General features: G+C 39.2%; 1 protein-coding gene and 1 pseudogene across 4 annotated transcripts; one reads left to right on the top strand and one right to left on the bottom strand.

Moving 5' to 3' along the window:
- The first annotated feature begins 15,345 nt into the window (after nucleotides 1-15,345).
- Nucleotides 15,346-15,784, top strand: LOC100425110 (fatty acid-binding protein, heart pseudogene; annotated as a pseudogene).
- Nucleotides 15,785-72,724: 56,940 nt separating this feature from the next.
- Nucleotides 72,725-124,780, bottom strand: AKAP11 (A-kinase anchoring protein 11). 4 transcript variants are annotated; one of them, XM_015120979.3, is made up of 12 exons: nucleotides 124,510-124,780; nucleotides 109,601-109,700; nucleotides 103,150-103,266; nucleotides 99,923-99,970; nucleotides 98,192-98,326; nucleotides 96,580-96,844; nucleotides 91,542-96,021; nucleotides 86,798-86,953; nucleotides 82,725-82,808; nucleotides 81,913-81,959; nucleotides 78,206-78,366; nucleotides 72,725-76,830 (listed from the first exon to the last, which is right to left on the bottom strand). In XM_015120979.3, the coding sequence occupies exons 2-12, from the start codon at nucleotides 109,649-109,651 to the stop codon at nucleotides 76,690-76,692; spliced, it is 5,685 nt and encodes a 1,894-aa protein (XP_014976465.3). In that variant the 5' UTR covers nucleotides 109,652-109,700; nucleotides 124,510-124,780; the 3' UTR covers nucleotides 72,725-76,689. The 4 variants fall into 4 exon arrangements, with proteins under 4 accessions (XP_014976465.3, XP_001091086.5, XP_077830539.1 ...); XM_001091086.5 differs by lacking the exon at nucleotides 124,510-124,780 and adding an exon at nucleotides 124,057-124,263; XM_077974413.1 differs by lacking the exon at nucleotides 82,725-82,808.
- Nucleotides 124,781-144,179: the final 19,399 nt, after the last annotated feature.

Here is a 144,179-nt window from a genome sequence, read left to right as displayed (position 1 = left end):
TCTATAAAACAAGATGCTGAGTTGGTGAATGAATGGTAGGGCATGATTCCCCATTGCTCCTTCCTACATAAGTGAAGTAATTTTCCCCACCTGTTTCCGAATCTTTCCTTTATCTTTTTGGTACACTTTGTGTGTGTGTCCCCCAACAAATCTCATGTTGAAATATGATCCCCAATGTTGGAGGTGGGGGCCTGGTAAGAGGTGTTTGGATTATCAGGGTGGATCCCTCATGGCTTGGTGCTGTCCTCTAGATAGCGAATGAGTTCTCACAAAATCTGTTCATTTAAAATCTCTCTCTCTTTTGCACCTGCTCTCACCATGTGATACCTGCTCTCCTTTTGCCTTCTACCATGATTGTAAGGTTCCTGAGGCCTTCACCTGGAGCAATGCTGAACCATGAGCTAATTTCTTTATAAAATTACCCAGCCTCAGTTATTTCTTTACAGAAATGCAAAAATGGCCTAATACATCATACTTTCTTCTTCCTGTCTTCCTCTCCCTCATCTCTGAGGCCTGGAATAGAATTTGGATAGTTTACCAGGTTGCAATCGTCTAGGTTGGGATATACTAGTATAAGATTCTGTCTCTTAGCCTTCATCACCCAGCACGGCTATGGCTTTGGAGATACGGAGTAACTTGGATGCTTCTGATAGGAAACTTTCTTCAGAAATTTAGTTCAGCTTAGTGAAGCGCATAAAATTCATGAAGATACTAAGGTGTCTGCTCCCATCTTAAGCTAAGCTACATATGGTAATAAAACATTTTCACGAGAGAATGGCTTTGTGTAGCCATTCCGGAAAGCAATCTGGCACTACTTAAGCAAATTGACTGCTTAGTTACACTGTATGACTCACCAATTCCACTGCAGGTGTGTGAGTCCACGAGGGAAGCTGTATGAGAATGGTCGTCGTGGCAGAAACTTGGAGGCAGTCCTGGTGTCCACTGGCTGAGTAGATAGGTAAAAGGGGTTATACGCACCATGAAGACTCTTCAACAAACAGAAGCTAAGAACCAGATGTACACACATCATTATGAATAGATCTTTAAAACACAGTACTGAGTTTCTGAAAGGGAAATAAACAGAATGCAATATTTAGCACAATAGTATTTATATAATTAACAATACCTGCCCATGTAATTGACCACCATTGGAGAATGCAAGGGAATCAATCAACTTATTAGTTTTTAAAACTGGTAAGTAAAAGGGAAGAATCAAGCATTTATTCTGATCCCTTTCTAAAACATACCATGGATAGTCAAACAATACAAAGAGAAGTTTCTTTTTATAGAAGTATTCCAGCTAGTAAACAAAGAAAAAATGCCAGAATTACAATATCATCAGTTTTCAAACTCAACTGTGGCAAATAGACTCTAAGACAGCCTGCAATTATCCCTGATACTTACACCATTGTGCAATCCCCTCCCCTTGAGTGTGGATGGGACCTGTGATTTACTTCTAACCAACACAATATGTAAAAACTATGGGTGTCACTTCCATGATTATGTTACATACAATTGTAGCCTCTCTCTTGCTAGCAGACTTTCTCTATGGATTGTCTGTCCTGCTGACTTTGATGAAGTAAGCTGCTATATGGGGAGGCTCACAGGGCAAGCAACTAACAGTGGCCTCTGACCAACAGCCAGCAAGGAACTGAGGCCCTTAGTTAGACAACCCCCAAAGAATGAAATCCTGCCAACAGTCACATAAACTTGAAAGTGGATCCTATATTAGTCAAGCCTCAGGTGGCACCCCAGCCCTGGTCAACACCTTGTTTGTAGACTTCTAACACATCTGGAAGCAGAGGACTCAGCTGATTCATGCCTGGATTTTGATCCACAAACACTGAGATAATTTATACGTTTTGCTATAAACCACTAAGTTTGCATCAATAGTGTTACACAGCAATAGGTAAGTAATACAAAAATAAATAGTCCTAGGCTTTGGTCATCAGTGACTGCTAATGTCACATTAAAAAGAGACAACCACATATTATGCACATCCTGACGAAAGAACACAAGACAAATCATGAAACAGTCTTTTAAAAAAATTAAATACAAACGTGATGAGATCCCTAGATTCAGCTACCAACTCAAAGAAACTACAAAAGAATAGAGGAACTCGTTAAACTACATCACAGGGATGCAATCAGCAAAATCTACACTTTGTTAAATTCCATGGGACAAAACACCTGGGTTTCTCAACAAACAAACTGTAGAGGGGGAAAAACAGATTCAATAAGAAACCTACTAATTAAAAGAGACTTATAGAAATATAAACCAATCAATATGTTTGGGTCTTATTTAAATTTGGATTCATATAAACAAACTGTGGAAAAAATAACACTCATTAGAAGACTGGAAATTTGAGGATTAGCTTTTTGACATTAAGAAAATATTGTTCTCAACAAAAAATCGTTCTTTTAAAGCTATTGATGAGAATATTGTGGTTATGTTATCTTGCAGAAATACACACTCAAATATTTATGGGAGAAATGATCTGATGTGTAGAAGGCAGGCAGTGGATGGGATGTAGATGAAGTAGGACTGGCCATGGCCTGATGGTAGTTAAGGATGAATGATGGGCACAGCGGATTTATTATATTCTTCTATGTCTTTTTGGATATGTTCAAAATTCCCCTCCATAATAAAAAGTTTTTAAAATAACATACAAACAAGAAAACAACAAACAGTTTGAAAGAACACTCACAAACTAAAAGGCACCAACATTAGACAAGCTGCATATAAGGCGGGAGAAAAACAGTGCAGAATGCGGATTTAAAAAAATGAATAAATAAGCAAATGAATACATAAACTAACTGAGGGCCCAGTGAACCAATGATGATGGTGGTTATACACAGAAGAGTATGATTAACTCAACGCTCTACTCACCTAGGTCCAAAAGAAAAGAAGTTTCTCAGGGCTTTATTTGTCAGAAGCTCCCCAGCCTGCCCCTTGTCTGAAGCCTGATGCTAGGACTGTGTACTTCTCTAAACCTCATCTAATTCCCTTCACTGCCCGAGGCCACATGCTAGTCTAAACATGCATCACACGTCCTTCAATGGTCTCCCTTCCTCTCTTAGATCCATTCTCTCCCCTGCAATCCTCCCTGGCCCCCACCTCCCACCGATTTACCACTTTCGTGAAATACAACCTTGTCACTGTTCTGCTCAAGATCCAACAACGGTTTCCCAGTAACCTACAAGATACAACACAGTTAAAATCCGTTTCCCAATATTCAAGACCTTCAACAACTGGCCTGCCACTCCTTTCCTACTTTCGCCACTTCTCGACATGAACTCAGCACTCCACCCAACTCCCAGCACCCCACACTCCTGTTCCCCAGCTCAGCCACAGCCAGCCAACCCAACCACCCTCCTTAGCACAGTGGCTCTCCCTTGACTGCTCCTAATCTTGTCTATAACAGGGACACACCCCTCCTAGCTCTGCCCCAAGCGGAGAGGTTGCTAATCTGATTGGGCTTTATCACCAATGCAGGAGCGAGTGTGTCCAGGAGTTTGTTCCTTCTGGGGGATTCGCGGTCTCACTGACTCCCAGAATGAAGCCGTGGACCTTCCCAGTGAGTGTTACAGCTCTCAAAGGTGGCAGGGACCCAAAGAGCGAGCAGCAGCAAGATTTACTTTGAAGAGCCAAAGCACTAACCTCGGAAAGACACCCAAACACGTTTCCGCGGCCGACGCGGGGCGTGTTGGGCGGCTTTTATTCCTTTATTTGTTCCTGCCTGTGTCCTGCTGATTGGCCCACTTTACAGAGTGCTGATTGGTCCATTTTGCAGGGTGCTGATTGGTCCATTTTACAAACTTCTACCCAGCTACAGAGTGTTGATTAGTGCCTTTTTACAGCACACTGATTGGTGCATTTTACAAACTTCTAGCTAGCTACAGACTGTTGACTGATGCATTTTTACAGAGCACTGATTGCAGCATCTTACAATCCTAGCTACAGACTACTGAGTGGTGCATTTTACAATCCTCTTGTAAGACAGAAAAGTTCTCCAAGTTCCACTCCACACAGGAAGTCCAGCTGGCTACACCTCTCACGATGGGGCGTGGTCTGCAGCCCAACACTGGGGTCAGGTTCTCTGACACTGTGGACTCCAGTTGCCTGAGGCCATAAGCAGAATGGAGCTGCTTCCCCAGGGCAGCTGAATCAACTCGCTCTTTTTCTAGGGACCTTGTTCATCTCTCATCCCCGAAACAGAATGAGTAAATTGAGGTAGGACTGTCCGGCTCTGAGTTGGCCCCATCGTCTTGCTCTCTGCCCTCTCCCCTCCACCCACGCTGCTCTCATGGGCAGGTGAGTAGGAGGAAGTAGCACCTTCCCTAAAGCTGTGAGCCTGCGCCCACAGTAGGCCCAGCCTCCGCTGTGAGCCTCAGCCTCTGCTGAGCAGAGAACCCCTGCCGGTTCTCAGGGCGATTTAAGAAGATGCGAAGTTAGGTTAAAACCTAAACAGTACTAAAATGAAAACCGTAAAGAGTGGAAAATGCCCTTAAAAATATCTTAAACTGTTCTTAGAATACTGCCTGGAATAAAAGGCTATACGTATACAATTCTGTGTCTGCTCTCCCAATTCTTTGTTGGTCGTTGTTTCTCTATGACTTTCAATTAATTCTTCAGTTGATTCCTCCACTCTTCCACTAGCCTCGGCCAGGTCTCCTGAACAAAGTGCTTCTCTTCTCTGTTGGAGGCTGGAAAATCATTAAAATCATTTACAAGAGTGAGGAAGAGAAACCCAGGCTGGCAGTGAGTGGGACAAGGGAACCTCTGGGGTTATGATGGAGTTCTGTTTCTTGACCTTGGCTGTGGTTAATACAGGTGTGTTTACTGTGTCATAATTCATCAAGCTGAACACTGGTGACTGTGCACTTTTCTTTATGATCATAATACTTCAATTTTTTAAGGATTATTTTAAACACATAATTCTTCCCCTAAATTTTCCAGCAAGGCTGGACTGTTTCAGGCTTAATGGTCCAGAACCCATGATATCTGCCCCTAGCCCTCTCTGTTTGTTTTCTTTTACCAAGTAGTTGAATTCCAGTAAATTAATTGAGGGTAGGATGAAAGTAAATTATAAAGTAACTCCATTACTAACTTGCTGTGACTTTTGCAGTCACCATGTTGTACAACAGATCTCTTAAGCATATTCCTTCTTTTGGTTTTAGAAAAATTTAAGTATTTTTCTTAGTGTGACAGCTCTTACATAACACTCTAAAATGAATTTCTGTGCTGCTGCTTATCTTTCTACCATTGGCTACCAAGTTATAACCCAAGAGTACTGTTCTGGGCTACATTGCATCTTCCCCAAATTTACATGTTGAAGTCCTAATCCCCAGTACCTTGGAATGTGATTGCATTTGGAGATAGGGTATTTAAAAAGGTCATTGCATTAAAACGAGGGCACATGGAGTGGGCCCTAATCCAAAATAACTGGTATCCTTATAAGAAGAAGAGATAAGGACACAGACAAAGACAGAAGGAAGACCATGTGAAATCACAGAGAGAAGACAGCCACCTACAAGCTAAGGAGGGAGGCCTCAACAAAAATAACTCAGCTGACACCTTGATCTTGGACTTATAGCCTCCAGAATTGAAAGAAGATAAATTTCTGTTATTTAAGCCAACTTTATTATGGCAGCCCTAGCAAACCAATGTAAGTATCAATCTCCCTTGCAAGTGAACTAATGCTGTAATAAATAACACAAAATTTAATTGTGTATGTACCATCTCCAAGCAAACTGGAAACTTTTTGATGTTAGTGAATGTGACTTTTATTCCTTAGACCATCTCATAAAAAAATCACCATTTATATACATGATAGATGCTCAGTAAATATTTAAAACCCATTTCTTAAACTGCAGGATATATGAAGACCTCTTTGTCTTCATCTATTTCAGGGTTTCAGCCTTATTGACATTTTGGACTGAACAGTTCTTTGTTGTAGGGGACTGTCCTGCACGTTGTAAGACATTTAGCAGCTTCCTGGGACCCTTCCCACTAGACGCCAGTAGTACAAACCCCCTTCCCATTGTCTTGAAAACCAAAAATGTCTCCAGACATTGTCAAACCTCCCCTGAGATTCAAGCCACTCCTGGTGGAGGGCTGGTCTATTGTAGCCATATCTTTTTCTCCTCTTCTTGGATATTTTGTTTCAAGTATTATACAAATCTGGAGATTCCTTAGAGATGTGTATGATGAATCCTGAGCATCATCAGGGTAACAAGAAATAAGGCCAAATGTATTGGTGGAGACTGACTGATGCATCTCTGAATATGATTTGGTAGGGCCATTTTGTCAAATTTGGTCTGTAGGAAGAACAGTCTCTGTAGTAGGACAAGACCAATGAAAAGACTAAAAACGTCAAGACAGCGGTTTCTGCTGAGTCAGAAGCCCAGGCCTTTCTTCCCAAGATTTCACCTCCTGGACACTGGTCACTGCTAGGATCAACACAGGCAATGAGTTATTTCTATCTCCAGTAGGATTGACTATTTTAAATGATTTGCAGATTCAGCCATTTCATAGCGAACAAATCCCACATCACAAAAACCACCAGGGAAATTGCCACTAATGAGTATGCTTGTTAACGACCTTCCTTAGTAAAGAAGGCAGTGGCTGAAACGGCTGGGCCCCAGAACTGTGGTCTCCCCTCTGAAGCTGGCCTCGCACCCTGAGGCTGAGGCTGGTGTGAGGAGGACAGTGTGACCTCTCACTTTCTACCCACCTCCCTCCTGGAGAACCATCTCAGGACCTCAGGATTGACCTCTGGATCTCACCAACTAGTACCCACGACTTTCGTGGGTGTAAAAATAAAATTATGGTGGTGAGGCTCAAGGGGTCATCCTGTCTACTAAGAATCTGAAAGAGTGACGGGTCATGCTTTGTGGCCCAAAACCACAATCTAGTCTGATGGTTCCAATGCCTCTACCGTCTGATATGGCATCACATGGAGGGAATAGGTAGAGACCAGGAATAAGGCAGCCTGGAGCCAGAGTATGGAGTGACTCCATGCCAAAAATAATAAATATAGATTATTTCTGGACTCATAAACTTCCCATGCCAAGAAGTCATTCTCTGATGTTTGTGGAGGAAGCATGGACATGGTATTGAAGACACCCATGATTTAGTTAAATCAAAGGAAACTCCTATAATCCATGTGCTACTAGAATTCCCAGCAACACATTTATGTAAGTAACTATAACATGAGATAATAAAGAGCTACCTAGAGAGAAGAGGAAGAAGCCCGATACTCTTCAAGTCTCTTGAGAAGCAAAGGAAGTACTTTTCTGAAGCAAAGCTTAGTAGCAGATATAGTAACACTTTCCGTTTCCACTTTCTGAATTACTCATCGCACTATTTACCGTCCCAGAGGTACCAAGGGCAATACTGAGACAAAAATGTACTCCCACTGGGACTAAAAAGGAAGTCTGGGTTGTATTTCACACCTGCTCCCTCTCCTTCAGCTCTGCATTGGGTGACAGATGCAAAACTCCTTCGGATTTGACTAAAGGTAACCCACACTCCTGGAGTCTGAGTGAATACCCACAAGCCACAGGCTAAATATGTCAGAGGGAGTTTTATAGGGGTTCCCACAGCTTCCCCATTTCCTTCCAGCTAAGCAACATGATGCACAGGGTTCTTTTGGTGCAGTGCAGCTTGGAGATTTGATATACACAAAGGGGTGCATCTCTTTCCAGAAAGGCATAGTTAGCTGCCATTGACCATCGTGCTCAACACAAACTACTTCATGTCCACATCATCACAATCTACTTTATCTTCTATATCATTTTCTGTGACACATTAAATTTCCCATGCAAAAGCCATTTTCCTATCTCTTTCCTTTGCTAGAAAAAGAAGTCAATAATGACCACACTGCTTAGTGGTTACAATAGTTTTATTGCTTTTGTACTAGGTTATCATAGACACTGAACAGACATTTTAATTCCATTTAACAAAAATAAAACAGAAATAAAATTTCCAAAATGAAATTGAGTACTGGCTGGGCACAGTGACTCTCGTGTGTAATCCCAACACTTTGGGAGGTCAAGAGAGGTCCAAACCAGCTTAGGCAGCATAGTAAGACCCCATTCCTACAAAAATAGAAAATTAGCTTGGCATGGTGGCATGCATCTATAGTCCTAGCTACTCAGGAGACTGAGGCAGGAGGATTGATTGAGCACAGATGTTCAAGGCTGCAGTGAGCAAGGATGGACTATTCCAGCCTGGGTAACAGAGCTAGACCCTGTCTCAAGAAGGAAAGACAAAGGTGGGGGGGGGGGGGAAGGAAGGAAGGAAGGAGGGAATGAAGAAAGGAAGGGAGGGAGGGAGAGAGGGAACCAAGTATCAGTGCTGAGGACATGTAATATACTAAAAGAGCCTATAATGTGAATTTGAGCTTTGTCTGCCACCTTGAAAAAGAGTAACAGAGAAGTCTTTTTTTTTTTTTATTATTATTTTTTTTTTTTAACATAATGCTGTGTCTCACAAGCCCTTCACCCAATGGGAAAACAGCTAGTGTGAAAAATTTAGAGCACATCTAGTATTAGGGCATAGCCCAAGTTGCTATAGCAAAGTTACACAAAACACAGTGCCTCAAGCAGAATGGAAGCATATTTCCTTTTAACAGAGGAGCACATAGGTTGTGGGTAGGACAGGGCCAAGAAGCTGACTCTGCTCCATGAGATCCTCCAGGGACCCAGGATCATCTTCTTCTTTTTTTAAAAAAATTAAATCTAATTTCTATAGAGCCAAATACACACTTTTCCAAGTGTTTCCACTTGTTGCCCTAGGAACATTCCCTAGAACGTTGCTCTCATCTGCAGCACCTCCTCTTTATTCTGCCCCAAAGGAAGGGTAAAAGAGAGTACAGAGCAATCAGTTTCTTTTTAAAGGGTATTAGTAAGAAGTTGCAACTCACATCCCATTGGCCAGAATTTAATCACATATCTAGCTTAAGTTACCCCAGGAAATGGAGTTTGTGTGCCCAACTAGAACCTGGAAGATTATAATACAAAAAGGATAAAGGGGGAAATGAATATAATTACAATATTATGCCACAACATCAAAACCTTTACACAACTTGGGGACTGGATTCTTTTCTAATATCTTTCAACAAATGAGAATATAGTACTAGAACACAATTTGCAAACAACACAGCAAAAGTTTCATGCAATGATAGTCAATTTTGGCATCTTTGTTGTTAATTTTTGTCTATTACTTACTTCCACTTTTTTGCAAAGATTGGAATCAGTTAAAAGCATGAAATTGTCTGTCAAATCTGAGAGACTGATGCCAGATAGTATCTTCGTTATTTCCCTTTAGCACAATCCAAAATTTATTTTCAATGACTCTGGCAATCACAAAATGAAGAAATCTATGAAGCAAGAATACTTCAGCCCAAAGCATTTCTGCAGTTTGGCAACGGTCTGTAGTTCAGAGTTATCTGGTGACCACATCAAATACCTTGTGCTGTTTTTGAACCATATATTTCCTATGCTATACGCTATGACTCTGATCCGATCTTAATTTCCCATGACAACTACAAAAATGCAAGAAGGACAAAGTTCTGTGGAATGTCAATATTCCTTTAGGTAGTCATTGCTTTTGATGAAAGCATGACTAATTGTTGGCAGAAAAAAAAACCTCTGATTGAGTGAAGGAAAAGAAAAGATGCTATCAGGGTGTCAATGAAGAGATTTTTATGGTGTGCCTACAAACAAACATATGATGATGTCAGTTCCAAATTATCAAAACAGCAGTTGATACAATGTTTTATCTGTTTAGAAAATGTCAATGCCTTAGAGCAATAACTGCTATAATCCATTGTCATGATGTATTGTACTGATGGCATAGCAGAAGTAGATATTCTTCCAGCCTCAGTAGTGATAATAATAGTAACAACAACATCAATAATAGTAGTAGTTATATTTTCCTTAATTCTACTCTTTATTGGACACTATGCAAATTACTTTTATGCAAACTTTCTTATAATTTTCACAATAATATTGCAAGGTAAATAAAATAGGCATCACAGGAAGGCTCAGTGAATAGGTTGACTAAGCTCATCTGGTAGTTGTGGCAGTGGTGATAGCGAAGATACATGAAGTGCATTCTCTGTTCCAGACCATGTACTAAGCACAGTGAAGCTGGGATTCAGAGCCATGGCATCTTTGCTATGGTGTCTCATAGACACAGGCAGAAGCCAGGTTTGTCACAAGCCACAAGATTCATCCTGCTGTAGGAAGCCACTCAAGTTGCCTCAGAAACATGAGTTCTGAGCATGCCAACAAGTCTTGAAGTGATGTGACATTCTAAAATTAATCCAATCCATATGGATGGTTAATACCCATTCCATCACATGGGTAGGAAGCACCTACTTCCTCCTAAAATGTATTACATCTGGTCTAAGGGGGATGGATGATGGCCAGGCTATAGCAAAGAAATGCTGGAATGGAATTTGGGGCTATCAACAGCTGTGCTTTAAGTCAAATTCTCCAAATTTGTCTGAAGCAGATAAATACAATGGTGATCAGAATACCATACTCAACTGCTATAGTTTGAACATGTCCCCTCCAAAATTTAAAATAATATTAAGAGGTGGGGCCTTTAAGAAGTGATTAGGCCATGAGAGCACTTCTCAAGAATGGGATCAGGCACCCTTAGAAAATAACTTGACAATGGCAGTTTGTCCCTCTTTGCCTTCTGCCTTCCTCCATGTGAGGACACGGTGCTCCTCCCTCTGAAGGATGCAGTATTCAAGGAGCTATCTTGGAAGCAGACAGCAGCCCTCAGATGCCCGAACCTGCAGTCACCTTGATCTTGAAACTCCCAACCTCCAGAACTGTGAGAAATAAACTTCTATTCTATATAAATTACCCAGTCTCAGGTATTTTCTTACAGCAGCACAAAATGGACTAAGACACCTCAAATACTTTAAAGTGGAGGAAAAAATTAAAGGAAGCATGAACCAAGTACCACAGGAAGGGATTCCATATCATTTTATAATTCTTTCCAGTATCTAGCTCAGTGCCTTTCCAATTGTCAGTGCTCAATAAATAATTGTGATTGTATTTTAAGGGGGAAAAACTGAATTAACTATGCAGGTCACTTTATCTGTTTTCCGAATTTTAAATAATTGGGTTGATGACTAGTAAATTGAACAAAGAGATTTTGGTTAGCTGATTAAATTGAGGTGATGCTACCTTGCATGATTAAACAGTAGATTTCTGTTTTGATTTTCTTCCATTAAATAGATAGAAATAAGGACCCTCTTGTTGACAAATTGGGTTTTTTGTTTTTCGTTTTTGGTTTTTTGTTTTTTTTTTGCAAGTGCCTGCATCCACTCATCTAAAATGTAAACTTCCATTTGTAAAATATGTTTTAGTAGCTTTTAGAAAGTCATGACAAATGGCTGGAGGAAGGCATAATGAAAGTCACAAATTATTATTAATTACTTTGGATATAAGTGAGTTTAAAATAAACTTCCTGGGTTTTATTACTGTCATTATTACTATTAGCAGTTGTATTAGTATTTACTTGAATCTTATGTCTTTAATAAAACAATTTTTAAACCCTGAGAAGTTTTTAGTGTTGCAATGGCTATTAGAATTTTGTCTGCCTTCTACAGAAGCTCACAATGGCAAGCTCAATCAAATAATAGAGATTCTGACAGTTTCTAACTCTAAGCCTGTATGTCTCAGCATGTGTCTGTCATCATACTTGCCTGGCCACCCACTCGAGGGGACACAGGGTAGGGTCTGTCTTAGGATTTGCTATATTTAACCCACTTTACCACAGCCCCTGTAAATTCCCACAAGTTTTTCTAAAAAGAATAATCACCTTAATTTATAAATTCCTTAGGGGGAAGGATTTTGTATCCTTTTTTCCTTAGTGACTATGAAGTTTCTTCTCTAGGTTTGAGGAGTGATCATTAACTTTGATGAAAAGAAACAGGGACCAAAGTGAACCTGTCAGTGATCACATCAGCTGATAAGCAAACTGAAGATGATTTAAAGTGATAAATACCGAGGTATATAGGTAGATGCTTCACATTTTCAGTCACACACAGTTTCCAAGTCACATCTAGAATTGGTGAGCAATGCCTATATACGCAGGGTCCATTGTTGCCAAAAAAGCCACAACGGCAGTGATGAAGCTTATAAACTTGGTGAAGACATTCACATCAATTCTGTTTATATTTATTGAGTGCATACAAGGTCCAGCACTATCATGGGCACTGTGAGAAATATTAAAAACTCAGCCTGGCACAGTGGCTCACACCTGGGAGGCCAAGGCTGGTGGATCACTGAGGTCAGGAGTTCAAGACCAGCCTGGCCAACAGGGTGAAACCCTATCTCTACTAAAAATACAAAAGATTAGCCGGTGTGGTGGCATGTGCCTGTAGTCCCAGCTACTCAGGAGGCTGAGGCAGAAGAATTACTTGAAGCAAGGAGTCGGAGGTTGCAGTGAGCAGAGATCCCACCACTGCACTCCAGCCTGGGTGAGAGAGCGAGACTCCATCTCAAAAAAAAAAAAATTCAATGAGACTCTATGAAGAAGACATTACTAACAATTCAAGAGAGTTAACCCAAAAGATAATGGTGTCTATGGACTTGTTTCTTGTGGTTTTCCAACTTTCTAGTCTTAGGACCATTTTAAATTCTTAAAAGCTACTGAGAACTCCAAAGATCTCTATTTATGTGGTTACATCTATCAATATTTAGTGGTTAGAAATTAAAACTAAAAGATTTTTAAATATGTAGTAATTTATTTTAAAATAAGAATAGACCAGGTGTGGTGGCTCACACCTGCAATCCCAGCACTTTGGGAGGCCGAGGCAAGTGGATCACTTGAGGTCAGGAGTTCGAGACCAGCCTGGCCAACATGGCGAAATGCCATGTCTACTAAAAACACACAAAAGATTAGCCGGGTATGATCGCAGCTACTCAGGAGGCTGAGGCAGGAGGATCGCTTGAACCCAGGAGTTGGAGGTTGCAGTGAGCCAAGATGGCACCACTGAACTCCAGCCTGGGCAACAGAGCAAGATTCCATCTCAAAAAAATAAAATAAAATAAGAATAAACCCATTGCATGTTAACATATATAGCATATTCTTGTAAAAAAAGAACTATATCTTTCAAAACAAAAAAAAAATAGTGAGACTCATGTGGAAGTTCAGTAAGTTGCTCTCATAGAAGTAGAGGATAGAACAGAGGGATGGAGAGGCTGGGGAGGAAGGAGGGAGAGATGAGAGATTGGTTAGCGGATACGGGATTATGGCTGGATAGGAGAAATAAACTCTAGTGTTCTTTAGCGCTGTAAGGTGACTAGTTAATAATAATTTATTCTATGTGTTCAAATAACTAGAATGTTTCAGCACAAAGAAATGATCAATGTTTGAGGAGATGGATATGCTAATTACTTTGATTTGATCATTACACATGGCATAAAGATATTGAAATATCACACTGTACACCACAGAGATGTATAATTATTATGTGTCAATTAAAAATTAAAAAGAGATTAACATCAACTAATAATAAAATGGAACAATCATAAACAGAAAAAACAACATATCATAGAGAGAAGGATTGGGAGGAGGGAAGTGCATATGGCCATGAAAGGACAACAGGTGGGACCTTTGTAGAGAGGGAACTTCTCAATATCTTTACTGTGGCAGAAGAAACATGAAACAATACACGCATTAAAATTGCACAGAACTAAATATACACATGCATACAAAAAGATAGAGTCACTCTCTCCCCAGGCTAGAATGCAGTGGTGCAATCATAACTCACTACAGCCTCGAACTCCTGGGCTCAACTGATCTTCCTGCCACAGCCTCCTGAATAGCTGGAATTACAGGCATGAGCCACAGTGCTCAACACACTGCATTATTTTCTACAATTTTCTGCAAATCGACATGTGTCACAAATTTCAAATTTTAATTTAAAAAATCAGTGAGAAAAGTGGCATTGCTTTATATTTTTGCAAATTTCCTTAATATCTGGTTTAATAGAGGACAGCTGAACTCTCAAATCCACTTGTGCATTCAATCTGTTACAAGGTATGCTTTTGGTTGAAGTATATGAAGAAAATTCAGCCTCACACAGATATGCAACTGAAAGGAGGAGAAGTAGTAAAATAGCCATTTCAGATCATTGGGATATTCTTCTCTGATACTACACCAAACCTGAACAAGTTTCTTAAAGATGGGATGCAACGTGGAATCTAAAACCATCACATTAAAATCCATTAGTCTTCCTTACATTTTGAATTTTGTTTGTGTATTAGCCCATTTTCATGCTGCTGATAAAGACAGACCTGAGACTGGGCAATTTACAAAAGAAAGAGGTTTATTGAACTTACAGTTCCATGTGACTGAGGAGGCCTCACAATCATGGTGGAAGGTGAAAGGCATGTTTCACATGGCAGCAGACAAGAGAAGAAAGCTTATGCAGAGAAATTCCCATTTTTAAAACCATCAGATCTCGCGAGACTCATTTACTATTACAAGAACAGTGCAGGAAAGACCCGCCCCCATACGTAATTGAATCACCTCCCACTGGGTTCCTCCCACGGCACGCAAGAATTGTGGGAGTTACAATTCAAGATGAGATGTGGGTGAGGACACAGCCAAACCATGTCACTTTGCAACATCATGCATTGGTCTTTGGGAAAATATCAGCAGATCTTTGAAAGAGTAACACTTCTAGTATAAATTTCAAAACATTACATCCATTCATATCACCACTGTTCTCATCAGAAAATCCTTTAAGTATTGTAAAGCTGCCAAGCTCATGGTGGCATATGCAAGTATCCCAAAATTCTAATTTTCACTTAAGAGCTCAAATTTTATCATTGGCTATAAATACTGTCATTTGTTTTCCTTGTAAAGTCAGACTCAGATTTCTCGTTTTTGACAAAATGCCTGCCAAATATACAAGTGTGAATAGCCACAGCGTGTCTACCAGTTGGCCTTTCAAACAAATATGGTGTTCCGTGGAAAAGCAGATAGTTGAGCTCATAGCTCAAACAATCACGAAAGTGCCTTTCCTCAGGAGGCTGCCTTTATTCATCTAAAATGTAAGTTTCCACTTGTAAAACATGTTTTAATCACTGTGAGAAAATCAGGACAGATGGGTTGAGGCAAGATGATACTCACAAATTATATTGCCACTGTCTGGTGGGGAAAAATACAATGATCAGTAGTACAGTTTAGTGCCCCTGCCTCAACTGGTCCTAAAGTACCAAAAATTGCATCCAATATCGGCAGTCCAAGTCCTTGCACACCTGCTCTCTCACAGCTTCTTTCTCAGTCTAGGCCAGCATCACCATGGTGGATGCCTTCCTGTGCACCTGGAAACTCTCAGACAGCAAGAATTTTGATGATTACATGAAGTTAATCGGTGTGAGTTTTGCTACCAGGCAGGTGGCTAGCATGACAAAGCCTACCACAATCATCAAGAAGCATGGGGACATTATCACCTTAAAAACACAGAGCACGTTCAAGAACACAGAGGTCAGCTTTCAGCTGGGGATGGAGTTTGATGAGACAACAGCAGATGACAAACAGGTCAAGTCCATTGTGACACTGGATGGAGGCAAACTTGTTCACCTGCAGAAGTGGGCAAGAGAGGACACTTGTGCCAGAGCTAAGTGATGGGAAACTCACCCTGACACTCACCCAGGGCACTGCGGTTTACACTCGCACTTACGAGAAAGAGGTATTACCTGCCTGTGCTGTCACTGACTGCTCCTCTGCTACCCTTTGACTCAGGACCACACTGCCTCATTTATTTCCTCTGCATTTTGTATAAATCCACCTTGTTGAAGAATTCTGAGGTCACGTGCCTCAGAAGAATTCAGATCCAGTTCCAGTTCCTGTCGTGTACATGGTTTTTTTTTGTTTGTTTGTTTGTTTTTTAATGGCATTCAATGTGTGCTCTGAGGTCAACAAAGCAGAGCCAAGGTCAAAAAAAAGAAAAATTGTCCAATATCAGTGCAAAGCCAACCTCATGAAATGGGCAAATCATGTCTTTAAATTATTATGAAAACAGCAAAAGCTCTTTTCAGGTCCAACTGAAAAGGTTTCAGGATCCCACTTTGAAAACTGCTGAGGCAGAAGAACCTACCACACTAATTTAAGGATTTAATTTAATCATAATTTAAGGATTTAGGGTTCTTAGTGTCCCTTAACTTCATTAGCGGCACCAGTGACTGTTAACTCAAGGATGGAGTAATGTATTTAATGTCATCTGATTGTAGATTAATGCTTCTGTACCATTAAAATCACAGTAGTTTGCAATTGGCCACCGCAGATATTGTTAGGTACCAGAATAAAATAAAAGCCTCATTACCAATTCTCTTTTATTCTTAAAGGCAAAAGTATTTTCTGGCCCTCATCTTATAAATTACCCCTAATGGATGACTAGCAAGACAAGTTAGCTTTTCAGATTTCAGCAAACTCTGCAGTGGTGATCAAAAAAAGAGAAGAGGCTTAAATGTCCCCAACCCCACTTAATAAGGTCAGAAAGACCACAGCCCCATCAGTCAGGACTCTTTTTAAGCCTTTTATCAAGTATACCTGTGTGCTTGACTTAGACTAATTTAAAAGCAAGGACGTCAGAAAGTGATTCAGCGATTTACACAAAAAAAATCAGAAAGCGATTCTAACTTGGTTTTTAGCCCTATAGCCTTTTTTCTTATATTGCAAATATACCCAGTACAATAAGTGTTTTTAGGCATAATGTATGGGGGAAAAAAGTGCAATCTACTGCTAAATGTTTTATTGCATAGGAACAAAAGAGCTTGAGTATTTTCATTATAAAGACAAACTTCTGACAAATATATATATATAGGCTAAGATGTTGATATGGTAGGTTGTGAAAGGGGCCAAGATCTCTTCAGGGTAAAGGAGTTCATTGGGCTTGGTGCTTATTCATTCCAGTTTGCATCTTCCTGCACCTTGTTAAAGCTATAGAAAAGCAACATTGCATCATAAAAGAGTGAGCTCCTTTAAAAAAATTAATGCACTTCCTTTTTTAAAAGTTTATGATTTAAGCAGATAGCTTAGAGAGTTTACACATACCCCCCGCCCCCCACATACCCATGCAGTTTCTCCTATTATTAACATCTTGCACTAATGTGGTACCTTTGTTACGATTAATGATTCAATATTGATGTATCATATTAACTAAAGTTCATGGTTTACATTAAGATTTACTCCTTATGTCATACAGTTCCATGGGTTTTGATAGATGCAGAATGTCATGTGTCTACTCCTATAATATTGTATAAAACAGTTTCACCACTCTCAAAATCCCCTGTGTTTCACCTGTATTCATCCTTCTTCCCCCCACCCTCCCAACCCTTGGCAACCACTAATCTTTTTACTGTCTCTTTAGCCTCTTGATGTGATGGATTACATTAACTGTATTTCAAATGCTAAACCAACCTCACATGCCTGGAATAAATTCCACTTGCTTGTGGCATATACTAATTTTTATATATTGTTGGATTCCATTTGCTAATATTTTGTTGAGCATTTTTTATCTATTATCTATTTTCATGAGAGATATTGATCTATAGTTTCTTTTCTCGTTGTGTCTTTATCTGGTTTTGGTATTAGGGTGATTCTGCACTCAAGAATAAGTCAGAAAGTGTTCCATTTGCTTCTATTATCTACAAGAGATTATAGAAAATTGCTATTATTTCTTTGTTAAATGTTTGGTAGATGTACCAGGACAACCATCTAGGGTTGGTGCTTTCTTTTTTTTGGAAGGTTATTAATTATTGACTTAATTTCTGTAATAGATATATTTCTGTAATAGATATTCGCAATATCTATTTCCCTTTGTGTGAGTTTCCTATATATTTCCCCTTGTACTGTGTGTCTTTCAAAAAATTGGTCCATTATATTTAAGTGTCAAATTTGGGGAGGGGCATAGAATTAATTATAATATTCCTTTGTCACCATTTGAATGTCCATGGGATAGGTAGTACTGACACTTTTTTCATTTTTGATATAAGGACTTTGTATCTCCTCTCTTTTTCTTCACTTGTCTGGCTAGAAATTTTATCAACTTTATTGACTTTTTCAAGAAACCACACAATTTCCTTGTGACAAACATACCAAACCAACAAAAGATGTTGATCATAGTGCAAACTAGGTAAGGATATATGGGAAACTCTGTACTAACAAGCTTTCTGTAAATCTAAAACTATTCTAAAGTAAAAGGATTGTTTAAATAAAAATAGATATAAGCAAAATTCATATATGTGATGTATACAGTTCATAAGACACATGTGAAATATATCAACATTGACAAGAAAGTTTGAAATTGAGGTATACTTATACTTCAGGAAAAGACATGGGTAGAAATACAAATATCAGTAGCATAAACAAGATATTGATAAAACATACATCAAACCAAATAATATACCTTATTTTCACAGTCCAGTGAGATACTTATTAATTTTCTGACCACAACACAATAAAACTAGAAACTGACATCAAAATAAAATGTAAAAAGTATCTTCCTGGAAATAAAAATTTGATCTATAAATAATTCTTTCATCAAAAAGAAAGTAAAACTTGAATTATACATTCTTTAAGAATTAATGGCAGTAAGAATGCTCCACAGAAAACTCAAAAAATATAGCCAACGTCACTTTCAATAGAAAATCCATTACTTTTAACATTGTTATTAAATAAGAAAAATTTCAATTAAATCAAAAAAGCATTCAACCTAAGAAACTAAAAAAAATTAAAAAGGAGTAAAAATAAATAATCAGAAATAAATTATTTAGAAAAAAATAACAGCATCAGAATGAATAAGATATATCATTGAATAGATGCTAAAATAAACTAACCTGTGAGAATAGAAAGCACAGCTGCACAATGTTGGGAATTTTTTTAAGAGTTTATAACCCTACATAAAGATCAGATTTTTTTGTAAAGGAATACTGTGTAAAAATACTTATGACTATAATAATTGTAGGAAATTAAAATTAATAGAATTTATCCAAGAAGATATAGAAAAACTATTTTTTAATTGAAAACTTAGGTAAAGATTTACACCCTGAAAGTGGATAAGGCCTGATTAATTTTATAGAAAAGTTACAACAAACATTCAAGAAATAGATGATTCCTGTGATATTTATTGGTTTTAGAGACAAAGAAAAAATCTGAAACATTCCCCTTTTTTTAGGACTTACATAACTCTGATTGTAAGAATGGTCCAAAATTCGACCATGACAACAAACAGAAATAACTGCCTTATAATTTTGTTCCTGAATATTTATCCAAGAGAAAAATTTAATATTGGCAAATATTTTACTAGCCAAAAATAAAAAAGCAAATATTCGTGGTACAATAAAAGGATAATGCATATAATTGAAAGGGTTTATTTTAAGAATGCCAAGATGGTTCAAACTGAGAAAATCTATTTATAAAAGTTACCATGTAAATTGGTCAAGAGAAAAAAAAATTGGCATCTCTGTAAATTCCAAAAATACTTTTGATAAATATTTCTATTGATCAAAATATTCAGTAAAATAAGAATAGATGAATACCTCCTTATCAGATACGATACTTATTTCTTTCTCTCTCTCTCTCTGTGTATGTGTGTGTGCACGTATGTGCCTGTAATCAAGAGTCAAACATGCTTCAAATTAATCAAGAACCAGAAAGTTTTCCTCAATCACCATTTACATTTAACATTGAACAATCTAATCAATGCAATTGCACAGAAGCCCACGATGAGTCCATATTGGAAAGAAAGTGGGAGAATTATATTTACAGTTGAAATATTCAGAGCTTAGTAAAGTGGAGGCTTACTAAATCAATATGTGGAAAATCAATTGCTTTCCTATAGACAAATAACAGTTAAAAATTTTAGTATGAGTTGCATATGCCTGTCTCTAATAGCAACAAAATCATGAAATAGCTATTTGGGAAGAAGAGCCAGTTAGCTCCTAGATGCCTTCAGTTGCCCTCCCTCAGGGAATCAGCAACTCTGGCTCAGCAGAAAGCTCTAAGCCCCTACAGGCAACTTCCCAAGTAATTAGTGAGTGGCCACCAATCTCTTCTCACACTATCAAAGCTGTGATTTCACTTTGCAAAACTTAGGTCCTGCTAACTTGATTTTGACTCTGCCCCTTCCAACTCCTCTATACGCACAGAAGACAGTAGAATTATCAGGGTTCTTCTCCTGGATTCAAAGCCGGTGCATCCTGCTCTTGAGTGAATGATGCCGTGCCTCCTGCTGGCCCTGAGTCTGAAGCCTTCCTCACAGATCTGCATCAGCCTGTCCTGTGTGTCATCTTCTCCGCCCTTTGTGAACCAATTAGAATTTGATCAGGGAAGCAGAACTACTATAGATATTAAGGAATAAGATATTTATTATCAGAATTGGGCCTTAGAAAATTGCGAGAGAAACTAGGAAAGTGAAGATCTGAAAGGGATCAGAGAAAAGTCACTCCCTATCCCTGAGGTGGGTACATGAATCAGAGCTTGCAGGAAGTGAGGTACATGCAGCTGCTGCAGAGGAACCCAAGAGGGGGCTGGTGTGGAAGTCCATGGAAGGCTGGTACCTCCTCATGGTTGCCACTGTGTGAGCTTCAGGGAAGCATCTGTGGGTGAACCTGGAATCAGTGCCAATAGGGTGACCTGGAGGCACCTGGAGTCACTGCTTGTCAGTGGGGTCAGCAGAGGAAGGAGAAGGAAGATAAGGCATTGGGAGAAACAAGGCAAACTGAAACTCACCAGGACCTCTGCATCTGTCCTTCACCACCTCGGACTGACAACTACTGATTCATTTCTGACTCCCAAAGTTCATACAAGTTTCTCTTGTAGCCAACCCTAACCTGCGTCAACAGGGGAAAAAAATTTGGAAAAAGTGGTTCCTGATTAGCTGTCTTGACATGGTACAAAACATTACACTTTGCTGAATAACTAAAAATAAACATCAGCAATGCACGGCACTTATATGGAAAAAACATATACAACATAAAACGTTACTGATAGACATAAAAAGAATATGAATAAACAAGAAAGTTATTGATGGATAAAAAAATCAATATTTTGGAGATCTCAGCTCTCCTAATTAATCTATACATTTGGTATGATCCAAAAGTCAATCAGAAATGCTTCTGAAAGATTGCTGGCAGAAAATCATGAAAAAATATCCATCTTAGAAATAAGAAAAATTGGCTGGGTGCGGTGGCTCAAGCCTGTAATCCCAGCACTTTGGGAGGCCGAGATGGGCTGATCACGAGGTCAGGAGATCAAGACCATCCTGGCTAACACGGTGAAACCCCGTCTCTACTAAAAAATACAAAAAACTAGCCGGGCGAGGTGGCGGGCATCTGTAGTCCCAGCTACTTGGAAGGCTGAGGCAGGAGAATGGCGTAAACCCGGGAAGCGGAGCTTGCAGTGAACTGAGATCCGGCCACCGCACTCCAGCCTGGGTGACAGAGGGAGACTCCGTCTCAAAAAAAAAAAAAAAGAAGAAAAATTGGAGGTGGGGTTGGCAATAGGGAACTTACCATCATATATTTAAAAATACATAACAATAATAATTTTATAAATGAGTCACTAGTGCAGGAATGGGTCAAATGATAAACTTCATAGAAACAATAAACAATCTCGTAATAAGTCCAAACATGTAGAAAATAAAGATCAATTTTAATATCGATGGGGAAAATATGATACATTTAATGAAAGATGTTGTTGGAAACTTAGGTAGCTATTTGGAGTGGGGCGAGAAATACAAAAAGATCCATACCCCTTTCTCTATATTAAAATAAATTCCAGATATCTCAAAGATTTGAAGACTTGAAAAATAAAATTAAGTAAGTACCATAAAATGATATGGTAGAATATTTCCATAGCTGAGGGAATAAAAGTAAGCATCTCTTTCTCTTTCTCTCTCTCTCTCTCTCTCTCTCTCTCTCTCTCACACACACACACACACCACCACCACCACCACCAAACCAGAAATTAAGACTGATAAATTTAAGTTTAAATCATCACCACATCATTAGAAAGAACTGAAATAAAATTAACCTAGAGGAAAATATTTGCAGCATATACAAAAGACAAGGAATTTATAACCCCTATTAGGGTGTGAGGCACAGGCATTCATGTTACCACTTGTGGAAGTATAATTTATATAATATGTATCGAAGCATAAATTTATATAATGTGTATCAAAATGTTAAATGACCCAACAAACTAACTTTTTAGAAACTTACCTAAAGTGATTATCACCCAAATGCAGAAGCACACGCCCAAGAATGTTCATTACAGCATTGCTTATCATAGCCAATCAAAGGAGACTTGTTTAACAATAATGGGGCCATTAACAATAATGACGAAAGCCTCTATCATCTGACCACAGAAATCTAAGATATGTTGTTGAGTAAAAATGCAAGTTGGATAATCCCATTTATGTAAAATTATATACACATATTTTAAATAATACACAGAAAGATGTCCGGAAGGACATTTATCAATTTGTTAAGAGTCTTTGCTCCTAAAGGTTTGGATATCAAGTTCCCCTCTATCCTGAATTAAATTTTTACCTTAAGCATGTATAACATAAAAATATTTAAGCTTGGAATTTTTTGTAAACAAGGCATTTCTTTAACCTCCACAATCAACCATCTCCAGGCCTGCCTCCTCAGTCTCTTGGAGATCCTGCTTAGCCATCGCACTCAAACTTGTTTCTCTCTAGAGGTGCAGGATACTTGTCCTTTCAACCCGTTCTCAGATGAGGCCTTTGTTAGGATCACTTAAGAAAGTGTGATTCCGGCTGGGCGCGGTGGCTTATGTCTGTAATCCCAGCACTTTGGGAGGCCGAGGGGGGCAGATCATGAGGTCAGGAGTTCGAGACCAGCCTAGCCAAAATAGTGAAACCCCGTCTCTACTAAAAATACAAAAATTAACTGGGTGTGGTGGCATGTGCCTGTAGTCCCAACTACTCAGGTGGCTGAAGCGGGATAATCGCTTGAACCCAGGAGGTGGAGGATGCATTGAGCTGAAATCGCACCATTTGCACTCCAGCCTGGGTGACAGAGTGAGATTCTGTCTCAAAAAAAAAAAAACTTTGGGAGGCCGAGACGGGTGGATCACGAGGTCAGGAGATCGACACCATCGGGGCTAACACGGTGAAACTCCGTCTCTACTAAAAAATACAAAAAACTAGCCGGGTGTGGTGGCGGGCGCCTGTAGTCCCAGCTACTCGGGAGGCTGAGGCAGAAGAATGGCGTGAACCCGGGAGGCGGAGCTTGCAGTGAGCTGAGATCCGGCCACTGCACTCCAGCCCGGGCAACAGAGCTAGACTCCGTCTCAAAAAAAAAAAAATGTGATTCTAATCCTAATACATGTTAATTGGAGAAAAAATTTAAATACAGAGAATCACCAGAAATACTAATAAGAATCGCCTGAATTCAGTGACTTAACTCCTTATTGCCATGTTTCCACTTTCCATTCCCCATCATTTCTTGCCATGTTGTTTTTTTTTTTTAATATTATGTAATTTGAGGAATACATCCAGGAAGTCACGGCGTGCAGTTGAGCAGCCCCTTTCTGGAAGGCTCTGGCTTTTGTTTATGCAGCAGGAGCCTCTGAACAGCTAGCTGCCTTGTCAGACAGACCAATGGATGGAAAATCTACAGAAATAAATTAGTTGTTACATACTCTAACTTCCTTTTTCAGAGCTCTATCTCGGGTCTAGATCTCATCTCATATGTAGGAGGTGGTGCCTATAGTCAAAGTGCTTCATTAAGGGCACACTCGTCCACTCGTACAATAGCCATCTTCTATTTGGAGGCTGCAACAACCAACCACTTAGACGTTTCTTTCCATTCCTGTAACCATTTGCATTAAGAACGTTGAGATGGGCCGGGCACGGTGGCTCACACCTGTAATCCCAGCACTTTGGGAGGCCGAGACGGGCGGATCACGAGGTCAGGAGATCGAGACCATCCTGGTTAACACGGTGAAACCCCGTCTTTACTAAAAATACAAAAAAAATAAGCCGGGCCTGGTGGCAGGCACCTGTAGTCCCAGCTACTCAGGAGGCTGAGGCAGGAGAATGGTGTGAACCTGGGAGGCGGAGCTTGCAGTGAGCCGACATCGCGCCACTGCACTCCAGCCTGGGCAACACTGCCAGACTCCTGTCTCAAAAAAAAAAAAAAGGAACGATGAGATGGAACTGAGGGAGAAGTATTAATCAGGATTAGCTACTTCCCTGGAAAGTAAATAATAACTCCCTAGATAATCTAAATGTCCGAGGCAAGGATAATTTGCTATCCTTGAAAGGAAGAAAGAAAGGTAAGGGAAAAGGTGAAATAGCAGTAGGGAGCAAAATATTTGGAGTGTTTGCTGTATGCTAGATGTTTTACTGGCGCATTCAGACACTCAGAAATACATATACATTTGGGAGGCTGAGATGGACGGATCACTTAAGGTTAGGAGTTTGAGACCAGCCTGGCCAACATGGTGAAAGCCTGTCCCTACTAAAAATACAAAAATTAGGCAGCGTGGTGGCTTGCATCTATAGTCCCAGCTACTCAGGAGGCTGAGGTAGGAGAATCGCTTGAACCCGGGAAGTAGAGGTTGCAGTGAGCTGTGATCACGCCACTGCATTCCAGCCTGGGTGACAGAGCAAGACTTTGTCTCAAAAAAAAAAAAGAAAAAAAAGAAAAAAAAATACATATACAACCCTCTTGTGCTACCAATTTTGTTACCCTTTTTTCAAAGAGGAGAAATATGAGGCTTCCAGAGTTAAACAAACAAACAAAAACACACAGGCTAAGGTCACGCAGCTAGAGATGGCCTGGAAGTTTCCAAAAACCGGAGAAAAGCAAAATGCACACCTACCCCCAGTCGTTTCATTAAATTTAATACTAATGAAATCAACTGACTTGTACAGATAAATTTGAGTGAAAGGGACATGGAGAGAAACTATCTAGTTCTCTGATTTTTTATGGGGCTGGATCACAGCTCTGCAGTGCAATTGAATTCAACATATCACTTATTGCCTGCTTCTATGTATGAGGCAATGTGCTTTATAATCTTGCAAAGGATAAAACTGAACACAGTTCATTAAAATATACATCAACATATTATGATGAACTAAATTACCACAATTGAGGGCACCTGGAAATACTATTTCTGAAGTCCACTGTTTGTGAAGAATTGAAGCCTACTTACCAGGCTGGAGGGAAAAAAAAAAAAAAAAAAAAAAAAAAGTCCTCTTGGCTAATCTCACTCTGAAGAGAGTACCAGCCTTCCATGGTTTTGTGTTTGCACTCCCACACTCATGTGCTGATCTATGTATGTTTTCCTGATTCACTGCCTTATACTTTCTACTAAACCGCTCTGTTCTCCTCTTCCCACATGATAGATTTGCATTCTGGTCAACACTAACCAACTCAAGGCAGCTGGGACCGGGGCGATGTCATTGATCATAACCAGAGGAGGAGCAGGCCTGACAGAAGGGAATGTATTGGATTGTATAATAATCACAGTTCATTACGACGGCGGCAGCAGGCTGCGGTGGGCCCAGCACCGACACGGGTCCTGATTTTGGCACAAGTGGTCCTGCAACTTTAGAGAAGCCACTTCAATTTTCCTTCATTTATAAATAAGGAAAAACAGAGATCTGAAGAGTCAAGATGTCTAAGACTGCATTCAGCACTAACGTGCAAGGTGATAAAATCATGTAAGTTTTTAAAACCGCTACTTAACATGAATATGTATTTATTCAGTGTTTCATTTACCAACCTACATATTTGGAAAAATACAAAAACTTTTCCAACAAATCTTCCAGAGGCTGCCCAGCTTCTCCTCCGTGTTTCTGCATCTTACCTAGCCCATCTTACCTATTTTCACTCCCTATCAGTCTGCTAATGCTCATCTCTGGACAAAAGTCAGATGGGTTACCGACTTTTATTGTGCTAAGACCTTCTGATAGAGCAGGAAGTTACCGGCCTAAAATTACCCCCATCTTACCTTCAAATTTTCTTCCCACATTTATTATAATTTTTAATTCAGCTCCTCAGCTTTTACTAAATGCCAACCCATGAGCCAGGCAAGGTGCTAGGCCTTAGAATTCAAAGAATTAACAACCCAGTTTCTGCTCTGAACACTTTTGGTAACAGCAAATAATAGCTCATATGTATTGAATATTTACCAGGCATTGTTCTAAGGGATTTCCATGTATTACTAATTTAATCCTCACCACATTTAAGACATGTTATTATTCTCGTTTTATAGACAATGTGAAAAAAACTAGAGATGACTCAGCAGCCAGATAGCAGAGCCAGAATTCAAATTCAAGCAGTCTTGCTCCAGAATCCTCGCTCTTCACCAATGTTAAAAGAAATCAACACATAGAAAAGAAATTCCATGTCAGAGGACTTTCTACTCCGCAAACCCCTGAACTTACTCCCTAGCAATAGGGTCCAGGGATCATTAAATGTTAAAAGCTGCACAGACGAGGTGATGCTTAGGTCTAGTTGAAAAGCACCATCATACAGAGACTATGACAGATGTGAGATTCGAGGCATGTGGAGGCACCAGAATGGTTCAGTAAGGGGAGGTGGGAAAGGCTTGCCAGAGGGATGAACGTGAGCTGACTCCTGGTGAGTGAATAGGAATCTGCTGGGAGAACCAGAAGAAGCACAAAGGGAGGCAGGTGTACAAAGGGACGGAGGTATACAGTGTTAAAAGATTCCAGGCGAGCTGAGTGAGGGCAGAGAGGTATCACAGGAGGCTTAGAGAGCCCTGCTAAAAGGGTTGACTTTATCCTATTAGGAAAGAGGATATTAAGCAAGAACCAGTTAGGATCTGATTTGTGTTTTTAGGAAAATGCCTTTGACTGCTGCAATGGAAGAAGGATTCAGTGAAGGGAGATGGGGGCGGGGTGATCAGAGTCTATCAGAAGCCCAAGTGAGAGGCGAGGAGGATGACCGCAGGGCAGGGCGTTAGGTGGTTCTTGCATTGCTAAAAAGAAATACCTGACAGTGGGTAATTTACAAAGAAAAGAAACTTAATCGTCTCATGGTTCTACAGGATGTACAAACATGGCACCAGCATCTGCTCAGCTTCTGGGGAGGCCTCAGGGAGCTTTTTACTCATGGCGGGGAGAAAAAAAGTGGGAGCAGGCATGTCACATGGCAAAGGCAGGAAAGAGAGTGTAGGGGGAGGGGCCACACACTTTCAAATGATCAGATCTCATGTGAACTCAGAGCAAGAGCTCACTTATCACCAAGGGGATGGCCCAAGCCATTCATGGGATCTGTCCCATGATCCAAACACCTTCTACCAGGCCCCACCTCCAATACTGGGGATTACAATTCACCATGCGATTTGGGCAGCAGCAATTATCCAAACCATATCAGGCAGTCACACTGAGGACTGGGGAGGCAGGGATGATGCAAGAGCAGAGTTAGGATCCATACAACTTAGAGATGGGTTGGAGGTGAGAGGGAAGGGACTAGTCTAAGAGGACCCTACAGCTTCTGGTTTTGGTAAGCCGCTGGTTGGTGGTGCCATTACCCAGACAAGAAGAGAGAAGTGCTGGGGCTTGAGAGAGTCTCTGAAGAGCTCAGTTTTGTACATGTCAAATTTCAAGCAACTATGCAGTTAACCCAGCAGAAATACGCACTAGGCAGCTGGATGTAAGCTGGACATAGAAGCTGGACACACAGGAAAGGAAAGGCTACATTCTCAGTGCACATTATCTAATGTGATGGTGTGTGGATGATCTCTCCAGCAGACTCAGAGGTATCTGAGGGATACCTGTCTCCAAATTTCAGCAAGTTTCCTCATCCTCATCCACCCACCATTTAGGAGGTTTTGAAACTAGGCCGCATAAAACTTAGAAATTAGGCCTCATAAAAAAAGAACTTAAAAAATTAACACCAGGTAGCTCTGGATAGGGTCCCACCCTGCCTCAATAGGGTCCCACCCTGATAGGGTCCCACCCTGCCAATCCCGGGAAACAACCTCATGGGGTCCCACCCTGCCAATTCCGGGGGTCCCACCCTGCCTCGAAGTTCCCGGAATCAACAACTCCAGGAAAAAAACCTCATAAGGTCCTGCTCTAACCAATTAGAACAAGACACCTTGCTCAGGCCATAGACAGACCCAATTACCACGCGCCTAAAGCTTTGTTTGAATTTCGCGCCCTAAGCTGTGTTTGAACTTGTGTTTGCCTATATAAACAGCCTGTAACAAGCAGTCGGGGTCCCAGGGCCAACTTAGAGCTTGGGACCCTAGCGCGCTAGTAATAAATAACTCTCTGCTGTGAATCTCGTGTCGGTGATCCTTCGCGGCGACCCCTGCCCAGGAGGGAATCGACAGTTCGGTTCCAACAGTTTCAGGCATGTTGCCTCCACATATTGGGAGAACTGATGCTAACGACGACCCTCAGTTCAAAGTGAAAAGCCTAACCTTCAGTAACTCCCCATTGCTCATGGAATAAACTTGAACCTAATTTCCCAGCCTCAACTCCTTTTACTCAAAGGCCTTAAAGATTCTCTTTTTTTCTCCTTCCTCCAAACCAACCATGTCACTTCCTGCTTCTCTGTCTTTGGACTTACTGCTCCTTCTGCCTAGAATGTTCTCTCCCTCTGATCTGAGAGCCAATTCAATGCCCAGATCAAATGATAGTCCTTTCTGAAGTTCTGCTTGGCAGCAGCTTCCCTCCATGTACCTGTTTTATAGCACTGGTCATCTGCTACCACAAGCGCACTTAGCTGTCTCTTCTAATAGGTGATGACTGCTTAGTGACAGTAATAGCATCTCTGTATTCCTAGCACCTAAAACAGTCACAAAGCAGGGGCCCCCAAAATGTGTGATGAATGAATGAATGAGTCAGTGAATGAGTGAATGAATGAATGGCTAACCTTCCTGGAGAGGCACAGAAAGGAAAGCTTATTCCAGGGAAACCAAAAGGGAGAGGTTTGAACAAAGTTATGAAGAAGATTCCAGGGCTTTTGGATCCAACGTGGTCTGATAAATTATTGCATGCCGAGTTCAAGATACAGCAGGCAGAAACCTGTGCCCAGCTCAGCAGCCAGAGCCGTCCTGTTAGAACATAAATCAAACCTTACCATGCCTTTGCTAAAGTCTTCCACTTGCTCTGTATTTTGCTCAGTGTCAAAGCCAAGTCCTTAGGAGGCAGAAAGCCCAATAGCGTGGGGCTCCCTGTCCCTCGCTGACCTCATCTCCCTCCATTCCCTTCCCCTTCCTACTCTCCCCTTCATTTTCTCCACTCCCACCACACTGGCCTCCTTGCTTTTCCTTTGAGTTCACTGCACATGCCCCCACCCCAGGGCCTTTGCACTGGCCGTTTCTTCTGCCTGGAACATTCTTCCTCCAGACAGCCCCCAAAGTCACTCCTCTGCTCAAAACTCTCCAGCTATTCTTCCTTTCTAACTGACATGTTCCCTTACTATCCCGTCCAAAATTACAACCTCCTCCCACCCTCATCAACATCCCCATTCCCCTTCCATGCTTTCTTTCTCTCCATAGCACTCATCGTCATATTTTGTATGTTTTAACTAGTCATCTTATTTATTGTCTCTCTCTCTCCCATGAGGTCAGGAATTCTTGCCTTTCGTGTTCACTGCTGTATTGCTAATGCCAATGAGTGCCCGCCTCGTCGGAGGTGCTCAATAACTCTTTATCGAGCGAGAGTTGGCAAGTCTGCATGCGACGCATCATATCCCAACAGACAAAGGGCTGTCCAACCTGACACAAGACAAGAGTGGAAGGAAGTAGTGAAGGAGGCTCAAGGGGTCTCCTCCCTCTGGGACGTGGCAAACTCATTGGTTTTATTTTTTTTTTTTTTTACAACAGGCTGGCTCATGAAGTTGCTGTAGTGGATAGCAGCTGATACATTTGAGGTTCTCTGTGTATTCTAAAGTACTCAGCACTGCAAAGTAATCACAAGCCATTAAGAGATGAGAGCATCCCTGGCCAGCTGCATGCTTTGCACCAAAGCCTGTTTCCTTCACCCATGATACCTCCAAAGTTAACAGCACAGCTAAGACTACAACAGTCAGCTCCAGACTCTGAGTTCAGCACTCCGACAGCCTCTCTGCAAAGCTATCTATCTAATGGAGGAAGAAGGGATGTACATTTTAAATGTTTGCAATAATTGTAAAGCAATATACATTCGTGAATTCATAGAAATTTAGAAAGTTCCAGTCTATGCCAGTGATCTACATACTTGTTTTTTTGTTTGTTTGTTTTGGGTTTTTTTGTTTTTGGAGATGGATGTTTGCTCTTTCATCCAAGCTGGAGCACAATGGCACAATCTCGGCTCACTGCAATCTCTGCCTCCTGGGTTCAAGTGATTCTTCTGCCTCAGCCTCCCAAGTAGCTAGATTACAGGCGCCGCCACCACGCCCGGCTAATTTTTTGTATTTTTAGTAAAGACAGGGTTTTACCATGTTGGCCAGGCTGGTCTCAAACTCCTGACCTTAGGTGATCTACCCACCTCAGCCTCCCAAAGTACTGGGATTACAGGAGTGAGCCACTGTGTCCAGCCACATTTTTAAACTTAGCAATTGTTCTGAAGGCTACCCTGAAATAGCCAAGGATATAGCTCCTAGGAATTCAAATGTGTACAGTCCTGCCTGAGGGCCAGTGGGACAGGACCCAAATGGGTCATTTGCATGAGGGCCAGGGAACCTCCTGGGAATAACAAGGAGACCCAATGGGGATGAGGACTGCCATCCCCTGAAGAAAGATCTCTATTGACTTCTCCAGCTTCCTGCATAATTACTTGCAGTTCCTCCACCAATGCACACCACCTCGATTCTTTTTTACACACATACACACACACATATCACTTTTTACATAGCTAACTCCTACTCCTACTTCAAAATTTAAGGGGATTAACTAAAGTTTATCCCCTTTGTGTGGATTAGGTTTGCCTGCTGGGTCCTCATTATACCACATCATAATTCCTCAACCACAGCATCTGAATCTTTGGGGGCTGGTACTTTATCTTTTCTCTCTGTATCTTCTGTTTTTAACACAATGAATGGGTACCTAATAAATGATAAATGGATGGATGGATGGATAGATAGATCAAGGGAAAGCAATCATACATAAGGAGTGAAAGTGAGAAGGTATTCCTCTTATACCAAAGATAATGGCTAAGAATAGGAGGTAGTATAAGTCACTTGGGCTGCGAAACGAACTGCTTCAATACTCAGTAACTTAAAACAATTACTTATTTAGCCTATGGCTCTACAGGTCACAATTTGAGCTGAACTGATTTGGGTCATTTTTTCTGGTCTAAGATGGATTCAGCTGACCTTAGCTGGGCTTATTTAGACATCTACTGAGAGCTGTGTGTGGACTAAGGCCAGCTGGTTTATGATAGCCTTGGCAGGCCTGTGGGGACACAGAGGGCCTCTCTCCACGTGGTTTTTCTTTAAAAAAAAATTATTTTAGGTTCGGGTATATATGTGAAGGTTTGTTACACAGGTGAACTCGTGTCACAGGGGTCTGTTGTACAGCTCATTTTGTCACCTATGTATTAAACCCAGTACCCAATAGTTACCTTTTCTGCTCCTCTGCCTCCTCCCAGCCTTCACCTTCAAGTAGACCCCAGTGTCTGTCGTTCCTTTCTTTGTATTCATGAGTTCTCAATATTTAACTCCCACTTATAAGTGAAAACATGCTGTATTTGGTTTTCTGTTCCTGTGTTAGTTTGCTAAGGATAATAGCCTCCAGCTCCATCAATGCTTCCAGAGAAGACATGATCTCCTTTTTTTTATGTCTGCATAGTATTCCACGGTATATATGTACCACATTGTCTTTATCCAGTCTGTCATTGATAGGTATTTAGGTTGATTCCATGTCTTTGCTATTGCAGATAATGTTGCAATGAACATTCATGTGCATGTGTCTTTGTGGTAGAATGATTTGTATTCCTCTGGGTCTATACATTGCTGGGCCAAACGGTAGTTCTGCTTTTAGCTCTTTAAGGAATCACCATACTTCTTGCCACAATGGTTGGACTATTTGACACTACCACCAACAGTGTATAAATGTTCCATTTTCTCCACAACCTTGCCAGCATCTGTTATTTTTTGACTTTTAAATTCTTAGTGGTGTGAGATTTGTGGTTGATTTGTATTTTCTCTAATGATCAATGATAGTAAGCTTTTTATATATGTTTGTGGCTGCATGTGTGTCTTCTTTTGAAAATTGTCTGTTCATGTCCTTTGGCCATGACTTTTTAATGGGGTTGGTTTTCTCTTGTAAATTTGTTTATGGCCCCTATAGCTGCTGGATATTAGACCTTTGTCAGATGCAAATATTTTTTTCCTATTCTATAGATTTTCTGTTTCTCTGTTGATAGTTTATCTTGCTGTGCAGAAGCTCTTAAGTTTAATTACATTCCATTTGTCGATTTTTGGTTTTTTTGCAATAGCTTTTGGTGTTTTTATGATGAAATATTTGCCTGCTCCTATGCCAGGGATCATATTGCCTAGGTTGTCTTCCAGGGTTTTTATAGTTTTAGGTTTTACATTTAAGTCTTTAATCCATCTTGAGTTAGTTTTTGTGTATGGCATAAAGGAGAGGTCCAGCTTCAATCTTCTGCATATGGCTAGCCAGTTATCCCAGCATCATTTATTGTATGGGAAGTCTTTTCTTCATGGTATCTTTTTGTCAGCTTTGTCAAAAAGCAGATGATCATAGGTGAATGGCCTTATTTCTGGGCTCTCTATTCTTTTCCATTGGTTTATGTGCCTGTTTTTGTGCCAGTGCTATGCTGTTTTGTTTACTGTAGCCCTGTAGTATAGTTTCAGGTCATATAATGTGATGTCTCCAGCTTTGTTCTTTGTGCTTAGGATTGCTTTGTCTATTCAGGCTCTTTTTTGTTTCCATACAAATTTCTAAATAGTTTTTTTAAGTTCTGTGAAGAATGTTGTTGGTAGTTTGATAGGAATAGAATGACATTGATTCTTCCTATCCATTAGCATGGGATTTTTTTCCATTTGTTTGTGCCTCCTCTGATTTATATGAGCAGTGTTTTGTAATTCTGACTGTAGAGCTCTTTTGCCTCCCTGGTTATCTGGTTAGCTGTATTCCTAGGTATTTTAATCTTTTTGTGGCAATTGTGAATAAGACAGCCTTTCTGATTTGGCCCTCAGGTTGGCTGTTGTTGAAATCTAGAAATGCTAGTGATTTTAAGCATTCCTTAAGCATACACCAAGAATAGACAAGCTGAGAGCCAAATCATGAATGAACTCCTACTCACAATTGCTACAAAGAGAATAAAATACTTAGGAATACAGTTAACAAGGGATGTGAAGTATCTCTTCAAGGGGAACTACAAATCAATGCTCAAGGAAATAGGAGAGGACACAAACAAATGAAAAACATTCCATGCTCATGGATAGAAAGAAGCAATATAACAAAAATGGCCATACTGCCTAAAGTAACTTATAGATTCCATGCTATTCCCATTAAACTACCATTGAAATTCTTCACAGAATTAGAAAAAACTATTTTAAAATTCCTATGGAAACAGAAAAGAGCCCTTATAGCTAAGACAATCCTAAGCAAAAAGAACAAAGCTGGAGGCATCACGCTATCCAACTTCAAACTATACTACAAAACTACAGCAACTAAAACAGCATGGTGCTGGTACGAAAACAGACACATAGACTAATGGGACAGCATAGAGATCTCAGAAATAAAACCACACATCTATAACCATCTGATCTTTGACAAACCAGACAAAAACAAGCAATAGGGAAATAATTCTCTATTTAATAAGTGGTGCTGGAAAAACAGGCTAGTCATATGCAGAAAACTGAAATTGGACCCCTTCCTTACACCTTATACATAAATTAACTCAAAATAGATTAAAGACTTAAATGTAAGACCCAAAAACCATAAAAACCCTAGAAGAAAACCTAGGCAATACCATTCAAGATATAGGCATGGGCAAAGACTTCATGATGAAAATGTCAAAAGCAATTGCAACAAAAGCCAAAATTGATAGATGGGATCTAATTAAACTAAAGAGCTTCTGCACAGCAAAAGAAGCTATCATCAGAGTGAACAGGCAACCTACAAAATGGAAGAAAATTTTTGCAATCTACCATCTGACAAAGGCCTAATATCCAGAATCTGTAAGGAACTTAAACAAATGTACAAGAAAAAAAGAAACAACCCCATCAAAAAGTGGCCAAAGGATACGAATAGACACTTCTCAAAAGAAGACATTTACACGGCCAACAAAGATATGAAAAAAAGCTCAACATCACTGATCATTAGAGAAGTGCAGATCAAACCCACAATGAGATACCATCTCATGCCAATCAAAATGGCAATTATTAAAAAGCCAAGAAACAATAATAGATGCTGGTGAGGCTGTGGAGAAATAAGAATGCTTTTACACTGTTGATGGGAATGTAAATTAGTTCAACCATTGTGGAAGACAGTGTGGTGATTCCTCAAGGATCTAGAACCAGAAATACCATCTGACCCAGCAATCCCATTACTGGATATATACCCAAAGGAACATAAATCATTCTACTGTAAAGACACATGCACATGTATATTTATTGCAGCACTATTTACAATAGCAAAGACATGGAACCAACCCAAATGCCCATAAATGATAGACTGAATAAAGAAAATGTGATATGTATACACCATGGAATACTATGCAGCCATAAAAAGGCATGATATCATGTCCTTTGCAGGAACATTCATGAAGCAGGAAGCTTTCATCCTCAGCAAACTAACACAGGAACAGAAAACCAAACACCACATGTTCTCACTTATAAGTGGGAGTTAACAACAAGAACACATGGACACAGGGAGGGGAAGAACATAAACCAGGGCCATTCAGGGGCTGGGGGTGAGGAGAGGGAGAGCATTAGGGCAAATAGCTAATGCATGCAGGGCTTAAATCTTATATGACAGGTTGATAGGTGCAGCAAACGACCACAGCACACATATACCTATGTAACAAACCTATACGTTCTGCACTTGTATCCTGGAACTTAAAGTGTAAAAAATTAAAATTAAAAAAAAGAAATGCTAATGATTTTTTCAAATTGACTTTGTATCCTGCAACTTTGCTGGAGTTGTTTATCAGTTGAAGGAGCTTGTGGGCCAGGACTATGGGGTTTTCTATGTATAGAATCATGTCATCCGCAAACAAGGATAGTTTGACTTCCTCTCTTCCTATTTGGATGCCCTTTATTTTTGTCTCATGCCTGATCACTCTGGCTAGGACTTCCAGTACTATGTTGAATAGGAGTGGTGAGAGAGAGTATCCTTGTTTTGTGCCAGTTTTCAAGGGGAATGCTTCTAGCTTTTGCCCATTCAGTTGGTCGTGTGTTTGTCATAGATGGCTCTTACTATTTTGAGTTATGTTCCTTCAATACTTAGTTTATTGAAAAGTTTTCAATATGAAGTCGTGCTGAATTTTATAGAAAGCCTTTTCTGCATCTTTTGAGGTAGTCATGTGGTTTTTATCTTTAGTTCTGTTTATGTGATGGATCACATTTATTGATTTGCATATGTTGAACCCACCTTGCATCCCAGGGATGAAGCCTCCTTGATTGTGATAGATTAGCTTCTTGATATGCTGCTGGATTTGATTTGTTGAGGATTTTTCCATCAATGTTCATCAAGTATATTGGTCTGAAGTGTTTTTTTTGTTTTGACTTGCCAAGTTTTGGTATCAGGATGATACAGGCCTCATAGAATAAGTTGAGGAGGAGTACCTCCTCCTCAATTTTTTGGAATAGCTTCTGTAGGAATTATACCAACTCTTCTTTGTACATCTGGTAGAAGTTGGCTGCAAATCCATCAAGTCCTAGGCTTTTTTTGGTTGGTAGGCTATTTATTACTGATTCAATTTCAGAGCTCATTATTGGTCTGTTCAAGGAATCAATTTCTTCCTGTTTCAGTCTTAGGAGGGTGTATATGTCCAGAAATTTATCCATTGTTTCTAGGTTTTCTAGTTTGTGTGCATAGAGATGTTCACAGTAGTTTCTGATAGTTATTTTTATTTTTGTGGGGTCTGTGGTAACATTATCTTCATCATTTCTAAGTGTGTTTATTTAGATCTTCTCTCTTTTCTTTGTTAGTCTAACTAGCAGCCTATCTATTGTACTATTTTTTTCAAGAAGTCAACTGGATTTGTTGATCTTTTGAATGGTTCTTCATGTCTCTATTTCCATCAGTTTGGCTCTGATTTTGGTTATTTCTTTTCTTCTGCTAGCTTTGGGGTTGATTTGCCCTTGTTTCTCTAATTCTTTCAGTTATGACATTAGGGTGTTAATTTGAGATACTTCTAACTTTTTGATGTAGACATTTAATGCTATGAATTTCCCTCTTAATACTGCCTTAGCTGTGTCCCAGGGATTCTGGTATGTTATATCTTTGTTCTCACTGGTTTCAAATAACTTCTTGATTTCTGCCTTAATTTCATTATTTACCCAAAAGTCATTTAGGAGCATGTTGTTTAATTCCCATGTAATTGCATGGTTGTGAGCGATTTTCTTATTCTTGACTCCTATTTTTATTGTGCTGTGGTCTCAGAGTGTGTTTGGTATAATTTCAGTTCTATTGCATTTGCTGAGAATTGTTTCATGTATGATCATCCACATAGTTATTCAACATCCAAAAGGCTGCTCAAGCATGATTATCTGATGGCTTCAGAGTTCCTAGCAGTAATAGCAGAAGCCATGTGGCCTCTTGAGACTTAGTATCAGAACTTCCACAAGGAAAACCGATCAAAGACAGTCACAGGGTGAAATATAAAAAAATCGGAAAGTAGACCCCATCTCTTAAAAAGAGGAATTGCAAAGTACTGTGGCCATGTAGGAAATCTATCTTAGGAGAGGAGAGGAGGAATAACTGAGTTTCAATATTCCATGCTGCATTCAGATTGTCCTTTCAATCTTTTCCATATCTTTTTATCCCCAGTCCCCACTTCTATTTCTATCATCCTATGCCTAGGCAACAATTCTGACTTGTTCATTGTGCATCTTTTTGTTTCTATAAGTTCCTGCAAAAGTTATATTGATGTTTCATGTGCATGTGCTTTTGACTTATGTAAAATGTATTTTGTGAATATCTCACCTATTTATTACTTTATCCAGCTTTATACCTTTAAAATCTATTCTTAATGCTATGATCCATTTAATGTTGTTATTGCATTTATCAATATACTCCTGTGTGATCATGATGGGTTTATAAAAACATTGTTGGATTTAGTTAGCTAATGTTTTATTTAAGGGTTATGCATCTACATCCAACAGTGAAGTAGGCCTATATTATTTTGTAGTTGTAAAACATAGTCTATACTATGTTCTACGTACTCATCCTTTGGTCTTTATGGTGACTTCCTTTATGGCTTAATAAACAGTCTATTGTCTTTATTTTTGATGTTCTCATATTTCACTGTAATCTATCTAGGTTTCTCATTATCTTGCTATGGGTCTTTTAATATGTTTTTCCATCTGTAATTGCATCTGTTAATCTCCATTATTTAATCTCCATTATTTCTCCAAATATTTCTTCTTTTCTTTTTTTATATTTTTCTTTCTGGGACTCCTATTAGATGAATAATAAATATTTCTACTACTTCTATCTGTGTCCTTAATTTTGGCTTTTCTTCTCAATTTTCTATCTCTTAATCCTTTCCTGCAGACTTTTAGGAGAGTCCCTCAATCTGATATTCTTTTCTTTTCTTTCTTTTTTTTTTTTTTTTTTGACATAGTTTTATACTTGGTCACTTAGGTATGAACATGGCTCACTGTAGCCTCACCCTCCTAGGCTCAATGATCCTCCCAACTCAGCCTCCCCAGTTGCTGGGACCACAGGCTCACATCAGCACACCTAATTTTTAAATGTTCTTGTAAGGACAAGGTCTCACTATGTTGCCCAGGATGGTCTCTAACTCCTGGGCTCAAGCGATCCTGCCACCTTGCCCTCCCAAAGTGCTAGGATTACAAGCATAAGCCACCATGCCTGGTCTCAATCTGATATTCTAACTCACAAGCTTAGTTTCAGCTGTATTCTTCTAAGTATTAATCACTTCACTGCGCTATTTATTTCAACTATTAAATTTCTCATACATATTTCCATTTTGGTTTTTTTTTTTTTTTTTTTTTTTTTTGCTTCTCAACTTGTTTCACATCGCTAATATTGCCCCTTATCCCTCTGGGGATATTAATTGCACTCTAACGTTCAGTGACTGTTTTGAATGCTAAAGGTGTCCAGTTTATTATTTTTAAGGTAGTTATGATCTGGAAGCTCATTTTCCCGAGGAGTGTTAGTTCCTGTTTTCTGGAAATACGTGTTGGGGAAGAACCAAAAGCTAGACCCTGATCTGTGTCACGGCGGGCAATTTTAAGGAAGAGGGGGATGAGCCTCAAGGTAGGGAGCCCCAGGCACCATGAAGTATTGTTGGCTACTCCCAGCAGCTGCATCCTCACCAAGGAACTACTCCAGCCAGAGTGGTTCATTTAAGTCCTAGGGAGGCACAAACCTGGAAGGCCACAGTGTCCCTCATCCTCAGAGCTAGAAGAAGGCTGCAAGTCAGCAGATCCATCTGTACCTGTTTCCTCCATTCCTCAGTTCAGCATGACTTTTGTACCACCCTGAAGTTGCCCTAGAGCACTGGTACCAGGTGTGCCACTGTATGACTTCCTATTGCTGCTGTAACAAATTAACCACAAACTTTGTGGCTTAAAACATTTATTCTCTTACAGGTCTGGAGGTCAGAAATCCAAAATCAGTCTCACTAGGCTCAAGTCAAGGTGTTGGCAGGATCAGTTCCTTCTGGGCTCCAGAGGAGAATCTATTTGCTTGCCTTTTTCAGCTACTAATGGCCACCTATATTCTTTGGCTTGTGGCCTCTTCCTTCATATTCATCACTCCAACCTAGGCGTCTATGGTCACATCACCTTCCCCTCTGACTCACTCCTCTTATAAGAACTGTTGAGATTACCTCAGGCCCACTCAGATCATCCAAGATAATCTCCCCATCTCAAGATCCTTAGAAAGATGATGTTTACAGGAAGGGAACATATCTAGGAGCCATTATTCAGCCTATCACAGCCACCCCGGCTCATGTAGGCTGAGAAAACTTTGATTATACAGACATGTTAGATGCACCTACTACGTGCAGAGTATTGGGCTGCAGGAGAGGAGTGGATGTCAGGAAGCACAAATGGAGCTTGTGAATATAAATGAGACTGTAGCTTCACCTATAAAGAGATGTATAGTACAGAAGCTGTACAAAAGACAGACATGGAGATGAGGAGGATGGGGGATAAATATAAAATTGACCAGATTCACAGTTGTCATGTTCCAGCTCTGCCCTGCAGCATGGCTGTGCTAGGAGGACTTTCCATTTCTGGAGCATAGGTGCTCTCTTGGGCTTGACATGGGGGTGTTCCTTTTGCACCATCCATCTCCCTTCTTAGGCAGGTTCTGTGCTTGGCACTTGGGACTCAGAATTGGGGGAGGTGGTGTAAAGATGGATAAATCCCAGCTGCCTCCTATCCTTAGAGGGTTCAGCCTAGTGGGATAGTCAGACACACAACGAATGGTGCAGGATGACACCGTGTGCTACAGTGGGGTACTCACCAAGGCCAAGACGCCTGACTCCCCACCAGGCCGATACCAGTGAGAGCTTTGCCAGTCCCCAGGTGAAGAAGGAGACAAGGGCAGCCCTCACTCAGAGGACCACAACTGCGGGAGGGCTTGAAGGAGCGTTAGACATCCTGGAAGCAGCCAGCATTTGGCAGCTTTAACGCCTCTCTCCTCCTGAGCTCTTAGGAAGAGATGTCATCAAAGTCCTCCCCTTCTCTCCCCCTCAAACTTTCCTTCTTTCTCCCCTTTCTTCTTTCCCATTTCCCCAGTGGGGGAATGAGGAAGGAGACCTTATAGGCCATTACAGTACCACGTTCCCCCCTCAGCTTAAGTCCTTATCTGGCAACAAACCGAAAGCCAAGGGCTTGGTGAGAGAGAGGGGAAAATCAGCTGCAGTGGTGGCGGCCCTCCAGAGGCCTCCTGATCACTGTTTCATCTCCGGAAACTTTTATCTCACACTCTTACAGCACCTGCCTTCAAAGGCCTAAAAGCCTCACAGATACTCTCCCACCCCTTGAACGGAGGCAGGGCTCAGCTCTCAGATCTTCACTTCACAGATCAGAAAGGGAAGCCAGCAGGATCTCAGCGCTCCTGTGCAGGTCTCTCGGAGAGCTGCAGAGTGCTCAGGCTCAGAAACACCCCTAACTCTGGACACTGAGTCCTTGGGGAAGACAGGACACACAAAGCCACAGCTCTGTTGTTACAAGACAGACTTTGAAAACAATGATTCTCCAAATTGCCTTGGTCCATGACCTTTTTTACACCCTCATCCTGTTGCTAGAAGGGAAAAAAGACTAAAAAAGCACCACCTCTTGAATCTTCCTCCATAGTATTTATTTCCACTGCCTCACAGAGGAGAATGCATTAAAATACCACAGCAATGGAAAATGAAAAATGACTATTGTTTGATACAAATTGGACCAGATATCTTAGACCATTACCAGTGTGTCTCCTTCATAAACACTGAGTCAGGAAATCCACAAAGACCAGACTGACATCATAGTTCCTTTCTGGCTAATAATGACTCCTTAACTAGACAGAAGTGAACAGCACCCAACTGTGGTACTAAGCCTGTGTGTGTATTTCTCCGTAGGAGAAAACTGGGAGACTGCCCACGTGGGCTTATCTACAGAGCCTCGGCCCTGCGATTGCTACTATGTGTACTGCAGAAGGTTGGAGCAAACATCTGCTGCTCCCTGCACTGATCTTATGAGCAGTACTCCCCGCAGAGGGTGTGCTGATGCTGAGAAGGCTGCCCTCAGTCTGTGCATGCATGTAGTGCATCAGACGACCAGGTTTCAGGGTCCACGTGGATTACCATAAACAACGCAGTCAAGTTAGAGCAGTGGCAGTAGGTTGGCTTTGATTCAAGCCCAGTTCAGAAGCACAGATAGAAAGGAGAGGCCTCTGGCAGATGAGTCTCCCAAGGCGGACTGACTGGTGGCCTTCAGAAAACCGTCATCGCCAAGTCATTATGGTAATGGTATTCACAATTTCCATGGCTTGCTTGAATGAGTTACATTTGCTCCATGAGTAACACAGAATACACTGCCATGTTTTCACCCCAGATGTGTAATTAAATCATCCTATTCTCTCAGTCATATACTTCCTATGCTTAAAAACAAAAAGGTGGTTGTACTTTATAACATCAGCTTGGGGCTTTCCAAGGAGTCTATAATTTTAAAGCATTTGATCCTTACAAATTCGCAGTATCCAAGGAAATCCCTGAACCAGATAATGTGAGATTCTCTAAGAACACCAATGCTCTTGGAAGCATATTTTCCAAATATAAAAGAACAAATTCAATGATTTTCAGTCTATCAGTCTTTAATAAATTTAAAAATAAAGGATTTGAATAAAAACTAATCCATACTTTCTGTGAGGACCCAGGAATGATTCCCTTGCATCTGTTAACATACTTAACACAACAGGTGCAAATGAGTGTTGGTGCTATGCATTCATTCATTCATTCATTCAAAAATGTTTTTTGAGTGCTTACTATAAGCCAAGCACTTTTAGGCACTATAGATATAACAGGAAGCAAAACAGACAAAAAAAAAAATTCCCCACCTTATAGGTTTCCTATTTTAAAACTTTCCAAATGATCATCAGCAGAACAAATAAAAAACAATAAAGTCACTGAGATCCCCGAATAGACTTTTCTCAAAAGAAGACATACAAGTGGCCAACGGGTATATGAAAAAATGCTCAATATTACTACTTACAAGGGAAATGCAAATCAAAACCACAATGAGCTATCACCTTGCACTGTTGGAATGGCTAGTACTCAAAAGACAAAACATAACAGAGGCTGGCAAGAATGCGGAGAAAACAGAATCCTTACACACTGTTGGTGGGAGTGTAAATTAGGACAGCCACTATGAAAAACAATGTGGAGATCCCTTAAAAAATTGAAAATAGAACTACTGTATTATCCAGCAATCCCCTTTCTGGGTATATTGCCAAAGGAAATAAAATCAGCACGTCAAAGAGTTATCTATACTCCCAAGTTCACTGCAGCATTATTCACAATAGCCAAGACATGGAATCAACCTTCATCAATGAATAAATAGATAAAGAAAACATGCTATATACAAAAGTCTAAACATATAGACCTTGAACTCTGAAAGAAGCTTAGAAGCCTTGGGGAAGGGGGTTATTTTTACTTTTCACTTTATTTCCTCCTATGTTGTTTGGGTATCTTTTTTTCAATGAGTATATTTTACTATTGTAATATAAAAAGATATTTTAAATGTATATACCTCAAAAAAAGGAAATGTGCTATATACACACAACAGAATACTATGCAGCTTTAAGAAAGAAGGAACTCCTGTCGTCCACAACAACATGGCTGAACCTGGAGGACACTATGTTAAGTGAAATAAGCCAGGTACAGGAAGACAAATACTACGTGAGTTCACTTATGTGTGAAATTTAAAAAGGTTGAACCCATAGAAGTAGAGAGTAGAACGCTAGTTACCAGACACTGGAGAGGTGGGGGTAGGGGTAGATGGTGGTCAAAGGATACAACATGTAAGTAGACAGAAGAGATAAATTCAATAGTCTATTGTACAACATGGAGACTATAGTTAAAGTATTGTATTTTAGAAAATTGCTAAGAGTAGATTTTAAGTATTCTCATCACAAAATTAAGTATGTGAGATAATGATTATATTAATTACCCGGATTGAGCCATTCCACAATGTATACATATTTCAAAACATCATGTTGTGGCCGGGTGCGGTGGCTCACACCTGTAATCCCAACAGTTTGGGGGGCCAAGATGGGCGGATCACCTGAGGTCAGGAGTTGAAGATCAGCCTGGCCAACATGGTGCAACTCCGTCTTTACTAAAAATACAAAAAAATTAGCCGGACGTGGTGGCAGGGGCCTGTAATCCCAGCTACTTGGGAGGGTGAGGCAGGAGAACAGCTTGAAGCTGGGAGGCGGAGGTTGCAGTGAGCTGAGATTGTGCCACTGCACCGCAGCCTGGGCGGCAAGAGCAAGACTCCATCTAAAAAAAGAAAAAATCTGTGTTCACAATACAATTTTTATTTGTCAATTAAATAATAACGGAGAAAAAGTCGCTGAGATCACAGACCCTGTGCCTTCTTTGTCACCACAACTGAACCCTAGGAATGGGAGGGTGGGGAGGACGGATGAAATGGAACTTAACAGGAGGCAATTGATTTTCTGGGGCCTGGATTTATTGCAGCAATTAACAGGACTTCTGCAAAATAGGTTATTTATCCTACTGCCTAATCAAGAATCTCTGAATAATTTCTTTTTCTCTTCCTAGTGCAAATGTAAATTTTTAAAAATCTTATTTCAAATAATGCACAGTAGCTTTGCTAGTTGTATGAATAAAATTCGACTGGTCCAGTGAAAAAGCCAAACTCAAAATATGTAAGAAAAAAAGGGGGACCTTATTTGCTCCCATGATTGGGACAGCAAAGAGGTCAGGCTAGCCTCAGGCACATTGGATCCTGGAATTTTGAAAGCCGCCTTCAGGATGTCAGCTCTTTCTCCCAGTCTCCGGGCCTCACTTTACTCTGCGTGCTCCATTCCCAGCAAGCTCACTCCATGAGGTGGCTAAAGTGGCTCCTACAACTCCAGGTCTGGTGATCCTTTACCCTTGTGATCTTGGGGGTAAATCTGGCCTTAGGGACACCAGCAACTCCCAAAATGTAATCAGGGCAGTGTCTCTCCCTATACCCATGCCTGCCAGTCTCAGTCTTATCTCTGCGTGTCAGCCTTACCCTCCCTGCTGTAGCACACATCCCCTATGCAGAGGGAAAGGGAGCACAAGGTCACAGAGGGTTCCAGTCTTTCTAATCCCCAGCTCAGCAACTCCGGGTGAGAGAGTGGTAGCCCGCCATCCCAGCGGTCATATCAAATCTCTGGAGAGGACCCTGATTGGTCTGGCTCAGGACTAGACCATCAGGCCAATTGCGGTGGCCCTAAGGATAGGATAACATGATTGGCCAGACCTGGATCATGCATCCATTACTGAAGCTGGGGCAAGGAGGGCCCACCAAATGCAAATGCATTGCTCTCCCCTAGCCCCAGTGGATTTACATGACTCGTTTCTAAATCACCCAAATTTTTTACAGCTTCACCCCAGTTGCCCTAGTTAATGTGCAGCTTTCAAGTGCTCAGCAGTCCCCTGTGGCCAATGGCCAAGGGCAGTACTGTTCTAGACCCTGGGCCGGGGCTCTCCTCTTTTACTCTGGGGAGTGCAAAGCATTTGCCCAAACGTGAAGTCATGGTATTGGTTTCCTTTGGGGGCAATAACAAATTACCACAAACTTCGTGGGTTAAAACACCAGAAACCTGCTCTCTTACTGGAGGCCAGAAGTCCAAAATGGGTTTCACTGGGCAGAAACCAAGATATAGGCAGGGCGACATCCACTCAGAAGTTCCTGAGGAAAATTTGTTCCTTTACCTTTTCCAGCTTCTAGAGAGCATTCCTTGCCCACAGCCCCTTCCTCCGTCTTCAAAGCCAATGTCATGGCATTCTCAAGTCTCTCTGCTTCCACTGTCACATCGCCTTCTGCCTTCTGAGTCAGACCCCCTCTGCTTCCCTCTTATAAGGTGATTACACTCAGGGCCTACCCAGATAATCCAGCACAGTCTCCCCATTTCAGGAGAGTTCCTTGATCCATATCTGCAAAATCCCTTTAAGGTATCATTTAAGGTAACATTCACAGGTCTCAGAGATTAGGACCTGGATATCTTTGGGGACCATAATTCAGCCTACCACAGAGGCGTTGGGGTGGAATGAGCTCTCCAAACAGACGGAACAGCCTGTTACAGCTCAACTGCCTGTTGGAGAAGGCACACCTGAGAGCTGCAAGGCCACTGAGACTGAAGCATACAGAGCTCAGAGGGGCAGATGAGACGGGGCCAGAGGATGAGTGAGAACCCGAGCACTCAGCCAATGCCATGTGAGAGATTTGGGTCTTTTCCTGAAGAGAAATGCAAATCTGTTGGGAAGGGGCAAAGGGATGCATTTGCATTTTTAAAAGGTCACTCTGCAGAGTGAAAAAGAAACAGAAGGAGGAGAGCCACTGAGGATAGAGGAAGACCGGATTAGGCTGCTAATGCAGGCATCTCAGTGAGAGGTTGTGGTGGCTTGAACTACAGCAGTGGCAGTGGAAATAGGAGGAGACAGATATGAGAACTCATTTATTGGAAGCACCAACAGGGGTTGGTAATGAATTTGCTTCTGGAGAAAAGTGAAGGAGAAGGCAGTCCAAAGGATAGCTCCTGGGTTCTGGCTTACGTAAATGATGGGGCATTCAGAAAAACTTGAAGAAAACCAGAAGGGGGCATTGGAAAGAGGACGGACAGCATGAATTTAGCTGGACCTCAATTTTCAGTGCCCTAGAAACATTCAAGTGGAGATGTCTAGCAGGCATACTAGTCTGGAGCCCAGAGATATGACTAAGGAGTCATCAGTACAGAGGCAGTCACCAAAGCCCTGGATGCTTGGGAGGGAGAAGGAATGAACAGAGCAGAGAGTCTAGGGCCAAGCTTTAAGAAACATCAATATTTAATGGCTTTGAAGGAAGAATCTTCAAAAGAGACTAAAAAGCCACAAAAAGAAGGATATGACACAAAAGCCAAGATAAAAATGCGTTTCAAGGAAGAAGTGGCCAATAGGATCAAACAGTGGGAACAGATTAAATAGCATAAGAGCTAAAAACTACAGGTTGGGTACGAATATAGCAACTAAGTATTGTTTCTTACAACTTCCTCTCTACCACCAAGCACATACACTGCACACTGTACATATTATGAATTCATTAAGTGCTGACATATCAATCTAGTGATATACACTGCATAATAGGAGGCAGTGTGGTGTAGTAAGAAGAGTGTAAGCTTTGAATGCCAGCCCATCCACTTATTAACCGGCATGCCTTGAACAAGTCATCTAATACTCTCTGGGACTTGATTTTTTCATCAGTGGTAATGGGGATGGTAATGATAGGCTTAATGTGGGTTCAAGAAATTGTGACAATTAATGACTCTATTCTTCAAGTTGATTTTGGCAAACTACAGGTTAAGTGAGCTGTCCAAGGGCCCATCAGGTGCCAAACCAGTGTCTCTTGCCTGCCAGTCCAGTGCTCTGATAAGGAAAAAAAATCCCTCTCAGGATCTCAGAGTTGTTGCTTTTTACCTCTACTGTTCTAGTTTTATTGTTCAACAGTCATTCTTGGATAACTGTGATGTGAGAGGTCCTGGGTGTGGGACTGGAGATGGGAAGAGGAGTGAGATACAGTTCCTGCCTTCTAGCAGGTCTTAATCCCATAAAGGAACAGATAATACAAACAGATAATTATAATATCACGTGATAAACTCTTGGACCGAGTCTTCAAGGGCAAACCACAGTGGGAATCCAGTGGAGGGAATGATGAACCCCAGAGCGTGGGTGAGGGAAAAGAGAGAAAGTCTTGGTAAGTGAGAACAATACCTCCTGATTTAAGCTGTAGCGAGGAACGTGTGATTGCTTTTCTTTTCCTTTCATTAGAATCAAGAATTTCAGATCCAGAAATGACTTTCTAAAATGTTCACACTCCTATATCAAAGAGGGTGCAATTGAAGACCAGAGAGGTGAAGTATTTCCTAAGGTCAAGAGTTGGCAAAAAATCCAGGAGTCCCAGCCTCCAGTCTATGGCTCATTAAGCTCAGCTCTGTCTCAGTGAGGAACGTAGTCATCCAGCACGGAGGGCTCAACTGGCTGCTCAGCTGGCTGCTCAGCTGGGCTGGCCCATCAACTCAGGCAAGAATCACCTGCCCTGATGTCAGAGGCATCAACATCTGGAAGGGATCACTTGAATCACAAGAATCAGAGCCTCAAGGAGTTGTTTGGCATTCACTGGCAGATTGTAAGAAATGTATTGCTATGAGAGACAAGAGTGGTTTTCTTTCCTTGAGTAGCTTATGTATCTGGTTTTAGGAAAATGGGGACAAATGGTAGGGTAGGGGAAGGCTAATAGAACCTTCATTAAGACTGGGGATAAAAACAAATTGGGAACAAGGAGAAAAGGATAACATTCTCCTTTTAGATCAAAGTAGAAATCATTGTGACAAACTCTCCACATAAAAAAAAGTCCAGCCACTGTGGAGAGCAGTTGGGAGACTTCTCAAAGGACCAGGAGTTGAGCTCCCATTTGACCCAGCAATCTCATTACTGGGTATGCACCCAGTTGAAAATACATTGTTCCACCAAAAGACACACGTACCCATATCTTCATCATAGTGCTAGTCACAATAGCAACAACATGGAATCAATCAAGGTGCCCATCAACTGTAGAATGGATAAAGAAAATGTAGTACCTGTATACCATGGAATACTATGCAGCCCTCAAAAAGAATGAAATCTTGTCCTTTGCTGCAACATGGCTGCAGCTGGAGGCCATTATCCTAAGCAAACTAACACAGAAACAAAACAAAATACCACACGTTCTCACTTATAAGTGTGAGCTAAACATTAGGTACTCATGGATGTAAAGATGGGAACAGTAGATACTGGAGACTACTAGATGAGGGGAGAAGAAGAAGGGCAAGGGCTGAAAAGCTACCTTTGGGGTATATGCTCACCAGCTGGGTAATGGATTCATTTGTACTTCAAATCTCAGCATGATGCAATATGTCCATGGAACAAACTTGTACAGGTTCCCCCTAATTCTAAAATAAAAGTTGAAAAAAATGGAAATTCAAGGCCCATAATTTCAAGAATATTCAATACAATAAATTTACAAAATAGGTTAGTAAAATGAGATATTAACCTCATAATTCAAAGCCATTTAAGGAATGACAGAGGGCTAGGGAGGGAAATCTGACTCAAAAAAACCCAAAATGAAACGTATCATTGTTACAAGTAGATTCATAGATTGCTGTCGAGTAAATCTCTTGGAAGTTAAATTTTAAAATGAGGTTGATCAGGAATGTCATATACCACACACCATTTGTTTGTGAACAGACATCTGCAACAAAACCTGATGATACTTAAGGAGTTTGTTTCCTGAAAGTTAAACATGTTAGCTGCTTTGTAAACCCTGTCTTTAGAGATGGTTAAAGTATAAGCTTCTATCAGCTCCTTTCTGAGCTGCAAATTCCATGTAGACTCCAAATGAATGTATCTGGAAAGTCCCTTGAATTCTTTGGAATGGAATTAGACCTGTGGGTCATTTTTCCGAGTCATGCCACGGCCACTTTCAATATTTTATAGTGACACTTTCTTAAACAACTTGAACAAGGAGGGACTAGTATAATCAAAGATAGCTAACCAAATAATCAGCAAAGAGATTTGTCTGAAGATAGCATTTTTAAGAGTAACAGTATAATTTTAAGAAAACGATATATGGTAAAGGCCTCATTTATCCAGCATTGTTAAGCAATGAGGTTGTCCGTATAAGTGCATTGTCCAGAGAGCAGCTGATTTACCCTTTAAATGACAACACTTCGAAATTATCTTGATGGAGATTAAGATGTATTACACATATCTTATGTATATCTTATATATATCTTATATATCTGCACACATATACATATATACATGTATATGTATAGTTTCACACCTTGTATTTTCCTATCTTAACATATCATAGTGATTATTTCATATCTGCAATATAGAGCTATATAATTCTTTGAACACACAGATTGACACACACACATTTCAGATTCAGAGACAGGAAGGCATACACATATATACACCCTGGAAACTCAAAGTGATTCTGGCAGGATACTCAAGAAACCTAACATTCAGCCTGAGGAGGCCTTGGGAGGCCATGGGTGTGAGTTTCATTTATGATTCACCCTTAGCTATACACATCTATACATATATATGTATATGTGTGTAATATGTAAGTAGCTATTGGCTAGCTTACTTGAGCCAATATGTTTTTGCTAAGCCTTTATTTCAATGACTCAAGATCCCCAAATATTAATATCTATCATGGTAGCTGTAGTACAGTTTTATCCAAGAGTTGCCTGGAGTCCCTAGGATTTCAGCTGTAGACCCCACTATCAGGGTTTCTTGATTCTTATATGTCCCTTTCCACTTTTTGTCCCTTTTTCTTAGAATTGTCCCCAGGTCTTCCTCCAGCACTCATTTCCCTCTTTTAATTTGATACTCTTAAAAGTGTCTTCTTCCTTTTTATTTTCAATTATGAAAACAACACATGCCCATTCCCTAAGACTTGAAAAATATGGAAAGTTTAAGAATATTCACCTACTCATACACAGATACTCCACCTTTGTCTTTTTTTAACTTACGAATTTTAAAAAATATACCGAGGAAAGCAATAGCTGCAGTAATAAATAGTGATGTGTATTCTGCTTTTTGTGCCTAAAGTGGTAAATATTTTTTTTCTTCAAAAGAGACATCTGAAGGGCAATGTAGTATTCCTGCAGAGGAATTTTCTTCACTTAAATAGTTCTTATTATAACTCACATGTAAGTAACCTCTGATTTTTCCATACCACCTTGAAGCAGCATACACATTTTATAGTAAATCCACTTCATAAAGCATGAGGGAAAAATGTAGATTGCACTGATTTTATGGAAAGACAGGGAAGAATTCACTTCATAATTTACAACTGAGTAATACCCATCGAAATGAAAATGTACTGAAAGGATCATTGCAACATCGTTTGTAAGGCAAAGGCTAGAAGCATCTTAATAGCCCGTTTATAAGGGACTGGTTTTACATATCTATGAAATGAGATACTATGCTGCCATTTAAAAGAATTATATAGAGCTATATTGCAGATATGAAATAATCACTATGATATGTTAAGATAGGAAAATACGAGGTGTGAAACTATACATATACATGTATATATGTATATGTGTGCAGATATATATATACACACACACACAGATTGACACACAATTTCAGATTCAGAGACAGGAAGGCATATACATATATACACCCTAGAAACTCAAAGTGATTCTGGCAGGATACTCAAGAAACCTAACAGAGACTGCCTCAGCCTGAGGAGGCCTTGGGAGGCTACAGGTGGGAGTTTCATTTACGATTCACCCTTGGTTATTAATAGAGGGCTGTAACTGTGATTGTCACATCTCCATGTGTACGTATCACCCTGTTTCAACACCGACATGAATTCATTTAATTTTTAAAAGCATAATAACAATAGTGAACACTCACTGTTTACTCCATGCGAGGCAGTGAGAGCTTGTAACATATAATTCCACTTCATCCTCACAGATTATTTTCTGTGAAAGTTACATACAAATATTATCTCCATTCTATGGATAAAAAAACTGAAAAACAGGCAAGTTAAGTAATTTGCCCAAATTGCACTTCTGGGAAGCGACAGAGCTGAGATTTAAACCTAGGTGGATTGGCCCCAGAGTTTGTTTTTAAAGTTCCAAAATATACAAGCTACAAGCACAAAACAAAAATAAAAGGCATAAAGCCATTTACAAAGGCAAAGTTGACTTTAAAAATGAAAGAAATTATTGATTTTAGGAAGGAACAAAAAATCCACACAGGTACTAGGATACTATTTTTTTCTCACATCATCTTTAAAGCTTAAAATTGAAAGAGCAGTATAGTGGTGAATGACAGCTGTACTGGAAAAAGAACTATGCTGGGTATTTTTAATGTATATAGACAAAGTACTTTTTATATAGTTAACACCGTAATAACTGGAAAAACACTCCCCTACTGCAAAAGCCTCCAACAGCATCACCCCTAGGTCCCTTCCCGTTCCTATTTCCACACCTCCCCACGGGTGCCACAGCTCTCCAGTGGAACTACTCAGGGACCCCGAGGTCCAGCCCTGACAGGTCCCACTCCTGTGCTCTGTTGTGTTAGAACTGTTCTTTCCAGCTAGCATTCCTGCCAATCACAGTCTTAGATGTCCTTCAAGGTCACGACCAAATTCCACCTTCCACAAGAACAATCTCCTGGTCATCTACGTCAAAGCTCTTCTCTCCCTCCTCTGGGGCTTCTTTAACGGTCCACTCGATAGAAAGGCAAACACAAATAAAGAATGCGAAGAAAATGAAGATTGTGAAAACGCTGACCTAACCTCTCCCTCAAAATGTAGGTCCCAGGGGAACAAGAACAATATTTGTCCATTATTTGCCCCACTGCCTTCACACTGTCTAGCACAATATTTGAATAACTGTTCAAAAAAGATTGCAAGAAATGGAATACAGGGAATGGTGTGAGTTCTAAAGAAAACTGGGGCAGATGGAAGAGCAGGAAGTGCGAGCAGGAAGTGCGAGCAGGAAGTGCGAGCAGGAAGTGCGAGCAGGAAGTGCGAGCAGGAAGTGCGAGCAGGAAGTGCGAGCAGGAAGTGCGAGCAGGAAGTGCGAGCAGGAAGTGCGAGCAGCCACTGCTCTGCTCTGGGATGGGAGTCTTCTTTGCTCGCTCCAAGGTGTGAGATGAAGATGCCTCTCACACAAGAAGCAGGAGTTTGCTGCCAAAGGAAGCAGGTGTTTTGCAAGAAACAAAGACAGTTGGGTAAAATATTTCCTTCCATGGTGGGAACTGCGTGATGCAGCCAGCCTCCAAAACTCAACGGACCTGGGAGCTCCCAGGGCTACTAGAGAGTTGCTAATGGCAAAAGATGAGCTTGTCTTCACCTTATCCTCCCAACCTCGCCCCTGGTCTGTGTTGTGTGTGTGTGTGTGTTTAGGGTGGGAAGGTTTGGCATATTAGACATTGAAGTTTTATATTAGCAAGAGAGTTTTTTTTGTTTTGTTTCATTTTATTTTGTTGGAGAGGGTTTGATCTTGCGGGTCATGGCTCTGAAGAACATGAAGGATCCAGGGTTAACAGAGTTGGTCCACACTTCAACAGGAAGAAAAACTGTCCTTGCTGAATTAAGTGGAACCCTGAAGGAGAGAGAAAAGGAAAGCAGGAGAAAGACCAAACGGGGAGTCTGGGCGCCTGTGCCAGGTAGGTGTCCTGTCCAGAGGAAACACGAGAGGATTCCCCCCTCCCAGAAAAGAATACCTGCACCACAGTCTGGCCTCTGGGTGTGTTCCAACTGGAATAAGGAAGAAGGGGCCTTTTGACGATGGACCAAGCCAGCCCATGGGCCTCTGCAGCGATTACAGGGTAGGACCCAAGAGCCAGTTTGCAGCATTTGAATGCCCAAAGCCAGGCTTCCCCCAAAACTGGAATGTGCTTTCATCATTGGGTAGCATTCTAGATGCCCTCTGACAGTTTGGAAGGAAGAAATGGGTGAGGGGTTAGGTTGGAATCCCACTGAGACCTTCAAAAGGAAGAAAATCAAGGAGGTGACTGCAAGGTCAGAGCTGGGTGGCTTGAAGCCCAGAGGAGCATCCTTGGGGAAGGCAGAGGAAAGTACCCCTCAGTGTGAGGCAGCCCTGGAGAGGAAGTGGCCAGGGAAAACACAGCAGTGTAGCCAGAGAGAGGACCCAGGGGTGACAAGCAGGGAGGCAGACCCTGGGCAGAAACCCTGGGTCACCATCCTACAAGGCCACCAGCTCCGCCTAGCGCTTTGTTCATATCTGCGAAGATACACAAAGCTCTTTCTTCCTTGAGTCTCCATCCATTTTACACTAACTGTCTTGTAAGTCAGTCGCTTGGTTCTATTTACCTAGCTTTTCCAGTCAAATTATCAATCTATACCTTTAGGAGCTTTGGGAATATGAAGAAGAAAAAAATGCCTTGAGTGGAAACTCAAAAGGGTTACTTGGAAGTCTTCCCACTGAGAGATCCTGAACAGACACAGATAATGACACAAATTGCTGGAATTACTCTCCCACAGTTGTTGGAGTTGTTTAGCATAGACTTGTGTTAGATTATATCAGATGTGTTTCTTTTTCGTCTTTGGGAATGAAATGACAAATTCTTCCCAGGTGGCAGCAAGAAAATTAAAAGCACAGCCCATCTGCACTTTTGCCTCAAATGGAAAAAAAAAGACAAAAAAAAATCTCATTTCAAACGAATCTCTGCCATAAACTTAAGCACAGCAACAGATGTGAAAAAGTCCTGGGAGACAAAACACAACACACTCAATCCCCAATAAAAAATAATCAATACTGGCTAAAGTGCTAAAAAACACAAGTGCTTCCAGAATGCTTCAGGGTATGCCAAGAATCCTACCTGGAGGACAGCTGCTGTTGACAATGCAGCCTCCCAGGGGAAGATTACCTGGAGGAAGTTCTTACATTTCCTCTGCAGAACCGTGGGAGAATATCTGAGGACAGCAGGAGGAATGGCACGGCATGGGGTAGAGAGGAGGAAAAACAATCAAAATGGATGCATGAGCATATACATCATAATCACTGACGAATGATTCCTGGCATGCATGAGACCAGACACTCAGCAGGGTTTTTTGGGGTTTTCTGTTTTTGTCTTATTTTGTTTGGTTTTTTTCTTTGTGAGACAGTGTCTTGCTCGGTCGCCCAGGCTGGAGTGCAGTGGCGCGATCTCGGCTCACTGCAACCTCCGTCTCCCAGGTTCAAGCGATGCTTCTGCCTCAGCCTCCCGAGTAGCTGGGATTACAGGTGCCCATCACCACGCCTGGCTAATTTTTGCATTTTTAGTAGAGACGGGGTTTCACCATGTTGGCCAGGCTGGTCTCAAACTCCTGACTTCAAGTTATCTGCCTGCCTTGGCCTCCCGAAGTGCTGGGATTATAGGCGTGAGCCACTACACTCAGCCACATTCACCAGTTTTTAAAAGTCCTAATGCCAAGGATTATATGTAATTTGCTGGTATGACTTAATAGAAACACCACCAGATGTATTCTGGAAAGGTGAACTGATGTTCCGTGATGGCAGAGAAGCCAAGACAAATGTGGAAGCCAAGGAAAAGCCAAGAAAAGAAAAAGCCAGTTGCCTTCATGCTGGGATGGTTTTGTGTACCGTGACTGGATTGTCATCATCACCGAAGAGCGTTCAACAAGGATCTGAAATGGGTCCTAAGGCATCTCCGTGATTTGTTGTGTCAACATAGCACTCACACCCTCCAGCAGCTGACTCTCAATCAAATCCAGTTACAAAAGGTAGATGGTAGTTATCAAGGTGGGTTAAATGAATGTTTACCCATGTACAAGTCTACATGGATGCACATGCAGAGACACGCACTCGGTACGCTATGCCAACCAGAGTTCCATCCCTACAGCACAAGCTCACCCAAGCCCTGGCCTTCCCCTCAATGACCTCATCCCCACTCCAGAGCCAGCCCTCGGTGTTACTGCCCATGGGTCTTTCTGACTCTGCCTCTCTGGGAAGTCACCAGAAAATCCTAAGAAGTGGTTGATATGGCTCAAGATCCTCTTTGATAGGGGCTGGGCTAACTCAACAATTGTTATCCACACCCAGTGAGGTGCCTGTGGCCCAAAAGCCTTGTGGTTTCCAGGAAAATGTTTCTTGGATGATTCTCCTCAATGTTTAGTCTCTTTTTAAAAAACAAATCACTACTTTTTAAAATTGACAAAAAGTATATGTATCTATGGTGTATAACCTGATGTTTTAAAATATATATACATGTGAATGGCTAGATCAGACTAATTAACTTATGTATTACCTCACATACTTCTCATTGTCATTTTTGTGACGAGAACACCTAAAATCTGCTCTTTTAACAATTTTCAAGTATACAATACATTGTTATTAATGAGCTACCAGTTATACAATAGATCTCTTGAATTTCTTAGTCTGTTGATTGGATTTAAATAACTGCCTCTCTGTACATGCCTCGGCTATAGATGTTACCAAATAAACAGAGAGGTTTTGAAGATACATACACATTCTTTAGTGGGATTTTTCTTTTTACAGCTTTGTTCCGCATCCAACAATAAGTGGGACATTTAAAATTTCTGGTCTTGATGGCTGAAAATGATCAATCTTGGTTTTTTCCAGTATGATAGAGCTTGTCAAAAATGTTAATTCCTGGAGCATCTTGTAGTGGCAGAAAGTGCCAGAAGGGCTCCCAAAAACACCACAAGAAAGGGGATACATCAAAGAGACATGGGATCCCACTGAAAGATTTCCCAATGGACAAAACTGAAACAATTTGATTAACAGAGTAGTACTGGAATATACTTGATATTCATGAGTCCATACTGACATAAATAAATGATCAAATAAATAAACAAGTGGGGGAGAATAGACAAATCTCTAGACAGAAGAATTCCATCATCTATGCAGCTATCCCCCTCAGGGAGGTGGAGTACAACTCCCACTCCTTAAGTGTGGGCTACCCACAGTGACTCCCTTCCAAAAAGTAAAGTCTGAAAAGATGGAAAAAAGAATCACTTTACAGTAGAAAAGCCTGTCAAGACTATCTCAGCCAGGTCATCCAGGTGAACATCAACTGTGAGTTGTGTTGATGGTACCACTGATGTAACATGACGAGAAGAGAACTTTACCTCTGTGATCTTTCTTCCAGAAACCCATAACCTCAGCTGAACCCTGAGAAAAACATCAAACAATTCAACTAAGGAACATTCTACAAAATACTTTCCAGGACCCTTCAAAACTATCAAAGGTCACTGAAAAAAAAGAAAGGCTGAGAAACTGTCTCAGCCAAAAGGAGCCTATGGAGACATAACAATTAAATGTAACGTGGCATCCCGGATGGAATCATGCAGAAAAAGGACATCAGGTCATAGAGTATGGACTTTGGTTAATCATGAGATTGTGACAAATGCCCCAATGTACATTCGTCCATTCAGATTTGCCAAAAAAAATTTAAAACGAGTACAAAGCATTTTCCTTATTAATATCTTACATTGGGATACAGATAGTGTACATTTGTAATGTGGTACTGAAGTATTACTTGGTATTCATGAGTCCATACTGACATAAATAAATGACCAAATAAAGAAACAAGTGGGGGAGATGTACATTATCTGTATCCTAATGTAAGATATTATTTGTACATTACAAAGGTACATTATCTGTATCCTTCATTAGGATTTACATTGTACATTACATTAGGATACAGATAATGTATGTTGTACAAATGTACATTGTATATTACTTACATTGCACGTTTGTACAAATGTACATTATCTGTATCCTAATGTAAGATATTAATAAGCAAAACTGGGTATGAGGTATATGGGAACTCTTTGTACTATTTTTACAACTTTTTTTGCAAATCTGAAACTATTCTAAAATGTAAAGTTTATTTGAAGAAATTTGGGTTCCTGAGTACCCCATCCCCAGAGGCTGTGCTTCAACATCTCTGATCTAAGACTCGTCAGCTGGTAGGGGAGTAAGCTAACCAGGTGATTCGGTTGCAGGTTGCGTCTGCAGTCTTCTAAAAAGCTACAATCCAGGATCTATTTGTTTAAATACAAAAGCAACTGGCCGTTGAAATGTCTACCTCCTCTACGCTTGAGTGCCAGCAGCTCCAGAGATGAAAATGACTGCCTGCTACTTGCCTGGCCCAAGGGTACCATTCCCAGTGCTGGACTGCTCCAGAAACGTTGTCATATTATGCCATGGCCAGTCACCAAAGGCCACATTTCCACAAGTTTTGACAACCCTCAAGTACAATCACATTCACAAAAATAAGCTTTTAAAGCAGTGATGATGTAACAAACAGTCCTGTGGCCTCCAGCTCTGTGGGCTAGTGAAGTAAAGAAAATGAAAAGAGAATAAAAGAGAGTGCTTCCAGCAGCCCTCAAACTGAACAGATTAGTGCAGAGACCAAAGCTACTCATTCACCACGAAGAGCACAGGCGAGAGGCACCATGCACATCTTCAAGGTTCCATCCAACTGTGCTTGGTTGTGCATGGTCTAATGGTATTCTCCAGAACCCTCAGATATTTATATATGGTCAATTAAAGCATAATTTTAGCTAAGGGAATGCTCTTCAATATTAAACAGGAGACTCGTGGGATTATTAAAATAGTTCGGTTGGAGAAGGTAAACCTATATGGCCATTACAAATCTTAATCATATCATTAGAATAGGTTGCTATCAACTAGTATAAAACAGTTGGATTATGTCTCTGTTATTTTCTCCATGGGTATTTAATCCCTTGATCCCTTCATTTAGGCGACCTGATTTTTGGCAGGCATGTTATTCATTTCCCATGAATATGACATTTTTATAGTGACAAGGTGGTCAGTTACTCCCAGATAGTATCATTTGTCTTCATTTGCAGACTTCCCTGAAGCATCAGGAAAAACATAACTGATGGTGTGCGTGTGTGTGTGTGTTTTCTCATTGGCCACCCATACCATGGCGCAGCATGGGGGCCAGACAAATGAGTTCAGGCTGTGTACCAGGCAACAGTCTCCACCAACAATGTTTTCATTACTAATTCTTTCTAGCTTCCAGGATCAAATTGTAACACTCTCTGTTTTTAACCAAAATACAATGAGTTCTCAGCTTAACCAACCTCAGAGGGAGACTTACTGTAATTTTCAACAGGCTCGCACTCTTTCAGAGAGCTCATGAGCAGGTTTGCTTTTGGAAAACAGCCTAGGGTTGAAGATTTTTGGTCTGAAGTAGGGAAACGTAGAAAAAAATTCATTGAAGAAATTTAGCCCAAATCCATGTTGCCAACCTCAAATGATTAGTTTCCATATAGAAAACAAAAATAAAGATGAGGACAAGATAAAGTTTATTCCTCAGACTGCTCTGCTACATGAATCATCCAAACCCAGTAACCAGGATATTTCCGTCCGCAATACCTCAAAACAGACTCAAATGGCATTGAAATAAATTGTTTCCCCGTTTTTAATGGCACAAAGTTCATTTGAGTTAAGCAAATGACATCATATGGGGGGAAAACTGTAACCTTTAGTTACCTACAACCATAGCGGACACTCTGAAATATGATACTTGAACTTATAATACCTGTTAAACCACAACAGATTCTGCAAATGTCAGTGTTGGGCTGTTAGTGAAGCAACTGATCAGAATCCCAAATCCTGTCCCAGAATCCCAAGCCAGAATAATTTGTTATGGAAGCAAATTATTCCTGATATTTTAAAAATAATTCTAAGTAGGGTCACTAATTAATCCTCACCATGCGGTGCTCAGTCCTGATAAATATAAACATTTGCCTCTTAGCAGGCATGATGAAGGGGACTGCAGGAAAGCTAACTTGCTCATGGAGCAAATCAGAGGAGAACCCACATTTCAAATGGAAAGTTCATCTCCTAATTCTGAGCTCAAGTCATTTTTCTCTGCACTGCTGAGAAACTAGCACCGAGATAAGAAAGAGGCCAAACCAAAATCATTACATGAATACTTCTTGGTATTTGGGCTCTGATACCCAAGGCTGCCTTTTGGTTTCTAATTCTTTTTGAGATCTTTCTTTTCTGGAAATGGTAAATGCCCGTGTCCAGGAGGTGTAAGGTGGGGCAACAAATACTGGGCAAACGGGAAAAGATCCAGTTGTTGCATTCTGTTTTCTGTTAGACCACAGTTTCAAGTTCCTTCAGGGCCATTGTTCAAGACTAATTTTCCACCCTTTGGTGTCTTGTCAAAGAACTTGCTAGGGTCAGCAACATCAAATGGATGTTCTGCAAACAATTTCTGAGAATGTGCCAGGCCCTGAGGATATAAAGGCACATACAACACCTTCTCTTAGGGTCCAGTACAGGAAGATGTAAGAAAGCCTGGCCTCTCCTCCTTGAATTCTGTGCCTGGACTTTTTCATCACTCACCACTTGGTTGGAGAACTGCCTACTGTTGAAATGACCACCTCCTACCTTTAGGGATTCTCTAGAACAGCCCTGCCCAATAGAAGTATAACACGGACCACAAATGATTTACATTTTCTAGTAGTCACATTAAAAACAAAAGTTCAAAAAACATGTGAAATAAATGTTAATAGTATATTTCACTTAAACTAACATATCCAAAGTAATGTCATTTCCACATGTAATCGACACAAATCAATTATTAAATTAACGAGATATTTTCCTTTTCACACTAAATCTTTGTGAAATCTACATCTATTCTACACTACATCTCAAGACTCATTTCAAGGGCTCTGGTAGCCACATGCAGCCGGCAGCTACCAAATTGAAGGGCATAACTCTAGACCCTAGACTGGCTTCTTTTCTTTTACACTGGGGAGCTCAAAGCCTCTGCTCAAATAAGAAGGTAATGTATTCCTATTGCTGCTGTAACAAATTCCACAAACTTAGTGCCTTACCGTACACATTTTATTATCGTACAGTTCTGGAGTTCTATCTGACATAGGTCTCACTGGGCTAAAATAAAAGTGTCATCAGGACTATTTTTCCTTCTGGAGGCTCTGAGGAAGACTCTATGTCTTGCCTTTTCCAGCTTCTAGAATCCACCCGTACTCATTGGCCCTTGACCCCCTTCCTCCCTCTTCAAAGTCAGCAACGATGCATCTCAGACTCTCCCTCTGATCGCGTTGTCCTCTGACCATAGCTGGGAAATGTTTGCTCAGTTTAAGGAGATTAGATTGGATCCACCTGGATAATCCAAGCTAATCTCCCCATCTCAAGAGCCTTCCTTTTATCCCATCTGCAAAGTCACTTTTGCCATGTAAAGCAACACATGTGCAGTTTCCAGGGAAAGGGACGTGCACATGTTTGGGAGATCATGAGTATGCCCACTACAAGTTTGGTTTTGTTTTCATTATAAAGACAAAATTATAAATATTTGAACTTGTGGACTTGGAGAATCTATCAGGTTACACTGGAAAAACATTGATTGCCTTTTTCCCTCAAGTTCATTCAGAAAGAACAAAAATTTCTTCCCTTGGATAAGAAAGACAATCACTTTCATGACGTTCTACCCATATCCCAGGATATGAATTTTTTCCTCCCACATGCCACTGACTCTTCATTAAAAATATTTTAATATCTTCTAGATGCCAGACATATACCAATTCTAAAAAATAACTACAACCAAATAGCAAGAGGAAGATTATGGCATAAGGTGATGGTTCTTTTCAAAGGTAAGAGGGTTTTTAAAAATTACTATTGTTTTATTTTGAAATATTTTTTCATGTTGGATGTACACTAAGAGCATGACATCTTTCTCCAAATAATGTTACTAAAGAGAGGAAATAACCTAGGAAGAACCCAAATAAGCAATAGCAATTTTTAAAACCTTTTATTTGTCAGAAAAATATCAGAGTCATTAACACATGGAGCCAGAGATCAAAACAGAAACATAAGGCCAATAGATTTGAGACTTTCTTAGGGACATAATTTTTAAAGACTTAAAAATTGTGAAGTATGTTTATCTACATATATCAATGCATCTTTTGATGCTAGCTTATCACTTACAAGTGTCCTGCCGATAATGCAAATTGTCTGTCACCTGGCTTATGGCTTTAGCCCCTTTTGGAGGATAATCATAAAACCAAAAACTGTTGGGGAAGGAAGGAACCATAGACTATGCAGTCCAGTCCACTCATTGTGCAGGTTTGGAGATGGGCCATCGGGGACGCCAAGTGACTTGCTCAAAGTCTTCTAAGTAACCAGTGGCCCAGCCAAAGCCAGACCCCAGACTACAAACTGTCAGGACATTGCTTTTGACCTGTCGGGAAGGGGTGAAATTCTCCCTAGTCACTCATCCATCCATCCATCCATCCATCCATCCATCCATTCAACCAGCATTTACTGAGTGCCCACCACATGCAGACGCTGTTCCAGGGCTAGGGATGCAGCAGAGAACAAAACTGGGGGCCTTCTGCCCTTGGGGGGTGAAGAGATAACAATTATATACTTACGCCAGGTGGTAAAAGGGCTAAGAAGGAACATAAAGCAACATAAGGGGCTCACCAGTGATGGAAGGTTGCTGCTGTTCACAGGTGGTCAGGGAATACCATATGGATAAAGTGACATTTGAGCAGAGAGTAAATTTGGAGTAAAATTTAGAGTATGCTTAGAATAGAAGCTAATTCTAAACAGCACGGATATCACGAAATGTTAATAGAAAATTCCAAAAAGGATAGTGAGGATGTATATGAAGGGGAGGCCAGTGGGAATCAGTGAAATAAGGAAGGAGGTGATTTAAGCAGAGAAGGGAGGCTGATGGTGGCAGTCCGCAGTGTGCTCACCTGAGCCTCCATGCACCTAAGCAGGTGTGACCTCCGAGGAACCCCCTGGAACTCACCTCTGCTGTCTGCCTGGCACAGGTCCAGGTGGTGCCTATGAGGACAGGCCCCACGACCACAGGGGAGCAGTTTCGGACTGAATCTGAGGAGGGAACCTGGGCAGAAAAGGATTTCCTTTTCAGTAACGAAAGAACTAAGAAAACCCTCCCGATTCTGAGTGAGGATGGAGGTGGATGAGCCAGCAAGAAAGGACCTCAAAGGTCAGGCCAGATTAGGAGCCAGCCTATTTGAAACAAGGAATGCAAGCAGCTGAGAAACAGTTCAAATCGTCAAGCTAATGGAAGGAAGCCCAAGGAAGCTTTACAGAAAGTGTAATTCAGGCTTTTTGTAAGCCATAGGCTGTGCTGCTGTACCACCTTGAGGCTCCAAGTAACACTGCAGCTTTAAGAAAGCAGTTGGTCATCAATGCTGCTGGACTTCTGTGGTCTCTGCCACAGCCTCCTTCTCACTGTGATAAAACTCTATGCACCCCTGGATTGGTGGCAAACACTGCCCTGTAGTGAACCCCACGGGAGAGGCTGCAGAGCTGTTTTCAGGACAGCAGTGCACTCAACGGCTGCCACTCAGCCCTGTGACGCCAAGACCAGCCCAGCCTGGCTGGGAGGTGCATGGGCACCACTGTCTAGGGCAAACTGCCAAGATGGCCATCTTAGCCTACCCCGAGCTCAAGCACCTCAGATCCTGTCCCTTCACACTCAATCACAAGGCAGCTTCTGAGGCCACGAGACGCCCCTACTCACGGCTGAGGACCACAGTGGCCATTCAGCAGCTTCGCCTTCCTCTGCATACCCTGGCCAATGGTGTCCTTCCCTGTGCCGGTATTTGCTCCTGCTAGAAACTCTGGCTTAAAGCCCCCTCCTCCATCTCTTCCCTCATCCCACCCCTGCACTCTCCTCCTCCAATCCAGTCCCTTGGCAGGACAACAGGCACTTCTTAGTTACAGCCTCGGGTTGGGATTCGGATAGCCAAGCCTCTGTGTCAGGAGACGGGGCAGGGGTCCAGACGTGGGAATAGGGGGTGCAAGACCAAGGCAGGGATAAGACAGGCAACCGCAGCAGCTTCTCTCTGCCTGCCTTGGTGGAGAGCAGTCTTCCCCTCACCCCAACACACCCCAATTTTAAGAGGCGAAAAATAAAACCCAAGTAATGTGTGCTTTTCAGGAGGCATTTCGGGACACAGAAAAGTTTTCTGGCTTTTTTTTTTTTCTTTTTAATAAATTGCTTTCACTTGTGCCTAAACGTATTAACATACGTACTTTTTGTTTTGTTTTGTTTTGTTTTTTTGAGACAGAGTCTCTCTGTTGCTCAGGCTGGAGTGCAGTGGCATGATCTCGGCTCACTGCAACCTCTGCCTCCCGGGTTCAAGTGATTCTCGTGCCTCTCAGCCTCCCGAGTAGCTGGAACTACAGGTATGTGCCACCAAGCCCAGATAATTTTTGTATTTTTTTTTTTTTAGTAGAGACGAAGTTTCACCATGTTGACGAGGCTGGTCTTGAACTCCTGGCCTCAAGTGATCCATCCACCTTTGGAGCACTCGGCCTCCCAAAGTGCTGGGATTATAGGTGAGCCACCACACCCAGCCTAAACATTTATCTTCAAAGTTTTCTCTCGTTTTTGCAAAAATTCCAGAAGCCGCCTTATTAATACACCCACAACGTCTTTGATCAAATCTTGTTGAATAATATATTTTAAATTAATTTTCCACCATGAAATACAATATACATTTAAAATAGTATATAAAGGATGTGTGCAATCGGAAGAAAGGTCATAAATTTAAAATCCAGGGGCACAGAACTCATAAATAGAATATTACTAGTACCTTAGAAGCCTGTGTCACAGCCTCCTCTCTTCCCCCACCTTTAAAGGTCACTGTCACTATCAGAAAATCACTATCCTGAATTTTATATACAATTTATTTCTACTCTTTTACCATAGAATTTTAGCTTGGTTTTTGAATAGTCCAGAAAAATAGACAAATACATGTATAGCCCTCCCTAAAAAATTTAATATGTATTCTGTTTTTGCTTGGAAATTGTTAGGTATTTTTGAATCTGTGGATTATCATCTTTCATTTCTGGAAATTTTCCAGCCATTGTCTTTTCAAATATTAGTTCTGCCCTGATTTCCTCCTTCTTCTCCTTCTATACTTTTTAGGTATGAGTTAAATCTCCTTTCCCTCAAGGTCACTTAAACGTTTTTCTCATATATCGCATTTTTGTCTTTCTGTGCTGCATTCTGGGTAAGTTTTTCTAATTCACTAATTCTCTCTCAGCTATGTCTAATCTGCTGGTAAACCCAATTGTTGAGTGTTTTATTTCAATTATCTTAGTTTTGATTTTTGAAAGTTTGGGCCAGGTGCAGTGGCTCACGTCTATAATCCCAGCACTTTGGGAGGTCAAGGCAGGAGGATCACTTGAGGTCAGGAGTTCGAGACCAGCCTGACCAACATGGTGAAACCCCGTCTCTACTAAAAATACAAAAATTAGCCGGGCATGATGGTGCACACATGTAATCCCAGTTACTAGGGAGGCTGAGGCAGGAGAATCACTTGAACCCGGAAGGCAGAGGTTGCAGTGAGACAAGATCAGGCTATTGCACTCCAGCCTGTACGACAAGAAGGAAACTCCACCTCAAAAAAAAAAAAAAAAAAAAAAAAAAAAAAAAAAAAAAAAAACAGGAGAGAGAGAGGGGTTATTGTTTAAATCAGTACACCTTCAGTAAGTAGATGACCCTCCACGATGTGGGTGAGCCTCATTCAATCAGTTGAAGGCTTTAAGGAAAACAGACTGAGGCCCTGCAAGGAAGATGAAATTCTGCCTCCAGACTGTCTTCAGACTCAAGCTGCAACATCAGCTCTTCTCTGGGTCTCCAACTTTCCTGCCTGCCCTGCGGATTTCGAACTTGCCAGCCTTTGCAATTGCATGAGCTAATTCCTTAAATAAGTCAATCTCTCCCTCTCTATATATACATATATCTATAAATCTACAGACAAAGATACACACACACACACAAAAATATCCTATTGTTTCTTTTTCTCTGGAGAACCTAATACATGCAGCTTCTCTCTCCCATGCCGTATCAGTCAACCAAACCTGAAGCTCAAGTTCATGGGGCTCAGCAAATGCCTTCAAAGCCAAAGTTGGTTTTACCGCCTGCTTACAGTTGCACATTTCTACCTTCATTGGGTTTTTGGCCTGCATAAATCTTGCCTTCATGCCAGCCCAACAATACATTTAGGAATATTTTTAATATTTTATCCAAAATGTTTAATTGTTTCCCATGAGCGGGTTGGTCAGCGTGGCTCATTCTGCCGTATGAGTACAGATGAAGTCAGTAGACACGCTGGTTTACTGCGCTTTTCCTTAACTTACCTTGCAAACCATTTAATCATGAAATGTGGCTCGTCCCTTGGTGACTTCTATCATCTGGACATTGCTGAGCCGTCTTCTTTTTGCAATATTCAACTTACTGCCTCAAATAAATAATAATAGTAATGATTATAACTACATAAATCTGATTCAAAATCACCAAGCAGCAAGGTAAATCCTTGCTAAAGTCCTCTGATGGCTATGGAGTATGGGGTTATATCGCATCACATTACGAACATCTGCTAACATTTCACTTTCTCTCCCATCCCCCCTGGATGGAGGACTGTTTGCTCCCCGACACCTGCCATCTCTCCTTCCTCTCATGTTATCATCCCGCTTTCTCTCGTCTCTTGGAGAGAGGAGGCAAGATGGAGAAGAGGTAGGTAATACTCAGAGATCACTGGAAGGTGTTACACCTGAATGGCCAGGATAATGTAGGTAGAACACCTGGAAGAGGTGCTGGGGCAAGATGAGCTTGATTTTAGACATACTGGACTCTAAAGACAGAGGGCAAAGGGAAAATACTACCCAACAACTGAAAAAAGGGACCGAGAGCTTGAAAAGGACATTTGCTCTTTCTGTAACTTTTTCTTCAGACCATGTTTTGAGAGACATGGAAACCATGCATGAAATGGCCTCTATTGCTTTCAGCTCTGACAGGCAGCAAAAGAATTAAGGCAAAGAAAGAAGAAAAGCATCTAGTTAAGCTGAGATAATAAAAACTTGTGCCTGGTTTCTGGAAGACACCCAGAGATCCTTTTTACATGTTGTCCTTCTCAAAATGTATCCACTTAAAATCCTACTTTGTAAAGATTGTCAGCTGTATCAGTCTGAAGCTCAAAGCAATACCACATAAGAAGACAAACAGAATCCAACTATGTAACAGTCAGAACAAAGAGCCCCAGCCAAGATATTTCCAGCCATGACAATGGCCAGATTCATCAATTGCCAAACTTGAAAAGGCCAAAGGTCAGTGTGGGGGTCTTAAAATGTTTTTGACAAATATTTATGAAATAAGGGAAATTTCACTTGTTTAAAATACATATGTGGGAGTAAAAGCCAGGAAAGAAATATACTATTATATAAATAATTGTTATCTCTATGTGATATGGTTTGGCTGTGTCCCCACCTAAATCTCATCTTGAATTCTAGTTCCCATAATCCCCACGTGTCATGGGAGGGACTGGGGGTGAGGTAATTGAATCATGGGGGTGGTTGCCCTCATGCTGTTCTCGTGATAGTGAGTTCCCACAGGATCTGATGGTTTTGTAAGGGGCTTTTCCTCCACTTCGCTCTGCACTTCTCCTTGAGGCCACCATGAGAAGGAGGACGTATTTGCTTCCCCTCCCACCATGATTTTAAGTTTCCTGAGGCCTCCCCAGCCATGCTGAACTGTGAGTCAATTAAACGTCTTTCCTTCATAAATTACCCAGTCTCGGGTATGTCTTTATTAGCAGTGTTAGAACAGACTAATACACTATGTGTTATTACAAGTGATTTTAATTGTCATCTTTTTACATTTCTGTTTCTAAATATGGTGATAGATTGTAGTGCAATGGACAGAACTTGGGCATTGGAACCTGTCAGGCCTGGGCATTCATTACCACTATGCCCATTGGGTAAGAAATGTAACCCCTCTGAGTCTGAGCTTCTCACACAAAAAACAGAAATAATAATGACAGGGTTGATACTGGATTCAATGATAGGAAATGCTTGCCATAGAGAGTAAACAGGAATTATTATATGAACCTGCATTGCATTTAGGTGCTCACTCTTTCTCTTTCATTTTCTATTTTAATTATTATTTTAAACAGTGCTTCTTCACTATTTCCTTATAAGCTCAATTTCCTTCTTACAAAACTAATATGTCCTTCAGTAGTTTTTTTCAGCACAGTTCATTGTAAACTCTTTCAATCTATTAAAAATTACTTTAAATTTACATTCACTCTTGAAAAATAGTTTTGAAGGATATGAAATTCTAGATTGACTTTTTAAAAATCAGCACTTTGAAGACATTATTTCCTTTTGGCTTCTATCGTAATATTTGAGCACACTACTGTGAATCAGTTTTGTTTTGCAGGTAACCCATTCGTTCTCTCTGGTTGTCTTTAAGATGATCAGTTTTGCAGATTTTTTTTGTACACATATGCATGATGTGAAATATATTCACAGAATTGCTTAGAATCTATATGGGCAGTTTAACCACCACCCGAAGTCAAGAAAACAGAATATTGTTGGCACCATGGGAGGCTCCTGTACCTCCTTTTCCCCTAGAAGTAACCACTATCCTTACTAAATGATTTGGTCACTTCCTGTTTTTTGAAACTTTCAGATTTGTATCCACCTACAAGTTACAAAATCCAATCTAAGTTTTGAAAGGTCACCTATAGAACAGTGTTGATGGAACAGAAACTGGTAACAGTCTCGGGGTGGTGGGGGTGCTCGGTGGCTAGAGAATGGTGAGAGGGATACTTGTCACTGTACATTCTGATACCTTTTGGAATTTAATACCATATGCACATATAACCCTTTCAAGAAGATAAATTAAAAATGTAAAAGAAAATTAAAAGGATATTAACAGTTAATCACATGGAGCTAAGCAAAAAAATAAAAAGTCCTTCATGTAAATTAAAATAGTAAAAGTAATTAAGTTGGATAAAATATGAAACATCTGGAGGCCCGGTGGCTCACACCTGTAATCCCAGCACTTTGGGAGGCCAAGGTGGGTGGATCACCTGAGGTCAGGAGTTTGAGACCAGCATGGCCAAGATGGTGAAACCCCGTCTCTACTAAAAATACAAAAAATTAGCCGGGCGTAGTGATGGGCACCTGTAATCCCAACTACTCTGGGGGCTGAGGCATGAGAATTGCTTGAACCTGGGAGGCAGAGGATGCAGTGAACGCAGGTCGCACCACTGCACTCCAGCCTGGGTGATGAGAGTGAAACTCCATCTCAAAAAAAAAAGAAAAAAGAAAGACCTCCTTGAAAGCATTTAAACAGCTAGTAAGCTGTTTGGATAAAGCTTAAACATTATTTATCTTCAAAGTTTTCTCTCGTTTTTGCAAAAACTCCAGAAGCCGCCTTATTAATACACCCACAACATCTTGAGGTGTATTATTGAGGATGCAATGGGTCAAATATCTAGCAAAAGCAAAGCACCCCAAAAAGTAAACCACTGAGCATTCAGAGCCCCTGTTTCACCCTAAGAATATCTGTCAAATCTGAAAGAAAAAAAAAAGCTGTGATACAGGATAGTATTTTGGCAGACTCACAAGGCCAGAAAGGCAAAAAGTCAGTTCTCCCCATCCCCTCCGACAAAGGGATTCTCATAAACCATCCCCTCTCCACTTGTAACCCCAAAGGGTTACACCTTCCAGACACAGGCCCTGGCCTGGACATGCAGCACATCAAGCCACCAGAGGGATCCAAAACCCTCAAAGCTTGAATTTAAATTAAGGTGCTCCCAGACTAGCTGTGCCCCCAGGCACCTGCCAGAAGCAAATGAAAATTCTCCAAGATACCATCGTCCTGGGTTTTTGCTCTGGGATTTTAAATCAAGTTCTTTTGACCCCAGAGCCCAGGTTCTTAACAGCTTTACTAAATGGAAAAAATTAAGTAGTGTGTGGGAAAGGACGTGTTGGAACACAAAGGTCACATAATCCAAAGTTATAAGCTGTTTGGATTTCTTATCAAAACTTGCAGGAGTGATCAGCTAGCACTGCGGAAACCTCTCCAAGGGCCAGAAACGCTCCTTTTCACTAAGGGGGTCTCGCCCATACTGCAAAGCTCCAATTTTTAGAGCACGAGCTGAAATCCACTGCTAATTTCTCCCCATGGGATCTTATCCCCTCCACTAGGGTCACAAGTTTCAATCTGTCTCCACTAAAAGCGCTTCATATATTTAAAGGCAGTTTTGAGGTTACTCCTACATCTCTCCTTCTTTAGGCCAAACAGCCTTTTTTTTCTTTCACTGAAAACTCATTTAATACGTTTTTAGCTCCTTAGCCTCATTAGGCAGTCATGGATGTGGATGGTTCCATGTATCTCTGTCCTTTGTAAAATGGTATCGGGAACTAAACACAATACTCTAGGCACGGTCTGGAAAGCAGCGTCAAGCGAAGATGACCACCAGCCATGTCTTGGACTTAAAACCAATGACTGTGGTGTAACAAACTACAAACACTTTCTTGGACCACCTGGCTGACAGCCAGCTAGATGTGTGTTTCTCAAGATGTGTCACTTCTCTTCATGTTCCAGCCAAACTGGTCTTTGGTTTCCAAAGAAGTGCGGTACTCCCGGGCATTTGTGCATGGCTTTTATCTAGTGGAAACCTCTTCTCCCCACCTGCCCTTCTCACCTCCACCCTCCCACTCCCCTTGTCTGGTTGGTTCCTACTCAGCTCAAACCTAGCTCAAGCCTCAGAATGGCTTTAGGGAAGCATTGACTAGATGCCTCTGTCTTTAGCTTCCAACACCTTTAAACAACCGTAATTAAATATTTACCTCACTTCATTATAAGGTTGATGAGAAAATAATGATTTCACTATATGGCATTTTGCTTAAAGTTGCAGTTTCTAAGATTCTCTCAATGACATAAGCGAGGACTTAACTGTACACAATCACTCATTTAATGACTCTGCCTCACTAAACAAGAAGCTCCATAAAGGCAGGGACTATTTTCATCTCCAACCACTCTGTACTTACGCAAGACCTAGTATTTACCCCACCTTATTAGAGCACTTAGCCATTTGGGTCTATGAAGGCCTAATTGGATCTGTCTTCCCACATACTATGTCTCACCGGCTCTGTATCACTGCAGACTGTGTCACTCAACCAAGGGCCCCCTCCTTCTGGAAGCCATGGCTTCTTAGGGTTCAAGGACACTGAAGTCCACTGAGTTTCAGATTAAGCAGCTTGACTGACCTCCCAGCGTTTGTCACAAGCCATCTAAAATTGACTCAAAGAAGATTTATAGGTTGGAAAAGCTATTGTAACATCACGATCTCCTGGAATCCACATTCACCTGCCACAGCCACCTACATCCTGTTATAAACAGAAAAGAGGTTAAGAGGTTAATTGTAGATATTAGTGGTTCTGGTGGCCTTTTTTTTTCCTGATAGCCTTGTGACTCTTCGAAAGTCCACAGCATTTTAAGCTCTTATTGGATTTAAGCTTATAGGATTCCTTAGCATCAGTTCCCATATATTTAGAAGTCCCGGGTTCATATAATTTACTAAGTAACAGGGAAATAACTAAGTTTATATCAAGAGAGCCATAAAAATATAGTATTTGGAGGAAAATATTCAAGCCCTAGTTATAAAAAGGCAATATGTAAACACAGAACCTCCCCACCTTTGGAAGAGAATGTCAAATCCGTCGTTTGGTTAAAGGACAAAAGGAAGAAATAGACTCAAAAGTCTCTTATCTGCTCTCCCAGTTTATTTCAACTGTTTGAATATTATCCCTCAGTATGGTTACTATGTAATACTCGAATGCTTTTCGACATCCTTGATGAGCTTACTCTCAACAAAATCTTCACTCCACGGCTGGATAAAAAGGCCATACATGAAATGGCCTTTGACACTGATATGATCTGGATGTGTCCTCAGATCTGGATGTGTCCTCACCCAAATCTCATGTTGAATTGTAATCCTCAATGTTGAAGGTAGGGCCTGGTAGGAGTTGATTGGATCGTAGGGACAGTTTCTCATGAATGGTTTAGTATCATCCTCTTGGTATTGTCCTCACAGTAGTGAGTTCTCAAAAGATCTGATCATTTAAAGGTGTGTAGCACCTCCCACGTCCTCCTCTCTTGCTCCTGCTCCCACCATGTGATGTGCCTGCTCCCCCTTTGCCTTCCACCATGACTGGAAGCTTCCTAAGGCCTCCCCAGAAGCAGATGCTACCATGCTTCCTGTAGAGCCTGCAGAACCGTGAGCCAACTAGACTTCTTTTCTTATAAACCACTCAGTCTCAGGTATTTATAGCAATGCAAGAACTAATACAGACACACAGCACTGACCCCCAGGTAGACAATGATCTATTAACCACAAGCCTTTGGGAACACATTTCTCAAAACATTACGAAGCCACAGTTATTCATTCCTTCTCTCCATATAAAAAGCCTCATTAAAATCTAGATACTGTATCTCTGATCCTCTAATATGTCAAAATAACCCTACTGAAAATGAAATGTAAATCTGACAGACTCTGCTCTTGGTAAACCTATGCTGGCTCTCCCTTATCCACATACTTTAAAAACTAACAAGCAAACAAACGAAACTATGCTTTTAACAATTACTATTTGTTTTCTACTCAGGAGCAATAAACTCAGCAAGTTTGTAATTTCTAGAATGTTCCTCCCCTCTTTGAGCAACCCTAGAGAATGAGTCACTAGAATGTTGTTCAGATTTTCTAAGCACATTATCTTATCTGCTTTAAGTCAGTGGGTGCATCTCAACTGTCTATAAGGCCCCAGCAGGCAACAGAAATGAGGGAATTGGAGTAAGTCATGCCAGAGGCAAAAAGAGAACTTACTCTGGGATTAAAGGGGCAATCACTATTCAGCTCCTGCTAAATTGCTGCCAACATAAGAGCCCAATCACTGCTTCAGAGCTTTCAATTGTTTCAAGAAGATGAAAATACAAAACTTATTTAAATGTTAAATCTTATTTTTAAGTTTGGTAACTATTAAAGATTCTACACCAGACCAAAACATACAGATGGGCAGAATTCAGTACACAGAAGTCTGGGTTTAATCCCTTGCTTTAACAAATTCATTTAGGTGTCTGTTTAAAAGGGGGTAGGGGTGCAGAGGGATGAGTTAAAGTCAAAACTGGGGCTTCAACCCCCTCTTGAAACTGTTTTTCACTCTCTCCAGTCTAAAATATTACCCCCCTTGACCAAAAGTTAGAGAGGCGATTATAAAATTACAAAGGATAAAGAAGTGCAAAATATACTTTTTTGTTCTTGCTGTAAACTCGATGCAAAAGCACTGATTTTTACTTTTTGTATTATAGGAACAACAGTACATTTATCCTTAGATAAATGACCTCTCCATCTCACACTTTACAAATCTGAGGTAATTCAAGCCCTGTCCCTCACCTTCCTCTGTCCTAGCTAAGATACGAATCACATATGGTCCCTCTGCGTAAAACTGTCAAATGTCCTTTGCCACATTTCCCATTCCTTTTGAGCCATACTTCCTTTCTGGCACTATAATCTACGGAATCTTGCTTCCTTCTTGTCAGCACTTTTGGTTTTCTTAGTAACTGGGTGCACTTACACCCAAACATTCTTATTGTTTGCTATTATTTCCTAGCATTTTAAAACATTTGTGAAAAACATTTTAAAACCATTTCCTAATTTCTGGGCTTAAATTACATTAAGATAGGGCACAGGAAAACTATTTGTATGATATTACAGTGTTAGGTACCTATAATTATGCATTTGTCCAAACCCACAAATGCGTAACAGTGAACTCTAATGTCAACTATGGACTCTGGATGATAATGGTGTGTGTGTCAACGTTGGTCCATAGATGGTAACAAATGTCCCACTATTGTGGGGTGCTGACACTGAAGGAGGCTGGGGAAAGAAGGTATATGGGAGCTCTATATTTTCTGCTCAATTTTGCTGTGTGCCTAAAAGTGCTCTAAAAATATTCTATTTAAAAGGAAAAAAAAATTCTTAAGACAAAGTCAAATCCATTAGTAAAAAAAAAACGGCAGCTAACTTTTAAGTATCCTGTGTACACGGTTTAACAGAGGTATGGTCTTACTATGGAAAGAGTGTTCAAACCAGGCTAGAAGAATTTCATAGCCATGTTCATATTCAAGGCAACCATAATATTCTATTTTGCATTAAATCCAAAGCAGGTTGGGCAACCAACCTTTTAAGTCACTGTGTTCGCATTCAGGGCATCTATAAGTAGGCAGAATCTAGTGTCCAGTTGAAAATATTTCTAACTTCTCTTGTTCTCAAAACCATGATCTAGCACTTCGGTCCTCTTGTGTGGTCTTCTGTCACAGCGGTCCCACTCATTATAGAGCAGTTAATGAAATATTATAGAATGAAAACCAAGACCAGGTATTTCTTAAATTTATTGAAGAACTCTTAGTTGGGAGAAGAAAGATCACAGGCTTAAACAATTGTAAGATAAAAGAACAATTAATTGCAAATAATTACAAAAGTAATTTCTGAAATTTTTTGAGCCACTGCTAAAACAAAATTTTAGTGCATCTCAAAGTTCATGTTTTGTTAAGTGAACATATTAAATTACTGAAGAGCAAAAAAGAGTTACTGTTACACAGTACAAGATCTTAATGTAGTAACTGAGCACAGCCAAATAAACAGCTATAATTATTCCAAGCTGCTTTTGCTATGTATCTGGTATATTAAACAAGAAAGTGGATTACTTTTAACACTGCACAAGTAACCAAAGGTAGCAAATCCAGCAATATTAAAACCGGATATTAAATAGTATTCAAACATTACAACAAAAACAAAATAAGAACCTGTAGAACTACAACTCTACCCTATGAAAGGAATGTACACAGATGGTTAAAAAAAAACCAATAAATAAATAAAGTGACAAGAGTGACTAATTCTGTATCCACATCTTCAGAGCAGGAATACAGTAAATGAGTAAATGCTTAGAGGAGTTTTGCTGAAAATGAGAAAAAATTCATCTCACTTTAGTATAATTTTTCTAAATTCTCACTGAAGCTCTAATTCTCTTGTGCTGGTGACAGGTGGACAGGGTATTTAAATGCCAAGTATTCTCCCTACACCCTGAGTATGGATGCATCAGTTGTTTAAAATTCTGTGGAAAGTTTCCTTAGAAAAACATAAAATTTAAAGTGATATACTGATGGGAAATTGAATATAGTAATTGTGGAAGAATATCAGCTAAATAATTAAGTAGACATTTAAATGAAGAATCAAGGTTAAACTCTGCATTTGGGGAATGTGCACTAATGTCAGCCTTCTAATATCAAAGTCAGATAAGTAAACTATCTTTCACTTTATACATAGTGCATTTATAAGTAAATTCTCTTACCAGCAACATCAAGCCCTTGTTGGAGCAAAATTAAAGTATTAAGATTTGAATTAACTTACAACAAATATCTGAAGGGGAAGTGGAACATTTTTCAAAGTATAAAGATGTTATCACATATATTCACCATGAATCCTCTTAAAGGTTTTATAATGCCATTAAATTATATCAAACATCCAACAGATACTATTTTCTTCTGTGATTTATAAAGGAAACATTCCTTTTGTATAAATCAGAAATATTTTAAATATCAACCTTAACACCAAAATATACATGTAATTTTAACTTGGTTTAGGAAAACATGAAAGAACTGTCACATTTTGGTGTGAACAAGGTTCTGAAAACCCCCTATCAGAGGTCTCATTCACTTTTTTCCACATATCATTTGAAGGTTATGAAACTGGTAAGCGGAGAATTCAGCTCAATGTACATAAAAACTTTAACGGTTCTGAAAAAGATATATTTCATAAGGGCCAAAATGTACAGCACAGCAATATTACAATGTTACAGTAGAAATACATCAAGCCAATTTGTAATAAAATAAGAGAGTTGTCTTCAAAAGAGCTGTTTGACTATAGAGCAACCAAATAGATCTAGAATATCTTTGGAAAAACCACAAAGTGCCTTTAAAGAAAGTTAAGTTTAGACTATACTTAATTAAAAGATACTGCTCTAAACTCAAAATTCTTTTCTCTATATGAGGAAGTTTGACACTTCTTTTCGCACTTGCCAATATTTAATATTTTTAACTCACACTTCTTTTCACATCTGCCAATATTTAATATTTTACTCTATGCCCCTGCACTGAATTGATGTAAGTGTGAAGTTCCACTATTATTATTACCACACATGCTAATACCTAATAACTGGTCTGTCATTTTGTAGTGGTTAAATAAGCAAATGCTGAACTCAGCACAGCTCTAGCAAAATGCAAAGGAAATAAGAATAAGAAAAGTCTCACCTCAGAATGATTACACCATAAACAGAAGTAAACATTTTCAAACACAAAGTTTTACAAAATAATGTATTGTCACTTTGAAAGAAATTCAGAACTCTATTTTGCTGTTGATCAAACCTGTGCATACACTCAAGTTACTAAACACAATTTGATACATACTTGTAAAAATGCATTCTAAACTTAATAACCAATTAATTCATAATTAACAAGAGCAAACATTCCTAGTCCTAACATTTACAAACCCAGTCCAGTGCAGCCACATCTCAAGTTCTGAAAAGCTAAAGGCAGAAACAATTCTGGTTATACAATTCCTGCATTTCTCCACCTTAAAAAATACTTGAAAAAACTTCAGGAAACTTTATATTAAGGCTTGCTGTATTTCTGTATCTTAAATTGAGAAAAATCAAAACCTACAATGTTACCTCAAGTTATTTAAATAGCTTTTGGCATTTTTCTTAAAAAGCAAATCTGAATCTTTCACTATAAAACATTTCTATACCACAATTACTAATTCACATTAATGTAAGTGCCCTTATTCCCTATTCCTTGGCAGGTGCTATGTCTTCTACATTTTGTGCAGCTTTCAGGTCAGTCAATGCTCAGAAAAAAATGAAAATGTAATGGAGCAAAACCAAAGCCCCCACAAAAAGTGATTTCTCCTAGATTACAAAATCCAGTAGTGGAAGAACCAACATTTACACACCCAAATACACACACATCCACAGGACACAGTGGGAGGTGAGAGAGAGTGGTGGTGGGGAGGTGAGAGAGTAGGGGGAGTGGGGGAGGTGAGAGTTGGGGAGAGGGCAGAGAGTGGGGGAGAGGGCAGAGAGTGGGGGAGTGGGCAGAGAGCGGGAGGAGGGGAGAGACAGACAAAAGCAAAACACAACCTTGGTCCTCTATTCATGTCAACTTGCAGTTTCTGGACACAAACTAGTAGGAAATGTAGAGCCCAGAAAGATCATGTCAGAGAACTTGACAAGACGGTGTAGATATGGTGAGGGGGTGGGGGGATCCCAATTTTTCAACCATATTCTTGGTAGAGAGTTTTTTTTTCAAAAATCCAATAAAAACTATTGGCTTCTCTAAATGCATTTCCATATTAATATTAATTTTTAAAATTTCAACATGTTTTATAATTTTTCACTTGTAAGATAAATTGGGAACCCAAAATCGTCAAAAAGAGGAATAAAAATTCTTACTGCACAATCTTTATAGGTGTTTTATTTTAAAGCACCTTTTTAAATCTTAACAGTGGGTTTCTAAAAAGAAAACAGTAAAATAAAAGAGGGAACAAACTGGCAAGGTTAAAGTACTCCTTTACACACACACACACACACACACACAATCACTTTCATGCCAGAATGACTGGCAGCATTGGCAAATAATGTGATCTGATGAAAGGATGGGTCAAACTATCACTTAGTGTTCATAGAAACCTAAAATACTAATGTTTTTGCTAAGAAATTAAATAGTTTGGGGAAATCAAAAAGCTACCAACAGCTGAACTATGAAATATGAAAATGAAACTGACTTTTAAAAACAGGAAAGACCAAAAATCTACTAGAAATTAAAAAAAATCAGCCTCAATTTTATTTTCTGATGTCAGACTAGTTATTAATTAGATGCCATTTGTTTGCAAAGGAGCAAAATGATAACTCTATCACTGGAACCTATCCTCAGCCACTTCAGTGCAGTTTCTAGCAGCACTATTTGGATACAAAAAGAATGTGGTCAGACAATGCCCCTGAAAACCCCATGGTTAGACCTTCCTTCAAATACATGTTCTTAGGGTCTTCACACACTACACACATGTATAGAAGAATAAATGAAGCTAGTATTTTGACAGAGATTACAAAAGTATGAACTATATACACTGAGTGATAACCCAAAGCGCTTAGAAAGCTATATTTACTTGCCTCCCAACTGACTGACAATGTTAATATTCACTATTCAAATTTTATCCTAAACATCTTTATTGGCTTGTTCCCCTCCCCAAACAAATACTAAAATATACTGGTTTGGGGTTTGCTCTATGCATTTTCCAAGAGCCAATCAAACAGCGACTTGCATCTCTCCTCACTGGAAGCTTTTTCCATCACTTCATAGTACTGAAGCACAGCCTGCAGGAGGTCTCCCACTTTCCATCCTTTCTCTTGTAATTGTTTTGAAAGCTAAGAACGAAAGAAAGATGTGTCAAACATTAACCAAAAACAATTTTATAACAAAGCTTTTATTTTTAGCTGAAACTAAGAATCCTGCTGTTTACAATTAAATAGTTTCCTAGTTATAACAAGGTCTTCCCCTCTAAACCGCTACCCCTTTACCCAAATTAAACATTTTCCCTTCTTCCCCTATATAAACACATCTCCTCCGGAGAATGACACTTTGGGATCGCTGGAGACAAAGCTCCACAAACCTCACCAAGCAAATAGTCTGTGTGGGAGTGCAGAGACTGAGTTTCTACAGGAAATTCTTCACCTAACTAAATACAACTGCCACACCCTCAATTAGAACATAAAATAATAAAGACAACGTCAAGCTCAATAAACGGATGTGGATTTTCCTTCCACAACATATAGTATGTTATTTTTCTGGAATACACACTCTAGCCTCAATGATGACATGGCTTTCTAAGTTAAAAAATGTTAATGTTTCAACATACATACATACATACATACATAAATACAGGTTTAAATAAATCCTGTTGTCCCACTCATGACATGCCTTCGTTCACTTCTTTTTCTACTAAGTTCTGTAAAAGCTCTTAAGTTTTGAAAGATCTGTAAGTTAAATTCTGAAAAACTAATTTGTGTTAACATATATATGCTTAACCTTTTTAAAAACAGCTTTATTGAGATAAAACTCACATAACATACAATTCACCCAAAGTGTCTTAGTCAATGGTTTTTAGTATGTTCTCCAAGTTGAATGCAACCATCACCACAATTAGAATATTTCTACCACACCAAAAGGAAACTTCCAATAAAGAAAATTATGCAACAAAAACCTTAAGACTGTAAACTGAAAATCTTGACTAATAAGGTATTTCGCACATAGTAAGCATCTTGTTTAAACTTTTATCGACTTTTAATTATGACAGCTTCTCATATGAATGAAACTGGATTATCAGAGAAAGATATATTAGGTACAATTATGAATCAATTAAATACAGAGAATAATTCAACTTTTTCATAGGAACACACACAATGCTTATTAATAGCATCTACCTTTGAGAGCTTAGTGTTATGCCAGGCATTAGACTAAGCATTTTTTTAACATTATATTTAATCCTCATAAACCCCTGTAAGGTAGATTCTATATTCATTTGCATAGCGCAGTTAGGGGCAATGAGACAGACTGGTGAACCTGCCTCTGGTTACCCTGCTAGAAAGAGGCAGAGCTGATGTCTGAACCCAAACTGTTGGATACTACAGCCTAAGCATTTAACCACTCTGCCATCACCAGGCATCTTGTTAGACCAACCACATGACAAGAACATCATCTACTGTTAAATGTATACTAACCCTCTATAAGGTAGGTACTTACTAGCATAAACTCCTTATTTGCAGAGTCATGAAAATAAAGTTCTGTAACTTCAGCCTCAGAGGCAATGAGCCATTGAAGAATAATCCTTAGCTGGGGGTCTACCGTGCATGGCTCCATGTCAATATTCGTAATTAGCAGTGTCTTTCCATCTTGCCCCAAACCTAATATTTAAATGTAAACAATGTAAAGTAAAACTCATCAATTTAACTCTCAATACTCTGGTTGTCAAGTAGATACAAATATTTTCCCTTCCTTAGGATTCTAATAAATGGTGAAAAAACATCCATCTTTTTCTAACCACACCATAACCTCAACTAAAACTTTTAAAGGGCAAAATAATGTAAAACAAAGGAACAACTTTGATCATTTATTGATTGCAAAAATGTAAAACACCATTTTAACGTAATGAATTCAAGTTCTATAAATACCATAATTTGATATAAATTATGACCAATGGGTTACAGAGAAAATAGAACTATAAAGCTATCATCACAATAAAAATTAAAATGAGGCTGGGTATGGTGGCTCAGGCCTATAATCCCAGCACTCTGGGAGGCCGAGGTGGGCAGATCACTTGAGGCCAAGAGTTCAAGACCAGCCTGCCCAACATGGTGAAACCCCATCACTACTAAATATACAAAATCCAGCCAGGTATGGTGGCACATGCCTGTAGTCCCAGGTACTCAGGAGGCTGTGGCACAAGAATCACTGGAACCCAGGAGACAGGGGTTGCAGTGATCCGAAATTGTACCACTGCACTCCAGCCTGGGTAACGGAGCAAGACTGTCTCAAAAAACAAAAATCTCAAATAAAGAAGAGCAGCAACATTTGTGCAGCACATATTCCATCCTAAGTATTGTTCTAAGCTCTTTATATGTACAAACTCCTTTAATCCTCACAACCACTCTATGACGTAGAAACTATTATCGTATCCATCCTACAGGTGAGAGATCTGAGGCAATGAGAGCCCCAGAGTCCTCCAGTGGGGAAGTGGCTGAGCCAGGACATTTACACAGGCAGTCTAGCTCCATGCTCTTAATCACTCATTCTTCAGACAAAACTGGGAGGAAATGCCATATGCAACCACTTAACCCAAAGCCAGATCAGGGAATTTTCTGGTATACTCCAAGTATCAAGATTATCTCTAATTTATTTTCTTTTTTTATGGTACTTTTGTTTTCATCACAAAGAGAGATCCATCTCTGTTGATGGAATAATGACTTGTGGGCCAATATCATGCATTTAACATTCCTGCTGCTTAATGACACCTGAGCAATACGGAGTGCTGAGACCAGGACCCCTCCACCCCTTAACACACACCACAAGAGGTGAGCACCAGGGCATGCTGGCAGACATCATGCCAATATGTACCAGTAATGGAAAGACTGCTGACAGATGTCTGATTCTCTGCTACAGTTTGCAGGCCATTCTAGACCACTATTAATTATTTTCAGGATTTGTGTTGGTCCCTAATTTTTAATTTAAAAGATTTGGTCCACATTACTCTCTAAAAATAAATGTATTGTCTTTTCCCTCCCCTCTCTCAAACACTCTCAATCAAAAATAGGTTTGGTACACCACGGTACAAGGCATGGTCTCTGGGCCTTTTTGCAATCCTGCGGAGTTCAGGGGGCTGGAAGCTAAGTCACCCCACTGCTTCTCTGCACTGCTGGTGTTTTCTCAGTTCAGGACTCCTGGTTGCCTGGCCTACAAGAACCTTCAAACAGCTCTCTCTTTAGAGAAGCCACTAACAATTAATGAAAAGGGGAGGGACTGACATCCTGCAACTACAAATTTTTTTTTTAAAAGAAGTTTGTTGCCTTAGGATTTCCATAATTTTGAGTCTTTCTATAAATCCAGACCAATCTATCTCCTAATTTACCAATCTCTAACAAATTTAAAGTTGGCTGTAACTTTCTATATAATGAGAAATACCTATAATCTCAAAAGCTCAGTAATGACATATCAACATATAATTAATCTCCTGTTTCTACCTACTCACAAAAGAAATCCTTAACAGCCTGGTTAGTGCCAAAAGTAATCTTTTTCAAAATAAATTTCATATTTATATTAACTTGTATCTTTTTTCTTAATCATTCCTCAGTAAAGCTAGTTAAGCAATTGCTAGTTCATTAGAGAATACTTACCACATGCATTTGTAGCCTTTAGAATAACTGTTCACAGGTGTTACTTGAGAAAAGGCATAGAACTTTTATAAACAAAGTCAACACTTTTTTATTGAACAAGAATGAAACAAGTATTGCAGTAGGGGATATCAATATCAAATATCAATAACACTAAAAATATTGCCCCATCTCGACTTTGTATCTGATGAGAAAAACTGACTTCTAGAAGCCCTATATAAAGAATGTCGACTTACAGAGACATTAAAACTAAAAAAATAATAATCTTAAGTCTGAAGATTGCAGCTTAAAAATTGGGATGTGACTTCCCTAAACAAGGTGTTAAACTTATTGAAAATTCAGGTGTCATAAAGTAAATTTCGGGAAATTCTTTTTAGCTATTTTCTGTTTGCCTGCTTCTAGAGAAGCAATTTTTAAAACATCACTAGTTCAAAAACAAGTATCTCAAAGAGTACAAATACTTTTATAAGTGCCACTTTATAGAAGACATTATTGGTATTTTCAAAATTAAGAAAAAATTAGACTTTTAGAAAAAAATTCAACAACCATCTGAATATAATGAAAACTCAGCTTCAAAGTAAAGTTTCTAAATTCACTCAGATGAATAAACTCAGATATTTTAACATATGAATTAAGGATTACAAACCATGATCCAAAACTGTGGCCAATGATATCTAGTACTGACATACTTGGAACTATGTTCATTAAGGAAGGATCTGAATATTTTCTTTAAATATGTATATGTGTGAGTGAAGCACTGGAACTGGGGGAGGGAAGAAGAATTAACTTAGAAATATCTTTTAAACAAGATAAGTAAAAATATTACTGACTCACCTAAGTTTGACATGAAACCCTAGTTCTACAAGTTACCAGTTTGGAAGGAAAATAATATGCCATAGTTAAAATAAATTATCTTATGAGTAAGAATTTTAGCTTTTATATTTTGAAAATAATTATGTGGAGAGATTATAATTAATTTATCTCAAATAATCAAATAATTCTCATGAAGTATTCCTTTCTTTTTTCTTTTCTTTTCTTTTTTTTTTTTTTTTTTTTTGAGTCAGAGTCTCTGGCTCTGTCACCCAGGCTGGAGTGCAGTGGCATGATCTCAGTTCACTGGAACCTCTGCCTCCCAGATTCAAGCGAATCCTGTGCCTCAGCCTCTCGAATAGCTGGGATGACAGGCACCCACCACCATGCCCAGCTAATTTTTGTATTTTCAGTAGAGATGGGGTTTCACCATGTTGGCCAGGCCGGTCTTGAACTCCTGGCCTCAAACAATCCACCCACCTCAGCCATCCAAAATGCTGGGAATATAGGCGTGAGCCACCGTGCCTGCCCAGTATTTCTTTACACCAATGACAATTTCATTAGTGTAGCAATCAAATAAAACTACTCAGCGAAGGATCTAGAAGTGGACAAACAAAATTATTTCAAAAATACCCTGATTTATAATGTTTTACACAAATAACCTAGAGCCTATCTGACAAAAATGCATAAAGACTCTTCTAGGAAACCTTATACAAAAGACATGCCAACACTTTGAAAAACAAATCAAATTACCTTCTACTTCATCCTCATGCTCTTCATCTTTATCATCTGGTCCATCACTTATGAATAAAATAGCAGAAGTAGTTACAAAAAAAACTTTAATTAATAATGGTATCAAAACAAATTCTTAAAAATGTGGTAATGAATGTTACAATATGACATGTGACATTTAGAAAGGGGAGAAATGACAATTAAAAAAGGAAGCTTTGCTTCTCACATCATTTCATGTTAAAATCTGAATTGCAAATGATCCCTAAAGTTATTAAAACCAAGAAATCCTACCTTACCATGATATATATAAGTGCCATGTAATTTCATAATATTATTCAATTTAAAATCATTTAAAGTTGAAATAGTCTACGAAATTTAATGTAGCATTTGAATCTCACAAAATGCCAGGAATAATTTGTTAATGGTTTAGCTGATGCAATTTATATATTTTTTAATACAGTAAAAACACTTTTTACTTATACTTTTCTTATACATAAAATAAAATCACATACAAAAAAAACATAACAAAAAAACCCAACAGAAATCCTGTAGGAAGCAAGCTCTTTTGAATGAAATAATTGGTAGAATGAAAAATAGCAAGCAGAGCAACACATGCATAACAGTGACACATTTTGCAATTAGATGTCAGTCATATCTTAGCATAGTTGAATTTTTTCATTAGATGTGAATTCATCAAGCAGAATCATGTCAAAATACAGGAGAAAAGCAGGTTGATATATACTGGCATTGTAACCCACATTCTTTGAAGAAAATGACATCATGCATTAGTGGTGACAGACTCATCAGTTTTTAAGTTTCTAGACTGGACCAACCTGTCTGATGTTGGAAAGGATAAATTGTCCTCATACAAATCTCCTTCTAAACCAAGACTGCTCCAGCTACTGCTGTTACCATTACTGCCAGAGGAAGAAAAGAACAGAGCTGAACTAGAAAATGAATAGTAGAAAAGACCTTTGTTTTCCTTGGAACAGCTTCTGTCCTTGATAACTGCAGATGTTCTGAAGCTGTCACAATGAAGGGGAACATCCAGAGTGGAGAGAGACCATCACTGCTACTCTAAACGGGGCCTGACAAGTTCAGAGATTTGGGAGTTTTTTCTTTCTTCTCAATAGATCATGAAAATTATCTAAACTTGTATTTTACAGATTAACAGAATGGCTTTTAGGACAGCAAATGAACGCATGAATTAATAAGTTTCACAGGAAAGTTAATGTCTTAAGACCAATCTTGAACTCTAATTTGTGAAATGCCAATACCTTTCAATTTGGATAAAGTTAAAAAAAAAAACAGGTTAACATTCTCTCAGGTCTTTTTTTTTTTTTTTTTTTTTTTTTTTTGAGACGGAGTCGCGCTCTGTCCCCAGGCTGGAGTGCAGTGGCCGGATCTCAGCTCACTGCAAGCTCCGCCTCCCGGGTTTACGCCATTCTCCTGCCTCAGCCTCCCGAGTAGCTGGGACTACAGGCGCCCGCCACGTCGCCCGGCTAGCTTTTTGTATTTTTTAGTAGAGACGGGGTTTCACCGTGTTAGCCAGCCAGGATGGTCTCGATCTCCTGACCTCGTGATCCGCCCGTCTTGGCCTCCCAAAGTGCTGGGATTACAGGCTTGAGCCACCGCGCCCGGCCTCTCTCAGGTCTTTAGATAGTGCAAAGCAGTGACAGGTTTGGGTGAGGGGATGTCGGGGGAGATGGGACGGAAGGCTCTAAGACATAGTCCCAAACAGACCTTTTCTAACTATTTGGGCAAAACATGTTTCAGATTTTAAAATACTATTATGTCAATGATCTTCGTTTCATATATTATGTATAATTCAGTATGTATAATTCACCTCCAAGTAGGTGGCAAATAACAAACATTTTCTTCAGAATACAGCTAGAATAGCCAAGACTAAATCAAGCATTACACTTGTCTAGTTGGTCAGTCACAAATACCACATACAGATAACGTCTTATACTACCTAATCAACTGAAGAAGAAAGCAACTATTTTCTAAAACTGCAGCAAAGCAATTTTTTTAAAAAGCAACCATGTTCAGAAATAAAATTAAATTCAAATTTTCAGATTAAAACCCTCAGCATGCAATTTAAAAATTCTAATCATTTCTAATTATTAAACATTAGTAAGCACATTAGTTGGCAGTGATAAGCAGCTATTTTTCCCAATATTAGGCTAGGCAATTATAAAAAGTAATATTTATACAAACCAAAATTTTGGTTCTAAAAAAGTAAACATAAAATCATTTCATGTACATCAGTAAATGTTGATATGGTTACCAAAAAAAGGTGATTACTTCAAGTTCTAAAAAACTTCCAAGCAATCTCAAATAATTTGCATAGTTATATTCACTCTAACATGATCAAACTGTCACAAATCATAATGTATTAGAGAGTAAAAATTAAAACTGAGCAGGGTCTTTTTAACATATGTTCAAACAAATATAGCTCTATTATAAAACTGTTCAAACCCATGTAGTTCATTGTCAGATAAACTAAAAATAAGAAAATATACAAATAAAGAATGGACAGACAGCTGTGAGCCAAGGAGAAAAAGAAAATTAGTCATCTCAAACACACTCTTTCTATTAATAGAAAGATTATAGCAAAGAAAAAAATATATAAAATTTTACCCATCATAACGATTCTTCCACTTAATAATAAAAATCCATCACCTACCTATTACATAAATATTAAAACAAAAACAGCTAAACGAAGTAAAGACCAAAAATTCAAATTCTCTCTAATCTTATCCCCCTTCCTCTTTGTGCCTCCAAATGGGTATTTGAAGTCATTCTTCATAAAATGCCACTTCTAACTAGATGACTGTATACATTTTTCATCTAACCAGGACACTTTTTTAAATGAAAGGCCTCACCATTAATAATTACAACAGAACAGCAGAAGTAAGCCAAACTATCCTAAGTGGGAAGTATGATCACCCTGTATTAACCCAACATTAAAAAAATTTCTTAAGAGTTTTCCTGCTTCACTCTTGAAACACTACCCTGCTTCCATCATTTTCTTTTATGTCTTTTCATATTTCCTATGTCTAGCACAGGAGTACTCCAGCCAGTGGTATAAGTACTGCAGTGGTCCAGTACCTGCTTATCAAGCATGCAGATTCTCAGGACCCTCCACTGACTTCATAAATCTTCATCTCTGGAGGTGAGACCCTGGAAACTGTATATGCAACAAGCATACCACCAATCCTGGATGAGCCCCGTGATCTTTTTCTCTGTGCCAGAACCTTAATACCATGCAGCATTACATTAAGTCACGTTACAACTGTGGTCAATGGAAACACAGGTCTTTTTCTGACAAAATGCCATTAAGCCAGGTTTGCTCCCCACTTAAGTTCAAATATTAATCATTAATTTTCTGAGCTTAAATGCATTTATCCATGTTAAACATAATTATTTTAACCTCAGCCTGATTTGGTCTTTTTAACCTTTGTTCTGTTCATGGGATTCTTTTTTCAGCCTGTGTTGAATCACCCACAAATGGGTATTCCACATCATTAATAAATAATGCTAAGGAGGACAGAACTAAGGACAGAAACTGGTAAGATGATTCCTTTTTTCTCATCAAATTAGATAACATTCAGCACAGAGTTGTTCAACTGACTACAAGTCCTCTTAATGCTGCTAGCCTCTACCCACACCTCAGTCTCCCATTTTAACGCCAGGATTTCCTGTCAACACTGTCAACCCCACTGAAATCCTAGAAGCCTGTGTTTCTCAAAATGAGAGAAGAAACTAAATGTTAGTATCCTTTTGTAGAGAAAGTTATGGAAAATGGCCAAATCGTGATTTGTGACATTGCCCCCACTTGTTTCTACTAGTTTTAAACACTGTCTTTTTGGACCTAGATTTTAAAAAATATTGATGGTATAACCATAATAAACTATGAAATATATTTTACAAAATATTAATATTTCCAGGTTAATCCAAGCATCAAACAAAACTCTCCGAGATTAAGTGTTCTATCAGGTGAAAAGCCATTTCCTTTCCTTATGCTACCTCATTCCCTCTTCCAAGAGTCGCCTTCCCTCCCACACCTTGTTTGCTATTTCCAGGGGCTAAGTTCAACTGATGGTTCACAGGTCCTTTCCACACATGTCTGAAACTAGCAGTATGCTGAAAACCCTTTCCTCCCTCACGACTCCGCTACAAATGGTATCTATTATTTCTAGTTATCAGTTAATGTGGATAAAGAGTTATAGAATTTTATAGGTCAGAAAGGCCTTTAGGTAGAGGTTAAGACTATAATAAACAACTGTCTCATAATTAACAAAATATTTCAAACACCACTGTTATGAACAAAGTTAACTAAGAAAGTTATATATGAGATAAGTGCCTTGTGCTACACAAAATCATATTTTTATAATGGCTTTGACTTATGTATTTTCAATCATTCAAGTATAAGTGTTCCAGGTCATTTTGTTCCTAACAGCAGGACAAGTAAAGACTCTCACCCCACCAAAAAGATACTATTTCAACTAATATCAGGAAAATTACAGGGTTATTTTGATGCCTTTTACAGATAACTTTTTTCTTGTTCTTTAAAGAAAAAAAAGGACGCTTTTTAAAGTGAAAAAAAATATTTTCCTCAGAAGTTCATAAAAAGTTCGGGAGAAGCTTAAAAGGAATAAATTAAATGTATGCAATATTTTTCAAATCAACTATTGGCACACCCAAATAAAATTAGCTGGGCTACTTACTGTATTAAATAAGTATTAAAAACAATTAGAAATACGTTGTGAACAATAAAATACATGTTGAAAGTAATAGCGTATTTTCAAATTTAGAATTTTAAAATAATAATGTAAATTTATAGCTCACTTCTGAGATCTGAGGACCGAAATTACACAATTATATGCAAAAGTGTAGTTACCTTTCACTGAGATGATGAAAACTGCTGCTTTCATCTTGGTGTTCATCTTCAAAACTTAAATTAGACCAGCTACCAGTGCTGTCATCACCAATACTGAGGTTCATCTGCTGGCTACCGACAGACTCGGCTGACTGAAAGTCTTCTATTTCTTTTGAACTAAAAAGAAGAAAAAAAGAAAAAAAAATCAAATTTGAAAGCATCCCAGATACTGAACTTACAAGACTATCAATTTGATGATAAAGATGATAAAAACAAGAAATGGTATTCAGAGTCAGACCAGTGGCTCGTGTAATCCTTTATTTGAGTCTGCCAATAAAGAGACTGTAGGATAGAGTATTAATTTCAAAGATAACTGAGGTACCCACCAACAGCCATAACTTAGTTAATCTCCAGTGGATCTATCCCTAGGGCATTATTTCTCTAAATTCTATTTAAAGCAGTTCATTTTTCAACTGAGATACTACGGGGAGTACAAGTTCCTAAGTTTATCATCTACTTTGTAAAACAGTACTTTTATTTATATTAAAGGAGTCTCTTTCTGGCTTTAAGAACAAAAATGTAGTTCAAGAAATTCTAGTATTGTCAATCAAACCTGTATTCAAACTAATCAAATCTCTCCAAGATTTTGAGCACAGATCATATATGACCCCTTTCATTTTTCTCAATAAGAGGCATTTATACTTTTATTCCATCACCACAAGAAAGTCCATTCACTGCTCAACTATTTTAATTGCCCCACTTTATGCCCCATTTTATGTTCAACAAAGTAGTCCAAAGTGATGTTTTCATAAAAAGAAAAAATGTCAGTCTTCTGATCAAAACCTTCCAATGGCTTCCCACCAATCCAAATAAGAGCCCAAATCCTTAAAACATACTGCCTGTCCCCTCTTATAACATCCATCTGAACTCCTACTGTTCTCCCTGGTCCACTCCTCCCACTTCAGCAACACAAGCCTCTCTGTTGTTTCCCAAACATGCACACTCCCACCCCTATGCCTGGAAATCTGTTCTCCGTGACTCCCACATGACTTATTCTCACTTCGCCTTTGGTTTTTGGCTCAAATATTACTTTGCCAGTATTGCTTCCCCTGCTACCTATTCAAAACTGTAAACCAGCCCTAACGGCCACCGCCACTGTCACCACCGGCACTCTCTAATCCCTAACTCCCTAACTTGCTTTATTTTTCCCCCAAAGCACTTATCACTATGTGTCATACTATATATTTTACTTACCTATTGTCTTATTCCACTATAACATAAGCGCCAAGAGAATGCAGATTTTTGCCTATTTTACTTACTTCTGTATCACAATGCTATCCCCAGAATAGCCCCTGAATTGCCCCCCATTTTTTCAGCTATTCTAATTTTGTAAGATACAGAATGATACTGAGCATTTCAAGCATAGGCACATTATAGTTCTGAACCATAATAGATTACTACTTTGGTTTTTTTGAATACTGTTCCTAATATGTGCCACATTCTCATGGTTTTTGGCTGAAATGACCCAAAGGATGAGATCCAGAGAAGAGTTTTTAATGACCATGAGGTTATACTGGCTCGGAATGATAGCTCAGAATATAATCGTTTTGTTGGCTAAAAATGCACTACCAGCCAGGCACGTGGCTCATGCTTGTAAACTCAGCACTTTGGGAAGCTAGGGTGGGATGACTGCTTGAGCTCAGGAGTTCAAGATCAGCCTGAGCAACATAGTGAGATCTCATCTCTACAAACAACGAAACAACAAACAAAAATAAATAAAAATGTACTATCACATAATTTCTCATTGCATTCACACGCCACTTCTCTGTTCATTATAGTTTGTGAAATATTTATGGTCATGTTCATGAATCAAACAAAAAAGGGACATCAAGTGAAAAAGCCCAAATAATACCCCTAAAGAATAATCCATCTGAATGAATCTCTTTTCAAGCTTGAAAGACAAATTTAACTTTAGAAATAAAAAATGTTAAACAGTAAACTCTACACACTAGAGTCAACTTCCCTTAGTCAGTACTTACAGAACCCTAGCACAATTATTAAAAAGAGAAGCAGGAAAAGAATTATTCCAGCCTTAATAAAAAGCTGAAAGTGGGCAGCACTAGCTTACAAGGAAGAACTTTAGGAGCCTATCTACTCACCCAACTCTAAGAAGGAAAAGTGGAAATTACTGAGAAAACCAATGAGAAAGGCATTTGCTAGCCCCTGAGAGTGATGTCTGAAAAACTTCAGAGGACAGTCTCTTTTCCTCCCGGGAGGCTGGGAGGAAAGGGGGATGGGGCCATAGGGCAGACAGGACTGGACTGAGAAGTAAAAAGTAAAATAGCCTGAAGCAACCTGTAAGAGGAAAATTATTTCAATTGTTAAAAGGCCTTATTACCTATTCATGAGAATATTTATTAACCATTTATTATGTTTATCATCATACTAGGAACTGGTATGTAGTGAACAAGAAAATGTGGATCTAGGACAGAGGTTCACAACTGTTTTCTATAAGGGGCATGATATGGTTTGGCTCTGTGTCCCCACGCAAATCGCATCTCAAATTGTAACCCCCAGAGAGGGACCTGGTGGGAGGTGATTGGATCAGGAGGGCAGCCTCCTCCATGCTGTTGTCATGACCGTGAGGGAATTCTCATGAGAGCTGATGGTTTTAAGTGTCTGGCAGCTCCCCCCTCTCTCTCCTGCTGCCTTGTGAAGAAGGTACTTGCTTCCCCTTTGCCTTGTGCCATGACTGTAAGTCTCCCGAGGTTTTCCCAGTCATGCAGAACTATGTGTCAATTAAACCTCCTTTGTTTATAAATTACTCAGTCCCAGGGAGTATCTTTATAGCAGTGTGAAAATGAACTAATACAGGTCAGATAGGAAGTACATAGGTACTGCTGGTCATACAGCCTCTGTCCCAACTACTCAACTCTGCCATTATAGCACAAAGGCAGCCACAGAAATATGTAATTGAATGAGCATGGTTGTGTCCCAATAAAACTTTATTTATAAATACTGAAATTTGAATTTCATATAATTTCCATGTCACAAAATATCATTTGATTTTTTTTCAACCATTAAAAAAAAAAAACATGAAATCTGTTCGTAGCTTGCAATCCATACAAAAACCACCAGTAGGCCACATTTGGCCCACAGACTGTAGTTTGCCAACCCCTGGTCTAGTAGAAAGAAGGCTGCCTGATTAGGGCAAATAGAGACCTCTCCTAATTCACCAGAAACCTACAGCATCTCTCATCTCAAGTAGATGCTATGAAGCAACTGGATTCAAGAATCCTGGTCAAGCTGGATCTCCCTATTTTAAGATGGATAAGAAAAGAGGCAGACCATGTCATGGCTTTGACAGAAGCTACTCAAAAATCTAGAATATCATGTGACTCAATTAAATTCCACCTCAACTTAAAGCATTTTCTCTTTCCAGCAGGACTTACAAATATCATCCTATCAACTAATAACACAAGTTGGTCCTGATATCTTCTCAGGGACAAAGAAGGTTTAAAGTGAAAAACTCTAAGTTGTTATTAAAGAATCACTGAGCATGGCTGGGTACAGTGGCTCACGCCTGTGATCCCAGCACTTTGGGAAGCTGAAGTGGGCAGATCACCTGAGGTCAGGAGTTCGAGACCAGCCTGGCCAACTTGGTGAAACCCTATCTCTACTAAAAATATAAAAATGAGCTGGGCGTGGTGGTGGTGGGTGACTGTAATCTCAGCTACTAGGGAGGCTGAGGCACAAGAATCGCTTGAACCTGGGAGGCAAAGGTTGCAGTAAGCTGAGATTGTGCCACTACACTACAGCCTGGGCAACCAGTGTGAGACTCCATCTCAAAAAAAAAAAAAAAAAAAAAAAAAAGAATCACTAAGCACAAGAGATAACTACTGAAAACAGGACACTGTAGGACTACGAGAAAGAACTGTCCCCTTAGATTGTGAACTAATCAAGAGAAATGGTGTAAGTATGTAAAGAATTTTCGCTTTCTTCCTCAGAGCAGTTTGATTAAACCATGGTCTTTATAAGAAAACTTACCCTTGTGAATGAAGAAAGGTATACAAAAATTTAGTCTCAGAATAGTAAATTAATATGGTAATATTCTACATTTACTATAGGATAGTCCCCCCTTATCCCTGGGGGATATGATCTAAGACACCCAGTGGACGTCTGAAACTGCAGATAGCATCAAGCCCTGTACATACCAGGTTTGTGGATCTGATAACTGAGATACCTTCTAAGTGACTAACAGGTGAACAGCACATGCAGTGTGGATAAACTGGACAAAGGGGTCATTCACATCCCGAGACGGTGTGAGATTTCATCATGCTACTCAGAACATGCAACTTAAAACTTATGAATCGTTCATTTCTGGAATTTTCCATTTAATATTTTCAGATTGAGGAAAGCAAAATTGAGAATAAGGGGGGACTACTATATAAAATTCTCTAGCTATTTATTTAATTCAACTTTACCTACTTCATAGCTCTATGAACTTAGATAAGGTGATTATTTTCTCCAACTCTCATTTTCCAGCTCTGTAAATGGATAACACCTTCCCTCAAAAGGGATCAGGGGACCAAAATATATAAAAGTCATGTGTAGGATGTGAAACAATACATAAATGCAATAGGGAAAATTTTTGTTTATGTAGGGTTAAAAATAATCATTCCTTTATGAGCAGGACCTAAGACATATAGGATCACATTTAACTTTTTCATTTATCATTAACAACCAAAGGAAATGTGAAACTTACCTGTTAACAACATGCCCAACATTTGTGACAGCTGCTGTCATGATTTCTGTGGCAAGGCTTTCAGCAAAGCTGGCACCCTCCTGTCCGATCCCACTGTCGGCTGCCAGGCTGACACTGCTCACCTCTTGCTCAGCTTTTTCAATGGCTTCAGCAACTATCTTCTCAGCAAGCACTGCCTTCTTATCAAGATTTACATGAATCTGAGGGACATTGAGATGAAAAATCCTAGATTTCTGATAGTGGCTGCTAAATTTTGGATTAGAAGCTGGCTTACTACTGGCGAGAGAACCCTGTCTGAAAAAGTTCTGAGATGAATTTCCAGTGCAATTGTGGAGTTCTTTAAGGTCACAATATCTGCAAGCTTGACCTGTAAGAGGTGACAACTTTTCTGCATAAGTGACCCTGTCTGCTGATTTTGTGGTCTCAGACACTCGTAACACTGTAGATCCTAGAGTTAGCTCTAGAGTGTCATCCACTACTTTTTTGGCATACTCTTCTACAGCTTGAACAATATTGTCTCCACAACCATATCCATTTAAACTGCCAGTGCTGTGGTAAAATCTGTGACTTTGCGAGGAAGGCTGAAGAGACTTAGGCAATTCTGGTTTAACATGACACTCTTTATCTCCTTCACATCCGGATGTTTCGAACAAGCAAGAATCTGTTGAGGATTTTGGTAGGCCAACTAGAGAGGCTGTCAGCTCTTCTTTAGCATCTTTTGTTATGCTGTGAACGAAAGAGGCTGAAAAACTATACAGTTCAGAGCACTCATTTCTACATGGATCCAGGGTCCTTTCGCAAGTTTGATTTTTACAAAAGTAATCTTCATTTCTTTTACTTTGTCTTTTTTTGTCTGCTTCTTGGTGGTGCTCTTTATTTGAAAACATTAACAGTTCGTTTGTTTTCACTTGTGAACTTGGCACAGGGAACATTCTTGAATTGCACTGCACTTTGGTTGTCTTAGCTGCTTCCTGTAATCCTGATTTAACAGATCGGTAGGCAAGTCTATTGGCATACTGATCCATTATCAACTCAATATTACCACCTTCTTGTTTTAGTATCTGAATAATGTGACCTGCATATTCGTCTGTCACACTTTCACAGCTGGGATACTTATACGTCAGACCTGACATACAAGAACTTGGTGGTAATGAAAGAATAAACGGATCCACTTCTCTTGGGTGCGCTACAGCCTCTATATCCAACTTCTCTTCTACTTTATAATCTTGGTCACCATCAGCATAACATCTGTTCTTCTTTTGCTTGAAAAGCATACAACTTCGAACTTTTGCTATTTTCTCAGCTTCTGTAATGACTTCTGCTGCCAGATCACCTGCAAAACTGCACAATGTTTTCAAATTTTCATCTGAGGGGTTTAAGAAAGTAGGTGACACACTTCTTTGACTTTGCACATTTAAGCAAGGGCTTTTAACCTTGGGTTCTTGAATTATTTTATTATCTAAATGGGAAGCTGCCATTTCAGTTGCAAGAGAAAGGATGTGTGTAGCTAATGCTTCTGCAAACTGAACCTTCTTCCCTGAGTGCTCTGACTTCACATCCACTTCAGGGAGCTCTCCATTTTCACTACTCTCAACTTCTTCAGAAAGAGATCGCATGAGTTTCAACATGAACTCTTCTTTTTCTATAGTATTTTGTTCATTCTCAGACAAACTACCAACAGATGAGTTGTGTGGAGTAGAAGGTGGTGTAGCAGGTGCAAACTCTTTGGCTAATTCTCCTTTGAGCTTTTTTGTTAATTTCTTGATATCCCATTCAGAACTAGCCTGGGATGGTACTAGAGGAGTTGATGGAGGAGTATCAGGTATTACATTTCCGTCTCTGACTTTCTGTTTATCTTCCACGTGCAAACCATCTACACAGGTAAGTGCTGTAGATGAGAAAGTATGTGAATGAGGAAAGGGGTTTTCCTGTCCAAAAGACAAAGACTCAAGTGATGTATTATTCAAGTTATGCTTTTTCAGTGGTTGATCCTTAGCAGGTTCCTTCAAGTCAGATTTCTGACCTGTCACAGCTGGACAAGATGGTAGTGTCTCTAGGGAGGATCCATGAACCATAGAAACTTTACATTCTGGAACACAATCCTTTCCAGCTGAAAGTGAGCAGTGAGAGCCAGGAAATTTGGGAGACTTTTCTGGTGTCAACTGTGATTCTTCTCCAGAAACAGGCAAGCTTTCCTTGTATACTGCATTTTTATCTATATTTGGGATCATTGATTTGCTCTTATCTATGGAATGTTTAATAATAGATTTAGATAACTGGTCAGCAAACATGTCCTTATTGCTACTAGCTTCACTGCATTGCAGCACTGCCTGACCACAGTGGGAAAAGGGAGGGGTTTTCCCCTTTATTGATTTAGTTAAATAATCTGTACATTCATCAACCATTTTTGTAACTTCCAATGATGTCATTGACTCTAAAGTTTCATTTACTATCGTATGCACCATTGCTGCAGAAAAGTTGCTAATAATTGCAGGATCACTTGGTAATTTTGAGGAACTCTGCATTTCAAGATCATTAGTTGGTTTAAAATCATTCTCGTTACCTGGATTGTGTTCTGAAGGTAAACAAATATTTCTGAGACAAGCTGCTTTTTCTTCTCTGTTTTTTGTGGCAATATGCACTTGGGTAGAATCACCACTTGAATTACTATCATCAGATGACAGATGAGCCTTTGCCTGACATGCAGTAGATGAAATATGATATGGGAGAAGGACACTTCCTGCCAAGGGCACTGGTATAGAAGTAACAATTCCAGAAGTACAAAACAAGGCCTGCTGCACTGTGTATTCCTTTTTATATTCCTGCACTGGTTTTGTCACCATAATTGCTTGATTGTGAAAAGAAGGGGAAAACGTGACAGCCTGTGTTGATGGCACTACACTTTCTGCACTCACATACTTGATATTATCCGTAGAGACACTAACTGCTGCCTTTGTTGTAAAGGTCACATCAACTTGTGATAGCTCAATGAACGCTTCCTGTATTACAGATTCAGACAAATCTTTTGCATATGACTTCACTACTTCATCCTCAAAGTGAAATGACCCACACCGTGGAGATGCAGGCGTTTGAGGATACGAAAACTGACACACTTCCATGATGCCTTCAAAAACAAGCTCTTCAGCAAGATCTGCAGCAAATCTAGCAACTGTGTTTGTGAATATCTGCTTCTTTACATACTGTAAATCTTTTAAGGCATTTGATAAAGCTTCACTCACCAAAAAGTTAGCCAGGCCACTAATGGCACGTTCTTTTAGTGAAAATGCACGCTGCCTTCTCAGCTCATTAAATGCCATCTGAAAAACAGATGATGTCAATTTGATGGCTAAGTGGCACAACGCATTGGTACATGAAGAGACTCCTTTCTGTAAGTCTTTAAACGCACTGCCAAAACTTTTTTCCACAAGATCTGCTGCAAATTTTTGAATGCTATCTTTAATCATTAAGGATTTATTTTTAGATTTATTTTTTTGATCAAGGTTTCCATGCTTAAAAGTTACAGTTTTATTTTCTCCATGTTTAATACTGATAATATTTGATAGGGCATTAGTGTGCTGAGTACGAAGAACTGAGCCTAGTACTTCACATGATACGTTATTTGCATAATCTTCATAGGTGTAATAAGTAGAATCAAGATTTTCGTGAATCCTATCTCCACCAATATCTGTTTGGCAAAAACATTCAGCTGGAGTACAGCCTCCAAGAGGACTAAAAGCAGAGGATCGAATAGGACTAAATAAACCACTATCTTCCCCCGAGGCCTTCACTGGGCGAGGAGAATCCGGAGCATCACACAGGTTACCATATGGAGATTCCGGTTTACGAGGAGTTGGCTTTCTAACATTAGCTGGGAGAGCTGGATGATCAAACTTGAATTTTTGAGGATTCATACATGATTTTCCATGTTTGTGCCCTTTCTTCTGTGATGACTTCCCTATGACAGGATCTTTATTAAACAGGTAAGTCTCTAAAGTTTGTTCTAGTTCATCAAACTGATCAAAACTATCAAAAAATTCACTTACTTCTGAGTCTGAATCCTCTATATCATCTTTCATCACAGGAATTTTAGGCAGCTCAAGTTTTGCTTTTAAGCTTTTTTGATATCCCTCTTCATCCAAGAAAATAACAGGACTTGGACTTGAACATTCTGATTCAGATGAGTAGGCAGGAGAAGACGAACAAAATGTTTTCTGTAAATCACTATCTTTATCTGAAGCATTAGATGACCTATAGAAACTCCTTTGGGTCCAAGGCTCTGAAATGGATGTTGTGACTGAAGTTTTCACAGAAGGTAGTTCTTTAGGTCCCAGGACATTCACTGAGGAAGTTGAGGGTTTAGCCAATGACTTCTGCTGTCCAGAGCTAATGAGAATCTTTAAATCATGGGTTTCTAAATGATGACCAGTAACTGTTTGGGAAGCAGCATCACACTGGTTCCTTAGCGCAGTAATGTTCATTCCTATAGGAAAAGAATGAAGTGGTGCCATTATTCTTGAAAAAACTTTTTGGAAATTAATTTATATCCATGGAATAAACTGACTTTAAACATATAATATTTATGTGTTTCTAAACTATGTTGTTTAACAGAAAGATTCACCCAAGTAACATTTGAAAGTAAATATACTTTTTGTAAAATAATTTCAGTTTACTCTATGTCTAGGGATACCTGGTCTATGGGATGTTCTGCATGCTGTCACGCATGTTAGAAAAATTACTGTGGAGACTCTCCCAGCTAACTCTTCCAAAATTTGAACCTAGGAATGTTCCAGACATTTGATGTAATCACTGCGTGAACAGCACCAACTAAATAAAACCTGAAATAAGCAAAACTGAAAACCAGATTACAGTGAACTTAAAAATCATAAGGAATCTCCTCAGGTAATCAGAAAAAAAGTTAAAAGGTTTAAATTGAATCAAATCTCAACATAAATTTCAATTGAACAAGTCTGCCTTAAAATTTTCAGAACTGAAAAATTTTAATTCCCTATTTTAGGAAAAAGTCTAATGAAAAACAAACCATCATTATACGGCTTTGAAGTCTCTTCCTCTTCTAAGTGCTCAAAAGCAGTGACAAAGTCATCCTCTATGGATGACACAGACTGGTTAGTATCATCATCATCTTCATCAGTGGTCTCAAGTTGGTGCTTCTGATGCAAGAATGTGTCCAAGGTGTACCTTATACCAGTAGCATATTTACTTAGGAGACTAAAGATAAAATCAATCCTAAGTTTTGGTGATGTAGGTGACACTCTCATGACACAAAGCATTCCAGAAGGATGACTCTTGGGAAAGATAAAAGATAATAAAAACAATTTTAATTTCAAATACAAAACATCATGAAGTAAAGCATAGATATAAGACAATCTCAGAGGAAAAACAAACAAGAAATTCATGCATCCTGAAAAGCTCCTTGGTTTTATATTTATTTCTTTATTCTTTTTCTACATTTTTCACTTTCCAGTCTTTTCTCCCATCTTCTTTTATCCAGGTATTCAAATTCTACCTAGTCTCCTGAAATGTTATAAAACTTACTATCTATCCATTCCTTTGAGCAATTCTGTTTTCCTGTATTACTGTACATTCCTGTGATTCTCCTGAATCATTCACCTGTCTCACTAACTGTATTATAAACTGTGTGGGGGCAGCAACCAAGTTCTATTTTCTTTTATTTTCAATCCCATTTTCCTGTAGTTTCAAGTATGATGCCATCTTCCTTCCTATCACAATTTTTAAAAGTCCACTCCTTTTATTTAAATTTCCCTAGTATTACAATTTACAATGTTTATAGCTTTAAAAATACAAGTCACCAGCTTTTCCCCCTCATACTATTTTTTCAAGTAAATACTGATGAAATGATTTATTCAAAAAAACTAGAAATCAAATATAATAGCTTATCACCTCTTATAACCTAGCCAATAAAGCAAAGTAAATATGAATAAAGAACATAATTAAGGAAATGAGGCAAGCAGTTCTAGTTTTATTGGCAGACCTTATAAAGAACACAGCAGTTTTTTTAAAACGAAAGCAAGTAATCCAAATTTTAAACTTTCTGGTTCAATTGTATATGTCTTACCTCTTAGAATGCAAAGCATTTTCTCTGATGCATTATCAACAAAATCATACTTGGTAAAGAACTAAATGCTGAATATTATAAAACTAACCACCTATAAGAAATGGTAACATTTTTATTTATAAAGAACACATCAGATGTCCACTTTACATAGAATTTTTTAAACCAGAAAATGAACTTAAGTACATTCTCTAAAACATATAGCATAACATGTGTATAAATTTGAAATTGGCCATAATAGGGAAAAGTCACTATAGCTTATACAAAGGTATAAGTAATTCAAGAAATCCGAAAATAATAAATTTTCAGAAAAAAATAGCATGTACTTGCATACCATCTACGGAACTTCACAGTTGCAAAATATAAGATATGATCAAAATTACTGTATCCTTCGGGGATGTCAATGCTTCATGAGTTAGATTTCTTATGAATCATATTTTCTGGAGACACCATTTAAAAAAAATAAATGTCATCCAAGCATTTAAAAGTTTAATCATCTTTATCAAATATAGTAAAATTTGCCCTAAAAATCTCATTAGAAATTATCTACAAAAGTTACCTGATTTAGAGGATCACTGCTTATATCTGATGGTTTATTTATATTCTTCATACAAATAATTTCATTTTCATTTAGACTGCAGAAGTGGAGTGAATTCAGAAGATCTGGAAGTTCCAAAGAAACTGCAGCTAAATCCTAATTTAAAATAATAACAATAAGTAACACTGTACAGTTGTTAAGGTTCCTATAAGGTGGACCCTATCCAAAAATTGTAAGGTCTACTGGCTAGGAAATTTCCTGGTTCATAACAGTTAACATCTATAGTTTATCATTCACAGATAATTTTTCAAAAATTCAAAAATAAAATATACTAAAATTATTATTATTATTATTTTTTTTTTTTTGAGACAGAGTCTCGCTCTGTTTCCCAGGCTGGAGTGCAGTGGCGTGATCTCGGCTCACTGCAACCTCCACCTCCCAGGTTCACGCCATTCTCCTGCCTCAGCCTCCCGAGTAGCTGGGACTACAGGCGCCTGCCACCACACCCGGCTAATTTTTTGTATTTTTAGTAGAGATGGGGTTTCACTGTGTTAACCAGGATGGTCTCGATCTCCTGACCTCGTGATCCGCCCACCTCAGCCTCCCAAAGTGCTGGGATTACAGGCGTGAGCCATCGCACCCGGCCAAAACATACTAAAATTATTAAATACTGGCTATCCCTGTAGCCTTTAAAATGTATTGATATCAAGCTATAAAAAATTTTACAGGGTACCTAACACATCCATGGCAATTAAGCATTTAATGGTTTTTAGTAATGTCAACGTATAGGTCTTACTTAACTTTATGAAATTTTTTTCATACAAAATTTTTGGCTAGAGAATGTACATCCTAAAAACTTGTTTTTAACCCTGTACAATATAATCCGTTTTTCTGTCTCTCCTCTCCAAGGTATTGTATTAGACTTTAACTGATAATTTTAATGAAGATTAAAGGAAAAGAAAATTGCTTTTATTTCTTCTTCCTGTTTGCCCTTTATACACAAATATTTTACCCAGCTAAAGAATTATTAAAGTCTTTGACCCTTTGTAAAGTACTTTCCTTTATAAACATGGTTATATCAATAACTCTTACAGGAGGAGAACATTAAAGAAATATCTTGGAATATTTCTCTTTCCAGCTATATATGTTCTCAGGAATATATCCTCTCTTGTTCCTTCTGTCCAAATTATTTCCTTCAAGCAAGGCCACAATCAAAACATACAGCAGAGTTTTTGTCCATAATCACCTGATATGCATTATTCAGAAAGAACTAAAAAATGTTGTTTCCTCCTCTAGGAGGAGACACTTTATTGCCACAAAAGGAAATACGTAGAAATCACAAATTTTTAAGCAGCAGCATGAGGGAAAAAGAAAAGCATGCCTATCACATCTACAGGAACTTCAACCACTGTTTATGTAACTGTGAAGCTTTCCTTTGCTGATCCCAATCTCAAACATCAGTCCCTCTGTTAATAACTGCCTAAATCAAACAGGCTACAGTTTTGCATTGGCTAATTTTTACAAACCTTGCCTTTTAAATTTAACTCAATCTTAATGAAAATGTTTACTATTAAGGTCAAAATTATGAAAGCCATCAAAATAAACAAACAAGTCATACATTCTATATTATACACAGAATGGAGAAGTCAACCTGCAGTTTGCAACCTTCTCAGATAAATGACTTTTGTGGTCAAACCTAAAGCTGATTTCCATGACAAGAATACTCAGTAAAAATGCTAAAATTGACCATACCTGTACATGAGTGGCATCTGTCTCTTCATTAAAACCCAGAAATGTGACCTGAGTAAAGAACAAATAAACCTCCATTAATTTGAATTTTTAAATCTTTCAGACTGGTGACAGAGCTGAGAAACAGGAAAAAACCGACAAAGCATTAAAATGTTGTCTGCCTTGAAAAGGATTTTTTTCAAAGATGACCCAAAAATATTTTTCACCAAAGATTGGGCTCCAAAATGCAGTTCTTGAACCTCATCCGTATCTCCCTCAGTAGCAAGTTCAATCAATTCTCACCCCAAAACATATTTCAAATACATCCACTTCTCTCCATTCCCTGGCCACCCTTCTCACCTACATTAGTACAATCCTCTCCTACCTGGTCCTATTACCAAGCCACTTCCCTATCCAAACTCTTCCATGCTTCCTGGGGCAAAATCCTAAGTGGGGTTACCTAATGCCTTCAACCTTCTACCATTTTCACTTACACACGAGCCCCCTTTCTAGGTCTGGAACACGCCCTGTACATTCCTAAGGACTTCATGGTTGTGCCCTCAATCTGGATCTCTCTTCCTTGGATGATTACATGCCTGGCTTCTCCTCATTCTTCAAGTTTCGATGCAAGTGTCACCTCCTCAGAGAGGCCTTCCCTGGGTAGACCCCTGAGGCTACTTCTTCATTGACTCTATGATACCACCATTTATTTCCTTCAATATCCTGACATAGAGATTACTCTGCAGAAGTTTATATAAACAGACTTTCTAAAGAATATCTGATGCATGAAGAACTGTCACATTATTAAAAAAGGACAAGTCACAGAAAAATTACTTACAGCACGCATACAATTTCAACCTTATTTTTAAAAACATATGCATGGAAAATAATACTGGAAGGTAATACACCAGAGTATAAGCAGTGATTAACTCTGGATGATGGAGCTATTTTTTTCCCACTCTTTTCCCCTCTGCATTTTTTCCCTAAGTCATAAGATCAATGATAGTCATTTTCTTTGTTCTAATTTGAGTATTTCTTATTTTTCTACAAAGAATACATACTGGCCAGGTGCAGTGGCTCATGTCTGTAATCCCAGCACTTTGGGAGGCTGAGGTGGATGGATCACTTGAGGTCAGGAGTTCAAGACCAGCCTGGCCAACATGGTGAAACCTCGTTTCCACTAAAAATACAAAAAATTAGCCAGGCATGGTGGTGCATGCCTATAGTCCCAGCTAATCGGGAGGCTGAGACAGGAGAATCACTTGAACCCTGGAGGTGGAGGTTGCAATGAGCCAAAATCACGCCACTGCACTCCAACCTGGGCAACAGAGCAAGACTATGTCTCAAAAAAAGAAAAGAAAAAAAACATACTACTTTTAGAACCTGAAAAAGTGTTATTTTTTACATTTATACTCTCTATGTATTTGGCATTACAGTAAGACATTTTTTCCATTTGAAGACAGTGTAGTACACTGTCCACTAAGCAACTGCTGTGGCTAAAAAATATACAATACTTAAATGACAGCAATATTAATAATCAATTCTCAAGAATGTGGGGAAAATAGTATAGTCAGAATACACAGCAACACAATATACTTTCGATCTATTTCTGATGATTCAGAAGCAAGTCAGAATCTTAAATTACTCTGAGATCTTTATTCTGATTAATTATGGCTCTTACTTCACGTAAGAGTTACGGTTAATTTCTAGGCATCTAGGTAAACTGTTAACCTCTAGGAGCTTGTCTCCTTATCTATAAAACGTAAGGCAATATAACTTCCCTCTCATAGTTGTGAGGTTAACTAGATAATGTAGAGGAAAGTACCTAGCACATTACAGGCACTCAATAACAGATAGGCAAATAACTAATTGCCTTCCTTTATTTGAAAAGATACTCAGAGATTTGCACACCCTAAAGTGGGACAGAAATTCCACCTATTCTTTCAAGTTTCCTTTACTGAATACAAAACAGAAAATAAGCTAGCATAGGGTTTTGAAGATGCCAGGGGAGTTTTATATTTCCCACTGGTCTAGAAAGGCCTCACCAGGGAATGTGGGCTTGGAAAAGCAATGCGACCTATCTGAGCTAGAAAACTGCTGGAGAGCAGGACACAGGACATCATTTCATAGAAGATGAGCGTACGTATTAGGCCTGTTATGTTCTGTCACTGTTTATTTGGAAACAACCAACTAGATTAAGAGTGGCTTGGTTTTGCTAAAGTAAAATGAAAAAGGTTAGCAAAGAAAGTAATAGTGAAATTAAGCTGACACAAAAAGAAGAGGATGAGGCAGCAGAACACTACAGGCCTAAAACATATGCTCATCTTCCTATGAAATGACATCAAATAGAGAATTTCTCAAGGAGTATTAAAGAAAATCATCCACCTAAAACAGAATACATACAGTCCCCAACTTATGATGGTTGGACTTGTGATTTTTCAGCTTTACAATGGATTTATAAGGTCTTAAATGCATTTTCAACTTAGAATATTTTTGATGAACAGTGGATTTATCAGGATGTAACTCGATCATAAGTCCAGGAGCATCTATCCGTAACCACGATTTTATTAGAACCCTCATTTCAAAATAAAATGTTTTAACTTCAAATATTCATCAGTTGTGAGCTGCAATGACCTAATATATCTCATATTTGGTAACAAATGTGATGATGAAGTATGGATATATTATAGAAAAGGATCTTACTCCTTTTATAGCAATAAATTCAAACAAAGATTTGAAACACTGTAGCAGAGAAATAGGCGAGCAAGGTATATTATCTTATCAAGTAATAGAGTGAATGTCTTAATTTCAAATATAAATTTATCACTACTTTTTCATTTTTAATCAAAGCACTGAATTTAAACAGTCAAGAAAATACCCCAAAAAATCAACATAAGAAACATGCATTTGTTTTATATTTCAGAGTAGAAAAATTCATATTAAAGTACCAGTTACTGAATATAGTAGGCATCATCTAATACAATGTTATACATCCAATTAGTACTTTGCATAGAATTAAATGTGCTCGTTTGTTTGAATTCATTGTCAATTAATAAAATTATTTTAGCCAGTATTTAAAATAGGTACTTCTTTTTTTTTCCCCCTTTCCCACCCATATAACAGGTACTTCTGATACATATAACAACATATAGAGATTTTAGGCATTTTAAAAATAGATTAGAGTCCTACAGAGATGCATGAAAATACGCTGTGCATTATTCGGAAAGGGTTTAGAAAGTAATATGTTAAACCTCAGTTAAACTGGCATGTTCATCCTGCTGTAAACAGTCCTCTGCTGTTACACTGCATAGTTCCTTCTCACTCTGCAATAAAGACTTTACAGACTGGAACACATCTTCACTGAAGCTCTGCAGGGGAAAGAAAACAAAGATACTTTAAATTCATTTAATTCTAAGACAAGGGTAAGAGATCCTGGAGGTGTTTTAGATAGTCACTCATTCTCTAACTAATATTCACTGGCACCTTTTGATACTGGATGCAGAACTCAATTCCACTGAGAAGCTCCATTCAGCTGAAAAGGCAGAGTTTCACATGCCCAAAACACATACATATACTAGAGCCTGGGCATTCAACTCACTAGAAGATCACGTGAATCTCACACCAGGTTCACTTACTCTTACCTTACACTAAAACTTAACACACTGCACATCTGATTTCCAAGTCACTGGTAGAACAGAAGCAACAATTCATATGATTGAATGAGATGATGTGGGAGCTGTAGTAAGGTGCACAACAGTGATTACTCCCTTAACAACAGTGATTACTCCATTAACAAAGTTGGAGACAGAAAAATAAGATAATAACAACAAAATAAGGTTTTCCATGGATCTTAAGGAAGCTGTCTGATGAAAATGAGAAGCGATTCCAGATTTCAGGGTGAGATGTTTGTCACAAGTACAAGGAACAGAGGGAGGAAAAAGCTATATGAAGAAAATAATAAGTACTATAGTCAGGCATAAATAGGACACTTATTTCCTTTCCTTCTACCTTATGCCCCCTTCCACTGACTTGTCAATCTGCTCTTCTATCAGAAATGTCCTTACTTCCCAGTCGTCCCATGTAGAAATCCTACCCATCCCAAGACCTGTGAAGATTTTCCCATTGTTCAGCCCTAATAAATCTCTCTCAAAGTTCCTGCTGTATGTTGCGCATTAAAATCATTTAATCCACACCAAAACATATTATAATTATTGGCCGGGCACAGTGGCTCATGTGTGTAATCCCAGCACTTTGGGAAGCTGACGCGGGTGGATCACTTGAGGTCAGGAGTTCGAGACCAGCCTGGCCAACATAGTGAAAGCCGGTCTCTTCTAAAAATACACAAATTAGCCTGGCATGGTGCCACGTGCTTGTAAACCCAGCTACTCGGAAGGCTGAGGCAGGAGAAGTGCTTGAACCTGGGAGGCAGAGGTTGCAGTTAGGTGAGATTGCACCACTGCACTCCAGCCTGGGCGACAGAGATTACGTCTCAAAAACAAAAAGCATATTATAATTACTATACTCAGATTGTTTCCTACCCATTAAAACAAATTATGGAAGTCACAGACTGTGTTTCACTCACTTTGTTTCCCCATATTTCAGAACCTGACACTAGATGAACTGAAACAGCTGCTAATCTTAACAAATTAAAATAAATGGAAATCTTTAGTCTAAGAGAAGAGGTAAAAATATGTACTCAAAAAATTTATGATAAAAAGCTGTGCTGTTACATTTGAATCTGACCTGTCATTACAAATTCATAATTCTTTGAATACACGTACTACCTTTTTCCATTGAAAAGTCTTACAAACAATGACCTTCAGTAGCAATGAGCATACTCAGCACCCAGCTTTTGGTCTCTAAATATCTATCACCAATAAAAAGAACTAGAGTTCCCTGGGGAAATAGCTGGTTCCAGGTCTGAGGCTGAGAACGTATGAAGCGAGCCTGAAACATCTAACTGAGCCAGAATGCAAGGAAATGCTCAAAGACTAACAGGATCATTTCAAAAAAATACAGAAGCCAGCTTGAAAGAATTCCCACCGGCCAAATATGGGACAACTTCAAATCAAGAAGAATGAAAATGGTAATGAATTATGACTACTGTATTAAAAAAAATCTGTGAGTCCATTAAAAGAGAAAACGTCAGAGGAGCTCTTCTTTACCTAAAAATGCTGGCTAGTATAGACAGAATGACAAATTTAGAAAACCCCATTTGTAAATTCCCAATGCAATTACTGATTTAGGAAAGGATTATCCACGTATCCTCAATCTACTGTATTAAAAGCTGGGGAAAAGGACACTCATACTGTCTCAGAGGATCACCTTATAGTTTATTAAGTGTATTAATCATAAAGAGATTATGTGCATTTATATTGCAGATATCTGGTGGTTATTATCTTAACCACCTAGTGAAGCCTAACATCAACAATATGGACTTCAGATCTGATAGACAGGAATGAACACATCATCACCTTTCAGATGTTCTGTTGAACCTAATTACGGGGAAAAACATATGAACCCAAATATGAAAAGATTCTACAACACAACTGGCCTAGACTCTTCGGAAGATTTGCTGCATGAAAAAAGAATTTAGACTATTGGAATGGTCTAGAATGGGGAAAACCCAAAACAATACCCAAATAGAGTGTGTGAACCTTGACTGCATCCTAGAAGAGAAGCAAGGAGAAAATTACAAGGCTACCTGAGACACAGGGAAATCTGTGTTTGGAATGCATGCTAGATGATGTTACTGAATTAACGATTTTCGAAGAGATGAAGTAAAATAATGTCTGCAGTCTACTCTCATACAATTGCAAAAGGGAAAGTGTGTGTGTGTGTGTGTGTGTGTGTGTGTGTGTGTGTGTACACAGAGAGAGAGAGGGTATGGCAAAATGTTAACCGAGGGTGAATCTGAGTGAAGAATGTATGAGGTGTTCATTCTACTAGGTTTTTTTTTACCAACTTTTCTGTGGGCTTGAAAATATTCAATATTTTAAATAATTTTGTTTTCCTTAACGAATGGGGATTTTCACACTAATTTAGAAACAGGAAATCAAAACAGGAAAAAATATGTGAAATCTGAACGTGAACTGTCAATATAAACTCGTGACACTGTAAGTGCAAAGGCAACTCTTAGTATCCAGACCTTGGTTTTTAAGTACTATTCAGGGTTCTTTAAAAAAAAAAAAAAAAAAAGCCAATTTCAGGTCTGAGGAAGGTAAAGTAGGTGAAATTGGGTCGTCCTGTACCAAAAGGATACGACCAGAAAGTGAAAAAGCAATCAAAGTTATGAGCCTGAGACAAAAGGATATAGGCACCTACTCGGAGGGGCTCTCAGGTATCAATTTTGGAACAATTTGAGCAACTTAAATAGATGAATGAATGAATGACTATAAAGAAATAAAAGGTTATAAAATATAGAACTGCAAAAATCCATGAGTTCAGAGCATTACAAACAAATTAGTGAATGAATGTGGGGAAATAAACTCACCTGCTACCATTGGTGCTAACTACGATGCCCTGTCATTAATCTGAAAACTGGTATTTAAAGGACATTTGACCTGCCTCTATAGGAGATATTACATAGTTCATCTAAGGTGAATGAGGGAAGCTTTTCTTTAAGAATACCAGCTAATAAACATGAAAGGAATGGTAGAATTAGGAAAATCACCATTTTGCAACTCCCATGAAATAATGAATTCAGGAAAGGGTAATCAAGGGATGCCAAAAACATTAGCTCAATATTTGTTGGGAAAAAAAGGATATTTGCACACAGCCAAGTATCATCATAGATTATCTGCTAACCAAAAAACAGAAAATGTACTTTTACAATGAACAATTCTAGCAGGGTTATCACCTTAGTCAACTGATCAATCACAGCATCACTGATCATGGGAAAACCTGAAATTCTGTCCTCACATTACCCTATAAAGTATTCTTGCCATAAATGCTTAATCTGCTCCAACTAAACCTTTAAACGTACCTTCTACTTTACACGAAATATACAACGGAGGGGATCAAATTAAATAGCAATATGAGAAAACAACCAGACAAATCCAGATGTGGAACATGGTACAAGAAAACTAGCGTGGCCTATTCAAGATGTCAGAATTGAATATAACGAGGAAAAAAAAAAAAGGAAAAATTCTTTCAAACCAAAAGAAATGCTAAGAGACTAAGAGACAAAGAGACAAAGAGTCTAAGAGACAAAGAGACTAAGAGGCTAGACTCGATCCAAACAGGGGCGGAGAGAACTATAAAAGATATTTTGGGTGTAACACAGGATATCTGAGTATGGCTGGGTATTAGATACACGGGAATTTATTTTTCTTGATGTGTTCATGGTATTAGTGTTATGTGGGAAGATGTTGTTATTCCTGGGAGAAGCATGCTGAAGTGTTCAGGGTGAAGAAACATTATGATCATAACTTGCAAATGGTTCTGCCTAAAAGTAAATACACACATACACAGACACAAAGCAAACAAGACAAATTATTAACTACTGTTGGATATGAGTGGTAGGTATGTGGGTTTGTGTGTGTATTATGCTTTTAACTTTCCCAATAAATATTTAATGTATCTCTATATTTAATGCAAATTAAAGTGAAATCTAAAGAATTCAAGTACATCTTTCAATTTCCACAGTAGCCAATAGGGAAGTGTCTGTCATTAAGATGAATCAAGATGTAGAAGGTGGTGTATGTGTGTGCATAACTGTTTACATAAACAGTATGCAATATTTGGATTCACACACTTTTATCTAAAAGGGATTCCAATAATTCAAGTTGAATTCAAATTAAATCTTTACTGAGTGCCTAATATGAACAATACGCTGAATAACAAAAGACACTAACCTGGTAATAATATGAAATTTCAGTTGCTGCCTAATCCCTGAATCTCTGGCAATGTATGGGATAAATATTCAAGTCAGGTACTATCATTCTTGAAGACCATGGTATCAGTTTGCTATTACATTTTGTATATATTATTAGTTATAATTATTAGTTTAAAGCCAGCAGTATAATCAATTTAAAGCTATGGGTCTAGCTGCTAATCTGAAAAAAGTATAATAAATACACTATAGTTTACAAAGAGTAAAAACAGAAAATAGTTTTTATTATACTTTTTTCAAATGAAAAAGTGGACCTATTAAATTTTAAGGTAATTTACCTCAAAACATATGGAGCATATTACTTAAAAATGTAATTGGCCGGATGCGATGGCTCACGCCTGTAATCCCAGCACTTTGGGAGGCTGAGGCAGGCAGGTGATGAGGTCAGGAGATCGAGACCATTCTGGCTATCACGGTGAAACCCTGTCTCTACTACAAATACAAAAAAAGTAGCCGGGCGTGGTGGCAGGTGCCTGTAGTCCCTGCTACTAGGGAGACTGAGGCAGGAGAATGGCGTGAACCCAGGAGTCGGAGCTTGCAGTTGGCCGAGACCGTGCCACTGCACTCCAGCCTGGGCAACAGAGCGAGACTCCGTCTCAAAACAAAGAAAAAAAAAAAAAGGCCATGCGTGGTGGCTCACACCTGTAATCCCAGCACTTTGGGAGGCCGAGGTGGGCGGATCATGAAGTCAGGAGTTCAAGACCACCCTAGCCAATATGGTGAAACCCCGTCTCTACTAAAACTACAAAAAAAATTAGCCGGGCATGGTGGTGGGCACCTGTAGTCCCAGCTAGTTGGGAGGCTGAGGCAGAAGAATCGCTTGATCCTGGGAGATGGAGGTTGCAGTAAGCCGAGATCACGCCACTGCACTCCAGCCTGGGCAACAGAGTGAGACTCCAACTCAAAAAAAAAAGTAATTAACATACTGTTTAAGGATAAGTTTACTTTCTATTTTGCAGGCATCCTGTAGATTTAGAAGCCATCCTCTCAGAGTTAGTAGTCAAACCTATACATCTTTTAGCTCTCTACATAAATGAATGACAGGCCCAGAAACTCATAGCAACACTGATAATTAGAATTTGGAAAGATCAGCAAAGGAGACAAGAGTTACCATAAAAGAGAAGGAAAGCAAGAAAAATACTATAATGAAAGTCAAATATTGTCTTAACGTGTAAGGATTGGTCAACGGTGTCATATAACGCAGAAGATGAAGTCCAGAAAAAGAAATAACAAAGACTGTTAATTATCCTCCAGGCTCCATTCCTCCTTCTTTGTTTATGGGTAGTGCCTCCAAAGTTTTAACAAAGACAAAAATGTCAAGAAATGGAAGGTTAACCAAATTGTTTTAAGAGAGGAAGCGAGGGGGTTCCTCCTTAGACTAGAAGGAAGAAAGGATTAAGAATCATATTTTGTTTGCTTGCTACTGATTACCCAACATCTAACATATGGCCTGGCATAAAATAACTCAAGTGTATATTTGCTGAATGAATGAATGAATGAATGAATGGTAAAGCTAAAGGTATATAAGAAAGCTTACACCCGACAGCCTATATTGCAAAAAAGCAGATGGATATCTGTGTTTAGAGAAAAAACGGGGAGAAAGCACTGTGATCTTTAGGAAATAAAATCACTGTAATCATGATTTTGTATCACTATTTTCATACATGCCAATCTTTGTAGTAGTTGAATGTTACTAATTCAAATAATAAGATCCATTTAAACAAAACATCATAGCTGTAGGACATAAAAAAAAAATCAACATTTTAATTAAAACTTTCACTAAAAGAAACCTAATAGAGTGAACTTACTTTTCTGATAGATGCTTTAGTCTTCATGTGATTGTTTCTGAAAGTCGCCATAACTATTTTTTGTCGTATATAATCAATGAAGAGTTAATCCACAAAACACCTAAAGAAAACATATTGAAACAACTTATTTATTGATTTTAACAATTCAGGCAAGTATTTTGTGCTAAATTAATTTCTTTTAACTCAGTCATTAAAAGAAAAAATCAAAACAAAAATAATCTGAGCCCCCCCCAATTTCCTTGTAATCCAGCAAGAATATTTGAAAAATAAAAGAATATTGGTATCTTAATGAGATAGAAAATTATTTTAAAAATCTTATATTTTGGTTCAAAATTATAAAATAGTCTATACCCTTATCTATTCAATCTCACTGCCCTTTTTTATTGCAAAGCATCAAAGAGAAAGATTTGAAAAACAAGTTTTTAAAAAAATATTTTAAAAATAAAAGCTTAAGTAGAGAATATTACAAAAAGAATTAAAACTTCCCTGCCTCCCAAAAGTCACTCATCTCTATGGCAACAGTGAATGCTCTTGACATTCTTATTTCTTGAGGAGAAAGGTTTGATAATACACAAATGAGAAATCTGCACATATCAAATTAGATAAACAAATTCTTTACATAGGAAGCTTAAGAGCATACCACTGACAAAATTTCAGACATCCAAATCAAATGATTAATAGTACTTGACACACACCTGCCACGTGAAACACTCAAAATGAAGTCTCAACTTTTTAAAGATGTTTTAATATCTTTGAGAACTTAAATCTACTCCAGGCATTAACCACTCGATATCTACATTTGACCATAGTATCTTGTCCATTCATTTAAAATCTACTTGTGCTAGATGCTATGGATACAAGAGAAACAAGATAGATATGGCCCTCCTGCATTCAAATCCTTCAAAGTAAAGAGTAGAAGTGGAGAACTAAATACTTTTTTAAAAAAATCAAATAAATAAAGATTTAAGAAATTCTTAGTTTCAAGTATTTTCAGAAAATCAATCTGGTCTTATCAAGAATTGCCCAGTTGAAGCCGGGCACAGTGGCGCGTGAGAGGCTGATGTGGGAGGACTGCTTGAGCCCAGGAATTCAAGGCCAGTCTAGGCAATATAGTAAGACCCAGTTTCTGAAAAAAATAAAAAACAAAAAAATGAATTGCTTAGCTGAGGTTTCCAAGACATTTGGTTAACATAAATTTATACTATGAGATTTATACGCAAAAACAAACTTCAAGGTAGCCCCCACCGTCAGAACTTTTAAAAAACGAAATTTTAGTCAAGTTCAAATTGCGTATTCTTTTGCTATGCAGATAAGACTACAGCGTGAGTGCACAAACACGCACACTTTAGAGATTTCTACATTTTAATTTTTAGACAAAGAAATACAATGGTATTCTATTATGAACTAAGATTAAGCCCTAGTGGTCTCTGTAACAATAAAATCTGATTACTGAAATTGAAGCAGCATCATGAGAAAGGCTCAGCCTAACACAAGGCGTTCCCATCAGCACAAGGTAAAGAAAGGGTGATACCCCAGAATCCAGAAGAGGACCATGCGTGTTCCTGTGCTGCCTCTTATTAGCTTTGTTTCCTCCGGGTCAACTGCAATGTCTCTGGAACTTTTTCCTCAATGTCTACGATACCATATTTACCAGACAAGTTTACTGTGAGAACCAAATGAAAAATAATTTACGGGAGGTACTTTGAAAACTACAAAACACAGGTAAAAGAAGACTTAAATATTTACCTATGGACCAAAATGATCAAGTGGACTAAAAATGATCAAAACAAGGCTTAAGTATAAAAATGTATAGTAGCCAAAGCAAAAAGATAATCCTTGTATTTGTCCCAGTCCACCTCACTCTCCTTTCTCCTCTACAGTGTTCTCCTCAACTGCCAGAAAACCTCAGAGGCAAATGGGCTTTTCTCAAATGTAACATAAAACACAGAAGCCAGCATAAGGGTTCCAAGAAACCAGAGACTGGCAAAGTCGGCTCCTAAGTAAAGTGGCACCTACAGGGAGGTTTTGTAATGCGTGTCAAAACCCTGGAAATACTTCTTTGACTCAGCATTTCTGCTTTTGGGAATGCATCAAAGCAAATAATGATCCTAGAGCATCCAGCTTATTCACAAGGGCTCATAAGGAACCAAGTGCTCTGTTTTGCTAGGAGGTTTATGTAAACATCTCGTGTCGTCCTTAAGACTACAGAATAGGACCCCAGTTTGACAATGAGAATCACCGAGGCAAGAGGAAGCTTATCAATTTGCCCAGGCCCACACAGTAAATAAATGGCAGAGGTGGGATTCAAGTTCAAATTTTCTAACTCCGGCACTGGGGCTCTTCACCGCTCCTCTACGGTGCATAAAGGTTTTATAGTCTGGTTCATTACAACTCACAATAGAAATAAGAAGCAATCTAGATGCCAGAAACAAAAGAGTAATTAAACGATCTTAAGTTCATTCCCACAATGACGCCATGGCAGCCATTAAAAACAATTCTGCAGGACAAAGGAATGGCACGCCTTACATCACTTTCTCTGAGTCGTCTCCTAACCTTGCCTGAAAGGGAAGTAGGGAAAAGAGACAGGAAACAACAATTACCTTGGCAGCTGCTGACTAAAGTCAACTGAGCAAAGATAAACATTAACTCCCAGGAGACTTCACCATCAAATAAATGGGACCAACTATCTAAATGAGCTGCTCACCCTCAGGTGCAACAAGCACCTAAGGTAGAAGAAGCAGTTTCAAAGTGGGGCAGGGAGAGTGGGGAGCGCTCTGAAACAACACCTGGGATTTGACAGGGCTGGCTACCCCTGTTCACTTTACCCACAATTTTCCTGCATGGCAGATTCAGATAAAACACCCTTACTCAAGATTGAATAATAAAGCAAACGGAGTTCAGTATGGGATCTGTGAAGAAACACAGAAATACAAACAACACATAATATACACAAAAAGAAAAAATCCAGAGAAATATAATCATGCCCCTGCAACTCACATTATCTCAGAATTCAAATCATTGTTTGAAAGTAATGAAAGAGAAACAGTTCAATTCTCTATTTACACTCTGTTTCACTCATGGAAGAAAACAGCTTCCTGCCCTAATCCACCACTTTTTCACTGAAACGTAAGTAAAATATTGTCTCAGGAAGAAAGAAATCTATTAGACAATATCTGTGCAACATAAAAGTGAATCCAATATGAGATGATATGACATACTTTTGTAAAGCAAAGAAAAAAATCATCTTTGGAAATGATGCTAAGATTGATGGGAGAAGAAAGGATAACAGCTAGAGCAGGATTTCTTCAGCATCTTGTATAATTAGAGAGCACGTCGTTTTTGACAGATTTCACACGAAAAACAAAAATACAGTATTTTCCCCTAAAATACATTTGTATTATGTTAAACTTTTCATTTAATGCTTTACTGCTTTGTGCCCTATTCTGGATAAAGAAACAAGAGTCCTGGCCGGGCGCGGTGGCTCAAGCCTGTAATCCCAGCACTTTGGGAGGCCAAGACGGGCGGATCACGAGGTCAGGAGATCGAAACCATCCTGGCTAACACGGTGAAACCCCGTCTCTACTAAGAAATACAAAAAACTAGCCGGGCGAGGTGGCGGGCGCCTGTAGTCCCAGCTACTCGGGAGGCTGAGGCCGGAGAATGGCGTGAACCCGGGAGGCGGAGCTTGCAGTGAGCTGAGATCCGGCCACTGCACTCCAGCCTGGGCGACAGAGCGAGACTCCGTCTCAAAAAAAAAAAAAAAAAAAAAAAGAAACAAGAGTCCTAAGCAAAGAATAACTAAATGTGTTATTTATAGTCAAAGAAACTAAACTGAACCTACATGGCTTGGAAAAAAGCAGATGAGAGACAAGAAACAGGCAGACAAGGCAAACAACTACAAAGTGAGCCACTACAGCTCAGGAAACACACAGAAAACTACCACTAAACAAAAGAAATTCCCCTTAGAAATAACAAAAAAGCAGAACAGACATTGCTAAAAACAATGGAAAACCAAGAAGATTTTAAGAAAAATCACAGAATGCAAAAGTAAACAAATGAAAGCAATGAGAGAAACAATTATAAAGAATACAGAGAACACAGATATAGGGCACTTTAAATAAACACACATATCCTTTGGTCCTGCTATTTCACTTCTTAAAATTTATCCTACACATATACTTGCACGAAATTCACTAAGATACGTGAAAGACTACTCACTGAAATAAAATGAAAAAACTGAAAATAACCAACAAGTTCATCAACTCAAATAAATTCACATGACTATTACTCAGCAATTGGAAATAATGAGTTAGAGTGAGCCATACTGGTGTGAAAGAGCAAGTTGCAGAATGGTGGAAATAGTATGCTCTCACTTGTAATTAAAAAAAAAAAAAAAGCTGGCCTAGCACAGTGGCTCCCAGCACTCTGGGAGGCCAAGGCAGGAAGATCACTTGAGGCCGGGAGTTCAAGACCAGCCTGGGCAACATGGCAAAACCCCAACTCTACTAAAAATACAAAATTTAGCTGGGTGTGGTGGTATATGCCTGTGGCAGGTATAATCCCTGCCACTCGGGAGGCTGAGGCACAAGAATTGCTTGAACCCAGGAGGCGAAGGTTGCAGTAAGCCAAGATTGTGCCACTGTACTCCAGCCTGGGCCACAGAGCAAGACTCTGTCTCAAAAAAAAAAAAAAAGAGAAAGAAAAAGAAAAGAAAAAATTATATACAGACGCAACTCTGACACATATATGTATTTGTGCATCCACAGGAAACGACTTGAAGGAGGTACACTAAACTGATGCCAGTGGTCACCCATGACAAGTGGGACTTACATTTTATAACATGTCATCTATCTACAATATGAGAAGACAATAGGTCATTAAGTAAAATAAGACAGGTTCTGTCATATTAGCATTATCCCATTTTGTGAAAAATCTGCATAACTGCATGTGTGTATCTATACGTGTAATATAAAAGAAGACATACACTAGACAGGTACAGACAATGGTTTTATCTGGGTAGATACAATCGTGGGTATTTCATTTTGTGTCTATGTATGTTGAGTTTTATACTTCTCTGAATGAACATAAATTCTTTTATAATTAAAAAATATATATTCTCCAAGTCTTTATCTCCTCTGACCTAAGAAATGTTCAAGTTGACATCACCTATTACTTGACCTTTTTTGTATCAGGAGAGTTAACCATGCCAGAGTCTGTGAAACGCCTATCAACAATATTGCCATATCTTGACTCTCCTCCTACTGCACTAGTTCTCAAACCTCAGTACATATACACATCAGCTTATTTCTAGCACACACAACTTCCCCACCAGAAGATCCAAATTCAATAGGTCTACATGGAACACAGGAATCTGTAATTTTAACAAGTGCCACATGTAATTTCTGGTTGAGAAAAACTTGTCTCTTTCTACATAAATTTCCTTTCCTAAAGTATTTTATAACTTGTTACTCAAATACTAATATTTCCTAGTCTTCATCCGTATCCTCTTGTCTCATTTTATTTAGTTTTTCAAGGACATTCTATCCTTACCTCTGGTTTTAACTATGCAAACAACCCCCTAATTTATTCTTCAGTTCTGTATATCTAATTTCCTATTAGAGACTTCCAACTAAATATCCCAGTTACTCCAAAATTTGTATGTTCAAAAGGTAAATAACACTTTCTCCCTAAACGATCTCCTCATGTATTCTCTATGTCAGTAAGAGCCATTAAACCAAACCCAACCAGTAGGCCAAGCTGGAAACTGGTCTTCCCCTCTATTCCTACAGACGACCACATCTAGTAAATTGCCAAATCCTGACCTGTCATTCTCCTAAACTTCTCTCAAATCTACCCTCTCTCTTCCATCAGCTGAACTGCTACTTATTACTCACGCATCAGTTCAAGAACTTCCCTCCCTAAAATAGGCTTGGTTCATATCTCTCCTTTATCCCTCCTTGCCCAAATAGTAGCCATCTCCTTAGTGCTGCCTAAGTGGTTTACAGTTTAAGCCTCTGGTGCCTCTGATTGCATACTTCCCTCCTGTTGTAAGTTCCCTGAGGACAAAAGTGTTTTATGTATTTGTATTTTTACATAGTAGGCATTCAAACACCTGCTGAACTAATAAATAAAAAGTAACATATTTAAAGAACGAAGTTCAAAGCAGGATGTAGGCTGAAAAACATAAAATAGAATAAAGAGCAAAGTATGCCTTTAAATATTTAAATGAATATGTCTACGTTTAATGAGTTTGTGAAAACACATTTGTGTTTCCACTAATTTCTACTTTATAGTATCTGAGATCATATTTAGAGTAAGTGCTCCAAATACACATTTTGACCAAATGCCAAATGGCCAAGTGCTAAAAATTAACATTCTGTTGAATATAACTACAAGAAAACAGGATAGAATATATATGAAACATTGGTTTTAAACATCAGAAAACAGGCAACACAGGACTGTGACCCCTGAGAGAAGGGAAACCCTGGCTGCCAGCTACTTCCCGGTCACAACACAGGGACAGGAAAGCCAAGCAGTCCGGTGGTTTCGCTGAGTTTTAAACAGAGATCAGTTTGGGGAGACCAACATGGCTAGAATTTACAGGGTATTATGCTGGAGGGAGAAAGTGAGTGAGAGCCCTAGAGAGAAACCATAATATATTCCACCAGAATAGAAAAACCTTGTAATATATCAGGCAATGATAGACTCCTCAGAAGAAGGAGTAGCCTTAGCAGAGGTAGCCTTAGTAGAGGCAATAATTCAGCACTACACTAAAAACTATTCTGGACCCACACTAATAAATTCTAAAAGCAAGCCTTGAAACAATCCAACAGATTCCAAATAACTGTGCACCCCAACTAAATCCAACACACTTAAGTAATATAATAAATTAAGCAAGCAACAGTATAAACTCAATGGCTCATATACAATAAAAATTACCAAGCATGCAAAGGAAGAGAAAAATATGAACCATAACCAGGAGGAAAAAAAAGTCAATAAATGAAGACGTAGAAATGACAGCGATGATAGCAGGAACAGAAAAGGATTGTAAAACTATAGTACAAAGATGTTCCATATTCTCAAGGAGTGAGAGGAAAACATCATCATGATAAGGAGAGAAGAAGATACAAAAGATACCAAAATTGAACTTTTAGAGATGAAAATTAAATATACCATACTGAAAGCAAAAACCATACTGGATACAATTAACAGATTAAAGAAGAAAAGCTCAGTGAACTTGTAGACAATGTAATAGAAACTATCCAAAATGAAACATGGAGAGAAGAAACTTAAAAACAAACCTAGAGTGTGACAGTGTGACTTTTTAAGCACCATAAAAGGTGAACAACTGGAGTTCCACAGAGAGAGAGAGAGAGAGAGAGAGAGAGAGCAAGAGAGAGTGCGAGTTGGGGAAGCAGGTGCAGAAAAAAAATATTTGAAGACAAAATAGCAGAGAGGTTCCCAAATTTGAAGAAAACCATAAACTGACAGTACCAAGGAAGCTCAACAAACCCTAAGAATAAACATAAAGAAAGCCAAGGCAAATCACAACCAAATGGCTGAAAACCAGCGATAAAGAAAAAATATTAATTGACCAGAAAAAAAGTACACATTATATACAGAGGAACCAAGGACAACAGACTTCACATTTATATGAACCAGAAAACAAGACAATGGAGCACTATCTTCAAAGGACTAAGAAGGAAAAAAAAAAAAAAAAACATCAACCCAGATATACTCAATGAAAATATATTTCAAAAATTAAGGCAAAATAAATTTATTCAGATGAATAAGGGCCGTGAAAATTCACCACCAGTTGACCACCACTAGAGTAACTGTGGAAAGAAATTTTTCAGGCAAACAAAAACAGTACCAGATGGAAATCTGAATCTTACACAAAGGAATAAAGAACATCTGAAATGGTAAATATGAGGTTAATAGAAGTCATTCTTCATTTTTCAATCCCTTTTAAACAGTTAAAATATAACTGCTTAAACTAAAAAGAGTAACAATGAATTAGAGGGTTTAAAACAGACATATTGATAAAATGTATGACAAAATAAGATAAAAAATGTGGCGGGGGAGATGGAGATGAAAAAACACTGTCAGATTTCTAACATTAAACATGAAGTGATATTATTTGAAGAAAAACTGTAATAAGTTATCTTGTAAACCCTAACACATACACTAGAAAAATAAAACAGAATCAACCCTAACAGGTGAACAGCAGAATAAAAGGGATGCTATCCCCCTCTTTGCAAATAAGGAAGCTAAGTTCCTTTCTTGGGCACAGACCTGTTATTAGACTTACAAAATCTAAAAATACTACAGCTATCAGATACTATTTTGTTTTTCAAAACAACAGTCAATTATATAAAGTGATTTTAGTATGTCAATTAATATCTATTAAGATATTTGCTTCTTCATAGTTTCTGCCTTTTTCCTTTTTAATCCTCAATCAACTTCATTCCTGCATTCACAATATACATGTTGTTCTTACTGCTACAGGGTTTCTCAACCTCAGCATCATCAACATTTTGGGTCAGATAAGTCTTTGTTGTAGGAGGCTGTGTATGCGTGGTAGGTAGCAGCTTCGTTGGCCTCTACCCACTAGATACCAGTAGCACTCACTCACTTGCAGTAACAAAACTGGCTCCAAATATTACCAAACATTTCCTTGGGGGGCAAAATCACCACTTGCTCTATTTTAGCACTTTAGACTACAGTGCTTTATGTAACAGTTAAATGTCTACATGTCTACGCCCTGCTTTGGACTGTAAGTACTAACAACATTCAACACATGTATTCACCAAGTGTCTAAGTAACAGTGATTGGGATACGACAGTGAATTTCATTCCATCGCCATGCCTTACTCATCTCTGCATTCCCCAAAGGCCTTACTCATAATAAGCAACCGTACATTTACTGAAGTGAACAAGCTGTAAGGTGAATAGAAATTTCATCAACGACGTGAATGCAGACAGGCATTTGGTAGCAAAAGCAACATCACCAAATAGAAAATAGTTAGGGTCACTTACCTAACGACTTTTTGCAAAATTAATCCAAGGATATTTCTTCTGTCACTTTTGTTTTCTCAAACAGTCATAGAGAAAAATTACGGATTTTTCAACTGCATTCCAGATTGAGATCTACTTCTAAGGTATGTTTGAGCCCAACTAGCCACTGGTATTGAAAGGAATAACATGGGTCTAGTTGACAAAGTACTAAGTGTGAATGGCTATTGACTTCAAAACTACCTATTCAGCAACAATAAACACAACTTTTAAAAACAACATGCAATGGTCCATTGTTAGAAGTTAATTAGAATAATCAGATGAATGCAGGAGGATAACAACAGTTAACATTTTCATAACAAAAAACTCATTAGACCTAGATTTGAATAGTTCTAAGAAATCACTGTAGAGGATACATGCCCTCAATTGATTATCTTAGTTTCGCTATTGAGTATGCAGGTGTAATATATTTGACTTTCAAAAATATTTTCAACTGATTTACAATAAAACTTTGTATGTATGGCAATATTATAAGGATGATATGCTATAATTAAAATGCTATGTAACTGAATACCTACAAAAAATATGCAACGACAAAAAACTAAAATCTTGAGATTGTGCTTTCAACATGAATATGCTCCCTAGAAAATGAAGTAACGTTCTTAATCTTGTACGTAGCCCTATCCACAAGATTATTTCTAACAGAAAATATGTTCAGAATTTTAACCCAGGAACACATTTCTTTTTATCAGTGACATCTATGACACCATGACTCTAAGAGTATATTGCTGAAAAGGCATTTAAGTAGCTCTTACAAATATAAGGATCTATCCTAAGCTGCCAGTGGCTGAAATAAGTCAACAGTCCTACTTTGCAGACGGGCCAGTCATAGGAAGCACCCAAAGGCCTACACAGAACCTATTAACAGGGTATATTAGAGCATAAAAAAAGAATGTGAAAAGTAACTTTAAGGTTTCAAGCCTGGGGAACTGAAAGAAAATTTTTTTCTTTGCAAATTAGAAGGTAAATTAGAAGGCTTTGCAAATTAGAAGGTTACTGGAGGACGGTATTTTATATCAACATAATAATATCCAAGAGGCTGGGTACAGTGGGCTCACACCTGTAATCCCAGCACATTGGGAGGCCAAGGCGGGTGGACAGCTTAAGCCCAGGAGTTTGAGACTAGCCTGGCCAACATGGTGAAACTCCCTCTCTACAAAAGATATAAAAATTAGCCAGGTGTGGTGGCACACACCTGTGGTTCCAGCTACTCACGCAGCTGAGATGGGAGAATCGCTTGAGCCCTGGGAGGGGCAGGTTGCAGTGAGCCAAGACTGTGCCACTGCACTCTAGCCTGGGTGACAGAGCAAGACCATGCCTCAAAATATATAAATTATGTAAGTGACAGAGCAAGACCATGTCTCAAAACATATAAATTATATAAATAATACTACACAAAAAACCACCAAAAATTAAGAGATTTACTTGGAGTCAGAGCTGGAGATGTTACTCTAAGAATAATCCACATATAGAGAACTTGAAAGCTGATCTCAGAGACTGGGAAATAACAGAAATTCAAGAGAGCATCTATGGAGACAACCATGATAAAGGGTTCCAGAGAGGGATAAAACGAACCACAAATAAATGGCAGTCAGAAATGTATGTGAGATAGAGATTTCGAAGAATTTAGTGTCACTGAAGTCAGGAAATGGTTTTAAGCATGAGTGGTCAGCATCAGACTTCCAAACCTCTTGAGGGCAGAAATTCTTTCCCCTCTGAACACGACCAGAAGCCCCTATCACAGTACCTGCCACACGGTGTGCTCTCGCCAAATACTAATACTGTACCCTTGCACTGTGCCTGCCATATGCCAGACACTGTTTAATTGATTTACATACATGAATTCATAATTCTCACCACAGAAGGTGCTATTATGCCCATTCTACACATAGAGAAACTGAGTCATCAAGCATTTAAGTAATTTGCCTGAACTCCCACACCTAGGAGAATCTGTCCTGTAAAGAGACTACTGATTAGATCTGGTTAGAACATTACCAAGCTGAGAGCAAGTCCAGTGCAGTGCTAGAGGAAGAACTCAAATTGCAGGATGTTAAAGCACACCTGAGGTATCCATCACTTCCTCCCTGTCCCCTCTCCTTTTGTTAAAGATGTTGGCATGGCCAGTTTCAAACGTGCAGCCCTATGAACTGTGAGACAAATCTAAGTCTCTTCCTCATCCATTTTTCCCATTCTCATCTTTCCCCACTCCCCAGCCACCTGCATTAGAAGCAGAAACCTGACCAATTGGATTCTCTCTCTAGAAACAGAACTGAGACTTGGAGATGTTTGTTGAGAACCATGTTGCACAGTTAGTGAGTCTGGTGTTGGCATCATGGCAAACCAAAGTCTCATGCAAACCAAAGTTTTGGGGAAGCGGAAACCAAGAGCTTTAAAGAGAAGGCCAATCTGAAAGAAACTGGAATAGATCTGTGGTGAGTAGCAGAGACGTAACACCATGTGCCTCCAGAGAAAAACTGGAAGAATGACTGTCTGAAGACTTCCCAATTTCCAGAACGCTGGATTGGAATCATGCAATGGACTTCAGCAGCACTGTATGACAAATGCTTTTTTTAAAGTAGGCTAATTAAATTGGCTTTTTGATCCTTGCAATCAAAGAATCCTCAAACCATTATAGGAGGTAAAAAAAAAAAAAAAAAATGAGTAAGCAAGTACTATGTGCTTCGCACTAACTTTTTGAGGTGCGTATGAAGAAAATGAGGCTCATTTAATTAACAGACATGACTCCCAAACCCAAACTCTTTACAATATACCTCATTTTCACTCAAGTAACATCCTCTCTGTTCCACGCCTCTACCCCATTTATTTTCTTTCCCAAAAAACATTCTTAGACTATTCTAAAAATGCTAACTTTTCTCCTCTTACCATGTCCAGTCTCTAATCTATAAATTTCAAATGCCTTTACTCCAGTAATTTTTTGTTGTTTGTTTTTTGAGGCAGAGTCTTGCTCAGTCGCCCAGGGTGGAGTGCAGTGGCAAGATCTTGGCTCACTGCAATCTCCATCTCCCAGGCTCAAGCGATTCTTGTGCCTCATCCTCTCGAGTAGCTGGCATTACAGGTGTGTGCCATCACACGCGGCTAATTTTTGTATTTTTTAGCAAAGACAGGGTTTCTCCATGTTGGCCAGGCTGGTCTCGAACTCCTGGTGTCAAGTGATCCACCCGCCTCAGCCTCCTAAATAAAGTCCTGAGATTACAAGCGTAAGGCACCAGGCCTGGCCCAGAAGTAATTTTAAATAAACTTTTATATGTAAGGATGACTGGGAGAATCAAGACATTTGAATCTTTCCAGTCTGTTTTTAAACTGATAAAGCATTTTTCTTTCTCTTACCCATATTACCAGCTTATTGACCCTTAACTCACACCCAGGCTTAACCTAGATCTTCTCTTGACCAGTTCTCACTCTTCAATCCTTCCAGGTAGTTGATTAATAAAATGCAGACAAGACAGGAAAAAAAAAAAAAAATCAGTTACCCTATCCAAAGTTACTTCAATTACTTTTGAAAAACCAAACACCACACACCCTACAAGTTTGAAACCCTTGCCAAAAGGTGATGAAGACCAGCCAAAAAATTTATTTTTCTATTTCTGAAAATTAGTTTGCTAAGATGGAGTGAGAAGAAATTTTTTTCTAATCAACACTGGTCTCCTCTGCCCATTCACAAAGATATATTTTCTACGTTACATTTTTGTCAAGTATAGAGAGAATTCCTCTACCTATTTATAACTGACAATTTCTCTTAAAACGGTCTTTAATATGTTGTCCAAATTGGTTTGAGTTCCTTTTCCAGACAGTAAGTTCCTAAAATTAAAAAATAAAAAAAATTAAAAGTACTATATTTTTTCCGGCCTCTAAAGGCAAAAGAGGACTTCTTCAGCTTCTAGACTTATCCCTGGAGTTCAGGGGGCTAGAGAAGGCTAGAGACTTTCTCACTATGGTTCCATGTCTTAGGCAACTTCCCATATCCTCAACTGCAAAATATCACTGGCCTAGGAGTCCACTGCTAGACCCATATCAATCTCGTCGATAGTGCAGTTATGTGGGTACATACACTAGTCCCTAGTTCAGCTTGGGAACCCACTTCTTCCCTGATTCCCTTACGTTCTTTGACCTTTCATAAATTACTATTACAGCTACAATTAATAGTGACATTCACTGTTCACCCCGGGTCAGTTTTGTCAGGAGGAACAACAACAACAAAAAAAATGAATAATCAGGGTACCATTTGAAAAAGTAAACGTTTAAAAAAAATCATTCAGTTGCACTATTTTAACTGACACCAATCATGTCAGGCACTGGGCTGCCATCCTAAAATCATGACGTTAAAAAAAATTATCTTTGCATTACTGATACCCCATTTTTTCTTAGCACTCCATATTTTGAGTATTTTCAGACATAACGAAATCACAATCAACATGACATTTCTAAAACAGTGGGAAGCAGCTAAGCAAAACGAGCATTTTGCAAGCGATTGAAAAGCTGAAAAGAGAGCAGGAATTAACTCCAGTTTGTACTAAAGCTATTAGATGTGTGTCTCAGCAGTCTCTCTCACCATGAAACTCCTTAACATCTAAAGCTAAACCACAACCAACTTTATATGGTTTTAGAAGACAGAGAAAGCAGAGAAAAAAATGAAAGCTGGTAATACGGGGAAGAGAAAAAATGTTAGCTTTTACTGTCATTGTCATTTACTTTTTTTTTAATACTTCGGTTACATCTACATATTTTTTATAAAGCAGCTTAGATGCCTGGATTAATAGCAGTATACTAAATCCATTCGGAGTACTTTATGGCCAGCCTTAAGCCATTAACAGCCTAGGAGGGTATTTGACAGCAAATGCAAATATCAATACTACGAAGAGCCCCTTGACGCCTTCCGTTTCTGTCATAAGATCTGAGCAGCGCCTGCTTCCAGGGCTCCGGGGTTCTGACAGTGAAGGATGCTGTTCGCGGACAAAGTGCAACGTCCTCCTTCTGCTGCAAATGTTCCTGTGCGCACACCACGTACCCGGGGGACCGTCTCTAAAGACCACCCCGTGGATTTAAACAGCCTGTCATTAAAAGCGGCGGCAGCTCCACCGCCACACTCGGGACCCCAGGAAGACCCGTCTCGAGACCGAGCACCTCCCTCTACTCTGGGCCCGGTGCCTTGGGTTTCCTCCCTCGGCCGCGCTCCTCCCGCCCTCCTCCCTCCGCCATGCGAAGGCGCAGCTCTCGGGCGGCCCCGAAGACAGAAGAGGGACCACGGGCCGGCGGAGGGGCTGGGGCGCCGGAGCCGGGCCGCTCCATCCATGCCGGCCGCATACCTGCCGCCACCCCATCTAACCGCAGCCTCCGCGGCAAACGCGTCGGAGCCCGGCTCACCTGGGGGCCGCAGCCTCCGCAGCTCATGGACATGTCACCGGCCGCAACGACCCGTGAGCGAGCCGGGCGAGCAGGCTGGCCCCCTCCCGCGTCGGCCCCCAGCCCTCCCCCCTCCCAGCCCCGCGGCCCGCCCCCGCCCTGCCCACCCCTCGGCTTCCGCCGCCGCCGCCGCCGCCGCAGCTCCGGCCCGCAACACCGCCTACTCTCCACGCCTCCCACTCACTCTCGCGAGAGGGCAGCGCGCCTCTCGCGAGAAGAACTCCGCAGCCGAGCCCGCGCAAAAGTGAGTGGGCGTTTAAAAAGGGAAAGAAGGAACAGGAAAAAAAGCCTTCCCACGTGCTCCGGAGCAGCTAGCGGAGCAGCCCCGCTGATCACATGATTTAAAGGGGGCCTCTCCATTGGCCGGGACCCGCTCAGCCTTGGGAGCTTTAAATTCGAGGGCGACCTACGAACCTGCGGCGGACGTCTTGCGTGCTTCCTGGTCCGTTGCCTTGGAAACGGCTTAACCCTTTCCTCTGGCAAGTCCCCAGGCCTTGGCTTGCTCCGCAGATTTGGTTTCAGGCTCTGCCTCTTTTCCGTCGACCCCTTAGTCTTACAGCCTGGGGCCAGCTGGGCTCCTTCTTCGCCACAAGGCTAGTTTTGCTTTCTTCCGAAGCCCCGGGCCCTTCCCTAAGTGGCAGCCCCACCAGATCCGAAGGCCCAAGGAAGGCTCATCCTTTCTGATGACTCCACCCCTTTTCCCAGCATCTCCAGGGAGGACCACTCACAGCGCACAGGGCAACCGGCCCTATCCCAGCCAAGAAGTAGCACCCAGGGTTCTCAGGGCCCTAGTGCTCACCCTGATGTCTTTACATGGTATGGAAATCGGAAACTAAAGCTTTGGTCACTGGGAATCCTAACCAGAGATGAAAAGCTGTTGTGCTGATTATTTTCACCTAAAATCCGAAGGGCCAGTATTGCCCTGTCTCCTTAAGGGCATCTGTTCCTCAAGAGTGGAAACACCTGGCAATAAAAAAGACATTTTTGAGTGTATCCTCATTATGAGTTAAGTTTTGCCCTGTTGAGAGGAGAGGGTCAGGGAAGAAAGGGTGCAATTCATTTGTTCATTTCTTCATTCAACAAACACTACTCCAGGCTTTGTCCATTGAACATCATTGTCCATTGAACAATGATGAAGATAAGTAGTGTAGATTCTAGGGAACTTATCTGAGGATGAAAAGAAAACAAAATATCTGTTGGTTTTAAAATGTATGTAAAGAAGTTACAATAAGTGACGTGATGGTGATTGAGTGGCTAGTAAAGGGGCTGCCCTTTTGAGGAGGAGACATTTTAGCAGCGATTTGAATAACAGTCATGCAAAAATCAGAGCGTACAGCATTCCAGGAAAAGGATAACACTAATTCAAAGGCCCTAAGTAAGGACCTGTTCTAGTGCATTTGAGGGAAGAATAAATGAGAAAGTAAACTTTATTGAGCCTGGAGATGGAAACTGTAAGAGTTAAAGAAACAGAAAAGGCAGCTTAACAGAGACAGGTTTATTTTGGAGAATAAACCTGAGAGGGTCTTCTGGCCAATTTCAGTCAGTAGTGTTCTCTCTTACAGACTAAAGGTATTTAGCGGTTGAGGGAGGGAGAGCATATTGCAGGCTTGGAATGTTTCTGGGTGGAGGAGGGTTTTATTGCTGGGGGTTTAATGTCTCTGGTTGGAGGGGAGGCATATTTCTGATCAGAGGGGGGTTTATCTCAGGGTTGGAATATTTCTCATCAGAGGTGTCATTTGTGGTTTATGGTCATGATGACATTAGGCTGATGTTTCTGGGGCTGGATTTAGGCAGTTTTTAATCAAGGGGAACTTAAAATGGTGGTGCTTGTCCAAGATGGAGATGTTCTTGCTGAGTCAGAAACTAGCATGGATCAGATCCTGTAAGGCTTTGTTAGCCAAGAAAGGAATTGAAAGTTTATTCTAAATGCAATAGAAGGTATTAGAAAGTTTTTAATAGGGGAGAGACACCCAGAGTTTACTTTAAAAAAAAAAAGTCTCTTCCTTGAAAATAATGGGTCTTAAAGAGGCCAAAGCAGAAGCAAAGATTAGGAGATTTATAGGCCAGGTGGGAGACAGTCATGAAATTTAATTTCCAATGATCTTAACATTTCTAAACTTCATTAGGTCAGAGTCCTGATGCTGTTTCTGCCTTTGTTGAAACACGTGGATTGCTCCTAATTACTAGGAAAAATAAAATGGAGAATTTTCTTTTGTAACCTGGGGGAAAACAAATGGCTGAAAAGGAAGGGCCCATCTTTAATTTTTTTCCCTCCATTACGCTACACTGACAACCACCTCTTCTGTCTATTCTTAAAGTCAGTTCTAAGAAGAGAACAGAAAATGAAATTCTATGCAGATACTTATTCTTTAGTGTAAGATTTGAAAAGATAGAAGTTGAAAGCTCGGAAATGAAGAGGATGTTTCACCAAAAGAAATGAATCAGGAGACGAGTTCCAACACGAAGCTCTGTTATTAGGGATACAACCAAATCAAGGTTCCTTATCACCACTGAGTCTCAGCTTCCTCATACATAAAACAAAGCAATTTAACTAGCCTACACCTAAAGTGGTTAAGCCTGAATTACACTTTAACATGCACACACCAGTAGGACGGAAGCTGGAAAGGGAAATGAAATGATTTTTTATGAAAACCTAACAGAGTCAGCGGCTCAACCCAAATGAAATTAGACACACATGTACACCAGCTGAGGAACTCTGAACTGGTTGATACGGATACCAGGAATGCTTCCCTAAGAAACCTTGGCCTTCTCAGAGTGTGAAAACGGAAACACTGCCACCTGCTCAACCTCGAATTCCATTTCTCTTAAGCTATTTTGAACCTGTGTAGCATTAAATAAATAATGATTCATATGTTCCTAATCAGAGTTTAAGAACTAGCTAGCAAATAAATTTTCTAAAAGGTCTGAGGCAGTATCCTAAAGTTAAGCTAACACCTTAGTTTTAACGAAAGCAAGATTTCAAGATACATAGGGCTACTTTTTAAAAGGAAAAACGCCAAAAAGAGAAAAAGTACTATTTTAACAAAGTAGGATCATTCTTTTAAAATGCTAATGGAGTACTTTTTGAGTGTTTACAGCCCTCATAATGATTAACTGAAACAGCTGCTTGGTACTGCTAATTTAGATGAACTCTGGGCCCAACTCTCCCCATTGAACATGTATTAACAGAGCCAGAAATAAATCCTCCCAACTTCCCCTAGCGAGACAGTCATTGTGGTCTCTTGTGCTAGCTACAGTTATTTGCAGTACAATTAATACAAAGTGAGAAAAAAATTAGGATTGAGATCCAGTTCTGCTGTGTCCCCATTTCCTGTATTCTTTTTAAAACTGTGTTTTTTTTGTTTTTTTTTTTTTTTAACAGTTTTACTGAGATGTAATCCATTTACCATATAATTCAGTGCTTCTGGTAGATTTACAGTTGTGCAACTATCATCAAAATCTAATTTTAGAAGTTTTGTTCCTCCCTAAAAGAAACGCACGTACTCAGTAGCAGCCAGTCAACTTTATGTCTCTAACGACTTGCGTATTCTGAAGCTGGAAACTAGCATTCTAAGCAAACTATCACAAGGACAGAAAACCCAAACACCGCGTGTTCTCACTCATAGGTGGGCGTTGAACAACGAGAATGCATGGACACAGGGCGGGGAACATGACACACCGGGGCCTGTTAGGGGTTGGGGGACTGGGGGAGGGATAGCATTAGGAGGAATACCTCATGTAAATGACAAGTTGATGGGTGCAGCAAACCAACATGGCACATGTATACCTATGTAACAAACCTGCACGTTGTGCACATGTACCTGGACAGTTCATATAAATGGAGTCATACAATACACGGTCTCTTGTGTCTCACTTCGTTCATTTAGCATGTGTCAAAGCATCATCCATGTTGAAGCATGTATCAGTACTTCATGTATTTTTATTGCTGAATAACAATTCCACTCTATGTATATAGCACAGTTTATTGGCCAACTTACCAGTTGACAGATATTTCAGTTGTTTCTACTTTTTGGCTATTATGAATAATACTGCTTTGAATATTCCTATACAAATTTTGTGTGGATGTTGCTGATTCTTTTTAATACTCTAAAAAATAAAAGACATTCTATTTATCCCATTTACAGAGTCCATATTTCTCCTCCTAGCACCGTTTCTTTGCTTCCAGGATTTGTCTTTTTTGCCTGCTGGTTGAAGTATGTGCCCTCTGTCTCCAGAGGGCCGCCATTTCTACTGCGTCTGACCATGCCACTCCCCTGCTTACAACCCTTCAGTGGCTTCTCATGGTTTTCCTCATAATCTGCTTTTCTCCTTTGCTGTCATATCATTCTCCCTTTCAGACTGTCCCCTTTTCAGTTCCTCAAAAAAGGACCAGACCCTGCCTGCCTGATCACCTTCCACAGGCTGTTTCTTCAGGATCCAGTATTCTTTCTCCGTCCATCCCTGTTAACATCTGAATGTCCAAGAATCCTTCAGCTTTCAACTCTACTGTCACTTCCTCAGGAACTCTTGTCCTAACTCCCCAGCCTAAGTAAATTCCCCTTTATTTGGGACTCCCTGCTTTTTCTTCAATGCATTTATCAACTTATAACAATTTGTATTTGTGTGGTTACCTGGTTAATGTCTGTCTCCCTCCACTAAACTGTAGGATCCATGAGCAAGGGCTGTTTCTGTTTTTGCTTAGGAGTTCCTAAGGCACATAGTAGGTACTCAATAACTACTCAAAAAAAGGGAAGGGAGGAAGGAGGCTGTCTTACCAGACTATTCTTTGTTCTCTTTAATTTGTATTGCCAGGAGTCCTCAGTAAAATCTTGATAAATGTTATAAGCCAAATCTGTGCTATATTAAGGGAAATGAATGTCAAGGCATGTCCCATGCTTGGGATGGTGCAGCAGGGGGAAAACAGGTGTCCCCTGCTAATGCTCCTCACAGAAACAGGGTAGGGAGAGGAGAGACCAGTGGTGTACAAAGGAGCCAGGGCAGCAGGGTGACAAGTCGGGAAACACAGCCTGTGTCCAAGGGCACCCAAGAGGGTGTCTGGGAACCACTCATGTGGCTCCTAGGGACATTTTAGTGGGCTAATTTCCAGCAAATTGATGGTGTCTCCTCCACTGTAATTTTGTAAGTTAATGGAAATATTTCTTTCATTTTTAGACATACTGTAATAGAAACAAGACATTTGGGTTATAGCCACATGAAAGAACTGTGACCCAGCAAGGTTGAATGATTTGTTCTAGATCACATGGGGCACTAAATGGAATAGTTCAGACTAAAATTAGCTCGTTCGGTCTGGTCCTACCTTTCAACAAAACTAAGCCTAATAACACAAAGCTAGCCTCTCAGCTTAATACCCTTGGTGACCTTCTGACTACAAAGGCAGGCTTCATCTTTCCCCCAGAGCTTTGGAGCTTTACAGTAGCAGCCTCTGACAGCCAAGAGCAGATTCCATGTCGCTTCCTGTTTGAAAACTTGAGTCTCCCTTTGGCCCACTTGCTGAATTCCTGCCTGAGTGATATTTCCTGCCTGAGTGATGGTCCCAGCTGGTGGCTCACTTGTAAAAGTGAGATATCAAGTCCTTCTTTTCTACATTGTTCAGTTTTGGGATTTTGTTTTTTATGATTACAAATTAATACACACGTTATATAGAACATTAGAAAATACAAGAAAAAATAATGGAGCAGACCCGTTATCTGGTGGTTGCTTTACATGTATTATTTAACTTACTATTATTTTGCGTTTGCATTTGGAAGCAGAGTCTCTGTCACCCAAACTGTAGTGCAGTGATCATAGCTCAGTGTAGTCTTGAGCTCCTAGGCTCAAGTGATCCTCCCCACTTACCTCCAGAGTAGCTAGGACTACAGGTGTGCACCACAGCATCTGGCTATTTTTTTTTAATTTTTTGAAGAAACAGAGTCTTGCTATGTTGCCCAGGCTGGCCTTGAACTCCTGGGCTCAAGCCTCCCAAAGAGCTGGGATTATAGGCGTGAGACACTGCATCTGGCCACATTTATTAATACTTAATAAATCAGTGTACTAATAAAACATTCTGAAAGGGGAAAATGTGGAACTTATAGTTTCATCAGCCATTTAAATACATAAAGGTGCTTTTTAAGTTCAAGAGGTGAAATACCTCTTTCAAGCCTTTGGTTTGAATGCATGTATATTATATCGCAGTATACTATATAGTTTATAACATACATACTGTCAAGCTTAATGAGATTCAGAAAATATGATTCAGTATAGAGTTTATTTGAGCATAAAGCTTGAGGATGACAACCTGGGAACAGCAGTTCCAGATGAATGGGGTCAACATTCCAAAGTGGAGAAGTTAAGGTTTCACTTACATAGGCTCAGAGAGAGAAATTTTAGCAGGATTATCACATTTTCTACAGGAGAACAGTGTGTTGCAGCAATTTGATTGGTTGTAGATTGCTACATTCCAAGGAAGATGACTTTATTACTCTGTGAGGAGGAGTGATCTGAGAGGGTCTTATATCTGGTGCCTTTTGGTCTTACTAATTATTTACAGAAAAATAAAGAGCAGAAGTTGCAGCTGCATACCACGTGATTCAGGCTGCAGAGCCATGTTCTTCTCAAGGCACAGAATAATGTAAAGTTCCAACAGCTTTAAGTTTAAATGACTTAATTTCACAGCACTTACCTAATTCTTTTGTAGCAAGTGTCTTTATAAGGATAGAGACACATCTTAACCACTGTTAAAATGATACCTAATGATATTTTAATACACAATGGCACTCATTAAATGCTCAATTCTAAAATCATAGAATCCTAACTATACTAGTAATATAGTACATATATATAGTACAAATGATATAGTAAATATAGTACAAATGATAATTCAGAAGTGCGACTCCAATTTGATTTTGAACAGCAAAATCAATCTGAGTGCTATTACATATTATACTCAAATATGATTCTTCTGACTTAAATCATAGTCATAGCTAACTACTGAATTATAATACTTCTAATATGTAAAAAACAGATGTACCTTCTTTTAAGAGAATGTAATATATAATTGTCTGAAGTTCAAAAACAAGTAATTATGCCTAAATATAACTACTTGATAAGATAAAAGAGTTTCTTTAAATATCATTGCTCTGCTGATTTTAAATGACTGGTTTATAGTTAAATTAGAAGTGCAAGGTGTTATGAAAAGCTTATGTTACAGACATTACAAGTTCAAAGAAGCATGAATGTTATCAAGCATTTCAAAAGCATTTAGCATAAGTAAATAACAAATAGTTTAATTTGCCATATAAAATTTATACACAACTTTTAAAAAATGTCTTTTGCAAAAAGTGAGATAGACTTCCTCTTCATGTGAGCCAATAGCATACATGCTTACTGCTTTAAAAAAGATATTAGATGACTTCCCCTGGATTATATATCTAAAGGACAAGGTCAGCCTTTGGAATATTGTCCTAACTTTAGGACAAGATAAAGCAGATCCTAGAACAAGTTATTCCTGGGTCTGTCTGTCCTGTTGCTTAGCTGCTTTGCTTGAAAAATGAAACATTAATTCAAAATGTCGATCAGAGCATCCTTATTCATTAGCTCACTTGAAATTCAACAAAAATATCCTTATGTGGTTAGATCTTTAAAGGAGATAATACTCATGCATATGAAACATGAATATTTTTAATATATACCTACATATGGCACAGAAAGTCATTAAACACTGGGGTAAAAATCTAGGCTGAAAAGTGGTAGGACTTTTAAGACCCCCAAATGCCTCCTAGCCCAGGCTGTAGGAAATCCTTGCTCTATTTGCAATTTTAAGCCACTAAACTATGTTAGAGATATCTAGTCTGTCCCCTGACTAGTTTTGATCCCTATTTATTTTGGATTGCCTAAAGTCATCTTGAACAGATTTTTTCCCCTTCCCCACAATGGAATTTGTGAAATCAGCTAAGCTTCTGCAAGATAGACCAGGATTTCTTGATAACCAATCTTCATGAACATCAAAGTAGCCAACCATTTCTGATTCATTGGTTTACTGGTCTGCAACATTTCATGGTTTGTCCAATCTTCTTCATCGGAAGGATGCAGCTACCAACACATGGCAAATGCAACTTTAGGCTACATGAATGCTAGTGTGATGCTCAAGACAAAAGAGGTGCTAGTCCTACTGTACTCTAACTAGTCAGTATGAACGTGCATTAGCCATAGTGAAATATGACCAGAGGTGAGGAACCTAAGGAATATCTCATATGTGGAATTTATCTTGTTGGTATTTAAACTGAGGAAGGGAAAACTCAGAGGAATATAGTAAACTGAGGTTGAAATGCTAATGTATGAGAACTATCTGAGGCTTCCTCTGTCCTTCCAGAGGAAGAGAACAGATTTTTGTTCAATATGAGGGGGAAAAATAATTACCATTATTTTCAAATAGATGGGTTATCTTTATAAACAATGGGTTTCAAGTTTCTTGGCACTTTTGTAATTTATTTAGAAAATATCCTTTGTAGAGCCCAAATTTATAATTCATAAATTTATATTATAAATTTATAATTTGTCATATTCTACTGTTTATCTCTAAACTGATTTTACAATTCTTCCTGTTTAAGTGTGTCCATATCTCACATTTGATTGTGCAAGCTACTATCCTTATCAGTTGGTGTAATAATCTCATAATGATTTCGTTATCTTCAAACAATATGCCTATAAGCTGACTATAATGGGTATATTAAGATTCCTACAGAGCTCTAACTTAACAGTATAATGGCCTGTAATTTTTCTGTCTTTTTTAGATGGTCAGTAGCTATTCTGAAATTGCAATATAAACTCCTGATGAAAGTAATATCTGCAGTAAAATAAGGTCTGATTAAATATCATACTAATTTTCATGTATGGTTTGAGGAAATGGGATTTCTTTTCTGTGAAAGAGAAGCCAACATTTATAAGGTGCTACTTGGGTTTTAGTGTCAAATCCTATGTAAGGATTAGTCTACATTTTTGTAACTTTTAAAAAATTATCATGAACACTTCTTGCTCATTTTACTCTTTATGTAATTCTAAGAATTCTCACCTAAGTTCCAGGGAGGAATATAGTCCTCCATTGAAGTCCACTGAAATGTATACTGTCCTATCTGTTTCTTGGTCATTACTACCTTTCCACATCAGCCTCCACTGAAGTACCGACATTTCTGCCTGGTCTCTAGCTATATGGTCAGTGCTGCTGTCTACTACAGCATCCCCATTAAGATATGACTGGACGATGCCATCCTACAAACAGAGAGCCCTCTCTACAGATATGATGCTTGATTCTTAGATACCATACAAAATCTATATTCCAGCCCCTTCTGCCAGGACATGGCAAATGCTTGCTCTCCTTGTTCTCGGTAATCTAATTTACCACCTCCATTGGGGACTGGGTTTTGTAATACCATATTGTTTTCTCCTATGATCCAGCTTCTATTGGACTTTCTTATTTCTCAGCCAGGAATGGCAATAATATATTAAGAGATTTAGCAAATCCTCTGCTTGCCCTCAGACAGAAGTGTCTTTCAAATGACTTACATGTTACAGAAAATTGTCTTGAATCCTGCCCTCTGTTCATTCATTCATTTTGGCCAACATAAGGTTCTACTTTCCTTGACTCATGACTTCTAACAACTCTAGGTCAAAAAATGAAAGTAGTGGAATACAATGATGTACAAAATATACACACGAATAAACACCTACTGGGAAAAGTCAAAGGTTTTCTGTGATCCCTGCCTAACATTCGGTTCCCCTGGGCCACCTTGATAATGGATTTCCTCACTAAGCTCCCTTCCTTTCAGTAATATAATACCACTTTCAGAGCTGTTCCAAGAACCAGTGGCTCACTTCCACCTATGCCAGGGAACCCCCAGAGGAGTCACTTGGATAGTAATATTGGTCCACAAAACCATGAACAAAATTGCTGTGGTCTGAGGACCCTTCTGTATTTCTACTTAGGGTGATTTTACATTCTATTTTGACTGTTACAATCACAGTTGCTGCCTGTTGTTGGCGCCTCTTTTATTTTTCAAAAATATCTCAGTTTAGAAAAGAAAGTATTCAGATACCCTGTTTATATCCTGCCTTAGGCAGAACCTCTTCTCTACCTGTTAATTAAAATGGACCTGTCCTGGGATACGACCCCCAGACTACTAGCTGGACAGAAATAATCAGCCAACCCCTAAAGTTATAATATATTTTGAAAGTGGAGTCATAATTTGGGAAAAGAAATCAGACTGCAGAACCAAGGGAAAGCAAAAAGAAAAGGCAGATAAGTTGTAAGTCTGCCTGTCTTCATGGTCCAGGACACATAGCCCTCTTGCACATTTAACTCACAATCTTCCTGTGCCCAGCTATCACCAGACCCTTGGCTGATAGAAAAATGCAGATTAGCTCACTGAATCCTTAGTGTTATCAGTACTGCACAAAGCCCTCTTCACATAACAGGAGCACCATCCTATAAAATCTCCAGCAGGCCTTTGCCTTTGTCTCCTTGCAGTCAGCTTGTCTCTTGCTTACCTGCCCATTACTTCCTTGAAATATACTTTCATACTTTCTCTAATAAATCTGCCTTTCTTTACTTACAATTGTCTTGGTATATTAGTCCATTTTCACACTGCTGATAAAGACATGCTCAAGACTGGGAAGAAAAAGGGGTTTAATGGATTTACAGTTCCACATGGCTGGGAAGATCTCACAATCATGGTGGAAGGCAAGGAGGAACAAGTCACATCTTACATGGATGGCGGCAGGCAAAGAGAGAGAATTTGTGCAGGGCAATTCCCATTTTTAAAACCATCAGATCTCGTGAGACTTATTATTGTCATGAGAACAGCATGGGAAAGACCCACCCACATGATTCAAACATCTCCCACTGAGTCACTCCTACAACACGTGGGAATTATGGGAGCTACAAGATGAGATTTGGGTGAGGACACAGAGCCAACCCATATCACGTGGTAAATTCTTATTACCATTTACACAACATCAACCTCAGATGGTCACTATCTGCAACATTCAGTGCCACCCTTCCCACTACCAAGATAACTAATTGATCGTTTCTTCTTCCTGTCAGCTAACTTGCTTATTTAAATGTCATCTACTCTTTTCTCAGAACACAAAATGTGCATTAACTACATTTTCTAACCAAGGTACTTCTTGGGCCTACTTGTGTTTGCAGCTGTAGAATATGTTGAAGAATTCTAAGCCACCAAGAATAACTGACAAGCTTTCTCAAGGATGTTAAGACCTTCCGATGATATGTCAACAGTGGCACCCAGGGACAACCCTAAAGGAATGTTGTTAGTCTCAGTGACATTTTGGTAATTTCTCTATACATAACTCTTAACAAATCTACATGTTACTGTTCTTATCTCCTCATCATGACCATTGTGTATGTAACACATAATTACAACTCCTAATGCTTTCAAATTTCAGAGTGTACTTCATTAGTCCCTCCTTCATCCTGCCAAATTCAACTCCTATTCTTCATACTTTACCTTTGGGAATATGTAGTTTATGTCACCTCAGACTCTTGCTCCACTGGAAATAAATCCAGTACTTTAACAAATGGAATACAATAAAAAAAAAAAAAACAAATACTGAGAGCCTGCCGCCTCATCTCTGCCTGCCATTGGGATCTTTGGCCACTGCCCTACAGGGAAGATGCAGAGACCCATAGTGCTGGGATTTCTACTGCCATTTGGTCCCTAGAAAACTCATTAGTCCAGTTGGAGGGGGTAGCATCACCTCCTGTCCCAAGGATCTGACTTTTCTTGAGAATTCTTGAAAAGACATTTGTCAGGAAGCCTACATGGGACACATTTCCCTAGTCTCTGACTCTGTCCACACACATTACTCCTGTTTTACACATTATCTTTGGTTCTTCATAACCAACTTGAGCAATGTGCCACTTGAAGGCAGGTAGTGACTGTGCCTTATTGACTCCCAAGGGTCTGTCACAAAATCAAATAATTGTTATCAATTGTTATCAACAGGCACATTTCTGCTGTTCCACAATATCTTTTAATTCTTTCTTTTTATATGGTTTCTTGAGGCTTGGCCTGAGGAATGGGGACAAAATAGCAGTGAAAGTCTGGCTTGGAGTCAGTAGCCTTGAAAACAATGGGGTGCTTAGGTTGGGTACGATCCAGTTACTAAAGAGTCTAAATCAAGCATGAGCTGTGGTCTCTAATAGGGAAATAAATAGAGGGGTCCCAGAAACAAGCAAGAAGCCAACCTAGCATAGAACCAGAGGAAATCTTCAGATAGCAGGAGGGCCAAGCTGTTCAAAGTAGAACTATTCAGGTAACCTAAGACAAAAGAATTGCTAAGAGGTGTTGCATTTTATAAGGCAAGTAGCTTGGGGACATGACTTCCTGTGTGCTCACTTGAAAGACTCAGGAGGCCACTATCATCTCCAAAACAGAGGGTTATAGTTCCAAGAAATACTTTATCTCTAGGTCTGAGTGAGGAAAGGTGATGAAAGACAGCTGTGTCCTAACAAATTTTCTATTTCAAGAGCCTGGATCTCCAGCGCTTAATTTGATCAGTCTGACACAGGTTAGGAAGGAAATAAGGAAGCTTAGCAAGTGCTGAAAGCTGTAAATTTTCATCTTGGCTTAGGCCCTCTATTACACTCATCTACTAGATTGGAACAGGTTTTAGGCAAGAGAGCTGGGTGGAAATTCAGTCTGGAGCTCAGAGTTCCATGTTCCAGAGACAGTTCATGAATGCACCAGGTGTCAAAGGATGCAACACCAAGTATAAGAGATGATCCAAAAAGCTAACAAAATAAAGCATCAGAGAATCAGGAGATACTCAGAAATCCAGCCTGACAATGGTCAGGCACTAAGAAAGTTTATCAACAAATAAAATGGCCTCTATCCATGTGGGTGTGGGAGCAGGACACCACAGTGGACAGGGATGGCCAGGGCAAATACTCGGTATATATACTACTGTTGCAGAATTTTTGCCCCTTAGTTCAGCTAAATCCGGTTCTTATCTCACAACCAGGAAAACTTAGGCATGCAGACACATTGAAGGGTGGGGAATGGAATTTATTGGTTGAAAACGAAAGAAGAAAAAAAACTCTCAGCAAAGTGAGAGGGGTTCCTGCCAACGGCTCCCATCTCACAGATTGAATACCAGGCCACCGCAAACGAGCTGAAGAGCCCAGGCTCCTCTGCCTTGCACAAGGCAATAACTTCTCAGTGGCTCTACCCCATTCTTCCAATGGCAGGTGGGCTGCAGATTCTCCAGGGATTCTCCCTCTTACCTGCTTCGTGCATCTATCAATACCAGTGACCAGTACTCAGTCAACTCCTTAGTTACCAAGGACCTCAGGTTCAATGAAAAGAGAGGACTCAAGTCTGATGAATTAGGAAACCATGTTTTCAGAATGGAGGCATAAGATTAAAGCTAGAGGCAACAGTAGGATATTTTGTGTATTCGAAAAAGGTTTTGAGCCTAGAACCTGGCTCAGGTTGTTCTGCAGGGAGAAAATGAAGGCAGAGGTCAGAACTAGTTAGGATATTGTTTTAAATTATAAAATATTTAAAATAAATGGAAAATAGGCCAGGCGTGGTGGCTTACGCTTGTAATCCCAACACTTTGGGAGGCCAAGGCAGGTGGATCACCTGAGGTCAGGAGTTTGAGACCAGCCTGACCGACATGGTAAAACCCCGTATCTACTAAAAATACAAAAATTAGCCAAGCTTCTTGGCATGTGCCTGTAATCCCAGCTACCTGGGAGGCTGAGGCAGGAGAATCGCTTGAACCCAGGAGGTGGAGGCTGCAATGAGCCAAGATCACACCACTGCACTCCAGCCCGAGTCACAGAGACTCCATCTCAAATAAATAAATAAATAAATAAATAAATAAATAAATAAATCAGGTGTTTTATTTTAAGAAGTAAACCATTCCAGGGAGAGCTAAAGCCCCCTTTCTCAGAGTCCCTTTTCTCTTCCTTTCTCTTCATAGGAACCCACCATCCTGAAATTGATGCATATTATTACCATGAGTGTTTTTATACTTTTACTACATGTATATGAATCCATAAACAAGACATACTGTTGTTTGAGTGTTTACAATTTTTACACAAATAGTATTATGTAGAATATAGTTTTGCAGCCTGCTTATTTTTTCACTCAATATTATTCTTGGGATTTATTCATACTGATTGGTCATGTTGATCTCATTCACTTAGTTGAATTAGTAAATGAGTTTATTCATTCTCCTATTGTTCAGTGCCTCTTTTATTCATTAATACAATCTTACAATAAGCATTCTTGCAAGTACCTCTTTGTGCCCATATATATGTACTAGTAGCAGGATTGCTGCGTCACGAACCAGACGCATCTTCAACTTATTAGGTATTACAAAATAGGTCTCCAGGTAGTTGTACTGATTTAAACTCCTAACTACAATGTGTACAAATTCCCATTTCTACTCATCCCTTCCAAAATTACACAGTTTTGCCAGTCCAACTGACCTAAAATGATATCTCATTTCCCTGCATTTCTCTGACTGCTAGTACTACTGAACCTATTGTTTGATGTTTATTGATTCCTAAATTTCTTTTCTGGGAATTCCCTGTTCATACAATTGTCCATTTTTCAAAGGGATTATTTGATTTTCTAAAAATTTATTTGTATGAATATATACAGATAGCAAAGTGGCACACAAAAAAGATGCTCAATATCATTAGTCATTCAGGAAACGCAAAATAAAACCATGTGAGATGCCACCACTCTCCTATTAGAGCTGCCATAAAAATGACAATACCAAGTGTTGGCTAGAATGGGAGCAATGAAAACAAATAGGCATACATCGATGGTGGTCATGAAAACGGCACAGTCGCTTTGGAAAATAGTTTGGCAATTTCTACCTCCCATATGACCCAGCAGTCTTGTGGTGTTTTCCTGAAAGGGAAATACATGTTCATACAAAAATGTATACAAATTTTTATTGTGGTTTTATTTGTAATCACGCCAAACTGGGAGCATTCCAGTGTCTTTCACCTGCTGAATGGATAAATAAACTAGTATATCCATATAATGGAATGCAATTTAGCAACAAAGAGGAAAAACTATAGATATAATCAATATTTGTATGTTAAGTTAAAGAAGCCAGACTATAAAAGCTACATTATATGTGATTCCATTTAAATGACATTTTGAAAAGGCAAAAACGCAGGAATAGAAAATAGATCAGTGATTGCCAAGGGCTGAGGTGTGAGAGGGACTGATCACCTAGAGGCCCTACAGACCTTTCTGTAAGATAAAACAAATGTTATATACATTAATTATAGTGATGGTTGCAAAATTGAATGCATGTATTTAAAATACATACAGCTGTTGTAAAAAGGATGCGTTTTCTTGCTTGTAAATTACACCTCAATCAGCTTGACTTAAAACTTAAAGTAAGTGGTTTAGGAGCTATGTATGCATGTTGGATGCTAATCCTTGATGGCTTGTATGTTTAAAAAAATTTTTGCAGTCCACGGCCTGTCTTTTTAACTTGTATGTGTTGTTTATTATTGAATAAAGCTTTTGTATTTTTATAAGTCAGATTTACCAGTTTTTTAAAATTTTGTACACGTTTATTTTCATTACAAGTTTATTTATATCATTTTGGACTCAGCATGTCCTTAGTTTTTACCCATTCATCAAACTGTTCTGCTGTGAGATAGCCAAGTTCAATAGCAGTTTCCTTTAAGGTTGATCCATTTTTGTGTGCTGTCTTAGCAATCTTTGCTGCCTTGTCATACCCTATATGAGGATTGAGAGCTGTCACCAACATTTGAGACTCATTCACCAGCTTGTTGATCCTTTCTGTACTGGCCTGGATTCCCACCACGCAGTTTTCTGTAAAGGAAACTGAAGCATCCCCCAGCAGCCTGGCTGAGTGTAACACATTTTAAATCATCATTGGCTTGAAAACATTCAACTCAAAATGTCCATTGCTGCCTCCAACTGTTACAGCAACACGATTCCCCATGACTTGGGCTGCAACCACGGTCATTGCTTCACACTGAGTAGGGTTCACCTTGCCTGGCATGATACTACTTCCTGGTTCATTTTCAGGCATGATCAGTTCTCCCAGACCTGACCGAGGACCAGAACCCAGAAAACGAGTATTATTTGCTATCGTCATCAGACTGCAGGCAGTAGTGTTCATGAATCCACTGGGCTCAACCAGAGCGTCATGAGCAGCCAGAACTTCAAATTTATTTGGAGCAGTGACAAAAGGCAAGCCTGTACGTGCGTCACTTTTGCAGCAACCTTTTCTGTCAGTCTCTTTTTTTAAGATAAAAATGGGCTGCCCTTTTTATATATTACTTAAAATAACCTTTTCCTAACCCAGTGACAGAGAAAATATTCCCTTATATTTTCTTCTGAGAAGTTTGCAGTTTTGCTTTCCACATGTTATTTATTTATTAGGAACTCATTTAGAATATGGTATGAAGAAGGGACTTAATATTTTTTCTTTTTTCATATGAGCATCTAATTATTCCAACAACATTTGCTGAATAACGTTTTTTTTTCTTAATTTTTAACCGTCAACTTTCTTAAAGTCTAAGGAGCACGGCTGACATTGCCCAAATTTTTCTGCCTTCACATTTTGTCCTCTGCAGTAATATAATGACATTTCACAAGCCAAAAACCTTGTTATTTCTATATCTCAGAACATTCAAACAGATTAGGTGCTGTGTTGGAATTCATTGTTTCATTTGCCTTCCGAGAGATAGCACTGACAGCAAATCAAATGTTTATTATATGTTCTCTTTTAAAGTAAAAATTCCAGGAAATAACTAGAACTGAAAGCTCCCCATCTAAGTTGGGTTTAAAAAAAATTCTTATTCAGTTAAAAAAAAAATCTCCATTCTCTTAAAATATGAACAATCTATCAAGTATTCTGCAACCTATATTGAGCATTCATAATGTACAAAAGATTAATACCATGGTTAAAAGATATGTTCCCTAAACAATACTGCACACTAGATTATTTAGACTACCACAGTCTAATAGAAATATAATGTATGCCATTATATAATATTACATTTTCTAGTCCTCTCAGTAAAAAAGTTAAAAGAAACATGCAAAAATAATAGCTTTTATTTACCCCAATATATACAATATATTTTCATTTTAACAATTAAATCAATACAAAAATTTTTGTCTAGCAGTGTAAGAATCTTTTATTAACAAAAATGCCAAAAATAACATCATTGCTTTTTGTGACTATGAAAGCATCACGTTCATTATTTTAAAATAAGAAATGTATAAAGATGGCAAAATCATTTGAAAATTATCTCTAATTCTATGTAGAAATCATCACGAAACATTTCATTGAACATTCATCTAGAATTTATATTAGTATATACACACATACATACACATATGTATAATTCAAAATAAGATTACAAAGCATATATACTGCCTTAAATTTAGTTTATTACTTAATACATTCTATTCTTCACATACCAAACACAAGGAAGGTATAACTATATAACTTTCTTTTTTTTGTTTTTGTTTTCTTTTTTTAGATGGAGCTTTGCTCTTGTTGCCCAGGCTGGAGTGCAATGGCATGATCTGGGCTCACTGCAACCTCTGCCTCCTGGGTTCAAGCGATTCTCCTGCCTCAGCCTCCTGAGTAGCTGGGATTACAGGCACCCGCCACCATGCCTGGCTAATTTTTTTGTATTTTTAGTAGAGACAGGGTATCACCATGTTGGCCAGGCTGGTCTTGAACTCCTGACCTCAGGTGATCTGCTTCAGCCTCCCAAAGTGCTGGGATTACAGGCATGAGCCACCAAGCCCGGCCATATAACCATTTTTAAAAGCTGCTTTGTATTCCACGAAATAAATGCATCATGATTTGTATGAACATGGCCCTATCATCTGGCATTTAGATTGTTCTCAGTATTTCACTATCTCATGCCACGTTTGTGATTAGCATACTTATGCATACACTTTGAACATTTCTCTATTTATTTTCAAGGGATAAATTCTAAGAGTGGAATTACTGAGTCTTATTAGGGTGGAAAGATAATTTTAATTTATACTGCCAAATTTTTTTCCCCAAAATGCTACACCAATATACTCTCCAACCAGAAACATCTTAAGAGGGGGGAATAAATTCTGGGCTTTAAGCAATTAATATACTTTTTTTTTTTTTTTGGTAACCCATTCCCAATTTTGAGGCTGCCTATGTGAACAATATAACACTATTATGGGGACATTCTTTTTTTCATACTAAGTTGCAAAATCCAATGGGTATTTAGAAAATTCAATGGAGCTACATTTCATATGTTCAATAGCCACATGTAGCCAGTGGCTACCATATTGAACAGTGCAGGTTTGTACCAACCTTCCTTTGTAAATAACTGCAAATGCTGGATAAAAGAAAATGAAGGCAAGAACCTAGAAAGTTAAGCTTATCACAGAATCAGATTTTATCTGAAGGCATTTACCAAAATGGCTAAATTCAAGCATTATTTTTATTATTCCTAGGAGCTTAGGAGAAAGATAGTCAAGCTGGTACCAACTCTAAGTGGGGAGTTTCACAGGAAATCTCCCCACTAAGCTAAAACACCAAAGGGCAGCACCCTAAGTGTCTTAGTTCATTTAGGCTGCTATAGCAAAATACCATCGACTAGCTAGTTTATAAATAAGAAATATTTCTTTTATAAAATAAATAAACATTTCTTTCATAAAATAAATAAGAAATATTTATTTCACTTTCCGCTCTGGAAGCTGGGAAGTCCAAGATCAAGGCAATGGCTGATTCAGTGTCTGGTGAGGTTCTGCTTCCTGGTTCCTGGATGGCCTCTTCTCGCTGTGTCCTCACGTGGTGGAAGGGTTAAGGGAGTTCTCTGAATCCTCTATTATAAGGGCATTAATCCCATTCATGAGGACTCCACTCTTATGACGTAATCACTTCCCAAAGACCCCCCTGCCAATACCATTACCTTGGGGATTAGGTTTCAACATGTGAATTTTAGGGGGACACAAACTAGACTATAGCACTCAGCATGAAGCTGAACCAGAAATTAACCCATGTCACACCTTCGCCTTCAGGGTAGAAAACTGCCTTTAACACATTTATTCATAAGATTTTTTTAACACATTTATTAAAATCTTATGAATCAAAGAAATTATTAAGTCAATTACAAAATGCTTGAAATTGGATCATAATGAGAGTACCTATTAAAAGTTGTAGGAGGCCGGTCAAGACCAACCTGGCCAACAGAGTGAAACCCTGTCTCTACTAAAAATACAAAAATTAGCTGGGCGAGGTGGTGGGCACCTGTAATCTCAGCTCCTTGGGAGGCTGAGGCAGGAGAATCGCTTGAACCCGGGAGGTGGAGGTTGCAGTGAGCCGAGATCGCATCACTGCACTCTAGCCTGGGCAACAGATCAAGACTCTGTCTCAAAAAAAAAAAAAAAAAAAAAAAAAAAGGTGTAGGATGCATCACACCTTCCCCAGCCGACTCAGTTGCCACAGGTCTCTGCGCAGTGGAAGTTAGCACATGGAATTAGCGTGCGATTACAGGCCTAGTATCTAGGGAGCTTACCTTGAAACCTGAGTATCCATGGGATCCCTATTCTGTGGCTCTTTCCTGCTTCCATCATGCTGGTCTAGGATATCTCACTGACATTCCGCCTGGACTTCCTAAGTACCAATTCATTCGCTTGGGATATAGGCTGTGTGGAGTCTCAGTCCACTTACTTCCTGAAGGAATTGAAGTGGTCCCTCGGACTCCTAGACAAGCAGATGACCATCTTGAACCCATATATATCCTCTAAAAAAATAGAATAAAATTCTATTTTTAAAAATGTTTAAAGAAAGCTGATGGGATGTAGCTAAAGTAGTACTTACAGAAAAACAGACAATTTTACATGCTTTTATTAGTAAATAAAGACACTATATCAAACATCCAACCCAAGAAGTCAGAAAAATAAAACACATACCCAAAGAAAAGATTACCACTATTACTGGACAGTTTTACAGCTAATTCTACCATACATTCAAAGAACAGGTAATTCTATTCTTACACA

Source organism: Macaca mulatta, chromosome 17 (assembly GCF_049350105.2).
Source record: "Macaca mulatta isolate MMU2019108-1 chromosome 17, T2T-MMU8v2.0, whole genome shotgun sequence".
NCBI classification, from domain to species: Eukaryota; Metazoa; Chordata; class Mammalia; order Primates; family Cercopithecidae; genus Macaca; species Macaca mulatta.
This window is presented reverse-complemented; position numbering and strand designations above follow the sequence as displayed.

Excerpts from the sequence above, each read along its gene's own strand:
- AKAP11 (XM_015120979.3), bottom strand. The coding sequence starts at position 109,651 with ATGGCGACTTTCAGAAACAATCACATGAAGACTAAAGCATCTATCAGA. Across the intron at positions 86,954-91,541 it reads GTTGGGCATGTTGTTAACAG|TTCAAAAGAAATAGAAGACT; the intron begins GTAAGTTTCACA and ends TCTTCTTTTTAG. Across the intron at positions 76,831-78,205 it reads CAAATAAGGAGTTTATGCTA|CTTTCAAAACAATTACAAGA; the intron begins GTAAGTACCTAC and ends TTTCGTTCTTAG.